General features: G+C 41.8%; 2 protein-coding genes across 5 annotated transcripts; both read right to left on the reverse strand.

Moving 5' to 3' along the window:
- Positions 1–1,004: 1,004 nt before the first annotated feature.
- On the reverse strand, positions 1,005–63,727 carry PCP4 (Purkinje cell protein 4). The gene is made up of 3 exons (XM_067545336.1): positions 63,622–63,727; positions 44,188–44,239; positions 1,005–1,353 (listed from the first exon to the last, which is right to left on the reverse strand). Exons 1-3 carry the CDS (start codon positions 63,628–63,630, stop codon positions 1,226–1,228), a joined length of 189 nt encoding a protein of 62 aa, XP_067401437.1. The 5' UTR covers positions 63,631–63,727; the 3' UTR covers positions 1,005–1,225.
- Positions 63,728–79,220: 15,493 nt separating this feature from the next.
- On the reverse strand, positions 79,221–132,020 carry IGSF5 (immunoglobulin superfamily member 5). 4 transcript variants are annotated; one of them, XM_067545227.1, is made up of 9 exons: positions 131,911–132,020; positions 126,179–126,257; positions 117,595–117,915; positions 116,214–116,522; positions 109,476–109,604; positions 108,902–108,926; positions 103,902–104,014; positions 100,701–100,777; positions 79,221–81,403 (listed from the first exon to the last, which is right to left on the reverse strand). In XM_067545227.1, exons 2-9 carry the CDS (start codon positions 126,234–126,236, stop codon positions 81,308–81,310), a joined length of 1,128 nt encoding a protein of 375 aa, XP_067401328.1. In that variant the 5' UTR covers positions 126,237–126,257; positions 131,911–132,020; the 3' UTR covers positions 79,221–81,307. The 4 variants fall into 4 exon arrangements, with proteins under 4 accessions (XP_067401328.1, XP_067401329.1, XP_067401330.1 ...); XM_067545228.1 differs by lacking the exon at positions 131,911–132,020 and adding an exon at positions 131,754–131,886; XM_067545229.1 differs by lacking the exon at positions 109,476–109,604.
- Positions 132,021–144,179: the final 12,159 nt, after the last annotated feature.

Here is a 144,179-nt window from a genome sequence, read left to right on the forward strand (position 1 = left end):
CCATTTGAAAGATAAATGGGAAGTCTGTGTTCTCTACTTTCCACACCCTGAGATTACTAGACTCATATTGGCAAGTTATTTGTGAAATTTCTAAAGGAGGTAAGCAACAGAAAGGCATCAAGGCTAGAGACACAATATGGTCTTGTGGTTAAGGCACTGAACTGTGATTCAAAAAAAATCTGAATTTATTACTGGCTCAGTCAAAAGCTCCCTGGGTAATCATGGGCAAGTCACTTTGTCTGCAAAATAGTGCTTCCCTACCTTACAGGGGTGGTATGAGTGGTCAATAAATGTATTAATGAAAAGCTAAGATACTTCAGTGATGGGGGTTGGAGGGGGGGTCATATAGAGTACCTAGAGAAAGAAAAAACTCTGGATAGAGGCAAAGCATATGCTGTGGTTTACTTAGCAAACCATAGGAAGATGTAGAGGGGCAAGAAAAATACATTCATTGTTTGGATAGGTAATGAACAGTTATAATCAGAAAAGAAAAAGTTTAGAAGAGAAAATCTACCTCTACAAACACATCTCTGAATGTGTATGGCATTGGTGGAGATGAGGGGGTTATTTCTAGAACTGTTGACATCTGGCATAAGCTGTATAATTCTGACCTTTAGGATCCAAATGGGGCTGTATTTTGTTCTCTGTTTTTGATCTTGAGACCCACTGCGGGTGGTGATTTCTTCACTTCTTGTCTGAATTGTGAGATAAAAATAAATGGCTCCCCTGCTTCCTTGATACCACCTCCTGCCTGTGACTTTTCAGTTTCACCTCATTACAGGAAAATCATTTTATTGTCACATTTGCCTGGCAGCTGGAATTCTCTAAATGAGGTAAGCAGGGCTCAAACTTGTTCTCCCTTCCCTCAGCAAAAATCTCATAACATACGGTGCTACATTATGTCTCCAAGCTTTAAGTGAAGAGGAAAATAGGCATCTGGGCTGGATTCATTTGTAACACTGTGCTTGCTGGATTAATATAAAAAGACAGATGAAAGAAGACACTTTAATTACTTCATCCTAACTTTTTATTACAACATCAAGTAATATGGTGCATTACAGAAGAAATAGGACTGGAGATAATCATAAGGATGAAGCCACACACAAGCTCATTGTTATATACCTGCCAATGGGGTTTTAAATATTCTGTACATGCATCTTAGTTTTATTTCTTAATTTCCTGACAAATCACCTCAGAACTATCACTTTAAACTACGAGGTAGCTACTAAGACTGGGATCCCGCCTTTTTCTTCTGGAATTTTCTGAACTGAGACTGTATAGCCACTGCAGCCCGCTCTGTCTCTGGTGCATCCATGTCTATGTCAAAGTCCTCTTGAACTTTCTTCTGTCCATCTGTCCCGAGAAAATAAAAAACAAATCAATATCAATTTGAGAATATGGTAATCAACAGCAACCCGAGATCGAAGTCTCTCTCCTCTGTTTCTCTCACATGGTCTGTCTATGAAGCCGCAAAGGCTATTCGAGAACCAGAAGGCAACTGTGACCGAGTGGGTGGGCACAAGAAGCTGAACTAGCATTCTGGTCACAGCAACGCCAGTTAACTGCTTAGGAGTAAACCTGATTATGATAGCCCTGCCTAACTGATAGATTGGGGCTGGGGCTGGAGAGAACTGCAAGGCTAATTAACCCATTAAAGGCACAAGAAGAAAGCCCCACTGGTGAGGGAGCTCTCAAAGTCAGTCCTAAGGAAGCGATCCCACCACACCTACAGGGCTGAGCATGACAAGCTGTTGCACAACACTGTAAACGAAGCATCTGTGGTGCTCACAAGAGGAGAGTCTCCAAGCAGTCAGTGTGTACAGAGGAAGGCAGGATTGAAGTGCCTGCCCGGTTACTGCTACCATTTACAGTTTATATGGCTGTCCAGCTCCTCCTTCCCAGATGCAGAGTTTGTGATGCTGCTAAGCTCTACTGCCATGTAGGGTAATTTGGCACTGAAGAATGACATCAGGACGGTGCTGAGCACACACAGCATCTCCCCAACATGACAATTTGGTGGCAGGTTACAGCCTGACTGACTTATAGAAACTGGGAGGTCCAAAGAGAGCTCTCCTTGACTGAAAGGTCCAGAGGTCAGTGCACAGGCAGAAATAACTCCCCCCTCCCTGCCCAAATGCAAATCAAGGGAGACACTTTAAAATCTATTATTAAAATGGAAAGGAGCCCATCCCCTACCGCTCTTTTTCCCTCCCAGTGGATGAGAATTATTGTAGCTCTAAGGTTACTTCCAACCTCTCCATTTGCCCCCTGCCTCACACACTTTTTCCTCCTTTGAAATATACACCTTCCAACAATCCAGCTCTGCTCTCCTTCTGGCTTTGTGTGTGTTGCTTTCCTATACTGCCCTCCCAACTCCCCCTGCTTTGCCTTCCTCATCAGCTTTCATTCTTGGCTCTTCGCTTTCCTCTATTTTCATCCCTTCCCCTCCACCTTCATTCTGATTGCTTTCAACTTCCATTTTGATGATCCTGCTGCCAGTCGTTTCGTCCACCTCCACATTCATTTAACAGCCCTAGAAAAACTCACCCTAATTGCAACTTTCTCTGGACCAAAAAGGTCCATAGACAAGTGAGTCATTCCTCTAGCTTAATCGCTCTCCCTTCATTATAACCTTGTTTGTTAAAATTACTTATAATCAGAGTGATGTTCTAAATATAGCAGAGCGCTAATTTGAAATAAGATCTATTTGTTTGCCGTCTTTACCACACAAGTAAAATAAAAATGTTTTTTGTTTTCAAGGTTATTTTACCCTTTTAAAGTATTTCTAATAAAACTGAAATAAAATTTGAAATAAAAAATCATTTTGAGTTGAAAAACCAAAATATTTCCTTTTGAAAATGTCAAAAGGAAACATTTTGACTTCTTTGGAATTTTTATTTTGAGGGGTTCGAGAGTTTTGACTGAAACAATGTGGTGAATTCAACATGAATTTGCAAATAGTTTCAACCTGCATTTTTTGGAGGCGGCAAAAAATAAATAAAGCTTCATCCAAAATTTTTCACTCTGGTCTAGTAATAAAATGTTATAGCCAAACTTAACACTCAACCCTGCAATGGACACCATGCCATGGGACCACTGTGCCTTCAAAGAACCCTAATGGCCTTAGTGGGTCCCTGTGCAGATTCAGGGGTCCACTCATTCAGAACAACATATCTTGTCTTGCCTTCAGTTGTAATCTACAGTATGTCTAGGGCAGAGACCATGTCTGCTGTCTCTATCTCTTACAATTTTATCATGAGTCTTGCAATATTTGATGTGTTTCTTAAAGCCCTAGATCCCGGACTCATGGGACTACACCAGAAACTCAGCTTTAATTGAAAAAGAATAAGGAAGTATCTGGCCCTCACAGTAGCAGAGATAAGCTTAAAATCTGATTCCTAAAGGTGCAAAAGTCAGAGGGCAAATAAAAGAAATGCCAAATGTATTATTTTTGAAATCTCATGTTTGGATTTAAAATCTCATCGTTTTAGAGGTGCCTAATTCATAATTTTTTAATACTGAGGTGGAAATACTGCATGTCTTTTCAGCTGATTACTGAAGTGCCTACCACAGTTCAGATGCTATGGGTCCCACTCAGTCATTCTTATGCTGAATAGAACATTAATCCAAAACAATCATATTGATCTCAATGGAACTACTCAGAGTAAGGTACTCTTCTTCATAAGTAAGCAAAATGCAATACAGTCCACTATCGATAATGATTATTAATAATAAACCAATATGTTGACATTATTTTATTTTTCTTTTTATTAAGGAAATTATTACAGATTTAGAAAACAAATTCTGAAACAAATTATTTAAATTTCAAGAGCTCTTTCTCTATTTTTTCTTGTTATCCAATCTGTAATGGGGTATCTACCCCACACAGGTGAACAAAGAATTAACAGGAGTCAGAGCTCAGTTACCCCACTCCGCTGTATCTGGAGAGTATGTCAGACTTGATTTGTTATTAGAGCCAGCTGGGGAGGACCTGGGTCTTCTTTATAAAAGAAGGAAGTGAAAGTTACAGGGAAGGTCCAGCAGCGGTGCCTAAAATAGAGAAACCCAGATTGAAGAAGGCCTGAGGAATGGAATTAATCCTTGAGGAGGCCCTGGAAAGGGGGCAAGGCACCAAAGAGGCAGTCCTGAAAGGGCGGTGTTCTGGCAGGGAAAAAAGGAACTGAGAGGACCTAAGGAGATGCCTGGGAACCAGAAGAGTGGCTGTGTTAAACGCAGGCTGCAGGGAGGCAGTATGAGGGGCTGGGAGGTAGGATGTGGCCTAGGAACACTAGCAGAGACCTAGGCAGGGGCTCATGTACAGGGGTTTACAGGGGCTCATGCAACTTAGGGGGCCCCTGGAGACTCAAAAATTTGTATCATTATTAAGGCTGTGGGTTTGTTGTGATGTGAAAAAAAGTCATGGAGAGTGTTTGTCCTTTTGGCTTGTGACTTTTTTTTTTTTTTTTTTTTTTTGGTGTCCATGACTTACCCCGCACTAGCAGCACCTGTGTCCTATGGAGCTGGTGTGAGTGCCCTACTCTGCCTATTGTAACTTGGCATGCAGGATCACAGCACCACTCAGGTTTGGCCTGCCCAACTCTCCATCATGAGGGGACAGGTGAGCCAAACTTCAGCAAGTGGCATTGTGACCAGGAGCACTGGGTCACAGAACTGCTCAGGTTTGGCCCGCCTGGCCCTCCATCATCATGATGGAGAGGCAGCTGGGACAAACCTGAGCAGTGCTGCAACCCTGTGTGTCAGTTGCAATGTCCGGATCGGGGCACCAGGCAAAGCGCTTTGGGACACAGGAGCTGACAGAATTGCTCCTACTGTACGAGTGGTGGGGGGCTTGCAGACCATTCCCTCGGGCCTGTATGCTGCACAGTGCTGGGATGAGGGTTGTGGTGTGAGAAGAGGGGTCCTGCTGTAGGTTCTGCCCAAAATAAAAACCTGCAGTGGGGCCTATCTTTCTGTTCCTCCCCCACTGTCCAGGGAAATCAGTGCATCTGAAGGAACAAACCCAGTTGCTTAATACAGGATCCCTGGTCCGGAAACCAGAGCAGAGAGTGGGCCTGGGTTCCCCTACCAGCCCCGAGGATGGGACATACAAGCCTGACATCATGACAATTGAGCCCCGAGTAGGGCTGATGCAGCCTCAAAGACAGGCTGAGGAATAGCCCAAGAGAGAGCAGAAGGATCTTTTCCATTGGGACAATTTTTGGATTCTTAGTTGTTTTCTTTCTCTTTCTTTTTCTAAATCACCTGGATCTAAATCTAAATCATGACTTGGCTGGGGTCACAAGAAAAGGCAGACCACCATGGGCCTGGAGCAAACATTGGCAGAGGATGCTATCCCACACCCAGCCATGAGAGGGAACTCCGCAGTGCGCCTGCTCTCCCATCAAATATAAATTTGCAGTGGTAGTTTGGAAGGTAGTTAAATCATGAACAAATGTTAATTCTGGATGTATTTAAAATACAGTGATCAAATAATTTCAGTTATAGTAATATAGAAGAAATGCTTATTTTGCTGAATAGCAAATTTTTTTTGTAATTAGTTGCAAGTAGCTAGTTTTTAGAAGAAAGGCCTGTTTGGGATCAGACAATAATTTTGGTTGCATAATGCAATCAAAAGTTTAATTAATTAAATTAAGACTACATGGTGGAAAATGAAATCCCATTAGTATCACTTCTATAACCTTTCCATCCAAGAAACTCAAAGCTCTGTACGCACATTCGTTCATTAATCCTATGGGGTATGAAAACATAATCTCCATGTTATACAGGAGGAGACTGAGGCAGGAATTTGCACAGGCTCACACAGCGTGTCAGTAGAAGAACCAGGACCAGAACCTGGCTCTTATGACCTCTAAGGTATGCCTACACTGCGATTAAAAAACCTGTGGCGCTGAATCTCAGAGCCCAGGTCAGCTGGCTCGGACATGGGCTGTGGGACTATACAATTGCAGTGTAAACATTTGGACTTGGGCTGGAGCCCGGGCTCTGAGATGCTCCCTCCTCACGGGGTCTCAGAGCCCAGGTTCCAGGCCACGCCTAAATATCTGCAGTTTTATAGACCCACAGCCTGAGTCCATGAGTCGGTCCATGAGCCCAAGGCAGCTGACCAGGGCCACCCATGGTCATGCCGCCAGTTTTTTATCGTAGTGTAGATGTACCCTGAGACATACTTGCTCCCCGTTACAGAAATATGAGTTTTGATGCCAAGGCCCAGATCCACAAAGAGACTTAGGTGTTGCAATGCTCACCGTAATTTTTAGACGCCTGGCCACTTAGTGGAATCCATAAAGCCTGAGTTAAATGACGAGGCTCCCCATACAATGCATGGGGAGAGATAAGCACCTGAAAATGGGATCCACAAAAAAAGCCTGCACACTAGGCAGGGAGCTGCCTAAACTAGCCAAGAACAGGGGCTGACAAGGAGGGTGTGTCCTAAGCCCTACCCACCTATATCTGGGCTGAAGGAGATACCAGTGGGAATCCTGTACTGGAGTCAGGAACCTAATCTGTTTCTTACAAGAACAGTGCCAGCAGAGGGCAGTGAGAGGGAGAAGGGAAGGCTCTACCTTATAAACTTTAGTCCAATGATTAGGGAATTAACCTAGATAAGGGAGACCCTGATCCAGTTCCCCCTGCTGCCTGATGACAAGAAATTTGAACAGGGGTTTCCCACCTCTCAGGTGAGTGCCTGGCTATTCTGATGGAGGTCTCGCTCTCAATCTGCCCTGTTGAAGCTGTCCCACTGTGTATAAATATGCATTGGGCCAGAAAGAGGCAGCACCATGGGGACATTAACAAAGGGTATGTCTACTCCTAAAATGCTACAGCAACGCAGCTGCAGCTGCACAGTTATAGCACTTCAGTGTAGAGTTTGTCTTCACGTACAGTGTGACAGGGGTGCCACTATAGCACTTTAGTGAAGACACTACTACGCTGATGGGAGAGCCCCTCCCGTTGTTGTCGTTAATCCATCTCACCAAGAGGTGGTAGCTGTATCGATGGGAGAAGCTCTCCCATCAACATAGCACTGTCTACATGGAGGGGATTGTTCAGTATAACTACATCAATCAGGGCTGTGGATTTTTCACACCCCTCAGTGACACAGTTATACCAATATAGGTCTGTTGTGTTGACCTGGCTGTAGACATTACCTACACTAACAGGAGGGGTTCTCCCATCAGCATAAGTAATTCTCCTCCCACGAATTCGTCCATGGACCTAGTGTTGTCTACATTGGGACATAGGTCAGTTTAACAACTCCACTCAGGGGTGTGGATTTTTCATACCCCTAACAGACATTGTTAAACCAACCTAATTTTCCAGTGTAGACCAAACCAGAGAAAGGTTAAGTTCCTAATGAGTTTAGGTGCCTATAGGGTTAGGTGGCAGCAGAACAGGACTTTGTGGATCACAGCAGCTCCTAAATCTGGGTGTTAGATGCTTAAGTCCCTTTGTGTACCTGGGCCCAACTGGCAAACTGGTAATGAGAGCTGGAACAAAAAATTGTGGAATATTTCCCCACTGTAAAATATAGCTTTTTGACAACTGTTGGTTTGGGGGTTGTTTTGGTTTGGGAAGATATCAGTTCTGCAGTAAAATTATGGTTTTCCCACAGGAAATATCAAAATGAAATGAAAAATTTCCTTTAATCTTAGTGTCATTTTGTTTCATTTTTTAAACAAACAGAAATCTGAAATGACATTTTTACATTTAAACAAACACCTTTCATTTTGTTTCAAATTTACTGAGATCTGAAATTCTTCCACCAAAATATTTCAAATGAAGATTGTTCATTTGAAAGGTCCCATACAAAAAAAATGGTGTTCTGACCAGCTCTACTAGTAACCAGATTGTGGATAAGAGGTACTAAGGATAGAGAGACTTTTACAAGATTATGGGTCACAGAAGTTGTCCATTAAAATATTACAATAAAACTCTTCCAGCAGGAGTGGACTATACAGTAGTGAGGAATGTTCTTATTTTATCAAGATGTTTATATTGGAAATTCTAAGGGGAAGCATTTAATCTGCTCTGAAGTTGATACACTACTTTTGGCAGCCTGCCAATTGCTTTCCATTTCTACTGTATCATGGCAAACTTTTGGCTAGTGCTTGGCTTCTCACTGTAATTATAACCGTGAGACTGAACATTTAAAAACAAAAATAAATAACTGTAGCTCAAGCTTTGTTTAGGCTTTGCACCAGAGAAAGACAATGACCATAGCTTTTGCTTAGTCATTTTAATAGAACAAGTTAAGCTGTCAGGAAAGAATGAAAACAGACAACTAGTTTCATACTACGATAGTACGAAACCTCAACTGGACTGAATCATTTCCTGCGGTGGCAAAGTCTTGGTTGCTGTACTGGCATGAAGTTCTACAGAGTTCTTTCTTGAAGAATGTATAAGATTATAAAGTCCACCAACTGTGATATCCTTTCTTTAGGCTCTCTGAACTAAATAATCCTCAATTGATGTACATCAGCAGAGCTCTATTGAAGTCAATTGCACTACACTGATTTACACCTGCTGAAGATCTGGTCCTACCCTTTCTATTTTTGGACCCATTTTTGTTCCTGTTAAAGTCCGTAGTAAAATTTCTCACTGCAATATTGAAACACGGGAATGATCTGATGATATGGAGACAAGACTTTCATTTAAACTCTTAGATTTAGAATTTAATAGTATTCAGAAAAGGATTATCCATGCATGTGGGTAATGAGAACATTCAGTTATATTAAACAGAAGATATAGATACTGTGATCATGTGTTTAAATGCCACAATGGCAGTGACTGAGTTACAGAGAGCCCAGTTAGACCATTCTTTGGCAGTTTGAGAGGAGACATCTAATCATGGATTAGATTTCATTGGGGAGAAGTGGGCTGGGTGATTCTTATAAAGGAAGGATGACAGGGCAGGAGAGATCTAGGAGAGAGTTTTTTCTGCTCTCTGGCAAAGGAACAATAGAGGGGCCTGTAGGAAGAAGATTGTACACTCTGGGACTATCCCTAAAGAGAGAGGGCAGCTAAGGAGAAGACTCCTACAGCAGGCCTGGGAGAAGAGAGACTCAAGGAAGGAGCCCTGAAGATCACTGGCTTTGGGGGAAGTAGGCCTCTAGGAAGACTGCCCTAGGAGGCAGTACTCTGAAATAGAGTGAGGAAGAGCCTGCGGAAGAGCTGAAGAGTTTGTGGAGGATAGATTCTGGAAAGGATAGAAGAGTCTTTGTTCCTTTGAACTGGGGTGTTGTTACTCCAGAATGTGCGGGATTCATTTTATGACCTGGCTGGAGGACCAAGCCACTGCACAGACCACTGGAGTCTAGAGAAGGGAGAAGCAGAGGGGCTTCAATGCCAGGTTTCACCATGAGGAGGTGTTCTATGATGATGCGTCTATGATAATATATATATGTTTTATTTTAAAAGGGTTATAAATCCTCACGATTCTGGGCACTAACCAACCATTAACTGAAGAAGGGTTGGAATAAATTTCCCTAGTAGGCAGGTTATTCCATAATTATCCATTGCAAGGTTTCTTGAAGCTCCCTCTGAAGCACCAATTGGCCACTGTCAAACATTGGACTGATCTGGTATGTCCCTATGTAGAATGAGTCAGACAGACACATGTGGTCTTGTTTTAAAAAGGAAAAAAAAAAAAAAAAAAAAAAAAAGATGTGTTCTTAACTTGTTACCTAACTCACTTGAACTAACTCAAGGTAAAATCTTTAACATGACAGGCTAGCTGTTGTGAAAACTAGAAACTGCCCTGTGTTTAGTTGGATTTTACTGCAAGCTAGCTAACTTGAGTTAAGATCACACCCTTTTTCCCTGTGAAGACACATTCTAATGGTTTTCTATGGCTGTCAGCAACATTAGACTCTCCACAGAGAATTATGTCTTATATAAAATGCAACACAATATTCACAAACCACAGACTCGCAAGTTATTAAGACTTGTCCACGGCTAAAATGCTCAAATGCTGGTACCAGCACAAACAACAGTATTCCCCTTCTCTGTCCAAAGATTATCCCTCATCCCCACTTTTTTATTTTATATGGGCAAGTTAAGCTGAGTCTCCCAGTTATAACACCTCACAAAATGACTTCACATAGTGAAACATCTGATGGCTGCAATACTATATGATCTGTATTGGTCAGTTTGACAGCACCTCTACAAGTAGATGGTGCTATATCCTTATCTTAGCATAAAGTTGTTGTGTTGTATGTTATGTTATGTTTTTGTTGTTGTTCTGACCTGGAGTGGTTAGCAAGTTCAATCCTCCTTTATGTACTGGAGTTGGAACTGGAACTTGCAGTGTCCTAATAAATCTCTGTAATTCTATAAGTATTACAGACCTATTTATTCCATTTCCAGAACAAACATTAGAATATTAACCTTCTTTTGTGCTTCAGAAAATTATAATCAATATCAAATACTAAATGGTTAATGAAACTTTGTCAGACTCTTCCTGTAAAGCACTGACAATCCTTGTACACACTGAAGCTTCCCAGCTAACTCCTGAGAAATGTGGTGCAAGTGTAATTACTCACAAATGCCTTTGGCTAACTTTTAGATTTACTTCTCAAGTCTGAACCAAAATGAATGCTGACAGCACTGGAAAATGGAAAAGCATTAGCTCTTCCTTAAGAGCCATGAATACAAAACAGCACTGTGAGGCATTAGAGTAAGGGGGTATAGGGAAATACACTTTTCAAACAATGTTCTTTAAGGGGCAAAAACTGGAGAGTTAAACCGGAGAGTTCCAGTTCACTCTTTATTCTCAGAATAGCTCCATGTTGCCATAAATGAAGCAAAGATGGCTTTTCATTTCTTCTAACAACATTCGGTATGAAACTGTACTGGAGCATGAGCCAAGAAATGTAAATAGTAATGACACTTCAGATCTGAAGTACCACACTCTCTCTCCTTATCCCAGTAAGGATCACGAGGAGTTACAGAAATGTGTGTAGCATATACCCAAAAGAATACATTACTTTTCAAGGGTTGAATTGCAGCAATTAGCAACTGGCCCAACTAAGGGATGGGGAAGAGTGTTATTACCCCCAGAAAGCTAACTCACAATCAGATTTTTGCACAAGATAAAAATGTTTTGCCACACTGAAATATGCTGCAGGCCCAAGAACTACTTCCCAATTTAATTTGGATTGAAGGATTCCTGTCCTTTGGTTTTGAGAGTGTTTGTTTAGATATACATCCAAAGACTGCCAGTTTAAAACAATCAAGAAGTCCTATCTTTGCCTTAGGTAGGGTCAATGCCTCCTCAAGTGGCCCAGTGCTCAGAAGACTACACAGGCTGCACCATCTTTTATGCGTCTCTGACCCCAGCCTGTTAAGCCACCCAGTACAAGCCAGGGTTAAAGCAGACCAACACTGAAGTGGTGCGCTCCCATTTCTGGTCTTTGGATGTTACATCCATGTGGTAAAGTGATGTTGCATCTTCTCCTGTGATGGGACAAGAGAATAACTAACTGACCAAAGGCCACAGCAGCTCCCATGCAGTCTCGAAGTCTGCCAGATAGTGTGGATGTGTGCACAGAGTGTGGAGCAACATAACAGGCAAATCACAGTCCTCCCAAAAACACTCTCCACTATTCAGGGCCAGGAAGGGGGAGATTACTGACAAGATCATTCTGTTTTCCCTGGGTTTAGACTAGGGGAGGGAAGCCAGAGGCAGAGTATCTATCTTTCCCTAGAACAGAGAAAGCTGGAGGTGGCAGACTGCTTTTTTCTATCTCTGTCCCCCTGGATGGGAGAGGGAGCCAGCAGAGGGACAGCTCTAGAAGCTTAAGAAAGGAGGCAGATAGGGTCACAGCTGGGACAGCTCTTCTCCCATCGGTTGCTGGTGCTGATCCATCCACTGGCAGGAAGGGTTGGAGCCCTATAAACTCCCCAGCTAGAGACAGCATGTCCTAGTCCCCTGATGCAGGACTGCAGGTATTCCTCCCTGATATGTCCTCATTTTACCAGACTGTGGACAGGCAGGAGGGAAACTTCAAGAAACTGAGCTCTTCCATGCCGAGGGAGTACACAATTTCTGGTTTTAGCAGAGGAGGCAAGCCCTGTTCCAACATGCTCCCCCCTTTCCTTAGCCCTTGCTCAGCTTCACTCACTTGCTGGTAAGGTGCCAAAAGATGCAGCTGAGCTTATTGACTCAGCAATTCTAACATGGTGCTCTCTGTGATGTTAGGCTCCTCTTAACCTGACTGATATCAAAGCACATGCCTTTGTGATCTCACCGGTTCAGCATCTCTAGCTTGCTGGGGTAATTTCAGGGCACAAGTTTCTGAGAGGGCTCACATTCCATACTTCTAGTATGGGTTGATGTCAAGGCTCAGGCCTCTACAAAGTCACCAGCGCAGAAGCTTTATTGAGTCAAGGAAAATACCTGTGATATTACTGGTTACCAAACTTGCTTGTTTGCCTGGTCAGAGAACAGGTTTTTGTGGGGTTACTGCCTTAGCACCTCGATCTTATTAGTCTGGCCTTGTCTTCTATCAGTTCTATGGGTCAACATTTTTAGCTTCCTGGGCTGATACCTAAGCACAGACCTGAGAGGTTACCTACTCAGCATCATTGGCTGGCTGATCTGATATCAAGACAAAGCTCTGTGAGCACCATGACTCAACTACTCCAGCTTGCTGGGTTGAACTTCTCTAACTTGCTGGACTTACATGAAGAACCAGATTTCCATGAGTTTTCTGGCTCAGCGCTTGCCGGTATAATGCCAAGGCATAGGTCATTGTGAAATTACTGCATGCATGAGAGGAGCGTGACACTATCTCCTATTTATCCACTTTGGGGACACACCAGGGGAGCAGTGCCTTCACATGCCTGTCTGCAGTTGTCACAGCCAGTATATAGATTTGGGGGGCAGGCAGGGTGAGAAATGAAGCTCCCTCCCCTATCCCTGCACAATGCTACATTAGAATTTAATTCTAAAAACATGAACCAAAACAAGAATGTCATTATCATTTTAAAGGAAGGACATTCCTACCAACTAGTTCAGGAGCTACACAAGAGCTTTCCTACTAACACATTAAAATTATCCAAGGTAGTGTACACACTGATACAATTTTGTTGTAACCATCCTGCTTGGTGAGATGGAGTTTTCTCTGCACATTAGTATATTGGTTCTGGTTTCCTTGCCTTGTGGTATTAATAACTTACATATTCAGGTACCAATTCCAAATTTCAAAAGCAACCAGTTTTGTTTGGGAGTGTGAGGCTGGGTTTTGTTTCATTTTATTTCTTTTGCAGTGGTTGGTTATTTTGAAGGAAGCAGGTGCCTGCATGTTATAACTTCCACCCAGCAATCATCACCTACACCTGAACTGCAAACCTTTGAACCTGCATCTCTAATATGACTGCACATTTACAGTATGAAGGGAAATAAAGATTGTGACTAGTGATCAGGTTAAATGTACAGCTGTTTATCTGACCAGTAGCAAGCAGCTCCTTAATATCCCTAGAAACAAAAGGGAAAAGAATTAACATCTCTCTGTTACAACTGTAAATTACCATTTGGTATAAAGATGACTTCATTAGCCAGCCAGAATCCCTTTTTGTCCTCAGATTGACCTTTACTTTGGTAATGGTCTGTCTGAGGAAATGTGAAAAATTAGTTTTGATGTAGGGAAAAGATGGTTGTTCTTTTTATGAGTTTAAAAATGTTTTTTTCAGCATGAGGCCTTTGAAATGTCTGATTAATATTTCTTCTAGTTGTAATAACATTAGAGAGCAGCAATATTATTTCTGACACAAGACAAATGCAATATCTGAAAATTATGTATAATTGGATAAAATATGAAACAAAAAAGAACAGTCATAAAGATAAATTTACAAAATTCTATATTAAACTAACATCTAACCTGCTAAAGATGATTTCTTCAACACTTAACGTGGTGACAAATATTGTTTGTATTGAAACATTAATATTTAAAGTAATTTCTTACTACAGACATAATTATATTGAGGCACCATTATAGACTTTTTAAAAGGCTTAAAAATATGAGATTGTGCCAACTTGGATTGGACCGATTGTGGGGGTAAAGTTATACGCATAATTAAAATACCAATACAGGGATTCTGCTTCATGCAATGATGACCATGTAGAAAATGTGAATTGTAATCACCACCTCAAGTTTGTAATCTCAACAGATCTTATTAGCTAAGGTTGTGACTGATCAGTCCTCGAAAGGCTAGCACATAGGGAAAACTCAGGGAGCTGCAGGAAGTGGTGTTGATGGTCACCTGACAGCACTCCCTTTTCCATCTGAGTCACTATTAAACGAATTCCTGACCAGCAGGTACTATGCTCCTGAAGGTTTTGCACTTATTATGAGATGAAAACCCAAGATCCTCCTGACCACTTCTAGTCAGCTCAAGCTCCTGTGAGACTCTTTGTGGGAATATGAGCATTAGCCCAATGTCCTGACCAAGTTTCAACTAGGAATTTTCATACTGCCTTATTAAATTTCCTGTACTGTTTCAAATGGATAGGGTATTCTTCTTGCTTTCTGTCTAAGCTGCTGTACAGTATTGCTGTGTAGAATTAAACAGCTACTTGGTTCTGCCTCAGAACTGGATGCATTTCAGCAATGTGTGAGGTGAACCTCCCTCTCTCCCTACTCTGGTATATAGTAAACTGCATTAAAATTACAAGCTATCGCTTTAAGTGCAAGAGGTTTCATGATCCTTTGTGCACACTAATGGAGTCTGTATGGAAGTGTGCAATCTGGGCCTAGCAGCAGTCCGCAGAAAGCCAGCCTACGTGTTTCATTATCAAAAAATGTGGCTGAATGCAGGGTAAATTGAACAAATGCACTCCTCTGTCCATGTATCTTCTCGCCTAACTCCCCACATTTCAGTTTTCCTGGTGTCCCATCAAGAAGTCCCTCCAGGGAACATGGACCCTCTGATCATGATACAGCTTCCTTAATTTTACAAACACTGTTATACAAACACTAAAAACAAATAATTGACAGTCAGACCCCCCACTATGTGTCACTTCGGCCAGAGGTTGCTAGCACGTAGCTGAGTTGAGTCTCTTCTTTACCAAAGACTCAACAGGTGGCCAGACCAGCACTGACCTATCTCTGTCTCCCTGTCACCTGTCTATGAGTCTAGCAAACTGTCTCTGTGTGGAGTCTCTTCCCTCCTGTGTGATTGGCCTCCAAATGGTTCTCTGTCTTTCTGTTCTGTGATGATCTCTGTAGACCCTTAGAGTTGTCTGCTAGTGCATGTGTCTCCTGTTCCTTTATATCACTTGTCCCTCTTGCACAGTCACCTCATATGAGCTCAATGCCACTGGACTCCTCACAACTTAGTTAGTCCATTCCTTCTATCATTAGGAAGGACAAAAAAGAATTTGAAGAACAGCTAGCCAAAGACCCAAAAAATAACAGCAAAAAGAATGTTAAGTACAGTAGAAGCAGGAATCCTGCTAAACCAACCAGAGGTGACACAGGATAATCGAGATGCTAAAGCAGCACTCAAGGAAGCTAAGGCTATTGCAAATAAACTAAATTAATTCTTTACATCGGTCTTCACAGCTGAGGTGAGGGAGAGTCCCAAACCTGAGCCATTCTTTTTAAGTGACAAATCTGAGGAACTGTCCCAGATTGAGGTGTCATTTGAGGAGGTTTTGGAACAAACTGATAAACAGTAATAAGTCACCAGGACTAGAAGGTATCCACCCAAGAGTTCTGAAGGAACTCAGATGTGAAATTGCAGAACTACTAACTGTGATATGTAACCTATTATTTAAATCAGCTTCTGTACCAGATGATTGGAGGATAGCTAATGTGACACCAATTTTTAAAAAAGGCTCCAGAGGTCATCCTGGCAATTAAAGGCCAGTAAGCCTAACTTCAGTAGCAGGTAAACTGGTTAAAACTATAGTAAAGAACAGAATTATCAGACACATAGATTAATACAATTTGTTGGGGAAGAGGCAACATGTTTTTTTGTAAAGGGAAATCATGCCTCACCAGTCCACTAGAATTCTTTAAGGGGGTCATGTGTACCAGTGCATATAGCAAGGGTATTGTATGTTACCTAACTTCACTGTGTGTCTGACGTGAAACAGAACGTATTATTCAACTGATTCATATATTACTTCTATTGTGGTAGTGCCTAGGAGCCCTAGTCATGAACCAGAACCCAGTGTGCTAAGTACTGTGCAAACACAGAACAAGTCTCTGCCCACAGAGCTTACAATCTTTATAAAGTACATTAAGTGCTTTCAGAATGTAAGGTTTAAAAGGAAGACCTTAGTCCTTATTCAAAAGTAGAGTATTGAGTACTTTGGAAGATTGTGCCATCCTGGGAATTTAACAAATTTAATTAAAAGGACTTCACACAAATTATTAATTGTAATGACCAATAGCACACAAGACCTTGCATGAACAACAACACAAAAGAAGTTGTTCATCCTCAACTCTAATACAGCCTCCTTTGTGTTATGACTTCCATGTTTCTCCAAGAATGCCTCTTTTACTTTGGCATTCACAGGATAGTTTAGTGAATACACTCAGAGAAATGGAGGTGAGTAGGAAGTACCATACAAAAGCAGCGGAAAAGATGACATACACTGCAAAAGTAAGAAGAGACAAGGAAGATGACACAGGTGACAGCAGAAAACTTGTCAATCAGGAAAATTAGAGGAGTCCGTTTGAAAAATTTCAGCGTAGAGTCAAAAGGAGTTTCTTTAAATATACAAATTTCAGGAAAGAAAAGATAAAAAATTTATTCTGCTCCATCTTCAAAGTGGCAAATTAGGAAAGTTTCAGGAGACCATTGTACACCAGGATAATTCTATTAGTTGCTTATGAGAAGTTAGTTTAACTTTTCCTTATAACTTAAGTAACTATGATATACTAGAGCTTGTAACGGTTACAATGGTATATTTTTCTTGTAGAAAAGTCTATCAGTGTGTGTTGATTATAATGTAATTAATTGTACAGTCATCAGTGAATAGGGTGAGGCACATCGCCTCTGGGATTTGTCATTTTATGGCAAAGTAATTGTTGCAGGGAGTTATTTCATTATCTCTACATTTTTTTATATGATATCAAAGAATGGCTCCCACAAACGATTAAATGTAAGGGGTATTTATTTTATTGGGCAGATTAAGAATAAAAATGAGTGGGGGCAAATAAAAGCCCTAGCAAATTCTCATTACTGATTTTAAATGTAAACACTAAAAGTTTGGTATCAGTAAACTCAGGCACTGCAGTCTGTTGGGGAATGTCACAAAGTCATTATGGCACAGCAACAGTTTAGAGGAGCCAGTTCTTCAGGAATTATTTTCTGGAGAAAAACTACCAAAAGAAGGCTGGCCATTTTCCCCCTGCAGCCCACCATGTCCTGCCAGCTGAACCTAGGAAATATAGACTCTCCTGAATTGGCAAAGATGTGGTGACGATTGATTACTAGTAAAAGCAGTATCATTGTACCCCAGCACAAAGAATGATGAATCAGCTCCAAGGCGATTCGGTTGCAATCTGGGCAAAGACTTTGGAATACTACTTATCAATTGATTTGAAAATAACAAGGAGCACTCCTTGAATGCTCATATAAATTGACCCCTTTAAAGAAGTTTATTTAAATCTTCTACAGTAAGAATGGCATTCACTAAATGAAGGGTACAGGTTATTAGTTCCTTTAGCTGCCTTGGAAACTGGTATCTTACAGATTCTTCTACCCTAGAGCAAAACAACTTCTTCTGGTATCTTGGGAAACTTCTAGATAATTTCCAGTATTTTTCTTTTGTCTTGCCCATTATTTGAATACAGGAATCAGTTTTATCTTGGCCCAATTTTATCATACTTCCATTGAATACTGAAGACCACCTTGCATGTTTACTTTCTCTGCAGACTGGCATTATCTAGCTTTCTGGGGAAGAGGCAAGCACCAGAGGAGAATGCATGATAGCACTGAAACTAAGAAAGTTGTGCAAGGAGATCTTGTCTCAATGTAGTACTGAAAGAAGGTGAGAAGAAGCCAACGGTTAGAGAGTACTGTAAGTGGATTCCATGGAAGTAAAAGACAAATTATGTGCAGAGGAAATATATATTCTGTTTAATCTAAATATCCTACAAGTTAAAAATAATAATTTAATACTCACAAAAGATTCTATACTGACAGCATTAAAAACTCTGACCCTCCTATTTGCCCCAGAAAGGGACAGATTTTAAAATGGACAGAGGTAGTCTGTGATTCCTCACTTTCCCCAACCATGTGCTTCAAACCCATTGCTTGAGGTGAAAGGATAGCTCAGCTTCTGTGTGGAGTCAAAAGCAAAACTAGGGTCCTCTGCTGCTATTGTAGGGGTGTCGATTATGGGGGCGACTTTTTCCAAAGTTCTTTCACATTTACTGTCTGGTCGGCATGCTTTGCTGCTTTGTCTTTTTTCCTTTCCTGCAGTTAAGCAGTCAAATCCATCGGTGCCCTTTATTCTCCTTTCAGTTTAGATCAAGGATATGAAATGTTAAAGTTGCTGATTGGACATAGGTTGAGTATTTTCATGAACAAAAGTTAACTTCAAAATTTTCAGCATAACTTGGCAATGTTTCTTCTATTTCTATAATCGGGGATTAAAGTTAACAGCATAATGAGTAAGAGAAAATACTTCATGTGAACAAGGACCCAAGTGACAGTTGCTGTGGAAACAATCATGGAATATACTGGCCTATGGTGAACACAAAATCTTCTGTACTATGCTGCTAACATTGGGCCAAATTATGGCTTCTCTTATGCTCATGCACTGTAGGGTGGAGAGGACTCTGGGGGAACTTTCTTCTGTCTAGCGCACCCATGCAAAAGGCAGACATCACTGGCTGCGGGTCTGAGGACAGCAAGCAAGAGGAGATGGAATGGGTGTGCCTAGTGGAATCACAGCACAGCCTGTTTGCTCATTAGAGTGGACGTACAAGGCAGTGGGAGGCTGGCTAGCACCTTTTTAAAGGTATAGCAAAGAGTGCTTCTCAACATGGGCCTGATTCAAATGTCTATTGCATCAAGAGCCTCCTGTGCACTTGAGATAAGTCCCCCATATTATCCATCTACAAAGACATGGCAAGTATCTCCAGGCACTGCTGCCCAAGTAGGGAATCTCCTCCCTACTGGAATTCACCCATCCTCCCATGCTGGGCATGGTTACCCACTGAGTTATGCATTGAATATTGGTTGGTATTCACTATATAGTAATTACAAGCTTCACATGAAAATTATGTAAATATTTATTTTAGTTTGTAGAAGCCCAAAATAGGCAAATCATTGATTTAAAGTTAATTATTGGTAAATTTGCACAAATGTCATGTGATACTTTTTTTTTTACACTAGAAATTCATATAAAAGAAAAAAATTATTAGTGGCCACAAGAAAGAACGTGAAAAGTGTCACTCTTCGCCATAAAACATGAAAATTAGGTGTTCGTAAGAAGATTAAAATGTATTTCTTCCCAGTCTGAGCTCTAATTCATGCATTTCAAACAGGGATCTTGAGGGATATACTGTAGAAAGAATCCACTGAGGCAAAAAGTAAATTAACTCCCAGAGAAATAGCAAAGAGCACATACTACAATTTATTGTTGAGTGCAAAGGAAAAACAATGACAATTAATAGATTATCTAAAAGACTAGAATATGAATCAAAAAGGACATGGTGTCCTTCCCAGATGCTTTTTCATTACTTATAGAGAATTACTACATTGCTGGCAGATGCCTGGAATTCTAACAAGTCAATACTAGAGCTCTGTGGGATTTCTCTCTCCTGCCTTTTGTGTCTATATTGAGTGAGGGTTGATGATATAGGATAATGCAATTTTCCAAGCCTTTTCTTAAGCAACAGAGACTAATGAGCAAGGTCAGGCACCAAAGGCACTAGAGAGCACTTACGTCAACCATTTATTTTTCCGTCTAATGAAAAATAGAATTTCAACTTTTCTTTTACATAGGGAGCACCGAACCAGCATCTTCTTTTCAACTTGATGTTTTTGAGAAGAAAGTGTAGTACACCAGGGATTTGGAGAAGGATTGTGCCCGTCTGAGGCACAGTACCTTCCTGAGTTCCCCTTTGGGTGAAGTGATACCATACTGCCCCAGTGCAGGGTCTGCCTTCAAGATAAATATAGGCAAATAAACTGCAGTAACAGTACATTAAAGGTGATATCATGATCAACTGCTTCATGGAGTATGTCCCTGATCAGCTCTATCCTACCTGCAGCCCTTATGCCTTGCCCAGGCACCGGAAGGGAGAATGTGTAGTGATGTCACAAAGGGGGAAAGACTTCATTAAACTCTGCTAAAATGTTAGTAAATGTCCACTGAGCATAACCAGAAGTTCAACCCCTTATGGCTTTTATTAGTGAATGGAAAAGTGTATTGTTCCATATCTCAAAAATGAAGAATGGATTTTGCTTGAACTTCAAAAAAATCACCTTCAGGCAGAGAAATGCTATGAAAGTACATGAAATACTAGAATGGTAATGCCCAGAAAGGTATTTCTTAGAAAAAATATGTCCACTATTTTATATTCTTATGGATTTACAATGTTTCCCTGTTATTGAAAAGGAGAAAAAATTGTCTATTTTTCAATTTTTCAAACCTTTGCAATGAGGAAAATGTAAAAGGTCCCTGTGTAAAGGGGATAGGAAAGCAAGGAAAATTGTGGTGACTCTGAGATTATGTCTATTTCTTTTCTCTTCACTGAGTTTTAGCTTGGTGCCTTTTTAAAAAGCTGCCATTTAAAATCTATTTTATCAGGGAAGAGTGGACATTGATTTAACAAAGACATTGCAATCACAATTAGAAAGTATTAAACCCAGTAGGAGCCTAATTGAGTTCAGGGAATAAAGGTTCTCCCCTCGGCTAAGTGGTTTGTGTGATGTGCAAAAACACCAAAATAAATGTTAAGAATATTAATGGTGCAAAGTTAAGTACTCAGAAGTTAAGAAATACCAGAATTAAGGATTAATTAATGAATTAATTAATTAATGAATCTTCATAAAAGTTAGGTAAAGTGAAGGGATGGTAGTATCCCCATTTTGTAGATAGAGAGCTAAGGCATAGTCAAAAGTGGCTGCTAATTTTGGATGCCCAATCTGAGATTCCTAGGGCCTATTTTTCCCCCAGAGTGCTTAGCATTACATATGCCCATAGCACAGCTCCTCTTATTTTCACTTGCAGCTGTGAGTGCTCGGGACTGCTGCAAGTCAGATCCCAGGGTATCCAGGCAGGCATCCAGAAAATGAGGAACAGACAATGAGTGACAAATTTAGTTTAAGTGACTTCACTGGCATCACACAGGAACTGTGTGGCAGAGTAAGAGAGTAAATTCCAAACCTCCAGGGCAACATCAACTGCCTTACCAATGAGACCCTCCTTTCTCTTCTCGCACTTCCCTACCTCATTCACTGAAAACCTTCCAATTTATATAACAAATAAGGTAGGAGTTCCTGCAAACAGTAGCCACCCTCACTGCATGACCCTGATTCATCCCCTGAGTTGAATGAGGCAGGGGACCTGTGGAAAAAATAGTATGTGATCAAGTAGTTAAAGACTGTATCATGATACATGTGCATAAGGGGGCTGAATTAAGGTTGCATAGGCAACCTTAATTCTGGATTTTCCTAACTTTTGTGTTTTACGTGGCAACCATAATATTCTTTTAACAAAATGTGTGTGTGTGTGTGTGTGTGTGCACGCACAGACATATGCAATTTCCCTAGTTTTTTAAAAGCAAACTAATCTATCACGTGGAACCATTTTGAGATCCATACAGGTCATAAGCACCTTCCTCCCCCTCGCTTCCTCCGACTTCTGTCATTAGAGCTAACAGAGTGACTGATAGAGTAGTAGTTTGTCATCCTCTATTTGGACCACCACAAGAGGATGAAATAGCCACACTATGCTAGGGGATTCCTCTTACTGTTTTCCTAGTCTCCTTGTCCAGCCAATCTTATTCTCCCACCTGCCCCTTATCTTTATCTAATCTGTTCCCCTTCTCCCCCCATTTCCTTCACCGCCTCCCAGTCCTAGTCCCAGTCTCCTTGCCCAACCAGTACTAGTCTGCCCCCTAACTCCCATACAAGTCTCACCTGGCTCCTTGTCTCAATCCACTTTTTTCCTTTCCTCCAGTCTGGCTGTTGTCATCTGGGTATTCAAGTCAGGCAGAGTCCTCCTCAGTGCCAGCGGGGGTGGGAGGAGGGAGAGAGGGATCATTGAGAGCATAGGTGAGTCAGGCTCCCTGCGCTCAGTTCAGTGCCCAGTCCAGAGCAGGCAGGAGTTATAACTACAGGAAAAGTTCAGATTTGTCGCAGTATCCCTGGACTGGAGGACTGCACTCAGTTCTCTGTGGTGATGACATATGTGAAGCCCGGTCAGTGGCCCTAGCAGCTGTGAGAGGATATAGCATGCTCTGTGAGGATGGAATCTTCTGAAATCTTAACTACTAGACTGAGCATGTGCAAAATGCGATTTTTCAAAAGGTTATAACATAGCCAAGTTTGGGTAGATTTTTCATACGGATGGCAAAGACAAATCCCTGACACAAAGACTACCTCCCTCCCAAATCTCAAGTCCCTGCTCCAAAGCAAAAGAGTGTCAGAGCTTCTCAAAGAAAAGATGGTCAGATTTCTTTTTAACATTGTTTAATAATGTATGTTTCATTAGCCACATTCCTGGAAACAGCTGACCCATTTTGGCTGAAATTTTCCAATAACATTCAACCTGCGGCAGCGAACTAGAGCAGAAATTTCAGCCCCCAAATAGTTAAAGACTGGCAAAGTTAAAAGCAATTGAAAAGGGGTCTTATAATGGGAAGTGCCAGGTAGCCTTAAGAGGTGGTGCTACCAATCCTGCCTATAATGCAAAAGAAGTTAACAGCTTAATTTAAAGCGAAAGAGAGAACTCAAAACACATTCAATAGGTTATAGGTAGGTGGGATATCTCTAAAGAAGGTTAAAAAAGAATGTGCACATTCTAGTGCTGGTATTTTATTTGTACTAGTGATGTCTCAAAGCCTTTGACTTTTATGCTTGCTACTGGCAAAGTCTGCTTTAAAATAATTAAATAAGACAGAAGATAATCAACGATTTCCCTTAATTCTCTTTTCCAGACCTTCTCTCTTGCTTAGCTTTGCTCTTCATTTTAAACGACTCTGAAAATATTTTCCCATATGTGAATTTAAACTTTGATAGACACTTTTTGCGTTCTGCTTGGATTTATAGACATGTCAAATTGTCAATAAAGCTTACCAGCCACACTATCGCTGTTGACACATTCAGTAGGCGAGCTGTTTATTGTTTCTCTAACCCATAGAGACTCCTTTTTTGCTTCCTTTTAGGAAGGATTACAAGCCCTCTGAGTTTATGAGGCTGGTATCTAGATGAGGGCCTGGAAACATCATGTCTTTCCTCCACACAGAAAAACAAAAGTTGGGCTAGTGAAATAAAGGATTTAAGTTAGGATCAAAATCTCCAACTGACACAGTGAGTGCTGGCATATTCAGAATAGGCAGTGTACAGTACATCCCAGGACCAGCTACAATTGTGCTATATAAAAACTAGCTAATTCCAAAAACTGCTCAAGCCTTAGAATTGAACATAGATTGAACAGCCTCAGTATTTTTACTTGTCTTCCCTCTTCCTCAAGAGCCCAACCCTTCTGCCCTTTCTTCGTCATCCTAAATGGAGGATAAGGAGCAGAAATAGAGAGAATGCACTGAAGCCCATTGTCTTCCAAACAGTATTTTAAAACCTTGAGTCTAAAACAAGTAGTTTTTACTCAGTCAAAACTCCCACTGATCTGGTTGCAGGGAAATTTTTCAACTGCTCATATACCAATTTGGAGTTGTAAATTAACTGATTTAGATTTTCTGATTTAGAAAAGGGACCTGGGCATCACTGTGGAGAGCTCAATGAAAACCTCTGCTGAGTGTGCAACAGTACTTAAAAAAGTAAACAAGATGGTAGGAGGAATGAGGACTTAGAGTGAAGAATAATATGGAAAATATTGCAATGCTTTTATATAAATCAACTTGCATCCTCACCTGAATTAGTATGTGTTGTATAGGTCACCCTGACCTCATCTCAAAAAAGATCTTGCTGAATTAAAGGGACTCACTGAAAGGCAGCGAGAATGATTAGGGAAATGGAAAAGCTCTCATGAAGGGAGATTGAAAAGACTGGGATCGTTTACTTTACAGGAGAGGTTAATAAAGGGGGACATGCTAAGTATTTAAAATAAGAATGGTGCAGAAAAGATAGATAGGGAGAACAGAAGCACCCAGTCTCATAACACAAGATCAAGGGGACATTCAATTAAATTAGAAGGTGACAAATTCAAAAGGGATAAAATGGAATACTGTTTCACACAATGTGTAATTAGATTGTAATTGCCACAGACTATCACTGAGGCCAAGAATTTAGCAATATTTAAAGAGAGACTGGATGTTTGCATGGATAGCAAAGATATCAGAATTATAATAATTTTAATAACTAATGCTAACAAAAAGTGTGGAAAGAAAAGAAAATCTCAGGCTTCATAGTTTAAACCAGTCTGTAACTATTAGTAATTAGGATGAGACTCCATAGGGATGGGGGCTGATTATCCCACATCTGCCTACTGCAAGGACTCTTGTATTATTCTCTGAAGAATCTGGTACTGAGTATTGTCAGAGCTAGGATACTGGACTAGATGGAACTTGGGGCTGATCCCAAATGGCAATTCATATGTTCAGTGTTCTCATTTGTACAATGCTTTATATCTTGGGGAATAATTTTTCTTTAGATTTTCTTTTAATTCTTAATCAAATATTGGTTGGGTTCGAAATCAGATTGCCATCCATAGAATAATTGTAGTCATTAGAAGGATGATATACGATTATGAAAATCAACAGCAATTTGGCACCTAACTCCCAAAAGCCCCTGTGAAAATTTCAGCCTGTATGACCAGCAGGTAGGGGGTGTATTTGGGTGGGATGGGGTGTATGCATATCTCAGGGTACATCCACACTGGAGCTGGCAATGTAATTTTCAGCTCAGGTGGACATGTCTACGTTAGCTCTGATCAAGATGGCATGCTAAAAAATATATAGAAATGTAGCCAAGGTGGCGCAAGCGGCTAGCTGCACAATTACATGCCTAGTGTCTCGGAGGGGATCATATTTGGGGTGGCTAGCCCCTCCCGTCACTTGCACCCGCACAGCTAGGCTACTCTAGTGTGGGTATATCTCCTCGAGCTGGAAATTACACCTCGCACTCCAATGGAGACATACCCCAAGTTAAAACTGGTCCAATTTTGTTCAGGCCATCAGATAAAGGGATGAAAATACACTTGGAAACATATTTTAAAACTTCTTTAAAATGACATACATTTCGGAACATAATGCTGGGAGTGGTGATCTTGCTGAACAAGTAATAGCAGCAGTAGACATGGGCTAATTCATATTTGCCTGCACTCCTGAGCTCTAGGGATTCCAGTGAAATGAACCCTGGGGTTATAACCACTCCCAATTTTGGTATCACAAAGTCACCAACCTCCAGCCCCTTCTGTGTTTTTCCATCTCTACTTGTGAACTGGAAGCATGAGCGTCCACTGGAAAAGACTTCCCTAACCTGCTTCATGGTTAAGGCTTCTCAGGGTAGGCAGGTTACACATTGCCTGCCCTGCTTTTGCAAGCCGAGCCACCAGTCTTTGAAAGCAGGGGATGGGGGGGTTGGAAGGGAGAGTGCACCAAATCTAGGAAGGAACCCTCTTGAGTGCTGTTTTGAGTACTGTTGTCTCTCTCAGGAAGGATGGAGGGAGGGAGGGAAAAGGTGTCATTTTCTTACATAAGTCATGTGGCCGGAAGCCTTAGAGAGAGCAGAGCTCACTGTTGATGAAATAGGAGAAGAGCAGCCCAGAGTTGTTTAAGAGCTGTAGAGATGGTCAGGTGCGGCAAAGGTGAGGGTGCTCTCTGCGGGCATGCATTGGAGAGCAAAGGGAGTTGTTCAAATGGACCAGGCCTGATTTTATTTCCATTTTATGTGGCAATTTGAGACAACTTACAATTTTGGTTAAAATTCAGTTAAGTTTTGCATTTGGGGGCAATTAAATTGCAATGGAATTTATTGCGGGATACAAGCATAAGACAGAAACATCAAACGTGCCTGGGATCAGCCTGACTGAGAGTGATGTCAGGCACAGTTGGTAAGGGAGTCTGGACAGCACTGAATAAGGGAGAGAAAGAAATGTTCTTGGCTTCTGCTACAGCTGCCTCCCTGCTAACAAACACTCTGTTATGGGCCTAGATACCACTGATCCCTCTCTGACGACTTAGACCTCAGTTAAACAGTAGGCAGTGCAGACTGATGGCAGCTCTGAGGTGAAGGGCAGAGCAGAGTGGCACTGACAGCAGTTTCAAAGTGACGGGTGGCTCAGGACAGTGGCAGCACCTTCAAGAGGACAGACGATGCAGAGCAGTGGCAGAAAGACAACTTGGGTTGAAGCCATAGAGAAAGCAGCAACCTACTGAAGGGACTCGGGTGCAGGACCACCAATTAAAGCTGAAATCACCCCCAGCTGGATTAGGTATTAGCAGCCCAGGTACACTGAATTGATCAGGCCAGCTGAAACTCTCTACCTGGTATCAATGAGCCCCTCTGCCTCTGGCACTGGGATGCTCTTGAGGCCAGAAACATAGTTTTCCATCTTCTGCTGGAAGGAGACTGGCCTCTCCTTTCTGAGGCAGACCTCTGAGGCCTGCCATGCTTTTGTTACTAATAGACTAACTGCAAAGGTCTCCCAGAAATTTCAGCTAATGAAAAATGCCTGCCTACTTTCTGAGTAAAGTAGCCTGGGGAATGTATATGACTTCTGTTCTCTGCAGTAGCTGCTGGTAAATAGTCCTCTGGCTGATACGCAAGGTCCTGGCTACTCAAAACCCAAAATGACCTGGCTTCCAGCTACCACAGAGATCATCTCCCTATCTCTAACCTGCCACATATCCTGTGCTTGCACGGAATGCTTAAGCTAATAGTTCAAAAAGAAAAAAAGTCTCAAGGAAACTGGAGGCAGAATCCCTAACCTTCCAGTATATTCCAGCTGAGGTAGCCCTAAAGCTGGCTTCCCCAGGCACGTGTGATTCCCCCTGTACCACAGCAGCCCCACCTCCACACCCTCTCCCTGTCACAGGCACAAGGGGTATGTCCAAGGAAAACAGGTGTAGTCAGGACATCCCAATGCCCTGGCAATCCCGGGTTGCTACAGTGGGACCTGGGGGACATGAGCTTCCAGCATAAATTGAAGTATTTTTCTGACTATTCAGATTTGTACTGGGAGTCCATTCCATAGAAATTAGCCCAGGATCAAAAGATAGCAAAGGTGTCTTATAGGAACTTTGTATTTGTCACTGTCAGAAATTCCCCTAAGTTCCCATCTGACCACATTCACAAAGCATTATAAGACACGCTTCTTTCTCTGGGCTTATTGATAAGTACCAACTCCATTTCCCCCTCTTGTTTGGTCTAGTGGCAGTATCTTCCAATTGAAAATGTGTTGCTGAGCTGGGTCAAGGAGTGGTAGTGTCTCATATTGTACATAGAATGGTTTTTGCTTTAAACCAAGCCATATACAGTGCATGCAGATACTCTGGTGCCATGTAAATGTTTATAATAACTAAATGAAACAGTGATCTGTTTAAACTACAGTGCAGTATGAAAAAATTGCAAGTAAAATATCACTTACTCTTATAAAATGAAATTATTTTGTGCCTTGCAAGATAAAACTGTAATAAATTAATAGGGTTTGAATACTACAGTGAATTTCAGCTTCTTTGTAGAAAATATTATATAAGGACAGGAACGATGATGATCTTTTACGAAGAGGAATCCCTTCAAGAACTATTGTAATAAAGCAAATAAATTATCAAAGCTCGCCTAAGCTTCAGACTGCAAAAGACAAAGGTCATGATGCTTAGGAAGTTAATGCACCATTAATGCGCAGTATAACTGAAGAAAGATGTGCAGGTGAAAGAATCACTGACCTAGATTTTGTAGGGTAGAGGGAGGAACTTTTTCCAATACATTCTCAGACATGAGGGCTCGGGGGATATTTGTGAAAGTAGAGACTATTTGGAAGAAATTGTCCATTAGTGATCATAAAGGCTAACTCTCTATCATTAGCTAGATGTCAATATGAGATCTTTAATGTAGATTAGAACCTGGATGGTTGCTTTTGGAATGACTAGAATAGACAAGGAATAAATGCCAAAATAATGTATAAACACATTGTGTATCTGGATATGAGCCCAGCTTTTAATGTGTTTGAAATTCAAACATAGCTAATTATTTATATTGCCCCATACTTACTGTGTAACTAATAAAGGGTTTTCTCAATTGCTCCTGTGGAGTATCAGTTGTTTCACTAATAACTAATCAAGAATTAATAGCTTCCATACCCAGAGCTGATCTGTAATCTATGAGACCATATGGATTATTGTCAGATATAATGCTGATGGAATTCAAAGTGCAGAAACAGAACTCAAGTATCTAATTTATTATTACTATTAAATAATATTAATATTATTACACACAATTGCTAGAAGTTATGATCTGGCAGTTCCACACTTTATTATGCCCACTATCTCCTCACACAAGCATCTCTGTTCCCTCTCTCTTGGTGCTTCTTACACCTACAATGTCCTCCCTGACTCTGCATATAGCCAGGTTTCCTCCTTTTCTGAAATTCCACTTCCAAACCAGGTTGTTTCCACAATCCTTCCTACTCCCACCCAATTGCACTAAAATCTGATTCAAGTAAAATAAAATTGAAACTAGTGTACAGAAGCTAATAGCTTCAGAACCTCCTCTTATCTTACTATGGTGAGCACCAGCTCCAGTCCTGCAAACATTCACACGAGTGGACCCATTGAGTTCAATGGAATTACTCACATGTGGAAAGTTATTCATGTGCATTAAGTGTGTGGAGAATCGGGGCCAGAAATAGTAAGCTCACCTATCTCAGCGTGTTAAACTAACAAACAACAATAATAGTTCTGGTGAAGGCGTAATTTAGTGCCCATGAAAATGAGGAAATAAGAGTATTGGACAGAGACAGGCATGGTATGGGAATAAGTTTTTCCTGTATAAATTTCCCCCCACATGTGACAAGTAGTATTATGGGTAGGCCGCTGTGTATGGCACCACAACCATTATTATCACCCTGAAAGGAAAGGCACTCTTCTCACTACTGGAACAGATCTAGATGATACAGCCACGATGATGTCATCTTCTAATCACCTTCTCTGACCCACTTCAAGCCTACAGCTGCAGCCATACACAGGGTTTACTATGGCCAGGCCTCCCTTCAGCTGGCTCTCTAAGCCTGTGAATTCTCCAACAACTGGCAGCAATCTCTTGGCATGATGCCTTCCAGCACATGCTTTCCCATTCTCCTTCAACCCCCACACATATACTCCCAGCACCTTCCAGCCTGCTCCTTCTGAATGCCTTCTGTTCTCATACATTATGGTTTAATTCACAATCCTTTAGTTCTCCTTTTTCTACTGTTATATACAAGGATTCACATGCTTTACAATGCACTCAGTTACGGTTTGCCATGAGCGCTGAGCAAAGGACAATATGTTGTTGCCCTGGCCCTGGACCTGGACCAGACTAGAAGGCAGCTAGTGATTCTGAGTAGCCATCCTACTCAGTGTGGTGGTGAGGGGGGGAGTTTAAAGCCAAGGCTCTGCCCGCTCCCCACCCAACCTACTTGCCCCAGGGCAAGGGATGTATCAGCCTCCCTAAGGCTTCTCTCTTTCCCCATGCTGCTATCTGCTATTTGGGACTAATGTAAACAGGTGCTACACACAAACCAAGCCACCCTTTGGTCCTATGTCAGCAGCTGGAAAGATTCAGTTTTCCACTTCGCTGAGTGCAGTGGTTGGCTTTGGGACTCGGATGCACCTTAGTATCTTTTGTGCTGGTTACTCCAGTACCTTCTCTAAAGCAACATGGTAAACATTGAAAAGGATTTGGGGGTACATCTGGAACTCAACATGATGACTGAGCAGGGGAAAAGAGAAGGTGAAAATGACACAGGTAAGTAGCTGGAGGGTCATTGAGTCAAGCGGGAGTAATGGAAGACAGGACACAACACTAAATCTCTTCTCTTTCCAGGACACCAATTCAACTAGAAGAAGCCCTGATTTCAGTCCTAATCTGTCGCACTCCTGCCATTCGAAACACTGATACCACCTTGAGCAGAGACTTCCAATTATGCCAAATTCAATAGTGATTTTAGAGCATCAACCTAAATACACTATGCCAGTGATGTATTATAAATTAGACTCATAAAAACCTTTGGAAGATAATTAATAGGTTAACTAATTATTAACAGAAGAACTATATAACTGGAAAGGCATTTTTCATTTCCAAAATCAAATCTTCTGGGTGGAGAGGGAATAGTACTGTGAATTAGTTTATGCAGTCAATCAGTTGTTGCTGCTTTAGAATGTACTGGTAACCAGTGTTGTGTACTGATTTCTTTCCTCCCTCATTTTTTCACTGCCACTAAATTAGAAATTAAGTTGCTGAGCCGCTCCACTTTTATCAGGCTTTTTAGACATATGCTGTTAGAGGTTTTGAACACTAAGAATCACATCCTCAGCAGATGTAAATCAGCATAACTCCATTGGCTCCAATGGAGCTATGTTGATTTACACCAGCTATGAATCTGGCCCTGACACTGCATATAAATTTCCATAGCGTCCCTCAAGAAATAGGGCCAAATTCATCTCTGATGCAATGCCATTGATTTCACTGGGTTTCTACTAGGGAGGAACTTGGCCCATTCTCCGTGTCAGCAACAAGACAGAACCCCAACCATGTTGAAGGGAGGAAGGTTTTTACATGTTACCGCTGTCATTTGACAGGAGCAAGTCTGTAGGTGTAAGGTACGTGCCAATCATTAGAAGCGGTCTCATTTCTTCAGATGTGTGGTGAAGCAGCACACTGATAATTATAAGATGACTTCAAAAAGAAATATGGTACTTGTCAAGGACATAATTTCAGTTACGCCCTTATGCGCTAACATTTGACAGGAACTTAAACACATTTCTCAGTGGCTCTAAGAAGCAAAAACGGATGACATGTCTCAAGCTTTATTTATTTCTTTATTCTAAATGTATAACCACTATAAAAAGGTGCCCATCCTGGGCTCTAAGGACCAGATTTTTAAAGGTATGTAGGCATTGCTATTCACAACATTGCAATGCCTAACTGATTTAGGAGCTGACGTCTGATTTTCAAACATGACTTAGACACCTACATGTCTAAGTCTCACTGAAAAGTCAGTGGAACGTAGGCTCCTAAGTCAGTTGGGCAATGCAGTCTTGAGCAGAGCAAAGCCTACATACCTTTAAAAATCTGGGCCTAAGTGTCTGACCTAATTAAAAGTACAAATGAACTAAAGCAGACTCTCACCAAGTACAGAATCAGTCACCCTTGAATTAGAAAGCTAAGAGGCAAAGAGCACAATCCAAAACCAGAATGTGACAGAGGCGGGATTGAGAGAGAGGCACTTCCTATTCTAATGTCTGAAATTCGAAGGAATGTGAGAAAAGATAGTACTTGCAAACCAGTGAGGTCTAGTGGGTAGAGCACTGAACTGGGAGCCAGGTGACCTGGATTCTATTCTTGGCTCTATGCTGACCAGCTTTGTGACTTTGGGCAAGTTACTTCATCTCTGTTTCCTCCTCCTACCTTTTGCTGGTCTTGTCTATTTAGATAGTAAGTTATCTGGGGCAGGAACTCTTTTACCCTGTGTAGATACACCATCTAATACAATGGGGCTCAGTTGCACTAGACACTACCATAATACAGTTATAAATAATAATAATTAAGATATCCTTGATCTTTCTGTAGGCTGCGTCCCACCCATGTGCTGTAGATCCAGTGCAGTCTTACTGATTTTCTCACTCTGTAACTGAGCTGCAAGGGACTAAGGAAGGATTTCCCACAGAGTGTGTGCTTTGTGATCCTCATTTTCAGACATACATTTGAACTTTTGCATGTGCCTGACTTGTGAGCATGCAATAGCCAATAAACATTTGGAGAGTCACATGCACATAGGTCTGTGTGCATTCACATCTTCAGCTTGCCTGCATGCCTTCGGTATTGAGCTCCCAGAAGAGTGTGCAAATTTTTTGAAAATGTGGACTTATCCACTCATCTGTGCCAAATCTTAAAATAAACCATCCATTCCAAATACGCCCATATGCACAAACATAAGGAAGCAAGCAAACAAAAAAAATCTGTATAAACTAATCAAGCTATTTCTCCCGCAGGCTGGAAAAAAAAAGAGAGAGACAGAGACAGTTATTGTTATCTCTATTTTTAAACACTTGGAAGGCACTCAGATACTATGATGCTGAGTGCCATATAAGGCCTTGTCTATACTGGCACTTATGCCGGCAAAACTTTTGTCACTCAGTGTTGTGAAAAAACACCCTCCTGAATGTCATAAATTTTGCCAGCATAAGCGCTTGTGCGGAATGTACTCTCCCGCTGACATAGCTACCACCGCTTGCTTAGGTGGTTTTATTATTATTTTATTTTCTTATTAAGTATCTACACAAATAGATTTGCTGCAGGAGCATCAGGCATAAAGATTTTTTCTATCTCATAGAATCATAGAATATTAGAGTTGGAAGGGACCTCAGGAGGTCATCTAGTCCAACCCCCTGCTCAAAGCAGGACTAACCTCAGCTATATCATCCCAGCCAGGGCTTTGTCAAGCCTCAGTTTAAAAACCTCTAAAGATGGAGATTCCACCACCTCCCTAGGTAACCCATTCCAGTGCTTCACCACCCTCCTAGTGAAAAACATTTTCCTAATGTCCAACCTAGACCTCCCGCCCTGCAACTTGAGACTGTTGCTCCTTGTTCTGTCATCTGCCACCACGAGAACAGCCTAGCCCCATCCTCCCTGGAACCCCCTTTCAGGTAGTTAAAGGCCACTATCAAATCCCCCCTCATTCTTCTCTTTTGCAAACTAAACGAGCCAGTTCCCTCAGCCTGTCCTCATAAGTCCTGTGCTCCAGCCCCCTAAGCATTTTTGTTGCCCTCCGCTGTACTCTCTCTAACTTGTCCACATCCTTTTTGTAGTGGGGGGCCCAAAACTGGACACAATATTCTAAATGCGGCCTCACCAATGCCGAATAGAGGGGAATAATCACTTCCCGTGACCTGCTGGCAATGCGCCTCCTAATGCAGCCCAAGCTAGCTGGCTTTCTGCAGAAGGTACTTGAGGGAACCTTTAAAGGAAGAATGGTAGAAATTTTTTTAAATAGTTTAAAATTTGAAATAGAGTTTGGGTAGTTGAAGTAGTTCTTATATGTTTTTTTATTTCCTTGGGGACTTCTGAGTTGGGTATGCTTTTCCGGGAACAGTTCATCAGCTAAAAAAGGAATCTTTCTGTTCCAGTGTGTTGGATTTAGGGTTCTTGGCAATTGGGAGGTGTTGTTTTTCTTGTAAACAGTGCCATTAAAAGTCACTTCAGGTAAACTCCCACACACTTTATATACAATGCTGTATTCTTTGTGTTAGCAGATGTATTTATTTGGTGGACTCACTGCAGTCTGTGATAAATGATACAAGAACTGAAAACTTCCTGTGATGTGCAGAGAGTTAACACTTACCAGACGATACAGTCACAGCTGTGCTGATTTATTTGATGCAACTTTTAATAAGATACTGGTTAAGAAAACATGTGGAATTGAAAGTTCCTTTATTATTTGATTAAATATTCAGCTATGATGTAGCAACAAAAAGCTAACGCAATAGCTAACATCAAAGAAGAAACAGGAACGGTATCTTCTCTCCCATATGCTATATCCGTTTTTTAAATCATAGATTTTTTCATATTTTTTCTTAAGATTCCCTCAGACAGTCCTCTCCAAAAAAGCACATCATCATTGTGTGTGTGTGTGTGTGTGTAATTTCAGAAGGTGTGGATTGTATTTAATGCACACATGAAAAGTTGTGTTAACCCTAAATAAACAATATAGAAGCAATTATTTTTGGTTTGAAAGTTCTGGAGAAGATTATTGACTGCTGTTTTCTTCCCCTAGGTAACTAAGCATATAATGTTCCTCTGAATGGAAACTGTGCATAGCCCTGGTCCTTAGATTTGGCAACTCACCGAGGAGAGGAAATGCAATTCATGTGTAACTCCCTCCCACATGGAAAGAGTGCGAACAGCCTAAGAGCCCTAATAGAAACGAAAAAACCCTATATCTAAGACACCCTGGCTGAGCGAGGCTATAGGAAGGAGGAAGACCGTGGGAGCCACTGAACATCCAAGTTGGGGCAATCAGCTCAGATGAGTAAAGGGAGTAACAGTTATGAGGAGGATGTAAATCTATAAAGATCTGTTTGGTTTGGCTCTTGGTTACCTGCATGACTGGCTCTCCTCCTAAATGCCTTCCTAAATGTCTCAGCAGATAAAGTCTCCTGGAATGTTGTTTCCATTGGTCCTTAGGGATCCTTAGGGTTCTTAGGGACCGATGGAAACAACAGAATAAGGTCCTCAACTTTGGAACTTGCTTCCTGCATTGATCTGATAGAGGCTGAGTTTGTTGACTACTAAAGCATGGTGCAGGGCCCACCTGCATTCTCAGTGTCTGACTGTTAGGAATGACATACATAACGTATGGTTAAGTTAAATATGGCAGGGATTTAGATACTTTTTTATGCACACTTAGTTAAGGTATTGTATGATTGTAATTGGTGTCCGTGTGCCTAAGGATGCTCTTGAGAGCATCTTTTTGCAACTTTAAGAGGTGGGGCTTGGACATGAGGCCAAATTCTGTGCTGACTGACATGTCATGCATCGCCATTGACATCAGCTGGGTTGCAAGGGTGTAAGGTGGTGCAGAGTTTGACTCCTGGAATCTGGATCAGAAGTGGAAAGGAGGAGGAAGATATGTGTTACTGATTTGGACATCCCATTCTGAAAAGGAGTCTGTGTCAGAGGACATGGGTAAAATACAATGATGAAAACAGCTGAAGATATGTGTACTGCAAGGTCATTTGCCACTGCTACTCTACCTAAAACCCAGGAAGCACAATATTAATTGGTTTCAGACAGTGCCACTTTACCTAACTCCTAACAGGTGCCATGCGGTAAAATACCAGAGATAGCCCTCAGTCTGGAAGGGATTTTTTACACTGATTCAGCAAATGCCTGCCAAACCTTTCCCACCTTTTGCCCCATAAGCAGCATTGGAGAGAAAGGCAAAGTAAATAATGTTGTAATATATAATGCAGTCTTATAGCTCAGTCATTAACCTCCCTTGTGATAAAAGAACATGACAGCTATAGCTAAGAAGATACCAAAAACCATAGCCATGAATATTCATTTGAATATGTAAACAAATTAGCTTCAGCTATGTTCCCTTCCCTTCTGAGTTCATTTTCCACACATAACAAGGTTACTTGCAGGACTGCTTCCAGAAACAGTAAATGTTAAGTGTGCATTGGAAAATATTAGTGGGAAGTGAATTTTGAGTTCCTAAACACAAATATTTGCACTGGAATGTACCCCCTTAATGCCTGCAGGCCCCAGCCAGGGATTCTGGTGCCATTGCACTCTGCATTGTACATAAGTGAAGGCAAACATGATTGATTAGTCTTCAGAACACAGCGATTCTGTAGTTGTCTCTGGTTCTCAAGCTCCCAACGTTGTGCAAGGTCTCCCTAAGTCCTTGTCTGGGCAAAGCTGTTACAGAATGGACTGCTGATTATAATGCACTATGTCCCACCCATAAGAATAGATGGTTGGAGAGTTACGATGGATATCTCCGTCCCCATTAATGATTCACACAATGATGAGAAGCATAGCATGGTGGCCGCTTCTCATGTTTATAAATATGGCATACAAGTATCCATATTTCAGTGAGTTCAGATTGTGTTATTTCAGATGTGAAAAAAGAAATTTAGATAGAGGCTGAAACAGAAGTGAAAGAATGCAAAATAACCCACAGCTTGAGTTCATTAAGCAAAATTTCTGTTGTGGACATGGCATATCGTAGCCCTTGGGGAGTATGAAATCCAGACTATAGTTCCACTAGCATCTCTATGGATACTCTGAACCATAGACCATACATCAAATGAGCAAGTACTTGAGAAAAGAACAGAAATGGAAAAGAAGAATGGCATTTGTTCAATGATCTAGCCCCACAGGATGGCTCTACTATATTATGTCAAAGGAGTTCATGCAAAAAACTGTCCTATTTTTCTCTTGATTCAGTAGCCCCAGAAAACTATCACAATCATCACATGAAAATACATACAATTTGTAATTGTATTATTCAAAATGTTTGATGGTGGAGTTGACATATGGAGAAAGTAATTTACAACCACACAGAAATAATAGTTATGTACCTTATGTGCTTTCAGACGATAAGTAGAGGCTCTATTAATAGCAAAAAAGGATGTTTCCAAATTTGAAGACAGAGCCCACTGGTTCTGATGCTATTATTCCCCTGCAGAATGTGCTAGGTTGTAAAGAGCAGTTTGTATGGTGGCAGCTTGTAAATGATGTAAGAAAAATGTAGGATAATGTGAAATAAGGTGAGTGGTGACAAGTGATGAGCTATGGAAAAACTCTTTGTGACATCAAAAGAATAGGAAGCTTCCATGCTGATGACACTCATTAAAAATATAATGTGTCAATTACATTTGTGACTGAACTCCTTGGGTGAGAATTGTATGTCTCCTGCTCTGTGGTTTTACTCACATTCAAACATATATTTCATGTTATGGCAGTCTCGGATGACAACCCAGAACATGTTGTTCAATTTAAGAACACTTTCAGCTGCTGATTTGACAAAACACAAAGAAGGTACCAATGTGAGATTTTTAAAGATAGCTACAGCACTCGACCCAAGGTTTAAGAATCTGGAGTGCCTTCCAAAATTTGAGAGGGATGAGGTGTAGAACATGGTGTCAGAAGTCTTAAAAGAGCAATACTCTATAGTAGAAACTACAGAACCCAACCCACCGAAAAAGAAAATCATCTTTCTGTTGGTGGCATCTGACTCAGATGATGAAAATGAATATGTGTCAGTTTGCACTGCTTTGGATCACTATCAAGCAGAACCTGTCATCAGTATGGAAGCACGTCCTCTGGAATGGTGGTCGAAGCACGAAGGGCATACAAATATTTAGCTCATCTAGCATGTAAATCCCTTGCAACACAAGCTACAACAGAGCCATGGAAACACCTGTTCTCACTTTCTGGTGACATTGTAAACAAGAAGCAGGCAGCATTATCTCCTGTAAATGTAAACAAACTTGTTTGTCTTAGTGATTGGCTGAACAAGAAGTAGGACTGAGTGAACTTGTAGCTCTAAAGTTTTACATTGTTTTATTTTTGAGTGCAGTTATTTCTTTTACTTAATTCTACATTTATAAGGTCAACTTTCATGATAAAGAGATTGCACTACAGTATTTTTATGATGTGAATTGAAATACTATTTCTTTTGTTTCTTTTTACAGTGCAAATATTTGTAATAAAAAAAATAGAAAGTGAGTACTGTACACTTTATATTGCATAGTAATTTAAATCAATATTTTTGAAAATATAGAAAACATTCAAAAATATTTAAATAAATGGTATTCTATTATTACTTAGCAGTGCGATTAATCACAATTAATTTTTTTAATCGCTTGACAGCCCTACTTTTTTGGTCACTATTTTCCACTAGAATAGAAGGGACAGTTAAAAACATACTAGGCCAGATTCACGGAAGATGGTAAATTAAGTGTAAATTACACCTCCCTGCACTAGATTGGCTCCATGGACCCAGGTGAGAGTCATACTATTAGAGGGCAAGTGGTGGTAGCACCGCTGTCTTCCACCATGGGGGAGCGCCTTTAAGTTATGGTAGGGGTGCCGTAACAGCTCTGCTAGTAGAGACTGCTGAAGGGATATTATGAATCAGTAAATCCCCTGCCAACTCTGGCAATTGTCCCTTCTTAGCCAGTGCCTCCCACAGTCTGGGCTGTGTCTGGCCCTTAGTACATCTTCCGGTCGAGGTTGGAAGTTCAGGCTGCTTTGAACCTTTCTACTGCCAGGGCTCTATGCATGAGTTTGCAACAATTGAAGATGGAATAAACCAAAGCTTAATCTGTCTGAAGCCTCAGAGAGCAGTGCCACAGTCCAGTTAAACATTGCTTTCTTGGTGGTGTCATCAGTTTAGCATCTCTTGTTTTCCCTCTTTCTACAGGCAGACTGGAGACCTTGTTCAAACAGTGGCAGCTGAGTTCACAGGTAGCTGTCTTTAAAATAATGTGCTGATGTAAGTCCGGCAATGAAGACAGTTACAAATTTAGGGCAACAATTTCAAACATAAATGAATACATTTTAGATCCTTAAACTCATATTTGGCCTGGTTTGCAGAGATGTTGAGCACGCCCCATCTCCCTCTGAAGTCTATGGGAGATGCATCTGCTTTCAGTGCCTGTGCAAACAAGACCATTTTTATTTAGGGGCCTAAATAGGGTTTAAAAGTCTAGCTTTAGGCACCTATATTTGAAACGATTAATGATAAAATATCAGTAAAACAGCGATTGATTTTCTTCCACTTCTCTGTGTGAGTAGCACAAGCAATCTGATCTCCTAGGAACATTAATTTCTTGTGCCATTTTCCTAATAATAATTTTACTCTTTCCCACTCTTGGATAACAAGTGACATACTGTAGCCTCTTACCAGCAATACTGTAAATATTGGCCAAGAATTGACCTTGTCTGGAGACCACCGAAGTCAATGTGAATTTTTCCATGAGTTTTGGATCAGGCCATAAATTTCAGTCTTCACTTGACTTGGTCATAGAGTCCATAGCCATGCACTGTAGAAGGCCATAGCTGCTTAAAATTGTCAGGAGAGATAAATGTCCTGAAGAGCCCGATTCTGCTGCCACCGAGGTTAATGTGACTTTTGCCATTGGCTTCAATGAGAGTAAGATTGAGCTCCAGCTGGGTGGTGGTATTATTATTTAATATTTATATTATAGTAGGATTCAGAGGCCCCAAAGAGGATCAGGGTTCCATTGTGTTAACTGCTGTACAAACACAATAGGAAGATGTGGTGTTGTGTGTTACACAGAGAATTGCCATCTTGAACTGTTCTGGAGAGAAATCCTGTCCTGTGTTGCACAGGTAGCCTGGGAGAAGAGGCTGTAGGGAGCCTTTTTCTCCACACTCTACCAAATGGACCCACAGAGCACATGATGGGGTACTAGCGAGAGCAGCAGAAGGGGAGTGCACCATGATCCTATAGGGATCTAGTCAGGTCCCCAACTTGTTAGAAATATGCTTTGTACATATTGTCCCTATACTATGAACCATTCTATTCTGCACTGGCAAAATATTTCTTGGAAGAAGTGGCCAGTCAGCACTGCTCCACTCCATCTGCTGTTGTTCTTCTTCAAGAACCAACAAGCAACAGGGCCACCACAAAGCAGTTCCAGTTCAGTGAATTTGGGGCTATGAGTATATTGCTCAAATGATAAAGGAATCTTCCACTGGGAGATTGGAACATGAGAAGTCACAACTGTGGAAGTCAAAGCTAGATGTTGCTAATGAAATAGGCTTGCCATCTAGTGCAGATCAACATACTATCATGAGTATTTACCAAGATGACCACTACTATAGAAGGAGTCTTCAACACATATTTATTTTCATTGTATGGGTTGTGCTGAGAGCAATGCCATACATGTCTTCTAGCAGAGAGAGAGATTATAATGGTTCTTATGGTTGCTGGAGAGTTTTGCACAGTTTCCGTTCGTTGAAAAAATGAGCTCCCTGTGATTGAACACAGAGGCAAGGTCTGTTGTTCCTGTGCTGGAATGATGTGTTGTATGAGTGTTATACAGCAAAATGAGGTTAATAGGACTGCAATTGTCCCAATCGTTTTTGCTTATAAATGGTTGGTAGTAAGGGATGCACAAGCTTTCAGTGAGAGATCAGAGGGGCCTGAAATACATCCAGAATTAGTGTTGTATTTGGTCCAGTAAAGAAGGAGATAGACAGACAGAGGAAGCTAATAGAAACACAGATGTCTGTTGTGGTGGTAGTTTTCTGTCTGCAAAACTGAAAACAAAAGGAACATGAGGCTTCATACAGGGGAGGGGAATATGCTCAAACATTTAAAGGAACAGGACATCACATTTAGTACCTGTGGATCCAATAAAAATACTTCAAAGGAAATAAAACTTGCATAGAACTCAGACAAGGTGCTTGCTAATCAAATAAATTAACCTTCAAAAAGAGCAGCTGGAACCCAACTAAATCTTGTCCCATCACCCTGCCACTGCAATCAGTGTGTACAGTATGAAGAAAATAAAAGGAAAACAGAGCAAAGAAATGGGCTTACTTGTCCCATGAAATGCCCTTTCTTTACTGGAAACTTGATGGGGTGTGAAGGGATTAATCTGGGCCTCAGATGTCAATTATGTTACCTGGAGGTAGAGCCAGGCTTAACTGAACATGAAGTCAATCAAGGCACAAATGGGTTGGTTAGTATAAAGCCAGGAAGTTGAGAGCAGAAAAGGGCTGCAGGGAGGGAGTCTGGAGTCACTCTCTAGGAACAGTGAGGTGGTGAGGAACCCAGGGGGAAGAATAAGCTCTGGGATCCTACCCCTGAAAGAAGGGTCGACCCAGAGAAGTTAAGTGGAAGAAGCCCCAGGGAAACAGCAGCAAGGAGTGGGATTGTGCAGATCTTGGTTGCCAGTTATAGAGTTCCTGGGCTGGAATTCAGTGTAGAGGGAGGTCCCAGGTTCCCCTACCAGCCATAGGCAAAGTGGCACAGGATCTGGAGTTGGAACAGAAGACTGCCTGAGACAGCTTATGGATAGCTTGTCTGATGGTATCTTTGTTACCCTAGAAGTGTGGGGGGCACTATATAGTGACCTGGCCAGAGGGCCAACTAACAATGGGAGAGCACCCCACGTTATGGAGACAGAAAAGGTTCACAGTGTGAGTAACCAACAGAATGGGATGTCAGATGGGGCTTGAGCTAATTCCCAGACCTAGCCACAAGGAGGCACCCCTGTTTCACATAAACCTTGCTAAGCATTCCAGGGGGGTAGCCGTGTTAGTCTGTATACAGCAAACACAATGAGAGTTGCTAAGCATATGACATATCAGCAAATGAAATAGCAATATCATGAATACAGTTGTACACTTCTGCTATGGGCCCAAAATTCATTTCCACAAACGTTGCATGAACAAAACTTCATCCATACCAGTGTCTGCAAACAGGGATCTGAATATGATGAATCAAAATTCCACTTCTAATTCATCAGAAGGCTTGAAAATAATTATTTCTACAGTTCATACAGTGCCAGTCTCCAGTAGCTCTTCCTGGTCCTCTTAACAGTTAGATCATTTGCTGATGGAGGAAGAAGGGCAATGACTAGTTTTTAAATGCCATTATTTGAGTTGTTTTCCTAGTACGACTCCTCAGCTGCACAGCCTTCACTAAAGAGAAGGGTTTTCTTCTTTTAAAATGGAAAGTATTATCTTGACATTGGAGAGAGCATCAGCAGAGATAATGGGTGGTAGCAGCAGCAATGGAAACATGCTTAGGATGTTGACATTTTCCAGACAAAATATGTTAACAAGATGTATAGGGTATGTAGGTATGTATACAATATACACACAACTTCCAAAGGAATCATTCACATTTGCTTAACTAACTAGGAGTACCTACAGTACACAGTTTATAGTGCAAGATCTAAAGTTGTGGGTCCAACTTTCCTTTTCGCATATTTGCTGCCTCATTGTTTAAAATTGAATTCCAAATGGGTGATCAGATGCTTCCTGACCTTCATGCAAGTGTATGGGGTTGGGAGGGCACAAAGGGCCTTCATTCATTTCCCTAGGAGCTCCTGCACTTTGTTTTATAGATATACCATTCTTTGTTATCATTACAATACACTAAAAATGAAACTGACACTCAATTTGCTTATATTGTACATAATATATAGTCAACACAACACATAAAAACGTCTCGTTTAACTAGAGATCCTATTTACTTTGGAACAAACCCTGCAGTCCTTACTCAAACAATATTCCTATTGAGATCAAGGGACATCAGGATCTGACTCTCTGAGTCTGTATTACCTCAGGCAATCAGACAAGTTTATTCATGATGAAGCTCAAGGAAAATGACCTGAGTTCACAGTGTGCTGAAATAGTAAAAAAAAAGACCTCTCCATCAACCTTACCAATGACTAAAATATTTTCTCTGACTTCATTTTCATTAACTTGAGGACATGAATGACTTTGCTGTGTGTATAAACTTGTGCAATGAAATAAAATCTGTACCTAATGAATCAAGCTGTTCAAAATAACCCTAGCAAAATATGTATTTCTCTTTCTTTAATTTTTGTTAACTGCATAATTTTAGTGTGTTGATATTATTTCACTATAACATTATATAAACAGCACTGATGGGAAAGTCATCTATCCTTAATAGGAAAGTAAAACAGAAATAACATCTCAGGATGAGTTAATCTCAAGAGATACAGATGTTCACTTCGGAATAACAAAATAACAGGCATAATCAAACCTTATCTGAACAATCCAAATCTCTCAACTCTGAAAAAATGGGCTTGAAATCTTGTGAGAACAGGCTTGTTCATGCCTTTTTTCAATTCTTCCTGCCTTCAGTTAGTCCACAAATTGGGTGAGGTAACATCTTTTATTGGACCAACTTCTGTTGGTGAAAGAGACAAGCTTTTGAGCTTACACAATGCTGCAAAACCAATTTCTCTTTTCATTAGACTTGGGCAAAGAATTTGAAATGGACAATATATTTGGTAAATTTAGTCCTTTTCCTGTTCACGAATTGTCCACAAGCTGAGAGTGCCCCCATTCCTCAGCTGGGTTAAAGCAAGGCGTGCTTAAAAATTCTTCTTCAAAAGTGTTTATCGATGGAAAATTTGACCAGCCTAGCTGGTTATTTTATGGATTTGCCAATTGCCAGAAAAATAATTTAATCTGCTGGAGTTTTTAAGGGTCTCAATATTTGCATTATTATCACAATGCACTGGGGTATCTAATCTTAAAAGTTTCTGTGTCCAGCTAAAGATGCTGCAATGTTTCCCACTTTCACTGTTTAAGTAAGAAAATGATGTTGTCAGTGTTTTCTATATGTGTTATTTCTCTAGATATCATAAGTGGCTGTTGAAGGTGAGGCTGATGCAGAGTTGCCTTGTGGTTGGGGTTATGATGGGCTTGCCTTGTTGAGGGCAGGGATGTATGCTGGCTTTTTGGCATTTCAAATGTGGCAACCCTAACAAGGGGATACAGACTTTTGAAATCCCTGAGACAACAGTGCTTAAGGACCATGGAGACCACAAAGAGAGTTAAGGACCTGATGTGAAAACACTGGGTTTTTGTTTATTGGACTCTGTTAGCCTGGAAGAGGTGGGACTATAAATGATTTGTCTGGAGGACCGAGTCACAAAAAGAAGCAGATCGCCACAAGGCTGGACTGGTTGTTGTCATGGAGTGACAGATGAAGAGAGCCAGCTATGCCACACCCTACCACAAGGGGGCACACCAGCAGTGTACAGTAGCAGTCAAGTGGCACAAACCTATCCCTTCCTGCCTCCTTTTCAGGGTCCAGCATCCCAGAGGGGAGTGAGAACCAGCAGTTACATGCTCCCCAAAATAAAGACGCACAGAGATTGTAGTTGGTGTGAGCAGCCCTGGCACAACTGGCTTTTTTGCCAATCCTGCTTGGTCGTAGAACAGACTCTCACGATCCAGTCCATAATATAGAACCACCTCTAATCTCCTTTTCCATGATGCCAAATATTTTGATATCTGATTCTGTTTTCACTTGTACCAGTTAATATCTATGTAGCCCACTGACTTCAGTAGTTACTCCTATTTGACACTACTGTAAGTTCAAAATCAGGGCTCTGCTGTTCACACTGAAATGCTAAAAACAGAAATATGAAGAAAGCAATCACAAGTTTTCAAACTGAGGCAAAGGGTAAGGCTGAGGTATGTCAATATTGCAAAAAAAAAAAGTTGATTTAAGAAAACAACTTGACTTGATATTCTCCAAATTGAAATAAAATCTAGTCTTACCATTCTCACCAGCTGTCTTGTCTTTTCCATTTGTTGCTCCAGTTCCTTGTCTCTGAGAGAGAAATAAAATGGTGGTTATTCTATTAATTCCCTGGGTTCCATTTAAATTGCTAACTATTAGAGCCTGATTCGCTTCACTGCCTTACATTTGTGAAGTCATTCACCCCAGTGCAAAGTGGGTTTGAATTGTGACAAAATCAGCATGGATGTGTTTTACACCAACAGAGGCAAACCACCACACAGACACCAAGGGAGTGGAGAATTAAGGCATATAATTGAAGGGAAGACTCCCCTGTCCCTCCTGGTTCAGCCCCCGATGGAGAGGGAACATTCCTTCTCTGGTTTAAATTCAGTCAAAAATAGCAAAGACTATCAGACAATAGTCCAGTGACCATGTGTGAAAGTCACTTAAAATGCATTTGATAGCCTTTCATTCCATACCATATGCATACTTTGATTTGAAAGAAGTATATGGCCGTCCAGTTAATGGCAGTGGATTCAGGAGGGTGGGGGGGGAATCAATCTTACCTTAACAAGGCATAGAAACTCTTGTTTACAAGCAGTATGCAGTGCTATCAACCCCCCTGCAAAGTATTCAGCCTTAATTTAGTTCACTCAATAGTCCTATTATCTAAAAAATTATGCACCATGCTGGCATTATTAACTCTTGGACTCTTTGTGTTCTTCCACACCCTTTAATGATGCCATCATGGCGTGCCACACAAGGGATAGCTTTTTAATAACATGATCAAAGTATGGAAGAACACACAGTTGGAAGTAGTTATTGTCATTAATGTCGCAAATTAATAGAACATAGCCCTGGGAGAGTAACAGCATAAATTCTCCCTGTACACAGCAGAAATCAATAAAATCAACAAAATAAAAGAATCACAAATTTATGTTGGAGATCACAACACTGTCTTTTCAGATCTAGACAAGCCCTGAACTACAGACCATATTTTAAGAGAGAAAAATAAAGTATTCTAATCAACATGTCACTTTAGCCAGTTTCACTACTTATGCCTTCTGGAATTTCTCCAGGATTTTCTAAGGCAAATACCAGTTATCATCAGAGGATAGAGGCATTACATAAAATATTCAAGCTAAAATGAACATAGTGCAAAAAACATAATGATTATACAGTAAAACAGGATAAACAGTTTTGTTGCTAGCATGCGTAGGAGGAAACAGTTTATGAATGCTTGGGGCCATATTAATTTTTAACTCAGTGGTTCCGCGGAATATCAAAGGCACATCATTCAATGTGTCTCCAAAATCAGTCACTCCTCATTTGTATGAAGAGGAGGGAAAAGGGATACAGAACATGCCCAATATTATAAGAAAGGAACATATTTACTTTTCTAACACTGATATTTTTCTGCAGAATTCTCAGTGCAATACACAAAATATCTAGTTCATCTGGCATTTAAAACAATGCTAATTTAATCCCCTACATGTAGAAACTAGAGTCAGAAGTGAATTTTCAGGCAGGAGTGGGTTTTTTGAACCTTAAAAAAATTAAAATTACACCATGAACTTTTCCACTTATTCTTCAGCCCAAAAAGATTCAAGGCTTAAAATTTGCCTCTGATCTTAAATTCTTTTCCTATCTTGTATTTTACTGACCTTTGCTATTATACTGTACCGCCAGCATTGCTATCATTAAGGATTGTGGTCAGATGTTAAATGCTTGGGAAAAAAAGCTTTTTTATTACAGAGTCAGAGAAATTTTCTTTGAGCTAAAATTTGGCTGATGGAAGTCTCAACCTGAGCATCACTTTTTAAAATTTTTTAATATAGTTTGTAAAATCATTTCCTCTTATTTGTGTTGAACATATTTAACAAATTAAATGTATTAGTTTCTGATCCCTTCTGTGTTTATAAAAGTGAAGAAATGAGGGGGAAATACATTTACTGGTCTAAAAAAATATGAATGAAGCAGTTAATATAATATACTGATTTTAGTATGGTTTTGACACAGTCCCACATCGCCGTCTCATAGGCAAACTAGGGAAATGTGGTCTAGAGGAAGTTACTGTAAAACAGCTGCACAACTGGTTGAAAGGCCATATTCAAAGAGTAGTTATCAATGGTTCACTGTCAAACTGGGCAGATGTATCTAGTGGGGACCCAGAAGGGTCTCTCTTGGGTCCCATACTACTCAATATTTTCACTAATAGCTTGGGTAATAGAGTGGGAAGTATGCTTATAAAAATGTGCTGATGACACCAAGCTGGGAGGGGTTGAAAGCACTTTGGAGGACAGGATTAGAATTCAAAACAACTTTGACAAACTGGAAAATTAGTCTGAAATCAACAAGATGAAATTAAATAATGACAAGTGCAAAGTACTCTACTTAGGAAGGAAAAATCAAATGTACAAAAACAAAATCCGGAATAACTGACTAGGCAGTAGTGCTGCTGAAAAGGATCTGGGGGTTATAGTGGATTACAAATTAATGAGAGTCAACAATGTGATGCAGTTTCAAAAAAGGCTAATATCATTCTGGGGTGTATTAATAGGAATATCATATGTAAGACACAGTAGGTAACTGTCCTGCGTATTCTGCACTGGTGAAACCTCAGGCTGGAATATAATGTCCAGTTTGGGGTGTCACATTTTAAGAAATATCTGAACATATTGGAGAGAGTCCAGAGGAAATCAACAAAAAATTATAATAGGTTTAGAAAAAACCTCATCTATGAAGAAAGGTAAAAAAAACTGACTATGTTTAATCTTGAGGAAAAAGATTGAGGGGGACCTGATAATTTCAAATATATCAAGGGCTGTGATAAAGAAGACTGGGATCAATTGTTCTGCAAGTCCACTGAATGTAGGACCAAGAAGTAATGGGCTTAGTCTGAAGCAAGGGAGATTTAGGTTAGATTTTAGGGAAAGCTTTCTAACTACAAGGGTAGTTAAACGGTGAGGAAAGCTTCCAAGGGAGATTGTGGAATCCCCCACTATCGGAGATTTTTCATAACAGGTTGGACAAAAACATGTCAGGAATAATGTAGGTTTACTGGTTGTGCATCAGACCAGCTGAGGACTGGGCTTGATGACCTCTTGAGGTTCCTATCCACCCTACATTTCTATGATTTTACAGTGTGTTACAAGAGAAGTAGAGTTTTCAATCCTCGCCTCCAGAATCTCCATTTGGGTGCTCAAACTGGTACCTAGGCACCTAAAATATGTATTTGGGTGCTTAACTACAGAACTGCACTAGCTTAGGCATACAGCTTTGAAAATGGGGCCCCATATGTGTACTTGTTGAGTTTTTTGGTTTGTTTAGTCGATTATTGGATTTTTAGGTGGTTATAATATTATGCAATTAGTCAAATAAAGAAGGCATGCAGCTTCAAAGAAAGAGTTGCTAGTAGAAAAAGAAGGGAAGGGAAGGGAAGGGAAGAAAGGCAGAAGTGAAGGACTGGAGAGGTATTCCAGGAGGTGTTCAGCGGATGAAAAACAGGTCAAGGAGAAGTGTGCTACAGGGATTTATAGTGTATACCTGGCCACTCATTGATCATCCATGTCAGCATCTTCCAAATTTTGAGCTTTTGGTGATTTTTTTTGGTCCAAAATTCTATTTTTGATGGGAAACCCTGCCAAAAAAATTTTTTTTGGTTGAAAATGCTCATATTTTTTGACCAACTATAGAACTGGTCAAAATTTGTTGACGTTAAAACTAAAATTGTTGACATTTCTCCATTTTTTTAACAAATAACATTTTTTGTATGTGTGAACTGCTGTGATTTAAAAAAAACACACGCAGTTCAAAATCCACATGTGATGGGGTATACACATCCTGCTCTGGATTTCAAGGGGTTAAGGGCATGCTCTGGGCTCAGGCAGCTTGGCCCCCACTATACCTGCAAGGCTAGCACAGTCTGGAGGAGGAGATTGAAAGGGGAGCAGAGCAGCTCACTTGTTGTCAGACCAGGGAAGAGAACAGACCATCAGCCCCCCAGCTCCTGAAGAAAGAGCTGACTGAAGGCAGGAGCTTCCCAGACAACTGCTGCCTGAAGGACCATCCCTAAGGGAAGTGAAAGCCAGATTCTGAACCATCCAGAGAGGGAGTCATTCCCCTGTCTCTCTTATTAATTCAATTTATTTGCATTAGTTTCCTTTGCTTGTTTATTCATGTACTACCCCAGAAGGGGAGAGCCTTTGAAGTGACTTGGCCCTCACAGGAAGAGGCAATCCACCATATATGTGGAGCAGCCTTCGGCAGGAGATGACTAGTGGGAAAGGAGCTGCTGCACCACACCGGGCCCCAAGGCGGCACCAGCAGTGAGTCAACCATTTCACACCATGTCATGAAATATAGACAATGGCCCTGAGCCAGTTACAAATAAGTGGTTGTGCCTCCCACAGCGTAGCCTGAGACGTGACAAGAGACTATACAGATGAACGAACATGCATTGCTGACAATAGTACACCCAGAGGATGTGGAGGGGTAGCTGCATAGAGAGAGGAGAAGCTGAGACAAGAGAAATCCAATAGATGAGTCAAGTTCGTCTGTTATTGGTAAAGCATAAACCAGGGTCTATGTTCATGAAGTGAGGCTGCCTCAGAGCACTCAGACCAGTGTGTCCCTACTAACATAGAGCTAGCTCTCTGTCTCTACATTTGATTTGAGACTGCAGGGGTGACATGGTGCATCAGAGCATACATCAAGAATGCATAATTGCAATAGAACTATCCTGCATCAAAGAACTGGGACATTAGAGAAGGGAAGGAAGAGGAAATAAACTGTTGTTGTTTTCAAAATTTAAAATCAGAAGCAATGGGAGTAGATTTGATTGCACTGAGGACAAAAAAAGATCATATTTCATTGGCATATAGTAAAGAGGATATATGTTATTCAAATATTATAAGTATTTGGAGTGAAATTTGTCCTTGGGCACAAGGGCAGAACAAAGTCTGTGCACCATTTAAGTCTCACCTAAGCCCTATTTCTCTACTAGATTACAAGCATCATTAAGAGCAAAGAAGTTATACATGTATAATGTAGGAAATGTCTTCACTGAAAAAAAAAAGTATTCTTAACTCATGTTAGCTAACCCTCATTAGCTAACTTAAGTTCAAATATTAGTGAAAACGAAGTAACTCAGCTCTTAACTGCTCAGGTTAGCAGATATAGGAGCCTATGGTTCAAACTGAGCTGCAAACCCATTTAAAAGCTCAGTTGTTATGTCTTCATTGCTATCTTAACCCAAGTGAGTTGAATTGAGAGCGAATGCATGCTGATGTGATGTGGCATAAAGGCAATAGCCTCATGAGTTTGGAGGGTCATTACTCAAAGGGGTGAAATCCACGAGAGAGTTGCATAGATCATCCCAAAACACCAATAAAACCTTTATATCACACCATTACATATTCTGTAAAAACCTCATATTTTACCAGAAAAAACCTGTCTTGTCCATTTATTATTTTTCATCTCTCTGCTTGTAATGTCAGTTGCCTTAGTTACCAAGAGTCCAACTGCACAGACCTCAGAGGAAGAGACAATATATAACTATCACATTTTTAAACTTCTAAATATTGTATAAACTAGCTTTTCCATACATACAAATATTACTCCTTTAATGTCTAATATTTGTGGATCTTCCATGGCTTCCAAGCAAGGAAAGCTTGGATTTTCCCATTTTAACTCCTGAACGGTCATGAGCTACCAGACTTTAAACTTGCCCCTTTTCTGTCCAGGACTAAGTATTTCTTGTCCAGCACTTCAGAAAAGTGTAATTTTGGAGAAAATTTTTTCCATTTGAGTGATCATTGAAATATTTCTCTTGCAAGCTGATTTTTAAATATTGGTGACTTTTTGAAGCTGCTCTGAAACATGGAATGTTAGAATAAGCCCTGGTGAAGGTAGATTAGTAGGAAATGGGCAGCTGAGCTCCATATACATGATAAATGCAACTTAGCACATGACTATTGCTACCATATGCCATAGTATAAATTTAATGTTGTGCTTAATGTGTGTAATCAAAATGCCCTGTATTCTATCACATTGTTTTTAATTTGTACAAAGTATTTATGGTAAAGTATACGAGAGAAATCTGAAACAAAAACCCATATCTGACCACTCTAGTCACTCTGGAATGCTCAAAATCAGGATACAGTTCTTCAGGATGGCCTCCTTCTCTGTGGTATAAGTAATCCATATACATACATACTACACACTCCTGCGCTCCCTGACTCTTGAGTAGTTTTCAAATTCTCTAAATTTTTCTGAAACCAGGTGAAAGTTTCCTGTTGGATAAAGATAGAAAAACAAGGTATTGCATTTAAAAATAGGCAGCTGACACTAGGGGAAATTTTGCATATTATTGGTAGATCATTATCCTTTCAAGTGCCATTTTAAAATGACTCTATTGAAACAAAATTCCCATTAATTTTAGTGGGTAAGGTCTATAAGTCCAGAGAACACAAATATCTTGTTGGAATAGTAGCCATGTACTCAAACAGAGAGCAGACAGGAAAAACAGAAAGACCTAATATACAACTAAGAAGGGGGAGATCCAAGCAATGACGAGCTGGAGCAGGCTGACACAGCCTGCAGAATTCAGGGTGTCAAGTCCATTTGTGTATGAAAGTTGGAAAATTAAGTTTTTCCTTCATGAAGGAACCCTAACCTACGTTCTGAAGTTGACCTGTATTTGTAGCAGTCAGTACTTCCCTATGTAGCTAGAATGTTTGTTGTTTTTTGTCATCTACTTACCAGATCTCGGTCCTCTCCAAGAATTACTAGATCATAATGATGTCCATTATTTTCCCGAAAAAAGCTTTTAAGAAGGGGAACACTGATGCTGGTGCCATAGCTACAGACAGAAGGACCTTCTGCTTAATGAAACTAGTAGGAAATACCTGTCTTTTAAAAGATAAAGCTGCTTCTTGACTATGTCTTAGAGAGGATAAAGCAGAACTGGGTGACAGAGAGGAAATACTAACTGGTAGCTGATGACAGCGCACATGTGCGCTTTCTCCTCTGCAAACTCCTTGTTTTAAAAAGTGAGTGATCCTCCCCAAAATCTGGCTGTCACATGGCCAGCTGGCAAATACAAAATCAAATACCTCCATGACAAATCAGCTCATCTGTATGCATAGCATTGCTCATCCATCTGTAGACATGCATTGTGTTACTATTTTAGGATTAGCTGGAGGTGGGGTATCCTTTAGAGAATCTCTAACATAGTTACAAAACCTTTCTTCTTCTCACTGCTCTACTTTTACCTCCTCTTCATGTTTCTCTGCTTGTTTCCATGCTAGGGAAGTGGTGCTGAATGATAATGAGACAAAAGTGTCATTCCCCATCAGTCCTGTGGGGGTAATTTCATCAAATGCAGAACACCCAGCCAACACTGGATATAAATACAAGGTGATTCAACTATCCAATTATTTATGTCTTACATATGGATGGAAAAAAGACAAAGGCATGCTGCTTGAACACCTTACAGTAACTGTAAGCTACAGTAAACAAATACTTGAATATACAGTTACTCACTTGGGTAGACAGATATGTCTGAGCCGTGTTCTTCACAACTCAGGGGTAGGGGGCATATGTCACTGTATACTACCTTTGTAGGTCCTGGATTCTGGGATTGACCAGAAATGACTCCAGTCTCTGATATAAACTGGAGAGGCTCAAAGGCTGCTCTGACTTACACCTGTCTGATCACTGTTCCAAGAGCCCCTTTTTCCTGGCTATGGCCCTTATGTCGGCTATGTTATGCCAGCTTTTCACTACCCAAAGATTCCCCTTACGCATTGGGAATTCACAAGTAGCCAGTGGAGCCAATTTTCTGGTTGTCTGTGCTATTGGATCAGTGTAAAGTAGTACCCCAGAATCTGGCCTTCAGTAACATCATCTATCTTTCAAAATAAAAACTCTCTTTCGGCATTTTGTCAGTTCCTCTAAGTATTTACATGGGTCATGGAGTATGCTATTTAACCATCTCTTGACTGTACTTATTTTTGCTGGGACAGTCTTTTTGACTGGGAGTCTCCTTTAGCTTTATGAGTGAAAGTACTGCAGGTGGGCTATATGAACTGACCTGACCCAAACTGCATTGTCAGGAAAATAGTGTTGCCAGTGGTATTGATTTTTAGTCACTTCTATAACCACCAACCATATAAGTACATGATGAGATTCCAATGACTGATGTAACATTTTTCAATAACCAGCAGAACTTAAGGGAATAGATAGAGCAGACCTGCCTTCTAGATACCGTTGACCTGATTCTTCTCAGCCTTGTACCTTATGCACTCACTCACACCTGTGTAAAATCCGTCCCAAGTATGTCGAAGGCCTGGTCTACACTTAACGCAAAATTCGGTGGCAATCAATGGCAGAAGTATGTATCTATGTAGCTTGTGCATATCCCATCAACTTCCTAAATTCTGATGAGCACAGTAGCCCCACTATGCTGCGCCAATGGGAAATGACCTCCGGTCGATGCAGCATTACTCTTTTTCCAGGGGTGGATTTATTAAGTCGATTTCTAGATCGATTGAGCGGGTCTCCTTTTCCGCTCAATCGATCCCAAAGAATCAACCTGATGGTGGCAAATTTGCCACCATCAGTGAAAACATACCCTAAAACACTGCCAAACCAGAGGGTAGCTTCTTACACCCTTTTGCACTAGTGTACATGTCTATACAAGGTGCATGGGCGTAGGGAATCAGGCCACTTAAGCCTCATTGGAAAAATAGCCCACCCACCATCCATAGACTGAATATTTTAGTCTACAAACAAGCAAAACTCCTATGAAGTCAATGTGGACCCAATATTTAATTATTGTTCCTGATTAACTAGCAAAGATAGCTTTTTAAAATGACCAGTTTAGGTTATATTGCCACTGAAAATATGTCCTTGATTTAATTTTACAATGGTGTAATTAGAAATAACTATTTTTGAAAATCTCAGACGTGATGAGCAGTCTCTTAATAGTTCACAATTGCAATGTTTTGTGATAGAATTCCACAAATTGTATTATTTAAAGTATAGAACAGTTTTATTCAGGGTAAGGGAAATATAACAGTCATGTTTAAGTCTTGTAAAGGCACAGAGGGAAAAAGCTTTCATTCTCATCCTCTTTTACCATTGCAATTCTGGAATGTATAACCTGCACAGTGAGAAACCACTGATTTTATATTCAAATTCAGTGTAATGTTCTCAACAGAGAATATTTACACCACCAAATGTAATCAGCTTAATTAGCACAATCTGTAGCCTGTCTAATATTTGGTTTATAATCATATTTTGAATTAAAACATTATTAAGCAGATATTTCTCAAAAACATTGTAATCACGTATTTTTCTGAGGGGGCAGGAATCTTTGCAGTTAATTTTAAAAGCAGCTGCAAGAATGTGCTGTATTTCCCAAATCCTTTTAATTACTGTGCAGTCTTTAAGAAGATATCCTTCATTATTCTGGGGGAGGCTGTGGGTTTGATCCTGCCAGACTTATTTATGTGAGTAACCTTTACTCTGGCAAGCAGCTTTATTGACTTTAATTGGATTACTTGGAAGAGTAAGAGAAGTAAGACCAAGTCTTTGATGTGCTAATGTGAAATTCCTTTCAGCAGCCTGTTAGGCTTTGTTTAGTAAAGGACAAACATGGTACAGTTGGCCAAAGAACAATCCTCAACATGCTGCTTGCCAAAAAAAAAAATTACCTCCACTCCAGACTACAATAATACAGTCTGTACCTAACTAAATTTGAAAAAAAAAAGAGATGTCATGGTGGTCCAAGAGAAATGCTCTAAATTGTTTAAATTGATAAAGCTGGTTGACACAAATGAAAAATGGCAAGCCTCTTAAATCAAAGGGTCTCTTCCTCTTACTACTATTTCTTACCTTAGATTTAAGATCATCATTACATATCTCCTGACCAATCCTGCAAAATATATATAGATTGGGACAGTCCCTGAAGTCCTTATTCAGGAGCAGAACTTTCAGTCTTGCTTGGACAGAGGAAACTCCACCAGGAGTTTCCCCTAAACAATTCCATAAGAGGTCATGTTTGTGCACCCAAACCCAGGGACCTCTGGAGAAGAGGGATGACCTGGGACTGTATTAATTTTTCTAAATAATCTCCATGGAGTGGGCAAGGAGATTAGATGTCTTCCGAATTGTCACATCTGAACACATCTACACTCACTCTTCACCCTTTTCCTCCCATGAAAAGCCCTCTATAGGGTCCCAGGAAGCAGAGAAACTATGTCATATGAGCTGCTGAAAGCCCAACCAAACACAAAAAGGGATGACATCTGTCTGATGAGGGCCTTTCCATTGCTGGATCTCAGAAGCATAATCCAGTCCTCAGTTTCTATTCAGTCATCACTCAGGCATACACCCACTGACTTCAGTGAGAGTTTTCTTTGAGTGGGGACCATATAATTTGGCCCAAGTTGCTGAGGAAAAAGATGAGTACACTGCATCCCTCTACTTCTGACAGCCAAGAAATACCAATGTGTGATATGAAACCAACCAGCTTTTCTTCCTTGTTGTTGTTTTCTAAAGATCAAAACTCTGTACAACTCAGCAGGCACTACTAAATTCTCACCACTACCACTCCTCAGAGATTTTAATAAGGCAGTGTACCTTCTTCTAAATACAGGAAGCAGAGCTGAGGGGGAAATTGGAATTTCAGTCCCGTAAGAAATTCTGACATTTTTATATTTGTTTTTGTCCTCAAACAGGACAAAAAGTTGAAATATTGAAATTTTATGCAAGTGACAGGGTCAGAAATGTCAAAGTATTCCATTTTGGCACTTTTAATTGAAATTAAACATTGTGATACTCCTAAATCAAAATGTTTTGTTTTCTGTTTGTGGGATTGAACCAAAACATTTCATTTTGAGTCAGTTCAAGACGTAATTGCATTTCCCTATGGTGCTTCATTGACTCAAGGCATTGTCGTTTGAGTGTCTGGTGCCCCCATTCTTCCCTACAGGCTGGACTCCCTGGCCAGACTACATGAAACAAACAACCAAAAATTCAACACGAACTCTTGGGCTATGTACACACTGACAACGGCAAATTCGCCACCGTCAGATCGATTTTTCCAGATCAATTGAGCGGCAGTGAAGACCCGCTCAATCGATCTGAAGTTGATCTACTAAAACCACCTCCAAAAAAAGCGTAGCGCTGCGTCGATGGGAATACATTTCCCATCAGCACAGCACAGTGGAGATGGCACGCTAAAGGGAAGTAACGAAGTTGATGGGAGTTACGCAAGCTACTCTGCGTAGCTTGCGTAACTCCCATCGACTGCCGCAGGATTTTGCCGGCAGTGTAGACCGGCCCTCAGTGAAAGATGGAGTGCCTCACACAATCTTACGTAAGAGGATAATTCACATGGGCTTGGATATTAGTACTGTCACATGGATTGCAAAGATGATTGGATGAACTAAAGGAAGAATAGTAATAAACAGCCAAGTACTGATTTGGAGGGACATTGGCTAGCTCTAGACATTTGGCTGCCCTAGCTGAATTGCAGCATGTGTACTCCTGCGTATGTATTTCAAATTGTACTAGGTATCCAATGCATTTGCTCTTCCTTTTCTCTCCATTGACTATATATCTCAGTGTCTCATTCCTCCTTCTTCCCCTCAAGTCTGTTTATATCGTGTATAGCTTTTCAACTTTCCTTCTTTCTCCCTCCACCTCCCTCCTTCCTACTATGTCCTTTAAATCCAATAAGCCAGTCATGGCTTTTACATTTACTAAAGATTTTATTTGAATAAAAAACAATGAGAAAATAAAGTCACTCTCACACATGCACACATGAATGAAGTTAGTTTTGTGGGAGAATTTCAATCAGTAAGGCTCCTTTTTTTAAACTCTGCATCCAGAACATTCCAGCCCTTAAATGCAAAGAAGGATTTAGCCCTTGGGGGTCTAGAGGTCTATTAAATTGTAGAACAGTTTTTCCATGAAGTGTAGCAAAAGACCCATTATTTGAGACATTTAAAAGTAGACTGGAAAAAGCACTGGAACTAAACTGTAGGGAGCAATTCTGTACCAGCAGGGGTACAAACTAGCTGACTTGTTTTGTTTTTCTATCTCTAATTCCTGTGATTAACAGAATTAACTTTTATGAAAATATTAAAAGAACTAAATATTCCAGATCCTCAGCGGATGTAAATTGGCTGTGTCAAGTTACACCAGATGGGGAACTGGCCCATACATATAGCTTGCCCAAACCAGAACATGAGGAGATATGATAACATTTTCAAGTGTTATCTTTGAAGCATCCACATATCAAGTGCAGAGATGAGTTGTGATCCAAGATCCAGTCATTAGACAAAACATTTGCAATTGTAACTGTTCTGTGTCTGCATAGCTTTGAGCCTTTTCCATAGAGGCTGCCATCCATTTTCCTGCTTCCGCAGGGAGATGGCCTAAATGATCTAATAGGTCTCTATGATAAAGAGAAATCAGAACAAAAAGTCATTCTGCATTGGAAGTGATGGGAGGCAACACTGGATCTCAATTTTAAGTAAAGTTCAGCATCTATTTCAAGCAAATATATGGATACATGTTGTTTTAGTTTTAACTTAACTCACACGTTTTTTTTTATTTTATTGCCAGACAGTGTCAAGGGAAGTGGAGAGAAAGGTCAGTAGAATACTGTCAGATAAGGGGATGCAGGTTATCCATCTTCGCCAGAAAATCCTGGACATTGTAGCCAGTATAAAAAAATAAGGTTATGGGGCTCAGAATGATGTGTAGGGCTCTGTAGCAACAAAGATAGTACAAAGAAAAAAAACAGTCTCACACATACATACACAGCTGGAGAAGGAAAATGGTCCCTCTTCCTGTGTTATGGACCTAGGGCTATTCTCTACCTTTTGCCACCCACTGTGGTTCTAGTGGTGTTACAGGTTTTTCTTTAGAGCAGGGGTTCTCAATCTTTTTCTTTCTGAACCCCGCTCCCCAACGTGCGATAAAAGCTCCATGACCCACCTGTATCACAACAACTGTTTTTCAGCCTTGCTGTAGTGGGGCCCAGGCTTCAGCCCCACCACGGCTTGGGGCTCAGGCTTCAGTGGTGGGGCTCTGAAACCTGCTGGCAGACCCTACCAGTTGAGAACCGCTGCTTTAGAGCATGGTTACAGACAATAGGGAGAGTCCACTTAATCTTCTGAGGGAGACGGATATTTTCCTGGCCATCATAATAGCAGAACAAGAAAGACAGGCAAATGTTGGCCCAGAAACCAAATACATTTTATTCAAATCAGTAAGCAAATGACTGGTGACTTTTCCCTGTGATAAAAAGACAGTCTGTTCCCCTTGAAATCAGTAGGATTTTTGCCATGGATTTCAGTGGGAGCTGGATCAGGCCCAAGATTTAGAAACTGTTGGGAGAAAGAACTGCATATGTAGATAGACCTGGTCAGGAATTTTTTGACAAGATGTTTTTTCTGCCAGAAAACGCCAATTTGTCAAAACTGAAACTTTTTGCCAAAACATATCAGTTTCAACAAAATTGTCATCTAGAAGGTTTCTCTGATCCAGGATATAACTTCTGGTTTTGACAAGAAAATGAGAGACTCTAAGAGAGCAGAGGTCAGCAGACTCACTTTGGTGCTGGAGCCCCAGCTTAGAGCCCTAGCTATGCCTGATTCAAAGTAGGACTTGATCTTGGGTTTCCCTATGTCCTAGATGAAAGCCCTAATTACTAAGCTATTGTGTGCTTAGTTATGCACTGCAGTTTCCAAAGGTCTCCTTTTCACTCCAATGCAGAACAAAAACAAAATTTCAAAATCTCAAATTTCTTTTACTAAATGGAATTCTTTTTTCCCCAGAAACTTTACTACAAAATAGTGAATCTTCATGAGAATTAACCAGTTCCCTACATTATAATTTACTAACCCGCACTGGAAGGAATCTGGATTTTTTGTTTTCCTTTTAGAGTTGCACCAGCTGGTAGTTATTCTCTCACAAGCAAATAGAAAGATATGAAACCCGGCAATAAACCTCTAGTTAATGAAATGTAGTCAGTAATAATACATCTATAATGTGTTGAAATTTGCTGTAATTACACACCTGGCAGGAAAACTCATGCTTTTTAAAAAAAAAAAAAACCTAAAACATGGCCATCAGTCTCTCAAAATTTAAGCAGAACTTCACTTCCAACTTTTTAACTTTTAATTGATATTTTAAGAGATGCCTGATCACGTTCTGACGCCACGCTGAAGAAGAGAGTTGGCAACCTGACAGATCTAACACACACTGTTCTTCCTTTTCCCTCCCCTTTTGAGCTGCAATTTGCCACCCCGCTAATAAATGGATGTAAGTTAAAATTAAAAAGTTGTCTTCCTGTGCTTTCCTTTCCCCATCCCCAGCCTATGCCAGCTGCAGAATTCCTCCCTGACCACGTTATCCCTGCGGTTTGCGTAAATATTTATTTTCTCCTGATTTTGGCTACAGACCAATTGGCTGCACTGAGGTGACTGTTGGCGGTGTGTGAAGAATAAACTGCAGAATGCAATCCCCAGAGAATGTTAGCAGCTCAGCCCAGATTTCCTGCTGGCACTTCACACAGTACAATGGCAGCTCATTCAACCTTTAAAAAGATTTAATATGTACATCTCTCTCCATACATGCCCAGCTTTACTAGGCATTGTGGAGGGGTTAGGATATCATGGCCCTGCCCTCACAGTTCCTTCAAGGAGGCTAGTTTCCACTCTAGTGTTTGTATTCTATGCTTGAAACATGCTTGGAGCGGTGAAAATAATGGATTTTTTTGGTTTGCTGGCAATTTCTTAGAATTGGGAAGTTGGGGAGAGAAAATAATTTTGGATCTAACTGAAAACAAAATCTACTGAACTTTTCAGAGAATCAAAAAGTCAAAAAAAAAATAATTTGGGGTCAAACTAAATGTTTTCTTTCAACAAAATGTAAACTTTTTGTTTTGATTTTAACCGTCTGTAAACTTTTGATTTTTTAAAAATATAAAATTAAAGGAATTTTTTAAACAAAAAGTTGTTTTGAACAAAAAAACTCAAAACATTTTCTTTAAAAAAATTCAAAATGAATTTTTTTCTGGATTGTGTGTGTGTGTGTGTGTGTGTGTGTTTGTGAGAGAAAGAGAGAGAGAGAGAAGGAGAGAATGGGGAAGCTGACCAAAACAATTTGGTGAAACAGACACAAATTCACAAAACACTTTTTGGTGTCACCAAATTTGCGTTTTTCATCAAAACCATTTTGGATAAAAAATTTCACCCAGCTTTATCTACTAACTATGCTGGTGCCAGGGTATATGAGAAGGAAGGCTCCTGGTACCCTAGCAAGCCCACCTTCTGTACGTGGGCAGGGCCAGCCTCAGTATGGCCCTTTATATGTGTTTTTAAAAAATCATCAAGACAAATCCCTGCTAAAGCTGTTTCCAAGCTGCCACTCCTTTTGCACCTAATGCTTCACCACAGAAACAGCAGCCGGGCTGAATGACAGTGCTTGGGTTTTTGAGGACTGCAACATCTTGTATGACCTTTAGTGGGAGACTTCTGCTCATGCTTAGGTCTGGATCTCTGATGCCTAATGAAAGGTTCACATTTAATAATGGAGACAAATGTGCCCAGGACTGCTGCAAAAACCATGTGATGAAATGTCTCCAGTGAACCCTCTTACCATAGGAAAATGTCAGCGTGATGAGATATCGCCCATGAAGTGTCACACAATTCAATGTCTGTGATGAGATGATGTGATTCCGCTGACGTGTGTCAAGTTTATGCCAGATTTCAGCCTAAAGGTTCAATGGTTGAGCTATTGAGAACTCTTGGGTGTGAATAATGTATCTGATGTTTTCTGGCATTTTTCTGTGAATAATTTATTCACAATTTTTTTTTCATTATTTGACCAGCTCTATTTAATGGTAAGGAGCCGGAAAACTCAAATAACTCAGTCTGAAACTCTAGGGCCTAACCAAAAGCCCACTGGAGTTAACTGAAAAGTTTCCATTGATCCAAGGATCAGGCCCCTGCTGGACAATAATTTTGGGGCAGATTTAACAAAGGTATTTAGGTGCCTAAAGTTGCAAATAGATGCCCAGTGAGATTCTCAAAAGGGCCTAAGCAGCTTAGGTGCCAAACCCCCATGGAAATCAACGGGTCTTAGATACCGATCCTGATCAGTTGTTTCTGAAAATCCCACTTCAACACCTCTCTGTATCTTTAGCCATCTAAATACCTGGCCCTTTGGGACTAGTAACAGATTTTTTTCCCTCCTCACACTTAGGGATAGCCCACAAATGGGGGTTTCCTCCTCAGCGCGCTGGCTTTTGTGCATTTCATTTTTAGGCGCCTAACTCTCCCCATACATTGTACAGGGAGCCTGAGAACCTAATTCGGGGCTAAGGATTCCCCTGGGCAGCTGGGTGCCCAAAGTTTGGCATCGCGCTGCTGAGTCAAGTTCCCAAATACTGATGAATGGTGTGTGGTCTAAGCCCCACCGCTCAATGAGAGTGAGGGGCCTATCGCTGCTCAGGATTCACAGCCGTGAACCTGCTCCTGGAGTTAGGTGCTGAAGCCAGGCCAGACTTTCCACACAGAAAAGATAGAGGAGGAGGTGCTGAGACCCCCTTTATGTGCCAGTGGTTTGAACACTCACCCAGGTTATGGGAGATGGACTTAAATCCCCTCTTCTGCCCGAGAAGGAGCCAGAACTTGAACTCAGCTCTTCCCCAGGAGTGCCCTAAACAATGTCCTCTGGCAAGCTCAATCCTTCCTGTTGAAGCGGTTCCACTTTGGATGACATACTTAAATATTAAGTGGGCCAGAGAGAGCCAGTGCTTCATATCCCAGTGGTTCAGGCACTCCCCTCAGATGTAGGGTGGAGTCCGGTTCCAGTCCCTGCTCCACTAGGTAGTTAAGTATTTCCATACAAAGGGGAACAGCTTCAAGAGGACGGAATGAGAGAGCCTCAGCCTGGATCCCCATGGCTAGGGTTTTCCCTATAGGAGCGGGGAGACCTCAGTTCAAGTCCCTGCCCCATCCTGTGAGCCCCAGTCTTACACATCCTGGATGAATGTCATAACTGATGAGTTTTAACAGGGGCACAACCACCATCTCCTGGGTTTTTTGTGGGGCCCAGTCCAGTAGATGTACTCAGGGGGTATGTCTCCACTACAGTTAGACACCTGTAGCTGGCCCAGGCCAGCTGGCTCAGGTTTGCAGGGCTTGTGCTAAGGGGCTGTTTAATTGCAGTGTAGATGTTCGGGCTCGAGCTGCAGCCTGAGCTCTGGGAACTTCCCACATTGCAGGGTCCTAGCGCCTGGGATTCAGCTCGAGCCCAAACGTCTACATTGCAATTAAACAGCCCCTTAGCCAGAGCCCTGTGAGCTTGAGTCAGCTGGCACTTCAGACGCAGACAACTAAAATGATTGTCTTCCGCCAATCTTTCCTTTTGCCTCTGTTTTTTTAACCAGAGCCCTTCTAATTAAGATGAGCTGGACTGTTCTATTTGTTTTTCTGTCCTGAGAGAGAAATAATCGACTAAAGAATAGTTCAAGGCATTCTACTCTAGTGCAGTTGGTGATATAAGTTCTCCAAGTGTCTTCATCTTCTATATAACAATGGCAGCAGCTCTGTCCCTAGAAGCATCCATCCTGGAGTTAAAAATTGTTAAATAGACACTGGCTGGGGCTTGAGAAATGTACTGGGGAGGAAAGCAGCGTCCTCTGTGATGAGGACTTGCTAGAAATGCTATTTTGTGTGGGACAGGGAAGCATATTAATAATAATATGGGATCCCAGTTGTATAGATGTGCTGACTTTGATGCTCATGGGAACTCGTAGCTTATTGATTACAAGAAAGTGAGGTTACGTCAAAGAGGGGAATCTAATGTAAATTATTGTGCTGTGAACTACTGTATGAACAGCTGCTGAAATGGGAATGTAATACAAAACTGGGTTGGCATGATAGATATATCCAATAATAATCAACCTGTCATCATTTTACATTATGAAAACTTTAAAAATGCTATATTTAACCAAAGTAATGATGCCATAGCAGTTAAAGTATTTCTGTTAATGAATGTGACAAAAGCTTACTTAGTATCTAAAAGCTACAATATTAACTATATCCAGTTTATTCAGATGCCGACATCCAAGCAGCGGATGAAAAGCTGTGAGGTTACCGATGCCTTATCTCCATATTCTATGTACATAGCAGGAATGCATTACGAGGAGCCCCCATTTCTGAGCCTGTTCAGGTATGCTTAATATAAATGGAAATATGCCTGTTGTACGACCCTATTTCAAAGACCACTATACTACACCTCTCCTTATGTCTCCTCACTGTGTTTATATCACAAGTCAGTCATTTAAGATATGGTGGAAAACACAGCAATAGCCGTAGGCAGAAACATACTCTGTGTGGTTGTTAATTTTACCCTGACTGCCAAGAAAGGAACACCCATCTGTCAAAAAGGCAGTAATAGAAAAGAAGCCTCCAAAAATAAGTGCTGGGTAAGACATAATTACAACTAACTCAATTGATTTAGGATGAGGTAAAGAGTAAAATACAGATTTCAGGGTTCTACTAGCTGAACCTCTCTGACATTTGGAATGAATACACTTTTTAAAATAAAAAGATTGGCTTGTCACTGCCAAAGTCTGCCACTGCAAATAGAGTAAGTGTAGTGACTGAATTTTCAGCTTTCTTTTTTTAAATACACAAAGGTCCTTTCATGCTTGATGTTATTTGCATTTTTCCTTTATTGGTTATACAGATGAGTATAGATGTAATCTTTCCCAGGACAATAGCTACCCAGTTCATAGCAGCAACAAACTCCAAACAAGGCATTTTTCAAATGAGGTTTATACTAGAATATCTAACTTTTACACCACTGACCTCTCAGCTCACCTCTTCTACACTGAATACAAATATAAAATGAAACCTTAAAAAATGATAAACCTTGTCTTATTTTATATCTCCAAAGTACCTTGCACACCTCTGGAGCTATACTTAGTAATGAATAACAAGAATTAATAATAATCTTTGTTAGAAACTGATGTATTTCCTATTTCACAACCAGAGAGCAGATGTTTCATATGTCTTCAGGCTATCCTAAAAGGTACAGTGTAATCTCATTCTGTTTTTTAATTAAGTAAAAAAAAAGAAGAACTACCTGGTCATTTCCAAATATGCTTATTTATAAGAGTAAGTATAATATTTAGTGCTGGGTGCTTTACATATTCAAGCAAAACATTAACTAATCCCGTTAACTATTTGTATTAATTAATTTACTCAGTTATGAATGTCTTCATATCTCAAACTTTTAATTCCATTGTTGATTTAAATTGACTTTAAAAAAAATCATGTCTGATTTTTTTTTAAAAGCTGCATTGCCCCCTTTTACTGGTCTTATTCCTGCTTCAGATACCTACATCTCTCTCTCCAGATAATAGGTTTATCACTCACCTCACTCATGTTTGTTTTGAAATGACAGCTCACAGATTTCCACTTGCTCACAACAGGGATACTGTACAAAAGCTTTTTCCACTGTTCCTGGCTTTTCTCTTAAAAAGGGCTGCCCAGTGGCATCATGCTGCTAGTAAACCAATAAGATTCATGCACCTGCTGAACTCCTCAGCATGCATCCGAGAGCACAAAGGGCCACCTAGTGGTACAAACTGAAAAGCAGATTCAAACGCCAGGTTGGGTTGTTCCAATTAAATGGAATGTTCACAATTCATGATCATTGATAAGGGGGGAATAGGATGAGAATATGAGGTGATGGAAATATGATGTGATGAGAAGCATGAGGAGTATGAAATGTTTCTTTTAATTGTAAGATGAAACTATTTGACCTAGTGACAAAGGAAAATATTCAAAAACATATCATATGTAACAAAAGGAGTGAGGAGACAGCAAACCAGTTTATAAATCAGTATTCCTGAAAACAAGAGTGTGTATATACATGTATTCATTGCAATCACATACTTTCTGCACATACCCAGCTTCTCTGTGTGTGTCTGTGTTTATGTGTGTGTTTCTTGGAAGAATGATTTAGGTGCCTGTCTCATGCCACACAAAGTGGTTAGTGGGAGTGCCCGTCTTCAAACTTTTATAGCCCAATGGTTAGAACACTCACATGGGACGTTGGAGACCCAGAGTCAACTCCGCCCTCTAACCGAAGGGGAAAAAGGATTTGAAGAGGGGTCTCCTACAGCTCTCAGGAAGGTGCTCTAACCACTGATCTATGGGATATTCTGATGTGGGGCTCCCACAAGTTGTCCTGTTGAAACTTTTCCAGTTCTTCTTAGTGTATGTGCAACGTTCTTCAGAAGGCACGTGACAGGATTCATCACCGAATTTGGTCCGCTGATTAGATCATTAGCTTTCCCACCCCAGCTGGATACTGAAAGGGAGCACGACATGAACGCTAATCCATGCCCCCCAACTTTTGCACTGCTGATAAATAATTTTAAAAAGTCATTGGAGCAGTAGGCTGGACTCTGGATCTCCCAGAGAAGTGCCAAAACCACCAGGCTACACAGTCATTCTCACCCTTTTCCTGTCCCAATGACTCTCTATTTATCCAAAGTGCTCTTACCACTAAGCTAAATGTTACATGGTAGACACCATCACCACATCCTCCTCCAGTCAGATTTTGAATGGGACCCAATCCAGTAGGCATGCTCACAGGCTTCCTACCAGATTGGCCCCCCATGCCAGTTAGGTGGCCAAACAACTATCTCCCCTCCCCCCCCGACACACCTGGGTTGTGGATCATGCTTGGAGGCAGGCACCCAGATGTCTAAAGTGAGGCAGCAGCGTGCATGCTCAGAGGTAGAAACTTAGGCAGTGAGAGAACTTTCACCCTGAAAATGTAGCCACCTACAGGTTTCAGTGGGAGTTTTGTGGATCACAGTGGAGCTGAAAACTGGGACTTAGTTGCCCAAGTACTTTTGTGGATCTGGGCTTTACTGCTTTTTATTCCCATTAACCCTGGAGGCCCAACACAGCTAAGCGAGGGTGAACTGAATTCTGTTCCATTTTGTCCATCATCAACAGTAGAGTTCACTGACTTCCAATGAATTTCACTTGGGCAACAGTGTGAAGACAACATTATGCAAGTGTGACTAGGATATGTTTGGAAGACAATGAGTTGCACATGTGTAAAGGATAGTCTAAAGGGCTAATTTGTCCGCAGAACTTTTATAACTAGTGATGATATGTAAGCTAGCTAGAATTTTGTTTGAGTCTTAGAACTCGGGCTGAATTTGCAGGGCTAGCACCTGATAGCTAATAGCTATCAAACTCCACCGGCTGTTTTTTTTAGTCACTTTTCAGAGTAGAATTATATTTTAATTATAACTGAAAAACAAGACAGAAGAGTTATCCAAGCCCAGCATAAAATTTCAGATCAGCACATATGGGGAAAACATACTTCTTTCTGTTTTCATGCTTTCATGCTAAATGAACTCAAGAGCAGCTGAACAATTTTGCTCAAGCTTTCTTTAAAAAAAAAAAAAAAAAATCACCTTTGGGCTGAAACCAAGCATGGAAACTTCAGACTGGAGGGCTTTTGTTTGAAAAAGGTATGTGTCTCAGAAAAGAGAAGAAATATAGAATGGAATTTGGTGCTCAGCCTTAATTATCCTACACATGCTGTAATTATAGGCTGTAATTTATTCCTTAATAGTGACAGGTTTAACACGCATATCCCCAAACACTGGAAGATTTAAGACTGGTTGTCCACACTTACCTGGTAGCTTACCCAACTAAAACATGAAAAATGTAAAAATAAACCACATTTCAAAGACGTGAATGGTTTAAAATATAAAATAAGATTTAATCGCTTGGGACCTGAGTTGCAGACTAATCTCTGGGCCCATGCAAGGGAAATGAGTCAATGGTTACAGCAGAGTCCCACAGCTGTCAATGTCACAAAAGAATCAGACATAATTTGGAAAAATTGACATCGGGAGACATGTGGGACAAAGCTTATTGTATACTATGAATCATCTCTCATTCCTTAAAAAAAAAAAAAAAAAAAAGAAACCAACCCAAAATATAAAACTCTGTTTCTAGGTCAACCCAAAAAGTAGTGATGCAGGTAGCAAGTAGATGTTTGCTCTCTGATAGCTTGTGTCCCCCTCAGCTTTGGAGTAAATAAAAGCAATGTCCAGTTTCAATCATTATTAGTCCCCTAAACCTTTAGAAGCATAAATAATGCTTCCTTTTTTCCACTCTAACTGGATGCTTATTGCAGAAGAGAGTATTTGAAAATACACAAGCATTCAAATATTACCTGGCACTTACCTGTGGCAGTTAACTTTTTAATTAAAAGGTAAAAGGCATATTAATTATAAGTTAACAATATTCAATCTCTGTTCAGTCAAGGGAATTAATGTGTTTAAAAAGATCCTCGGCAGTTATTCCTTGAAGTTTGAGACGAGGATAAAGTTAAAAGTATACCCTCACTTCATTTTACTGGTGCGAAGAAAGTTAATACGGTTAAGGACAAAGTCTTCATGCTCAGTGTTTGCTTCTTTCCACTCTGGATTTAAAAAAAAAAAAACCCAAAAGCATCACATTGTAAACAACAGATAAAAATGAAGGGATTTCTCTTCAGCCTCATCTGAAAACCTTCACAGTTAACTGATCATGTACGTGTGCTTTCGAATAAGACATTTAGGACAAGTTGATCATGATTGTCCCCTGATTAGTCGTGCACAAGAGAGGAATAGAGTGCGAACAGCCTCTTTCCCTATCCCACACACCCTGTGCAGAGGATTGGCACAAGGAGAGTCCCAGCAGTCAGGGGCTGAAGTACACTGTAGAGCTAGTGTCACTGTCAATTTTCATCTCTCCATAGAAGGAAAAGGTCAGAATCCTTTTTCTCTCCACCCTGGACAATCTGATTTGACCAGTAACAAGGGACAGGAGATGCTGTGCAATGAGGGTGTCACGGTAATTTGCATTCCCCTGGACAGCCTAATGTCCTTAATGTGGTGGCTGTAGCTATTATCACTCTTCCTCCTGGTCTCAATAAAGGAGAAGAAGCAAGTCTTGGACTGGTTACTATCCTGTTTGCTCTTCCTCCTCAGGTGGGCAGTGGCTTCCAAATTACTGCTGCTGCCAATGCTGTAGAGCTCCTTTGTTTTGTCTCAAGCAGTTCATGGGACAAAAATAGAAAGGCAAGACACAAAGACTATTTACCTTGGGAAGTACCTAGTATATTTGGTGCTGTATAAATAATAATTACATACAAAAAACTGCATTAAAAGAATGTTAAGATTACAAAACCAAACATTCATAAATTAGGAAATCCCAGAATTATGCCTGGGCAAACTTAATTCCCTCCTCCCCTTGTGTGTATGCATTGTAATAATCTTCATTTACATGACTGTATGCTATTTTCCCCTGGGACCTCTGTGCTCTGGGGAGAAATCGGCATTGCAGGAAGAGAAAGGATGATCAAGGAAGTTATTCTAACCCCCGTGGTTGTGGAGAAAAGCTTGAAAACATGACCTGAGTGCACTGTAAAGGCTCAGACACGAGACAGAAAATAAAAAGAACACAACATTTTTTTTTTTAATCTTCTGTCTTTTTGAGGCCTGAATCAAGATATGAATGCTTGGGATTGGAAAGCCTGGAAACTAGTATGCTTTTTTTAACTTTAGCCTCTCTGGGCCTGTACAGCTTATCAGGGGAGTGTAATGCTTAATAGCCACTGAGAACTCAGGTTTGAAGGGAAGCACAGACAGTACTTTTATCATCTGCACCAATCCGTTTGAGATAAATTAGTCTAGGTCTGCTCAGGCGTCTCGAAATAGCTATTTCATAGTGGATGTACTCAGAGGCCCATCACAGGCATAGCAACACTTAGCAGTACATCATCTCATTAGCATAGCCACTCCCATATTTGTAATGTAATATAAATGGTGAGGAAAAGGAGATGGTGGTCAACAGGAAGCTTGCATATTTAGTAACGCAAAGGAAACAAGGCCTGAAACGATATTGTACCAGCAGAATAGGTCCTGTTGGAGGGTGTGATTTTTTTATATTAAAATATTTTAATTACATTTTTAAAATAAATTAGAAAGGAGAGCAGAAAATAAAAGCAGCCCCCGTCTGACTAATAGAAATTTATGGTTCTTCAAAAACACCACCTCATTCACTACACAGGGGAAAAGTTTACTTGTGCTTTTTTCAAGCATTGTGTTACAATGGTTTATAATAACAATAATTCTGTCTAGTTTGGGTAGTTCCTTTCATTTAATGATGATGTTGTGGTTAAAGGGTCCACAGCCTTGCCTTGGGCCCTGATTTCCCATTGCCTGAGCTGTGACTCATTAAGTACCTTTTCTGAGATAGTAAGAAAATGATCCTTGTGAGAGATTAACACTAACGGTGAAATATATATGTACATATGACAGACATAGTTCCCTATTTTGAATCATGGCAATGAAACCTTGTACAATATTTTGTAGATTCTGGGAAGAGTTTTCCAAGGCACTCAAGTGCTGGTCTACCTGTTTTCATCCAAACCAATAGGAGTCTCCCACTGACTGTAATGGGATCAGAGACAAGCTAACAGTGATTCTCACTGAAAATCCCATCCCTTAAATTCACTGAATTCATTGGCTAAGTAATTTGCACCATAAAGCCCTATGTGATATGTGACACTGTGATCTGGCTGAACCAAAAATACAACATATATAGAAATAATCATAAAATGTCAGATACATCTAGCGTGGAGCAGAGTAGAAATTCTCTTTTAAAGAACAAACTTTGCAGGTTAATTGACTATGGAACATGGCTGGTTAACAAATAGTTTTATTCTCAGATGTAAAACTCATTAACCCTGATTTATACGTGTTTTTCTTTTTCAAGTAGCAAGTAAGCTCATTTATTATAAATTACTAAGAAGAGTTTCTGAAGGTCAGAGGAATTTAATCCTAGCCTCTCTTCAATATTTAGTTTACCATCTCTTTGTATTTAAAGTTTCAGAAGTTAAAACTTTAATGGTGTTATGAAATAGTACACAGATGATTTCACCTGATATTCAGGTTGAGTGTTGGATAACATACATTTGATTCATGTAAGGCCAGTAACTTGCTAGCTGCTCTTCTAGAAGACTATGAATAAAATAGGAACCGCCAGAGGGCATTAATTTATCCCTTTTGTGTTGTTTTTACAGGTGGATTGTTACATAGCCCCCAAAAATGGCTGTAGAGTGGAGCCTTGACTTCTGCTTAGACCACAAAAGGTATCTTAGCAGCCTTTTAAATTAGATTGCATAGAGCATCACACAAGTGATTCTTGTCTATAGCCAGGTATATTATATTTTTATTAATATTTACTCAATCTATGGGTTTATTATAGCATTCCCATATGACATGCAGTTAGGGACATGACCACACCTTTCTATAGATTTGTAATGAGTGTATCCCCTTCCTCTATCCTTCATGAGTTTGTGTTCTTAGATTGTAAGTCCTGCAGGATAGGGATTTTCTCTTTTCTGTTTGTACATGGCCTAGCACAATAGGTTCAGGCTCCCTGGGTGCTATCATAATATAAATAATTACTACTTCTAATAATTATACTAAGAGCAAAAACTTTCCCAAATCTCAAGCCAAACTCACACACTTTTCTGTCCGTAAAAGTTAAGGTAAATATCTCCCTCCCACCCTGATCCCAAACAGACCTGCTATCTTTGCACAAATACATTGCCGCATCTCAGCACGTCTAGCAAATGTTATTGAGCTGTCAACTTCTCATCAGTCTTGGGAATTCTGGAACTTCCTCTTGTTGGGATTGGCCTATACACACACACTCATGTACAGCATCAGATTGAGATAATCCTGGCTAGCAGGCTATCCTAACCTTTCTCTGGTAGCCAGTGGGCTCTCTGAGAGGCATTGTGTCTCAACAAGTCACAATGTCACCTGAGCTTTGATGTGTGCTGGAGGAGTACAGTTACTACACCACCCTTGGAGAGCTCTGCTGGCCAACACAGATAAGGCAGGGCCCTGGCTTTGGGCACAAGTCCTGCATAGTATCCCCTCTGCAGGTCCAGGTACAATCTGAACCACATTGCAGGGGAGTGGATACTAACTGCTTTGGAACACAACTGTGCAAAAAATGTATAGTGAATCCGAACTTACTTGAACTTAGCTTGGGTTTCAGGTCTTTTTATATTTTGTGAATCTTATGGCTAGGAATCTCACCCAAATGAGGAAAACTTGCAGACATCTTCCCCTCAGCCAGCTTCCCTCAACTTTCTCATTTCTCTCCCTATCAGCGGTCACCACCGCCACCTCCCTGCAAGACTTGGGACACCTCTGGTGCCAACTACTGGTGTCTCCTCCCTCTTCTAGCTGCCTCCAAGAGGCTCCATTTCTGAATTATAGAATATTAGGGTTGGTAGGGACTTCAGGAGGTCATCTAGTCCAACCCCCTGCTCAAAGCAGGACCAACCCCAACTAAATCTTCCCAGCTAGTGCTTTGTCAAGCTGCACCTAAAAACCTCTAAGGATAGAGGGTTCCACCACCACCATAGATAACCCATTCCAGTGCTTCATCACCCTCCTAGTGACAAAGTTTTTCCTAATATCCAACCTAGACCTCCCCCACTGCAACTTGAGACCATTGCTCCTTGTTCTGTCATCTGCCACCAATGAGAACAGCATAGCTCCATCCTCTTTGGAAACCCCTCTTCAAGTAATTAAAGGCTGCTATCAAATCCCCCATCATTCTTCTCTTCTGCAGACTAAATAAGCCCAGTTCCCTCAATCTCTCCTCATAAGTCATGTGCTCCAGCCCCCTAATCATTTTTGTTGCCCTCCCTGGACTCTCCAATTTGTCCACACCATTTCTGAAGTGAGGGGGCCCAAAATTGTACACAGCACTCCAGATGTGGCCTCACCAGTGCTGAAGAGAGAGGAATAATCACTTCCCTCGATCTGCTGGCAATGCTCCTAATAATGCAGCCCAATATGCCGTTAGCTTTCTTGGCAATAAGGGCACACTGTTGACTCATATCCAGCTTCTTGTCCACTGTAACCCCCAAGTCTTTTCTGCTGAACTGCTGCCTAACCAGTTGGCCCCCAGTCTGTACCAGTGCATGGGATTCTTCCATCCCAAGTGTAGGACTCTGCACTTGTTCTTGTTGAACCTCATCAGGTTTCTTTTGGCCCAATCCTGCAATTTGTCTAAGTCACTCTGTATCCTATCCTTACCCTCCAGTTACCACTCCCCCCATCTTAGTGTCATCTGCAAACTTGCTGAAAGTGCAATCCACTTCATCCTCCATATCATTAATAAAGACGTTGAACAAAACCAGCTGCAGGACCAACCCTTGGTCTTTGGAAAGACGGAGAATGGTCAAAAGCAAGCTGCGTCCACACTACAGTATGTAGCTTCATGCAGCAGTGAAAGGCTCTGGTAGGGGGGATGCAGCAGGCCATTACAGTGCTAAAAATAACAATGTAGATGGGGAAGGCACTGCTTCAGCATGTAGAAAGCTGTGTAGGATATATTCTCTAAGGTTCTGGTGTGTTTTTACTCACCTGAGCAGTGCTCCACCACCTATGCTGCTGGGGCCGGAGTAGTGTATGTACTCTGCACACCACGGTAAGTGTAGACATAGCCGTAATGGAACTGTGAAATCTTCTTACATGATACAGCCAGTTCTTCTCTAACTGATAAGATTAACCTACAGTTCATGTACTAAGAATTATGGGGCTTCACTGGCTGGGATGTGTTTCTGTTCATCCTTGAGAGTTCAAGGCACTGAGCCCATAATCAGTATAAGGACTGATAATTAGACTAAATTACACATACTTTCAGGCAATTGGTTGACACCCAGTACTATCTGGTTAGGTCAAGTATTTAATTATGCTTCTAGATCTGCATTTGTCTTCAGTCTGACATTGATTTAATGATACCAAATTTAAATTCACAATGAAACATCAAAATACTATTACTAATATGTATATACTAGTCTATATAGACCATGATCAAATAACGAAAGCTAATTATGAGCAGAGAACCTAAGTACAGAACATGGGGGGGGGAGCAACTTTTACATCCCAAAGCATATTTTGATTTGTTGTTGAGATTGTTAAAATAATGGGCCAGAATCTCATCTCAGCTACTCTGTAATACATCTGGAGTAACTCAATTGGACAAAGTGGCTTCAGTGGAGTTACTCTGGATTTACAGCAGCATAATAAATAGGAGAATTTGCTTCAAAACTGCTGCTGTCATTTTATTCTGGGAAGTCATATGCATTTATCTGCCCTCCCCACCCCCTTCCAACCCCAAAAAACTGTGGCACTATTTCTGTGCATTTCCAAAAGCTTTGTCAGCATTTTTTTCTTATTTTTTGACATTATTATGGAAACTGATGTGCAAGTATATAAACAACCAGAAATCTACCCATCTCCCTAATAAATCTGTATCACTGCTGTTCCATTATATATGCTCCTAATTTAAAGTACATGACTGATTAGAGTACAAAGTAAACATTGTGTCCTTTTGAGTTTTTTTTTTTATATAAATTATCTTGACAGTAATGCACATTCAGAAACATACCTGACTGTTGGGAAAAGTCATTCTCCTAGCACTGAAATGCCAGTTCTAAGCCAGGGAAGGAGTCATTAGCTGAAGTAATGAAACTGAAAAAATTATAATAGATTTATTACTTAAATTGCTGATTATGCCAATTGACCTTTCAATCAGATCTTTAAACCATCATAAAGTTCACTTGCTCCTTGACAGGAAAAAAATCATATCCCAGTGCTAGCAATTATATTTATTTGAGAACTGTGTTTGCAAAGCAGAAAACAGAACAAGAGGAGCAAACTGAGTTCAATGAACTACTACCTCTGAACGCCATAACTTGAGCTGACTGTCTACTCGGGACTGCAGTTTATGCTACAGTGTATGCACAGAAGGGGAAAATATTAATAACTACACTTTAGGACCTTTCATATAAATTGCTATAATTATAGCCATTTTAACCATTGCTTTGCATTATCACGGGCAGTGTCTCACAAGTATATGACAGGAGTACTGCAGAGGAAGCGAACTTTAAAGAGGATGGAAGTTTACATGTATTACCTTTCAGATGCAGTTATTCTAGCTCCTTTATAATAACAGTTCATTGTGTAAAACAAGAGTGGAAAAATATGTTTGGTGTCTGTTAAGCAACTCTTATCCAGTTGTAAAATTAACAAATACAAGCAGGTGCACATCTCAGTAATGTAACATTGGTAATTGTAGCTCATGGGATCTTCTTACAGTTTCTGTTCTAGAGCACCCCTAACGACCTCAGGATACATCTGACGTTAATTCTATCTTCTTCTACCCCATGAAAAGGGATTAACTGATGAATTTAAGGAGCGTGAGGTTTATTAATTATGAAGTTTCTGAGTGTAGCGGTATAAGAGGGTGGAAAAAACCTGAGTTTGGTGGCCAACCTATCAATACCCATTAGAAGTTCTTCATTAATTATTTCTGATTGAGTTCATTGTGATAAATTAACAGCATCTGCAATGCAGGGCAAAACTTGTCAGCAGTCTGGTCAATGAGAGTCAAGTGATATAGATTTCATTACTTATACCTCTTATTTCTGTAGCTCCACATTGCTGTATGCAGCACTTTGCAGCCCAGTTGGAAGACCAGATGCCTGCTCTGAGGTGCTTATACTCTGATAGATAGTGTAATGAGAAGTGACAACAGACCCAGGGTGGAGGGAAAGTGACGCATCAGCAAAGAAGGGATAATGGAACACTGCTCTAGAAAGGGGCATTATTTACAAAGGCCCATCTGTTTATGGGTGCATAGATCAGAGAAAGGCTCAAGAAGCCTGCTTAGCAGCAGGGCATGATTGCAGTCCCTATACTTCTTGGAGCAAAGAGACTGCTTCCTGCAAGTATCCCTAGGATGCATGCTATAGTACGATGGGAACTAGTGGAGCCATGGTTCTTCCCCTTCTGCATTGACCCAAAGAGCTGGCCCAGCACAGCAGAGGTGGCTTGTTACAACCCAGAAGGGTATAGCATCAGTCCCACGCTACCACTGTGTTCCGGAGCGCTTCAGGAGGAATTCTTGAGACAGAACTGCACTAAGGTCATGCAGCTCCACACCAACATCAATTTGGGGCTGTGCTTAAATAGCATGAAAAAGCCTAAATTAATTCAATTCCCATATGCTGACAGGGGCTCTTTGTAGATACATGCAACCATGGGGGAAACTTAAAAAGATGTATCCAGATAATTAGTTTATCCGATTTCCAAAAAGCAAGCTTCTAACCTCTTATAAAAACTGACCTTTTAATTATCTTCCTGGGGGCTTAAAAATCTATGCACCCATTCATCAGTAGCTGTTTTATGGAGCAAAGGCTATTACATGAATCTAATAGCTACTCAGAAAGAGCCAGATCCAAAGTCCATTGAAGTCAAATGAAATAACTCCATTGACGTCAGCAAGTTTTGAATCAAGCCCAACAATTGGGTTCATGTTCATGAAACAAAAATCATTCTGTGGAATTTCTCCAGCTCCAAGCTGAGTCTACCATGTCTGAATTAAAAGCAATGAAATTCTGTATTTCAGTTACCTCTTTCTCCCTCCACCCACTCCCTTCCATAACCTCCACTTCCCATAATATTGTTGTAATCATGAGTAATAAATATCAATAATCTTTATATATTTGGAAGCATTGAAAAACGTCAATCTTGGAGGCAGTCTATTTTGGCCCAATTTTGCAATAGCTGTAAATTCAGCCAGTTTATATCTGTTTAAATTATTTTTCAGTGTGAACTGTTTTACTCAGTGTGGTAGATTTTCAAAGGTACAAATGGCTCCTTGCATGTACCTTTGAAAATCTACCTAATGTCACTAGATCTATACCAGCTTTGAGCCATATCCTGCTTCTCAAACTCACTCTAAACGTCTACTGAAGTCAATAAAAGTTTGTGTGAACAAAAGAAACAGGCTCTGGCCCTTTCCAATGTCCTGAAATGGGCATGAGGTTATAAATTCTTCTCGCATTGAGTTTACATAATGCAATATGGAGTGTCATACACTTTTAAGGCTTCTAAGGCGAAATGTAATCAGTGAACTCTGTGTTATGTTTAAATTACTGAGGTTGCTCAGTACATTATGTTCAGGTGTTGTTTTTCCTATGGCTTTCACTCAAACATCTGCTGCCTTGGCAACTAAGTGCCATAGTAAAGCACTGTCTCACCCTTTCAACTCTCCTACAGCAATTCAACTGTAGCCTCAATGCCCTGCAGCTCTACATGGAAGGATCAGATGTAACTCTTACAAAGTCAAGGTATTTATATATATATTTAAAAAAAAAAGACTTTTCACTAGTGGAATGCTGTTTAAACTATGTATTTGATCACTGAGTACCATAACTCCATTTCATAAATGTCTGAGACTAAGTATAACTGAAAGCTCTATTGCATCTTATCAGTGAGAAATTAAATATTTCGTCAATAAGGTGAATATTGCCCCTTTCGTGGACAATGCTGAGAGTTTGCATCTGTTACTTCTACCCAGGCCATTCAAATGTGAGATGCCTTCTTGTAAAAGGAAACCGCCACATGAAGTCAACGCTATTTTTAAATAGCTATGACTAGGTGGGTTCAGGTAGCTTATTCTTAACACCCAGTGAAATACAAAACTGAAGGAGACAACTTTAAGAAACCTTACTCTGGAATGAAATACTGTATGTCTATGAAGTACTTGTTTCCAGGCCTACATGTAAAGAATTCAAATCAGAAAACTTAGTAATGGAACATGGAGTGGTTTTACAATAGCAGGCAGCAGTAGTGTTGGTGAACAACATAATAAATAGATATGGCCAGACTAAGGAAACATCACTGAAGTCTTAATCATAAAATCAACTTCTGCATGTATAAGAGATCTGTGTCGCCATAAAGTGCCTCAAATCCTGTATGTTTTACACTTTTTGAGAGATAAAAATCCTCATTCGATTGTACACAACTTGCAAGCGAGCTTAAAAAGGTAGAAGTTAAGGGTCACACACGGTTTGTGGGAGATGTCTGAGAAAAATTAATTTGGTGAGAAAATCTACAAACGTCCTTGAGAGTTTTCATTTTGCCAGTTGGTATTTTTAAAGGGTATTGTTGGCATGAATGAACCATACACTAATTCTGTGTAAGAATATAGCTTAGCTGCATGATTGAACTATAGTCTTTGACGGCAAGGAAAGCAGATCCAGTCTGTCAGCGCACAGTTTGTGGTAACAGTACACAGTTCTGAAAAAGGGTCCATTTATTTTAGTTAGTGACGTTTACAGTACCATGTAAACATCATGTTACGTTGGCATAATTTGTATTGCTATGACCTGTCATCTACTACAGAATGAAAAGAAAACTGATTCTGGGTATGAATGTGTTTTTAGGGCTGGATCCAAAGCTCAATGAAATCTATGGAAGGACTCCTTTGTGTTGCTCACATGCTACTAAGGGAGAAGCTCTTGCAACTCTGCTGCTGGGAGAGCCCTTGGCAGGCATGAGCTGATTCTTGCTCCCCTCTCCCTGCAGAATTTGGTACTATTTGGGTTTCAGGAAATGGGTGGGTACAAGCCCACCCCTGGTTATAAACCTCTCCCTCAGCCTAAGGGGAGGAACTACTGAACCCAGGACTCAACTGATTATGTGGGACAACAACCTGCAGAACTTGGTGCAGGGTAGGCATGTTGAAGTGGTGAGGGGAGTGACTGGAGCACTCTGTGCTCTGACTATCTCCAGCTGTCCCTAGGGTTCCAATAGTCAATTGCTGCACATTAGACCAAGGCCTCAGGCTAAGTTAACCTGCACCTGTGATAAGAGCCAGGCAGAGAATTAGGGAGCCATAGTTGCTCTCTAACAGCACCCCCTCTGATATGCCCTGAAAAAAATGGACACAACAGACCAGGTGGCCCTATATAGATTCATAAATTCTAAGGCCAGAAGGGACCAATGCAATCACCTAATCTGACCTCCTGTATAGCACAGGCCATAGAACATCCCCCCAACTACCATGTAATTGTGAAAATATTCTTATTTCTTGTAGTAGAACGATGGAATCCACATATTCTTCACCACTGTGCCCAGCACTGCACTTTTTGGTTAATACAGTAGATTATAAATTAGTAGGAGAAAAGGTAAAAAGACAATTTGAAAGCCCCTATACTCTGATATAAATGCATTTATACTTCAGCCATTCCCTGCCCCACCACTGTAGCTCATAGCAGTAGGGTTTTTTGAAAACTTTAAATGAATTAAAGACATATTTAAACAGTAGTACTAGAGATGACCTTTTCCTTCCTTTTATGCCATCATATGGGTCAAGTCATCCTGCAAGTATCTGCAATTTTTTTCTGTCTGAGGCAGCCTTAAGGTCCCCCTGTTTACCATCTTCTTTGATGCAATCTATCCATCACTGCCTCAGCTTTTCTCGGAGTCTCTTTCCTACCACTCTCTCCTGCCATGCTATCTTCACCAGGTCTTCTTCATTCATCCTTTGTGTGAGTCTGAACCAGTGAAGTCGCGCTTCCTGGATTTTTTTTCAGCCACATCATGGACTTTGACTTTCATTTGCAATCTGTCCCTTGGTGTAACTCTTTTTATTTAGTGAAGACATCTCAGATAGGTGTTGAAGCTGCTGTCTCTTTACTGCCCATGCTTCTGCACCATACAGCATTGTGGGGCAAACCATTGTTTTATACAACTGGTCTTTCAGACTCAGTAGCAGATGCTTATCATGCACAACACCTGAGATGTTACTACATACCCTTCCAGCACTCTCTCATCTGGACTGCCATCTCACGTTCAAGCTCTCCATCTTCTGTAACCCAATCACCAAAGTACTTGAACTGATCAGTCAGGTTTAGTCATACTCCATTAATCTCTATATCCAGTTTCCCGGTGGCCCCTCTACTGACCCATATGACCTCAGTCTTAGTCATGTTCATTTTCATCCCATTCCTGTTCAGCTGGTCATAACACTGATTTATATTTCCTTTAGGTCTTCTTTTGAGGATGCCCTTATTGGGATCTTCTTGCTGACTTGGTCTATCAATATGATCAGCAGTCTTTCACTTCAGAGGGACTTGTATTCCAAAACATGTTTGGATCACTGTTTTAGGTGATCTTTACAGTACATTCACCGTGGCTATTAAATTCTCACACACTCCATATTTCCTCAGCACAGGCACGAGCATCCCCCTGTCTGCTTTACCGTATGCCTTTTTAGGTCTATAAATACTCAGAAGCTTTTATCCTATTGGTACTCTAACCACTTCTCTATTACTTGCCGCATTATAAACATAGCATCTGTGGTTCCTTGTCCTTTCCTAAAGCTGAACTGTTCTTGTTCAAGAAGGGGTTCCACCATTGTTCTAGTCGTAAAACTCAGGATGCCAGTATCTTCATCTCATGAAACAGTAACTTTATTCCTTGATAGTTTCTTTATTCATGGATGCTTCCCTTCTTATGTATTAGGACCAAAATAGACTTGATTTAGAGTAAACCAAAAAATGTAATTTCTATCTTTCATGAGATTTGGAAATTTGGTTTTGTCCCAAATTGGGCTGAAAAGTCAAAAGCTTGGAATTTTATGCAAAATGAAAACATTCCAAAAATATTTTATTTCTACCTCAAAATGTTTCTTTTCAACTTTCATCTTACATAATATAATATTCAAAATTATAAAGATGAAACCTTTTCACCTTATTGAAATGAAACATTTTGATAATTGCCCATTGAAACTATCTACCACACTGATATTTTCCCATGAAACATTTCAGTTTTGTCAGAACCTTTTCCCATGGAAAATGTGAACTAATCTAATGTCATAATTTCTCTTCCATGGGAACTTCTGACATTTCAAAATTTCCTTTCACTGAAAATTGGAACAAAATATCAAAATTTCCCATGAACTGAAAATTCAGAACATTTTTGTTTGTCATATCAAAGTGGCCATATCAAAGTGCTTTATTTCCCTGAACATTTTATATATATTATAATGTAATATAAAAGTCTAAACAAAGTTGAAATGAGGTTCTTCTACCTTATCAAAACAAAATGGCTGATACATTTTCCATCAAAGCATCATTTTCTGTTCTGTTGGAAACTTTTCAACCAGCTCGAAATGTTAAATAATGTTTCTTCTGGGTGCAATTTTCATTTTTGTACCACAGTACAACGATGCAGAAGAGACCGTTAATCATGCACTTGTACTGGAGGCCTTACAAAGCTACATTTTTCTATTCTGTGATAGTTTAGTTTGAATGCTGATGTATCTTTAGGCCTGATCATGGCATTAAATGGGAATTCCCCCTAGCAGAACTCTTATAGATTTGGCCCTACATTTTGTTGCAGATGGATGGTTTGTCTTTAGGTTTGTTCCAGATTTATTTTAGCCAACACTAGTACTAAGGGATATCAGATGTAATAATACTAATACCAACGTGCTATGTATTTTTCTCAATTCATTGTTATTACAAAGGAAGGACACAGACTCTTACATATAAATTATTTATATTATCTCTGTATAATGTCATTGTTGTTTACATAGCATGTTTCTGGTCCCACTGTAGTCAATGAGTGTTCATTTGAAAATCTCATCCTAAATAGACAAGACAGACAACAGGTGGGGGAGTATTCCACAATTTGAAACATCTTTGTAGATAATTGGATGTGTCAAAATATGAATTGGCCTCAGCATTTGCTCCGATAGACTGACTGTAAACAGGGCCTCCACATGGGGGGGAGGGAAGGGTATACTTTACCGGAACCTGGGGGCCCGACCCAGGCTGCAACCCCCATTATGTGTGTGGGAGGGGGCCCATGTTACAAGTTTGTACTGGGCCTGAAAAAATTATGCTTGGGCCCTGACCGTAAAAGGCTACTAATAATACAGAATCTGGATTCAGTAGTCATTATTTAATGAAATCCTAAATGCTCAGCATGCAAAACAATTTTCCCACAATTCAGGATCTGAATTTCTTTGTTGCATAGAATATCATTGTAGAGACAGTTCTAGTGCCATTACTTTTTTCAAAATTCAGAATAACTAGTCCTTATAAAATATCAATATATAACTTACAGGATAACTTAGAAAGTTTGAGTATACGGAAGCTAGAGCTGGTTAGAGCATGGGGTTTTTTCCATGGAAAATTTTAACTTTTTGGTGAAGAATCATAAACTGAACATTTTCAGCTGAAAACCAAAAAACTTTCTATTTGGAAATGTCACTTCACTGCCCCATGTGAGGTGTAGTTCAGCTGCACCATGCCCCCATTCTCCTCTATAGACCAAGGTCCTGGGGTCAGACTACATCTCCCATGACGCACCAAAGTTGTGATGCATCATGAGAGAATCTGGCCACAACATGCCAAGAGAGATGTCTGGCTGGAGAATTCAGCATGCAGAGAAGAACAGGGAAATGACAAATCTAAACTTCAACTCCCACGAGAGATTGCAACATGCATTCTGAATCAACATTTTTAGTTTTTCAGCTGAAATATTCTGGTTTTCAATCAAAAACTGAATTTTTTTTGTGTGTTCATTTTTCTGACAAGCAGTTGAAGTTTTCTTTAGAACACACACACTTTTTGCATAATGCTTTTAGTCAATAACCTAATTTTTAGTATAAAAAAATGTTTTGATTGAAAATCCTCAACCAGCCCTTGGATCATAGAAATGGAAAAGTTTTGTTGATGATGGAGCTTGAGACTATCAGAAAGTATACATTAAATCATATAAAAGAGGCATTATACTAATCAGCAGTAGATCTTGCTGTTCTGGACTAATAAATCTCCAATGATCTTTCCGATGGATCTGGATGAGCAAACCTTTGTGCCCTTGTGTCACCTTACTGGCTTCCAAGGGACTCCACTGCATGGCCCCCTGCCCTTGTAAAGTCCCAGGGAAATCACCTGACTGGATCCTCTTCTAGGATCAGGGTTTGTAAATCCTCTTGGTAGGAATTGTTCATTCTGTGAAAAAATCAATAAATCTATGGTCCTGTTTTCAAATGTAAGTGAAACTACGTTGACCTTTCTGTGTTGTAGGAAGTCATCCAAAGGTGTACATTTCAGTGATACAGGAACCTCAAAGAGCAGTAATTCCTAGACAAGTGTCACGTTTCTGATTTTCCTTGGGTTGACTGGATAATCAGCAGGTCTTTGAGATGATACTTTGCTGTGCTGCACTTTATAAGGCACCTATGGATAATTAAAAAAACAATTACATAATAGATTATATCAGAATGAAATCTATCAAGTGTCCCACTCAAAACCCAAGTATAAAGTAAAACAGGATTGGGAAGAAAGAAAACACTTATGTAGGTTTCACATGTGACACACTGATGATAGGTACTGACAATTCTGGCATTTGTTAATCACTCATTTGCGGTTTGAAAACTGCTAGTACACACTTTCAATCTGTATCCCTTTCAGCAAAAGACTGTTGGGATACCTCTTCTCCTCTAATCTTTTTTATTAAAGCTATTCAACAAGCTGAAATAAAAGAACATCTGGCATTGGTCTCATAATACTAAAATTAAAAGTATTAAATATGTTGAGCAAAGGGAAGCAATATTTTAGAGGTAGGTTGCCTGACTTTGCAGGGTTGATTTAGGGTGGGATTTTCAAAAGGCATTGGCCTCCCATTGTAGGCAATGGGAATTTTACAGTTGATTTCAGTGGGACCAGAGTTATGTCTACACTGACCACTTTCAAAATCCTCCCCTAGTCTAAAACTAGATTTGTGGTTAGTATAATAGACTTCCATTCTTAATTACATATGAGTCTGTGCAAAAAGTCATATGAAATAGAAAGGACAAGGTAAAATATGAAACTCCAAATCCTCAGCTAATGCTACCAAGAAATATACTTCAGATTATTAAACCTCAAAAAAATACAGAGGTTTAAGAAAAATAGGCACTGACTAAGGAGCTCTAAAGACAAGAAATTACCTGCAAAATTATAATTGCGAAACTTTACAAATGTAGCTTGACAATTGTAAGCCAGCAGGGAATTAAAGCCAATGACCCAGATCCTTAGCTATGGCTGAGGAGCACACAATACAAATCAGGACAGGTGGGACAAAAAAGTTGGCTTTGTGTTCCCCAAAGCCTGGGCCGTCTGTGTGCCAGTATAGTCCCCAGTGTGACTAGCAATGATTGACTTGTAATAGGCCTGACCGCAAGTCCACTGAAGTTTCTCCATTCACGTCAGTGGAGCTTTGGATCAGACCCAAGATGAGATATATTCTCAGCTACTGAATAGTCTTCCTGTGGTTTGCTTGAGCCTAAAGTGTGAGTGCATGAAATCTGTATTCTCTTGGTATTCTGCCTGTATTTAATATCTTAAATAATGCAACTGGTACATATTAATTATTTAATAGGTCATAGAAGGAAATGTTAGATAACAAATGTGGAAAATATTGCTCTCGTATACAGTTTTAATGGCTCCAAGCCCCTCAGAGAAAACCCACAGGATAAATATAACTATGCTAGGAACATGTCATAAGACAGCTGTCTGTTTCAAACATGAGTCTGTTTCTTTTTCCTTCTGCATCACCAAAACATATGTTATTTGCCAAATTTACCAAGTTTATTAACTATTTATTTCAACAGAGAGTGAATAATGCTTTCAGAAGTGACCACTTCTCTCTACTTCAGAGACCCTTTCAGGGATCTTTCTGCTGGTCCCTGCTGATCTTAGCCTCTTGCAATTCAGCAACAGCCTGTAGACTTTGCCTATGTCCCTCAGCAGAGTCATTGCTCACTTGTAATTTCCAGAACACAGGGGAACTTTCATTTGGTCTGTTACACCTGTGAGAAGAATAGCTGATAGCAATTGTTCAATTTATGGCCAAATGATATTGGGCATTTCATGATACCTCAGTTATAGGTCAGGTCATTATGTCAGACCACCTGAAACAAGTCACATAAATAAGAGTGCAGCATTGTTCCTTGCAGAAAAATGTACAGATTTACAAAACAAGTGATGCACATCAGTTGGAAAAATCAGAAGGCAAATCTTATGTTTGCGGAAAGCAGCCCCCTGTTTCTCAGATATTCCAGATTGACCATCTAACATAAATCATATTGAAAAGATCAATCTAATGGTGGGGAGATTGGTTGCTTGGCTGTTTTGTTTGTTAGTTGCACTTAACCATGAAGTCCCAAATAGAGACAGAACAGAAATGCATAGGTCAGAACTGTTTCTGAATTTTCCCAACATATGGGATTTTTTTTAAATCTGATGTTTAGCAAAATGTAGATCCATGACATTTCCATATATTTGTTTCACCAAAAGATTTCATTGGGTTTGACATCATTAAAAACAAGTCTTTAATAGAAATTGCACCAAGCACTACTAAAGAGTTAAGATGTGGGGTTTGGGACCATTACTACACAATACCATAGTAGCGTCAGTTTTTGGTGGAGGTGGTGATTGTTTTAATAAGGGTGAACTGACAGAGGCAATCTTGAATAATATTAGGGCCAGATTGCCCTGGTACTAGAGCTCATGGACAGGGAAGGGGAATGGGAGTGTTAAGGAAGTCTTCTTCTGTCTTGGAAATCCCATCTGAAGGTATGGACAATTGCAATTTCTCCCTCTTCCCAAGATGGACTGGGGCAGCACATGCACTCCCACTGCAGGCACTATAGAAAGGGATTATGCCTCCTAAGGCACAATGGACCTGATTCACTATCACTCTGCATCTTGTGTATTCATTTACGCCAGTTCCAAGTGAATGAAGAGTGAGTGTAAAAGGCTATCGTCCTGATCCGGTAGAGTCCTACACCCACACAAGGCGTAGTGAATTAGGTCTCGTGTCTGTGGGCTTCCCCTGAAGCCATGTAGCTCTACTCAGAGTGTGGCTAAATAATACCCTTTAGCCCTTGGCAATTTAGTATTCCCTAATAAAGATGGAAGAGATCAGGTCTATAATTCAGTTTCATACGTGAAATTCAAATACATGGGAACACAATAGTAACTCCTTGATTTCAATTATTGTGTTATGGATGGCATGCCCTCAGCTTGGTTTTGATTCCAAGTTTTTTCTTCTTTGGAATAATCCAGCACATATGAGTTTCCAGTCTTTACAGGATCACTCACACATCGTGAAGATTAATGGTTTCATTGTCAATTATGTCTAACATGCTAGGGGGAGAAGGAGTAGCAACCTTGAGGCTTCATTCATTTATTGAAGTATTTGATGCTGTATTATCAGTTTTTTAAGATTGTCATAGTGATCCTCTCTACCAACTATGAAGCAAAATGGTGGCATTCCTTCTTCATAGCTTTAAATCTCACTAGAAAGAGAGCACAACATTTATCATCCATTGAAGATTGTCAGTAAAAAGTTTAAAATCCCACAAGTTGATTTATCAACTGTCCTTAAGGTTATTGAAAGCATAAAGCCTTTCCTGTCACATTGGGTTGGTTGGGAGGAACTGGATACAGAGTCATTTTTTTCATCTATTACAGCTCATCAACCACACAAAAGGAAGTAGCAGTCCATGAATGGAGCTAAGGATAAAACTGGTATTCGCAGCAGCTCGTTTCAGGGTTGAATTCTTTAACTGTGTTTCTTTAATCAGTGAAAGAAAGATTTCAGCTAGTACAAACACAATTTAGTCACTTTTAATTCCTACATGACATCAATTAGATAAATGATGTATACACATCTGCTATTCTGAAACAGGTTTGAAATTCAAATTGATTTGACAGATGGCAGCTCCTCAGACACTGATGCTATGGAAATGAGATGAGCTGAAGGCCCTGTCTATTGTTACCCAGCCAAAACTCCACCTCCAACAGCATTAGAACAAGTTGCTGAAATTAATATAGTAGGAGTATTTCCAAATGTATCTATTTGCTCTATGCATTTTGTTAACTGTACTAACAGCTGGAGATACTGGATGGCACACAGCTTAGAGGCCCAGTCCTTATTCAAGCACAACTCTTCTTGCAATTAATGGGAGTTTAACCTGCAGGTTCAAACCCTTGGCATGGCTTGGCTTACAGTGAGGAGTTTTGTGTTTGTAGGGGTGCTGTGTCTTTAAAAGGCCTGACTCTCTTACTGAGGGACCTCTTCAGAAGCTCTTCCACTCAGGTGCATTCCAGAGGTGGTACTCAGTGTCAGCTAGCTGGTAGGTCAGGGGACATCTCCTGTTTATTTTATGTCTCACGGTTGCTTACCCACATTTGTTTTTTTTTTTAATTCCAAATTTTATTTTTGTTATTTATTTCAATGTATAAATCAGCAGAAAAGCACCCATCCAAAAGCTCTGGCTACCCTAATAACAACTCAGATGCACCATATCACAAAATCCATTATAATGAAATCCTATCACATAACAGACTGCCTTTCTACCCTCAACTGTGTGACACCATCAGCCATACTCTCCTGCTCACCCAAAGCCACCCCACGCACATGTCCAAACCAAGATCATAATCTTGCTCCTCTCCCTGGGCATCTGAAAAAAAGAATCATAATTGTGTCTATTAACTGGAGCTGCCTTTTCTACAAATGTCTGTCCATTTCTTGTCCCCTTAATCAAGATCCGCTGACCAAGGAACAGCATAACAGGACATACTCAATGTTACATTTCACCCTTAAATGTGAAGTTACTTGCTGTCATTGTTTTGTACATCTGTTTTACTGGCCTTTTCATTCAGTTTTGATGGTGCAATTTCTCTTTCAAACACTCCACAGAGTCCCCATATGGTTATATGTAATGCAATAAATGTGGCCATTACCCCACCCTCATTCCATCACAAAACCATAACCACAACTAATATTTCTAATTTATATGCTGTAGTGGTTAAAATGAAAACCAGATCCTTCCCCATTACTAGAACCATAACTCGCTTTAGATTGAAAAGTAAGGACTTCAGATATTGTGCCAAATCCACACCTGGTGTAGCTCTTCTGAAAGCAATTGACTTACAGTGGAGATGGATTTGGTCTACTATAAATTACAGATGATTTTACAAAGTGATCATCTTGTCTATCAGAGACATTTATGGTATATTAAGTGGCCCAATTACTAGTGTGCCCAATCCTGTAAGGTTCTGAGTGCTTTCAATGCCCATTGAAACCAAGGGGAACTGAAGAAGTGCAGTACCTCACAGAAGACACTCAGCACCTTTAGGTTTGGCCTCTGCAGCCTTTACTGGGGCAAAAATATCTGTGGTCCTGATCCAAAATCCACTGATGTCAATGTAAAGACTTCAGTGGACTTTGGATCATGCCACATAGGACTGAAATCAGTGCTTCAAAAAAGAGAAACAACCTTAAGGACCAAAGCTAAATGCATTGAGAATATCATATTCCCAAAGCATAAATTTGGCCTACAGGTTATCCCTGTGACTGTGAGCAAGAAGCATATTTCATTATCATGAACTGTAACAAAATATGCAATTAAACAGTTCTGTAACTCTAATCTTCCTGTGACTGATTAGCTACTGTATTCACAGTGGAGCCCTTCTGGCACCTCTGGACAGATGCCCTGGCCTCCTCTTCCACTTGCTGGCAATTTTCTCCTTAGCTCAATATTTTATATCATATCATTTTTAAAGTGATAAATGCTACAGCATTAGTTTTCCATATGATGATTTGCCATATCTTTTTCTTATGGTGTGAAGTGATCAGTGCAGTTGCTATGCAAAAGAACCAGTATTCATATTCTATGAAAGTTTTACATTAGTTTCTACTCTGATGAGATTAATTTATGACAGTTGTTGTCTATGTTATTCTATGTTGTTAATTCATATAAAGAAACACTGCATGTACCTACCTGAGTGCTTTACTCCCATGGGTAGGGGCAAGGATTTCTAGGGAAACAAAATCCTTTGTGCCAAGTCCCATCTAATAATTTAAATTGTACCTTGTTAAGCATTGAAAAGTAAGTGCCAAATTTGATGTCAACACGGTTAAAGATCCTAATCAGAAGCTTGATCCAATGCCCATTGAAGTCAATAGGAATTTTTCTATTGGCTGCAATGTGTGTTGGATTAGGCCCTAAATGCCTAACACTTTGCATCTAATTTTCACAGAGACTGGGAAATGTGCTGTACAGAAGAAATGTTTAAATCAATCAGTACAAAATGTTACAACATGCTAAGCACAAGGAATTATTTTTAAACAAGGGAAATAAGACACAAACGTGGAACTCACTAATGGGGGGAAATGAAAAAGAAAGACCAACCAAAACCTTCCTGATCAGAATGGAGAAAGGGGAGAGAAAGCCAACAATTTCCAAATCTGAAAGAAGGAGCAAAAAGGGTAGAAGGTTTGTCAAACAAAAAGTGATGCTACTGCAGATGACGGTATGGAGGATCACAGGGGCAGCCCCTAGGTTGATGGGTCTTAGGTTCAGATGAGGGCCTCAGGTTTGTTGGCTCATGAGTTGCTCCAGGTTGAGGATTCCTAGGTCTCAGAGGAGGGTCTCTGAATCACTACCTGGGGGTTCTGGCCTGTGGGTTTCTGGTTCCTTGACTGGGGTTGCTGACCCCCAAATTGTTGGGTCCTGGTGGGGGGACGCTGGCTCTTGATTTGCTGATGCTGGTGGTGATGGCTCTGGCTTGTGGGTGCTGACCTCTGAGTTGTTGGTTCCTGGTTTGTAGTTGCTGACCCTTGGTTTGCTGGGTTCTGAGGTGCAGGACCCTGGTGTGTGGGTGCTGACATCCATGTTGGTATTTGTGAGGGTACAAGGGGACTGGTATGTGTATGCTGGCTTCTGAATTGCAGGATCCTGGCGTAAAGGATCCTTAAATAAGGGGTCCTTAATTGCTGCCTCTTGTGGTGTCGGGTTTTAGGTTGCTGTCGATGATGATTAAGGGAATACAAAGGTGAATTGGAAGCGTGATGCCGAAGAGAAGGTGATGATCTGGGGACATGAGACAACTGTCACACTACTGTGTTGAGATCGCTGAGGAAAAGGAAGCAGGATATGTTCAGAATGCATGGTGAATAATCAGATGATAGATACCACAGCATGTTTGTGGCTAGATCAGTACCTGTGAATCCACAAGGAATTGAAGTCAAATGTGAAGGTGAGAGCAATCCTATTTGTGGTCCTGTAGCACCTCAGTGTGCTAGACCTCTTCTCAGTCCTCCTAAGATTTCAGTACTATGAATAAGATATTTGATGTCTGCACACTACTTTAATTGCACTGCAGTGGGTGTAACATACTAATAGAGCACACTTATGGTTTGACTAGGAAAAATACTAATATTTGGATTCAGATTATATTTATACTCAGTGACTGTTTGCATTATAGTCATTCTCTCTATGCATGAATACCATCTGAAAACAAAGCCCTGCCCTCAAAGCCTGCCCATCTCCTGGGAGCTACCTGCTGCCACTGCTGCTTCAGTTGTTCTTTCTGCTAATTCCTCAAGTTGTCAAAGATGATAAGCACATGGAACCTAAGCCCTTCCTCCATCATCTAGGGATGAAGAGACAGGTGCTTGGGTCTTCACTTCCCATTCTCTTTCCTTCAATGAGGAGGAGCAGGTGTTTCATTTCCTCTCCCTTCTACACCAGGGAGGAGGAGCTGGAAGCTAGGTTCTTCGCTCCCCTCACCTGACCTCCATGGAAGGGTTGCCGAAAGCTCAGATGTTTACTCCTCCCTTACCACCCAGGAGCCAGGTGCTGGGATCTTCACTCCTATATCCTCCAGAAACAGGGAAACAATTCTTCGCATGATTCTTCTCCCTCCCTTCTCCCCCACCCCTTTCTATTAAGATACCCAGAAGAGCAATAGGATGAGGAAGAAGAAACACTGGCAGCATCTCCGGTGCTTGGATAGAGAAAGCCAAGCAAGAAGCATAAATGCTTGTGCCAGGGATTGCAGTGGCAGGAGTGTAGATGGCTACTGAACATGCTATTTGTTTGACTAGTAATCACCAAGAACAAACAGACTGTTATATGGCTGGCCATCTGATTTTTTCCTGTCTGACAAGACATTTAATATCGTGAATGAGCACCACAGTGTTTCACACATTTGGCATGTGACATATTGGCTGCTGCAGTAATTGAACAGTTGGGGTTCAAATGTGGCCTATCATTTGGCAGGAAGCCTCTGTTCTGAATCTGCCAGGAAGACTTTAGTATAAGCAGTTTTTTGGGGGGGATCTTTCACCCTGGTTAAGAATATCATAGATTGAGGCCACAAATTGCAAAACCACAGTCTCTTGTGGAAAGGCGTCCTTATAGATGATTAAAACTGCTGTAATCAACCATATATAAGTTAGACATGCAGAGGTGTACTAAGAGGCCAATGGGCTAACAAGGAAACCTGCTGTTTTCTGACTGGGAATCTAGGCTTGTCTATCCTGCTTGGAAGAGACAGTGGAAAGTAGAATTTCTGGAGTTTGTAAAGATACAAAGATCTTATTGGGACACTTATATACCATGTGAAACCATATTCTATTGTGGAGGACCAAGATGTTCATTAGATTGCTAAGCATTCTCTCACCATATTGTAAAATACCATTACAAAGAGTTTTCACCCTCAGATTAATTCTTAACCGCTGTTAAAAAAAGTGCCTGCAGTTATTGGTGTAGATGTAAACCACCTTATCTTTGCCGTCTTCCCTGCTGATGTGAGAAATTGGAGATAGACAACACAGTTCTTCCATGGTCTGCCTGCACATTGGGCTGACAGCTAGTTTAATAGAAATGCTTCACCTTAATATTGGAGAGCATCCAGGGTTCCAAAATTATCAGACTATGCTGAGAAAATGGGAGATAATGTGAGACAGCCGTCAAATTGTTTGTGATAATGGTGCAATAATTAAAAGAGCTAGTCGTATTCTGATATTTGCATCTTCTGCTGTTTTGAACATCTCACACCATTGCATTAGTGATATTTTTGCTAGCTAGCAATCCATATGGAATATAATGGCTAACAGATGTAAGGTTGTTTTTTTTTTTATTAGTTTAAGCAGTTGTCCTGAGCAGTTTCTAAATTGCGCAATACAGAGAAAGATCTAGGCTCACTCCTCAATGAATTAATAAAACACATCAGAGGAGGGATCTACACTTTGTACATGTTGGAACATCTTATTTCAAATAAACAAGATTTCAGTGTGTTGTGCTGAGGAACTGACTGTCACATCACTGAGTCTCCTTGGAGAATATTGGTGAGGTTATAGTTGGCCTACTAAAGCTCTTTTACAAAGTTACAAGATAAATTAATGTGGAGCAGACTGTGCTGCCAGCTGTGAGTGCTTGAAGCGAGGAAGTAGCTGAGAAGGGAACATAGGAGAGAATAAATACTGAACTGTGCTTCTCTATGCCTCACCCCTATTGAATGAGCACAAGGTTCTATCGTCACTTCTGTGTTACATCCATGCTTTAAGTTGTATCTTCCAATTTAGATACCAAATATTATGATTCAAAGGACTATTGTAGAATTCCTGAGAAAGAATGTCAATATCTGTAATGGTGGCATGAAGCCTGAAAAGAAAGAAAACGGCAATTGGCCCACCAAGAAATCACCCAGGGAAAATGCAAATCTGTGTTACTATGATTATGAAGGAGTCACAATCCCCAGCTTCCACTACTATGGTGGATACAGAGGTAGTGTTTCATCTTAGGTTATGTCTACACTGCAACAAAGATCCATGATTGTGAGTCTCAGAGCCCAGGCCAACTGATTGACTCATGGATGCACTCTGTGGGGCTACAGGTAGCCATGTAGATGCTCAGGCTCGGCTCTGAAACCTGGTGAGGGGAGTGGGTCTCAGACCCCAGGCTCCAGCCTGAGCTCAACTGTCTACACTGCTCTTTTTTAGCCCCACAGCATAAGCCCGAGTCTCAGAGTGTGGGTCATCTATCGCAGGTCTTTTTTTTTTTTTTTGCAGTGTTGACACATCCTCAAACAACCCGGCCTCTTGCAATCTGGCAGTCTTGAAGAATGGTTGGAACACAAACACAGTCCTCCAAGTTTTGCTGGTATTGCAAGGCCTTTTCTTAGAGCTGTAGCTAGTAATGCCCCTTCTCAGACAGTTCAGTACCGCTTAGGATATTTATACAGATCATCAGCATAGTCTTCTTGAGAATGCCCGGAGGCTTTTTTTTTTTTTTTAATTGTAATTTACACCCATAATGATTTAACAAGTATTGATGTGTGAGCCTGGGCAGGTGGGGCTCACCACCCATGGGAGGCAGTTCAGCTAGGAGAAGGAAAACTCTGATTTCAAACCAAGAACATCAGATCTGGCCAGCAGGTTAATAAAAGCCGTGCAAATCACACGTGCTTTATAGGTTTGCACCACTGATCCCAATTTACGGTACAGGATGAAAGCCAAGCCAGCAATGTGTGAGCCTGTGTCTGCTGCAAATGGAATCATAGTAATAGTAACTGGCATGAATCTATATGGAAACCATTATTTGGTCATATTTCTTTTCAGTTGTTTTGTTACCACAGAAAATACACTTGCTTATGTGCAGCACTTTAGAGCATGTGCAATGGAACCAGTATCAAGCAACCATCCAAGGGAGCAAAGGAAGCGGTGCTGTGTCCAGTAACAATCTAGTCCTTGGGATATAGTCAGCAACGCATAGCCCCAGCACCTCATTCTGAGCATGTAACATGAGCATCTACATTTCTCCTTTTAGCTCCATGGAGTGAGCCCCGCAAGTCTGAGTCTGTTGACGTGGGCTCGGAGACTCACAATCGCAGGTCTTTTTGTTGCAGTGTAGACATATTTTAAACAAATGCTGGGCAGCTAGTTCTGGGCATTTAAACACATAAATTCACCTATTCTTCTCATTGTGCCATTAATGTACACAGCTTCATGCAATAGTAAAGTGTTCTAAAAAAGTGCACAAAGAGCTACAGTGTAATGGCCTTGTGACATGGTTCAATTCACCACCTTGGCGCATCCTGCTAGCCACCTGGTGAATCAGCTCACAGCCAGGCAGACACCTCTCCCTGCAATGTCTCACCATCTGCCCCATCTCTGCTGGACCCTCCCCCTCATGCTGGCTGAGTCACAATCCATGTTCCCTCCCCTTCCAGGGGAATCTGCAGTCCATTCTTATCATGTCCCTTTGTGGCCACTGCAGTCCTGCCACCACTCATATGGCAATCAGGGGTTGGGGAGGGACCTGGGCCTGTCCAGTAGTCCAGGTCCCAGCCCAGGGACCCTTTCACTGCATGGAAAGTAGCAGCCTTTCACTGCATCTCCCCCAACAACTCCATAGATTTCCCTGGGCCACTTCCCCACAACCCCAGTACCTTCTCTACCCTTGTTTCAGGGCCTTTGGCTCTGCTGCATCCCAGCAGCCAACCACTGCTCTGCCCATTTCTCCCTCTGCAAGCTCCTTGGAGGCACCCCCTTCCTCTGCAGCTCCCTTTATACAGGCCTCCTGGGCTCTGACTGGCTGCCATGCAGCCCCTTCCTATTGGCTACCTTTCACGCAGCCTCTCCAAGGGCCCTCTTAACCCTTTCCAGGCCAGTGAGGGGCAGGCACCCCATCCCAGGCCTATCCTGTGAGCAGGTACGTACTTCTGTTTACTGGTGTATTTGTAACTTCTAGCACCAACAGGTAGTTTTAGAGGCCAAATCACACAAGCCTGAAAATCTAGCATAGCAAGGGCAGACAAAATGAACAAAACTCCCTTTCACTTCACTAGGGTCAGGATTTCACCCTAGGAGAGGAGGACAATGCAGGCATAAAAGGTTTTTTCTCTGAGTTATTTTAGAAAAATAAATACATAAAACATGGCTTAGTACTTATTAAATGCTGCAATATCAATGTTCCAAAGTGAACAAGGAAATGAAAGGGTCATTTGTGAAATTCTTGAGTTAGCCCTCTGACAAGCACTCTTTCGTGAATTTCACAGACCAGCTTTCTAGGATCTGTCTACAAAAGAACCTCAGATGGATCAAGGTGGTTGGTCAAGTAGTCAAAGCCTTCTCAGAATGGAGTAACACAAGAGAGGCCAGGGAGACACCTGTGTGTAGAAGTTAGCTTTTTAGATCCCTATAGTGGCTGAGGGACTGCCGTTCTGCCAAACTGCTGCTTTGTGGTAACCTATATCTTTTCTCTGTACTAAACAGGGTAGATCATTATGGAATCGAGCTACATCATTCTTCATGTCAGTTTGTTGTTCCTACATTCACCTGAGTCTGTCACTCAATGTCATCCTGGTACTTTCTTGTAACAGCTATTGTTCTCAGCTCCAAATCAAATAGACCAAGAGACTCGCATGCTAGGAAGAACAAAAATCATAGAGGAAATGAACTTCCATATTATCCTGATTGTGAGTTACTGAGGGCAGAGAAGAAAGCTCAGCTAACTTGTGCAAGAAGAGGGCAGTTTATCATTCACTAGACTAACTTTTATGCCACAAAATATGCTCACATTTCTTTTCTAACCAATGGCACTTTGATAACGGTCCTTCCCCTTCTCCTCACCCCCACTCAAATGAAGCAGGAGAATTTCCTGGGAGAAGTTCCAGTAAAATAGCAATTGCATTAAAGCATGTTCCAATGGCATGTCCTGTATTTTATTTTATAATTACATCACCCTTTCATCTCAAAACATTTTTAAAAGTATAAGCCTGTCCCGCAGCTTACTGAAATTAATGGAAATGCACCCACTGAGTTCAGTGTGGTTTGGATCAGGCCCTATGTATAGACAGTACTACTGAATTCCAGCATCTTATGAGATGGAGGATGCTGGCCAACTATTGCACAAAAAAGCAGGGAAATGTTATACATTGAAAGCAGGGCAACAAACCCGCATAGTACAATAGGCTCTTCAATATACAAACAGGTAACTTCTTGAAAAGCTTAACCAAGGAGGAATTGCTGCTGATGAATAAAAGACTGAACTGTCTCAAGTAATGATAACTATTGTATTAATGTTTTCTTAATTCCAGAAAAAAGATGAGAAGCTAATTACCTATAGTTATGGCAGCTCTATGCCAGCAAACGTCCCTACCATGTTGATAGCAAAAATTCAACTGCCCATGTAAGAGCTGTTTTAAGAGCCTTTTGCTCCATTACAGCAGCACAAAGGGGCATGTAGCAGAGTCCAGGATCTGGCTCACAATTTCTACGATTTTTTTGAGCAGCAGGCAGGTGGGTCTGAGGGCAAGTGGGCAGTTGGGAATAGAAAAGGACATACAATGAGGAGCCTGGATCTTTTGTAGTTTTAGCCCAGGCTGGTAGGAAGGTGTGACGTCAATATAATAAAGACAAAAATCTTTTTAACCAAATTTTAGATGTTTAATTTTAGTTTCAAATCTAAGAAACTAGCATTAGCATCCAGTGTGTATGTCCTGAAAAAGAAGAAGATTCATGGAAGCTAAAAAAGAGATAATATTGAATGCCAGAACGGAGCCCTACTTGACTTTTAAATTTCTAAGTCCTTTAGAAAAACAAGGTTACTTACCAGTAACTGATGTTCTTCTAAATGTGTTGCTCATGTCCATTCCACTATATGTGAGTGCATACCACCGTGCATGGTTCCCAGAACTTTTTTCCCCTTAGCAGACCCCGTAGGGCCAGCTCTGGTGCCCTCTAGAGCCCCACGCGCATGCCGCGGTATATGAGGCACTGCTGGCCCTACATTCCCTCAGTCCCTTCTTTCTGCCAAGTCTGGCAGTGGGGACGGGTGGGTGGCTTGTGGAATGGACATGAGCAACGCATCTCGAAGAACATCAGTTACTGGTAAGTAACCTTGTTTTCTTCTTCGAGTGATTGCTCATGTCCACTCCGCTATAGGTGACTAACAAGCAATACCTTGGAGGTGGGTAGGAGTTACCGGTAAGCTGCCCTCAGCACGGCTCTGCCGAATCCCGCGTCTTGTCTTGCCTGCTGGACGATGGTGTAGTGGGATGTGAAGGTATGCACCGACGACCAGGTGGCGGCTTTGCAGATGTCCTGCATGGGCATTCTCTCCAGGAAGGTTGTAGACGAGGCTTGAGCTCTGGTTGAATGCACTGTGATGGTTCCCAGAAGCAGCACCCTCGCCTGCTCATAGCAGAACTTGATGCACGATGTAATCCACGAGGAGATGCGCTGGGTGGAGACAGGTGAGCTTTTCATCCAGTCTGCCACTGCAATGAAGAGCTGCGTCGATTTCCGGAACGGCTTTGTACGCTCAATGTAGAAGGCCAGGGCTTGTCTCACATCCAGCGAATGCCATCTCCTCTGCTCCTCCGAACCATGCGGTTTGGGAAAAAACACGGGGAGAAAAATATCTTGATTACAATGAAATTGGGAAACCACCCTGGGTAAGAAGACTGGGTGAGGCCTCAAATGCACCTTATCCTTATAGAATACTGTATAAGGGGTCTCCAAAGTAAGGCCCTAATCTCGGAGACCCTCCTAGCTGAGGTAATGCCCACCAGGAAGACTACCTTCCATGAAAGCATGAGCAGAGGGCATGAAGCCATGGGTTCAAAGTGGGGCCCCGTGAGTCTTGAGAGGACCAGGTTGAGATCCCAGGGAGGCACCAGGTTGCGGACCTGCTGATACAGCCTCTTCACCCCCTTGAGGAACCTGACCGACATGGGATGAGAGAACTGGGATCTCCCCTCTAACGGCTGATGGAAGGCCAAAATGGCCACCAAGTGAACCTTCAACGAGGCCAGCACCAGACCCTGGAGCTTTAGCTGGAGCAGGTACTCCAGGATCGCCTGCAGAAGTGAGAGGCTGGGCAGAATACCCCAGGACTCCACCCAAGAGGTAAACCATTTCCACTTAGCCCAATACACGACCTGTGTAGAAGTTTCCTGATGCCCAGCAGGACTTGTTGGACCTGCACTGAGCAGGCTCTCTCTCCCTCCGTCAGCCACTGAGCCTCCAGGCCGTGAGGTGCAGGGAGTCCAGGTCCGGGTGCAACAGGCGACCATGGTCCTGGGAGAGAAGGTCATGCCGCCTCAGGAGCTCCATGGGTGGAGCAATCGAGAGGTCCAGCAGCATGCTGAACCAGTGCTGTCTCAGCCAGGCCCAAGCGATGAGTATGACATCCGCTCTGTCCCTCTTTATTTTCAGAAGGACCTTGGGCAGGAGTGGAATGGGCGGGAACGCGTACATGAGGGTCTCCATCCAGTCGATGAAGAACGCGTCGGAAATCGACCTTGTCTCATGACCCCGGAGCAAGCAGAACCTCGGACACTTCGTGTTCCAGGCCGACGTGAATAGGTCCATTTGGGGAACACCCCACTTTTGGAACATCATAGTCACTACCTCCGGGTACAGTGACCAGTCGTGGCGGAGTAGAAATGACTTGCTGAGGTGATCCGCCTTGTCGTTCTTCACTCCCGGGAGGTGAGAGGCAGTCAAGTGGAAGTCGTATCTCACAGCAAAGTCCCAAAGACGGGTAGCTTCCTTGCAGAGGGCCGAGGAGCGCGCCCCTCCCTGCCTATTTATATAAAACATAGCTGCGGTGTTATCCATCAGCATCTGCACCACTCTGCCTGTCAGGAATCGGAGCAACACCCTGCACACTCAGCGAATAGCCCTCAGGTCCTTTATGCTGATGTGCAGGTGCCTGTCCTCCCCCGACCAGAGCCCCTGAGTACTCAGCTTGGCGCTGATGTGGGCTCCCCATCCCACATCCAAGGTGTCGGAGATTAGGGTGATCAACAGGACCAGTTCCCTGAACGGAATGCCCTTCAACACTGCCCTGGGAGACCTCCACCAGTCTAGGGAGGCTAGGACGGGTGGGGGGACTGTGATCACCCAATTCAGTGGGTGTCTGCTCAGCACATATGCCGAGGCCAACCACGCCTGAAGCAGCCTGAGCTACATACGTGCAGGCCTCCATGTGGCCTAACAGCTGTAGACAGTGCCTGGCTGTTGTCGTGAGGCATCGGTGCAGCTGGGAGATGATAGAGACCATCGCCTCGAAACATGGCTGAGGCAAGAAGGTTCTGGCCTGGGAAGTGTCCAAAGTGGCCCCAGTGAATTCTATGCGTTGCACTGGGGTTAGTGTGGACTTCTGCTCATTTATGAGCAGTCCCAGCCTGCTACACATGGAGCAAGTGAGGGTCATGCTCTCCTGCAGTTGGGCCCTGGACCTGCCCCTGATCAACCAATCGTCCAGGTAAGGGAAGATTTGCACACCCTTTCACCTCAGGTGGGCAGCCACTACCGTCATGCTTTTGGTGAACACCCTTGGAGCCAAAGATAGGCCAAAGGGCAGGGCTGTAAATTGGTAGTGGGAGCCAGCCACCATGAAGTGGAGGAAGCGCCTGTGGCTGGGGAGGATGGATACATGAAAGTTTGCGTCCTTGAGGCTGAGGGAGCATACCAGTCTCCTGGATCTAGGGAAGGGATTATGGAGGCTAGGGAGACCATGTGAAACCTGAGTCGTTTGACATATTTCTTTAGACAACACAGGTCTAATATGGGTCTCAGACCCCCCTTTGCCTTGGGGATGAGAAAGTACCTTCAATAGAACCCCTTCCCCCTTCTGCCTTGAGGAACCATAATCCCGACTCCTATGTTGAGGAGGGTGTCCACCTCCTGCAAGAGGAGTTGCTCATGAGAGGGGTCCCTGAAGAGGGATGGAGGAGGAGGATTGTTGGGGGGGTAGAGAAAACTGTATGGCATAGCCCCCAGAGACTATCCTGAGGACCCAACGGTCCGATGTAAACTTTGCCCATTCGGGATAGAAGGGCTTTAACCTGTTCAGGAAGGGCGGTGTGAATCCAGGAGAGCAGTAGGGGCACCACCCTCGGGCGCACCATCAGAACTGTTTCCTCTGATTGCCCGAACCCCTGGGGGGGCCCTTGCTGGGCGGGCTGAGGATGAGCTGGGGGGCTGATTTCATCCTCTAAACCTCCTATTTCTGTCCCTATTTCTGTAGGGTTGAAAGGGCCTAGGCGGAGGCCGTGACTGCCGCTTGGAAGCCTGGGGCATATACAGGCCCAGGGAGCGAGGCGTGGCCCTGGAGTCCTTCAGACCGTGCAGCTGCCCTAGCCACCGTGATTCCTTCATCCAGGATGGTGGTGAAGTCTGCTGCCTGGTCCTGGGGCAGGGCCTCAGCAAACTGCCTGAGGGAGTCCCACAAATTAAAATTATATCTCCCCAGGAGGGCCTGATGGTTGACAATCCTGAACTGCAGGCTTGCCATGGAATAAATTTTTCTCCCAAACAAATCCAACTTTTTGTTGTCTTTGTTCTTGGGAGTGGAACCAGGCAGTCCCGCTGGTTGGCTGCGTCCACCACCAGAGTTCCTGGGGCCAGGTGAGTGAACAGATACTCGAACCCTTTGGCCGGGATATAATACTTTTTCTCAGCCACCTTCAATGTAGGGGCAACCGAGGAAGGGGTTTGCCACAGGACCTTAACAATTTTGAGGACCCTGTCATGGACTGGTAGGGCCACTCTCGCTGGGGTAGCTGCTGTTAGCACATTGAAGAGGGTATCATCGGCCTCCACTAACTCCTTGATCTCCAGCCCCAAGTTAGAGGCCACCCTCTTGAGCAGCTCCTGGTATGCCCTCAAATCCTCCAGTGGCGTCATGTGGTCCCAGGAGACTGTTTCATCTGGGGAGGAGGAAGAGGACTGCTGAGGTGTGTCCTGCGGGTGCTCCCCTGCCTGCCGAAGGGATGCACCCATAGAGTGTCCCTCCATGAGGTCCAACTCCTCGTCCAAGGAGTGGTATCTACAGGCCTTCTCCTGTGCTGGGGGCATGGACTGCACCCCCGCTGACAGGGTGGATTGGGGTCCTGGTCCCATCTGGATGCCCCATGGGGCCCAATAAGGCAATTGTTGCGGCCATTGTCCCTGGGGCTAAACTGGGGCTGTCCTAACGACTGTTCCCCCTGTAGGACCTTGAGCCACTTGATCGGCGGTGCCATGCCCGTCCTCAGTTCTGGGTGCCATGCCGTACTGGGGACCGTCCTCTCGATGCCTCCAACATGGAGGACGACGAGGACTGCCTCTGTCACCACAAGCGGTGCCGATGGATGGAGGAGTGCTCCGAAGAGCTCTCGGTACTGGAGCGCCATCTCGGTAATGAGGACTTGCGGCGCCGCTTGCCCCTTGGTGATCGAGACCAGCGCCGCTCCGAACTCCGCGGTGCCGAGCCTGACTCCAGCGATTGGGTTCCGCGTCAGGGACTGCGCAATGCAGGGTGATCAAGTACGTGTGATCATGTATGGCGATTGGGTTCCATGCCGCCTCGGTGTGGGGTGAACCCCTTGGTGCCGAGTCCTCCCATGGTGACCGAGTTCTGCGCCGCCTCCGTGCGGGTGAACTCCTCGGTGCCGGGGATCAGGAGCTGTCCGAGCACCGCCTGGTGGATCTCGACTGGCGCCACCTCTTGGCTGAGCTGCCTCCTGTGCCGGGGACCGACATCGGCGCTGAGAGGGAGACTTCGCATCCTTAGTCGAAGCAGGCCAGCTCGACGACGCCAACCTGGAGCGACTGCTAGGGGAGCATCCTCGCTCTACCCCCGGTGGCCGTCTGGTGGGAGATCTTCCTCCCCATACTGGGGGTCTCCACCGCCCTTCTGGGGGACCCAATGTGGGCTTGCCCTGAGACACCGGCCCCTTCTCCCTCGGTGGAGGGGGGGACAGAGGTGGTGTAGGCAAGGCCAGCAAGGCTCTTGCCACCTGAAAAGCCTCCAGTGTCAATGGCATTGGCAGGGGCACTCTCCCACTCCCAGGAGTTGGGGAAGGCTCCCTGCTCGGAGATACAGGCACTGGAGAAGACTTGACGGGCTGTAGCCGGTGCATCTCTGCACTCAACCCTGCCCATACCGATGGCGCAGGGGAGTGTCCATGCTCCACTCGCTGTTTCTTCCTCTTTGGCACTGGGGATGTTGCTTGGTGCCGAGTCGGGGCCGGTGCCAGTGGTGCACTCTGCACCGATGTGAGACTCAGTGCTTAGATGGAGTGGGATGGCTCAGATGCCGGGCAGAGCGCTGCCTCCATGAGCAGGGCTTTTAACCGGATCTCTCAGTCCTTCTGAGTCTGAGGTTTAAAAGCCCTGCAGATCTTACATTTATTTTTCCTGTGCTCTTCCCCCAGGCACCGATCGTGGGGGTCGCTGAGCAGGAAAGCCTTCCCGCAGGAGGCACACGGCTTAAATCCAGGCGACCGGGGCATGGCCCAGCCACTCTAAGTCCCTTAGGGACTTCTTATCTAACTACACTTAACACTACTTAACAACCACTTAAAACTAACTAAACTACTTCAAATAACAGAGTTCAAAGAAGGGGAATAGTACTTGCTGAGAGCCAGGCTAGTTCCAGCAACCGTCACGGGTGGAAAGAAGGAACTGATGGCAGGTAGGGCCAGCAGTGCCTCATATACCACGGCATGCACGCAGGACTCCAGGGGGCACCAGAACTGGCCCTACGGGGTCTGCTAAGGGGAAGAAAGTTCCAGGAATCGTGCACGGTGGCTTGCACTCACCTATAGTGAAATGGACGTGAGCAATCACTAGAAGAAGAACCTATGATCTAAGTATAGTACACATTCACTATATGAAAATGTCAAGATCTCAGTGGGTTACCTCTGATGTGGAACTGACTTCTAAATCTTGTTCTGAGCGATAAAAGCTGGAGGCCATTGGGGGAAGAGAAACGATTTCTGTAACAGAAGAATATATAAGATAATTGTTATTCACTGTCCAACATGGAATGAACCATAAATCATTCTGGAATAAAAATAAAATGATTTGTTACTGTAGATGTTTTGTAGAGTTACTTCTACCTAATGAATTTTCAAGGAACTCATCTAGGAGCCTGTAGAATCTTCTTGCCAAAGTTTACCTCAGCTTGTCTAAATTTATACTTTATGAAATAGTAAAATATTGCTTTCGTGAACCCCTGCAATCTCCGTAGTACAGTTTAGCTATTTTTTATGGAAAAGTGTGAATAGTTGGACTGTATGATGTGTACAATAGTTTTACATCCTTCCAATGTTTGATACAGAAAAATAATACAAGTGGCAAGAGAGAGTTTGGTTGAGATTTACATTTGCTATTTGTCTATATACATTCAAGAACAGGCCTCCTGTATAGGAGCTGGAATTTGCATTACATTAGCCATTCATCGCTAAAAATCTTAAATCTCTAATGCAACATGGATTAGATTGCAAAGGACAATTATTTTCCCTTGTATTTCCATGGGAAAAGATCAGCTGTTTAAAGAATTGGGCTCTCTCCAATTTTTCTAGCTCCACTTATATCTTCCAGACATGGATGCAGCAGTCACTGCTCTAGTGAGTCCCTAGTCACCACTGTGTGGTCACCATGGGTGAATGCAAACATTATAAAAACCACCACTTTAAAATGTATACAGTTAAGAGTAGAGCTGAGTTAAACTTTTTCGGGGTGTGTGGCGGGAGGTTTGGTGGCCAAATCAAAAAAACCAGAAGAAAAAATCAGTTAGTTAGGATCAGAGCATCATACAAGATTAGGGCTGGCAGGGACCTCAGGAGGTCATCTAGTCTAACCCCCTGCTGAAAGCAGGACCAAACCACACTAAATCATTCCAGCTGGGGCTTTGTCAAGCCGGGCCTTAAAAACCTCTAAGGATGGAGATTCCACCACCTCCATAAGTAATCCATTCCAGTGCTTCACCATCCTCCTAGTGAAAAAGATTTTTCTAATATCCAACCTAAACCTCCCCCACTCACTGCAATTTGAGACCATTGCTCCTTGTTCTGTCAACTGCCACCACTGAGAACATCCTAGCTCCATCCTCCCTGGAAGCTCCCTTCAGGTAGTTGAAGGCTGCTATCAAATCTCCCCTCATTCTTCTCTTCTGCAGACTAAACAAGCCTAGTTCCCTCAGCCTCTCCTCATAAGTCATGTGCTTCAACCCCCTAATCATTTTTGTTGCCCTCTGCTAGACTCTTTCTAATTTGTCCACATCCTTTCTGTAGAAGGGGGCCCAAAACTGGACACAATCCTCCAAATAAGGCCTCACCAGTGCTGAATAGAGAGGAATAATCACTTCCCTCGATCTGCTGGCAATGCTCCTACTAATGCAGCCCAATATGCCATTAACTTTCTTGGCAACACAGGTACACTGTTGATTCATATTCAGCTTCTTGTCCACTGTAACCCCCAGGTCCTTTCCTGCAGAACTGCTGCCTAGCCAATCGGTCCCTAGTCTGTAGCAGTGCATGGGAGTCTTCTGTCCTAAGTGCAGGACTCTGCACTTGTCCTTGTTGAACCTCATCAGCTCTCTTTTGGCCCAATCTTCCAATTTGTCTAGATCACTCTGTATCCTATCCCTACTCTCCAGCATATCTACCACTCTCCCCAGTTTAGTGTCATCTGCAAACTTGCTAAGGGTGCAATCCACCCCATTCTCCAAATCATTAATGAAGATGTTGAACAAAACTAGCCCCACAACCGACCCCTGGGGCCCTCTGCTTGTTTCCAGCTGCCAACTAGACATCGAGCCATTTATCACTACCCATTGACCTGATGCTCTAGCCAGCTTCTATCCACCTTATAGTCCATTCATCCAACCCATACTTCTTTAACTTGCTGGCAAGAATACTGTGGAAGACCGTATCAAAAGCTTTGCTAAAGTCAAGATATATCACATCCACTGCTTTCACCACATTCACACAGTCAGTCATCTCATCATAGAAGGCAGTCAGGTTGGTCAGACATGACTTGAACTGAACTGAAATTGTATTTTGGTATTTCTTACTGAAGTGAAAAACGGGAAAAAAAGTGTTTGGGTTGAACTAAACGGTTCAAATGTCAGTTTGAAATTTCTTTCAGGAAACTGTGCATTTGAATCAAAATATCAGTTCATTTTGAAAATGTCATAGCAAAACTTTTCAACATTTCAAAAAAATCAACTTTTCTTTGGCTGAACTATTCACCAAATTTGTCCTGAATTCTTGAATAGTTTCAGTAGCCCCAAAATGTATTTATTGGGGGAATTTACTATTTTCCCACCAAAAAAAATTGCCCAGCTCTAGTTCAGAGTTCTATTACATGGTAACAGAATGTGCTATGGTAGTAAGGTAAATGTGTCAGTGTGGTTCACCATTCCATAAGTATATCTTCCATAAATACATCATCCTCTAAGAACATATCTGTGCTATTGTATAAGATAAAAAACCACAGAAATACCCACCTGTGCCTGAAAAACTATGAGGATATTGAAATGTTACCCTGAGATATCATTCCCAGAGTAGTACTTTTGGAGATCACATTGCATGAATTAACTAAAAAATATGATAGTACCAACTGCAATTATTATTAAATAACATGAGTAGCAAATTATTAGTGGTGGATGAGCCTTAAAAAATTCATCGGTATGGTTGTATTCAGAGAAGCATCCAAAGTTCTAAAAGTTAGCTAAATTATCTGAATTTCTACAAAACTGGGTTGGAAATCTCATACCAAACTGTAAATCCCTGCGAAACCAGCCTTTTTTGTGGGATTCTGGTACCTCCATCTCCAGCCCTCACAGGCATTTGGAAATGAAAAGGCACATGGAAGAATTTTTTTTTTTAAATAACCAAAGTTTTTCCAACTCCACAAATGCTCATTTCAAGTTCAGTTAGATTTTAGGGCAAAGGCCCATCCCTTCAACTTCAGGCACACACTGTGTTTTCCATAATTTATTCGGTATTCTGAGACTTTATTTAAGTAGCACGGAGTCAAAAATGCACACTTCTTGGAATTTTGTGAAGGAACTCTGTTGTGCCTGCTTCAATGACACTGACAGGTATGACTCACTTGGCATTTGTTTTGTGTATGCTGAGTCCTCGGGACTGTATCCAGAATTTTCAATTCCACTGCTTTTCCCGGTTTTCACACTGCCATCATTGGTTTTCTTAGTTGAAACTTTTCTGGAAATAAAAATTCCTACCATTAAAACATACATTCTATGGCCATTCGTAGGCAGTATCCAACAGAGAAAGAGGCCTACATTCTCAAAGGGATTTTGGCACCTAACTCCCCTTGATTTTCATGGAAGTTAGATACCTAAATACCTTTGAGGATCTGGGGCCGAAGGACTTGCAAATACGTCCAACTTCCCATTAAGTAAAGAAACATGATTTGTAATCCTTGAAAGAATTCACCTCCAGCATGCATGGTCTTGTATAAGCCCTAACTAGGCTTTGCTTTAAAAGTTCTGCTCAGCTGCTTAATCAACAATTGGGGAATTAAGATGATTAACATCTTAGCTCAGCTTCTGCCTTCCCCTCCCAGCTCCCCTTTGGAGAGCTGGCCCACCTGGGGTTAAATGGAGGGTGTACAACAGTGATAGGGCTTTTTGCAAGGTGTGCAAGGCAACGGGGGCTTCTTGTGTGCATCCTCCCCACACATCACGTAAGGCTCAGTCACAATCTGACCTATGGCCCTGATCTCCTGCACACATTTACTCACATGCTTAACTTCAAGCAGGTACGTCATCCCACTGAAGTCAATAGGACTACTCATCCGTTTAAAGTTGAGCACACATGTAAGCATTTGCAGGGTGGGGGCCTACATTTGTACCCAGTGGGAAACAGAATCATATGTTTCCATTCATCACCCCTGTTACACTACAAGGGATATTACTCTTCATTTGTTCCACATAGCCTGAGTCTGGGGTCCTCCAGAGCACGTTGCAAGGCCCAGCTCTTCGCCCAGGCTTTTGGGAAGGGACATGCACAATGAGGGCAGGGATGTGCAGAAGAAGGTCTGGGATTTGCAGCTGGAGTGGGATTTTTTTCTTTGTTCCCATTATTTTGGGGAAATGGCTGCATTTATTTCTGTACTTTTAACATAATGTCCAAGGTATTTAGAGCTTCAGACGGGGGCATTTTCAATGCTTCTATAGATCTACATAAATAGATGTAAGGATCAGATGAGTAGACTGCAATGTGTTTTTTAAAAATGAATGAATGCATTCAAAACCCTACATGAAGCCAGTGTCATTCCAATTGTAGCCCATAGAACTAGCCTGCTTGCTTGCATTATATAGATAAGTATCTTTTCTTATAGATTTAAGTATGATTGTGTGATTATAATAGAATTATAAATTTATATACATTTTGCTGAAATGCAAGGTACCTTACAGGACATCCTGTATGGCAGCTACGTAAGTATTATTATACATATATTCGGGAACTAGTGTTGAAAGTGTTGACGGTATAACAAAAACAAGACATATATGGTCATATATGGTCATGCTTGACTGGATAATTCCCTTGTCAATAGACTGATCTGGGCAACATAGTGACGTGGTATGGCCTCCCTCCAAGCCAGAGGGCTGTCAGGTGACCGGCACCATATTACACCCATATACAACGTAAAGTATATTAAATCTTTCAAAAACACAGCCACAATGAGTTACAATGAGTTAGCAATTAGCAGACATACTCAGGACCTTTGGCCTAGATAAGTGTTGAAAGTAATGATGTCAGGCCTAAACTAGTACACCACAAAAGCCACATAGGTTAAGTCATGGAATAAGTGATAATGTCATGAATATCCTTAATATTCATGAACCTGCCGGCCTATAGAGTATGCATACCCCCATAATTTGGGGGTGGAAAATCCAGATATGGACTTAGAAGGAGGACCCATATTCTTGGGGTATAAGAAGGGAAAGATTGTGCTATTTGGTGCGATCGTCATCTACTCTTGCTTGAAGTTTCTTTAGTTTGTGTTAAGATTTTCCTTCTTCATTTTATAGTCTTATTTGTAGTCTTAGTTCATAGTTCTTAGCTCTCTAGCAGTGCTTATTCCACCCCTCTGCTCAAGTGTTGAGGAATCAAACATCTCTCTCAACCAGGGAAGGGCGTGAGTATATTATTCCAAAGCATATCATAGAAATATATAGATCATATGAGTCTTTAAAATTAAGATTGTATTATCCATTATTCATTTGATTGTTCAGTTTCTTTATATCTGTTATTTGTCTATCATTTTATGTTATCTTAATAAAACTTATAAAATTATACAAATTTGGTTATCACTAAGAAATTCCTGTTGTACACCCAGGGGTCCTTATAAAATTCTTCTGGAGCCTGATTTAGGACAAGAACCTTCTAATCCAAGCAATTGGCAAACCTATAATCCTATTAAATAACTAATACACTTAAAATCAGGCTATACAGTGACATGTTGGGGGGCTGAGAGCACTCCTTTAGAGATATAATTAGAAAACTAAAGCAACAGTCCTGCAAACACTTACATACATGTAACTTGAAATACATGAGTAGCCCCATTGACTTCGTTGGGACCACTCACATGAGTAAAGGTGCACATGTGCTTAAGTTGTTGCAGGGTCAGACCAAAATGAGTTCCTAAATTCACTCTAAACCCAAGGCCCTGCGCCAGCAAAGTACCTAAGCATATGCTTAACTTTATTCATGTGTGTAGTACCTCTGAAGTCAATAGGACTACTTGTATTAGACTAAAGGCTAAAAAGCACGCAGCACTTCATGAAGCTCCAACTTAATTTACCATGGGCCAAATTCAAGCTCGTTTTTATTTTAATAGCATGTGTACACAACGAAAGGCAACCAGACCGAGATTAACTGTTATGCCCCACCCTGCACTCCTTCAAAACCTGTGGAAAAACACTCTGCAGGCCCTCTGTGAATAGAGACAGGCAGCTGTGCACCTGGATGAGGGCAAAGAATTTGGACACTGTGTTTTAGCATATACACTCCCTGAACTACTGACTTCGTCTGTTGTGTAGATTCCCTCATCAGAGAATCATCGAATCTGTCTACACTGCAATTCAAAATCCATGGGCTGACCTGTGCCAGCTGAGTCGGGCTCAGAGGGGCTCAGGCTCTGGGGCTTTTTAATTATAGTGTCAGGCGTTCAAGATTGGGCTGGCACCAGGGCTCTAGGACCCTGTGAGGTGGGAGCTCAGGCTGCAGCCGGAGCCCAAATGTCTACCCGGCAATTAAACAGCCCTGTAGCCCAAACCCCACAACCCCGACTCAGCTGGCACAGGTCAGCCACGGGTGTCCCACTACATTGTAGACATACCATTAGGTTCAGCCCTAGCAGGATTCATCTGTACAGAGAGCACTGATGAGGTCTCGGTTAGAACACAAGCTGCACGAACAGCTTCTTTAGCAGCAGTTTTATTTTAATCAAAAATAAAAATTGACTTGGACCTGCATTTAGATTCAGATGCTTTGTTGATTTAGTCCAACCAGCTTATACACCTGTACCTGATAAACTGGTTGAAACAATAATTACAAACAGAATAACAAGATGCCTGGAAGATCATGCTATGATAAGGATTAATAAAAACCTTGTTTCACTAATCTCTCAGAAGTCTTTGAACAGGTCAATCAAAGAACAGATAAAGGAGAACCAGATGACAAAATTTATTTATGCAGTGTTATTGTAGCTGTGCTGGTAGATTTTCAAGAGGCTGTTGACCAAGTTCTACACAAGAGGTTGCTAAAGAAGTTAAGTATCATAGGGTGAGAGGAGACAGAAAGCAAAGTAGGATTAAATATCCCAGAAGCAATAACTATGTTTGGATTCACAGTATACACCTAAAAAATTAAAAGAATAACACAAAGTAACCCCGTTGAAAAGTTTTCCTGGTCACATTAGTACTGACAAACAGGATCTTAATGTTGATGAACAAGATCATACATTTTAAGGTGTTTCAACCTAGTGCAATAATGCAAAAACAATTAGTTTGCTTTGTATTCAGCTGTGTCTGATACTCATTTAGTTAAGTAGGAAGTTTTGACAGGTATCACTGGGCAACTTTTTTTAGAGTCTAACGAATGACCCTTAAAAAAGCGGGGACATCATCTTATTTGTCTGCCAATCTGTCTCATTTAAGTTGCATCAGTCTATCTCAGTTTCAACCTTTCTCTAAACAACAGAAATTCTAGTAGGGTTATACTCTGTGGAAGTAGTACATCCACGGTAATGTTGGCTGAAAGTTGGAAGAGAGAGCTATTTTGGTGCACAGTGACCTCCTGTGGAATTTGTCGCAAATGCTGAGTGTTGAGGCTGCAGGAAACCTGGTGCAAAATCAGAATATATAGGATCAAACCTAAACTCACATTCAGCAAAGTACTTGAGCATATACCCAAGTATTAGGTACCTGAGTTGTCTCATTGGCTTCCTTGGGATTACACACATGCTTATAAGTGAAGCACAAGCTTAGATACGTTTGCTGAATCTGGGACTTAGTAACTAGATCGTTTTGCTCTTTTTCAAAAGAAGTTTTATGGGAACATCAGTTACTGTAGTCGGTAATATGGTGATGCTGATTCACGCCAATGAGTGTAATGGGCAATTTTATGACTGGGAGTTGTTGGGGGTTTTTTAAAGGTAGTGATTTACAATGTCTGATATAATTTCCCATTATGTAGACGAGGTTGTATAAACATTTTGGGAAGAAAACTAAAAGCGGAATGATATTGTGGGCAGGTGACATCGGCACTGAAGGCTAGGGACACAATTCCCATCTCACGTGCATATAAGTCACACTAACTTGATGAGCGCTAGCAGGAGTATAAATAGTAGCATAGCCACAGCGTTGCTCAGAATTGGCACAGTGCAACAGGCTGTTGGCCTCCACACCTCTCCTGGCACACCCCTTATGCCTAGGCTTGCGGCGGGGGGCCTCCTAAGGCAGTGTAACCATGCCTTGCACAATTCTCTCCCGGCCAGATCTGGGGCGCTAATGATGCTTTTATGGTGCCAAAACACAAAAGGGGCATAGCAGAAGGGGAAATCCCTGGTGTTCAACTCACCTCAACTCCTTTTGATAGGTGGACTCTGAAAAATAGGAAGAAATGCTTTTAAAATACAGCAAAAAAAAAAAATTAAGGCTTGTTACTGAGGTTCTCCTATTCTCTCAGACTGCATTTTAATGCAGAAATTGTCTCATAGCTCACCTCCCCTCCTCTCTGCAGTCACATAACATCCTTGTGCACTTGCTTACATGGAAAATTAATACAAGGAAATAATTTATTTAATGCATTTATAGCTGTGCATTGTAGAACTACAAATCTAGGTATGGGTGTACATTGACTTTCAATGCGATTTGTGTTCTAAGTCATTTAGTCACTTTTGAAAATCTTACCCTTCCTGCTTACTATTGATGGAAATACTAATGAGCCACCAATTCCATCAGAAACAAGTTCCAACAGAAGAAGTCAGCAGGCAACTGTTTGTAGTATCTACAAACCACTGGTTATCAGAATCACTTGTCTGCCTTGAACATTCCTTTACAAAACTGTGCAGAAGGCTTTAACTGAAATAGTAGTAGATCAAATCTAATTTAAGATTTAAAAAATGCATAGTCAGTAGCAAAAATCCACTTACCTTTTTTATTTTTTAGGCAGCAGAATATTATTATAAAAATAATAATGATCAGAAGAAGAAAACCAAGTGACAATGTGACTGCAAGTATAATAGTTCGTGTGCGCGCACTGTCTTCTGGGTTACCATTTTCTATTAAATGAAATGAAGAAGCATTACACTCGTAGAGCTGCAACCTTTCTTTCTGAAGAGCATGCCCATCTTTCTGGAAGCATTATTGAATTACTTGTTGATTATTTAGAACAAAAGATGGATCATGTTTCTCATTTGTTTTCAAAATAACTTTACCCTATATTGATAATACCCAGTAACGCAAAATGCCTTTATCACGGTAAGTGTTTGTTACAATTATTCTACTTTATCTGCTAATTCTATTTCTGACAAACCCAGGATGTTAATTTTCTTCATTCTTCCCATTTAAACTTATTTTGTAGACATCTGGAGCCCAGTCTAAAACCCACTGAGAGCAAATGGGGGTCTTTCCATTCGCTTCAGCAGGTGCTAGACTACACTCATTGTGCATGCTTCATAAAACCTCAGTTGTCCACTGTAAAGAACAAGCATGTTAACAGCATATCTATTGAATTTGAGATTGCTAAACTTAACACATTCCTGTTTACTTGACTACAACATATAGTTTTACATAATGATATACAATATGCATTTATGGTGTTTGTACATAACACTGATTCGATTTTTTTAAATTTTGTATTTTTTACCTATAATGCTAAATCGCGTGATTTCAAAATCATTCAATGTATCCCTGTTTCTGGTTGCCACAAACAAAAGGTGGTCACCATATAGCCCCCAAAATAATCAACATTAATTGATACCAGTCGTCAACATGACAGACATTTGTTCTGATGGCAACATGGTTCTGTCCATCAGGCTCACCCAATATGTATGGTACTCTTTAACCTAACTGGACCAATCTGTGATCTTCCTAACTGCGGGGAGCAGCCTCAGCTAAGCTAAGGCTGGCTCTAAAAGCAGTCCAAACTTTTACCCTGGTAGCTGTATTAAAAACAAACTTAAAATCCAACCCAAAAGCACAAGGTATGCACAGACTTGACAATACTGTCTCTGTTGCACTAGGTTTGTGTGTGTCATATATTTTTAGTGTTTGCAATTAAAGGTGGGTCTGAATGGCAAAATTTAGATACAGATATCAGACTCACCAAAGTTGGCAGATTTCTTCTGGGTTTTGGATTGGTCTATTACAGCAGCAGAGCCCAGTGGCAAAATTTGGACTGGAATTTGAATTCTGAACACTCCAAAGCTTGGATGGTTCAGAAATTATTCAGCTTAGTCTTTTCTATAATCCTAATGAACTATCATCATGTATATTCAACATGCAAATTAGCCAAAATAAGCATAGAGGGGCTGCTCCTGGACCTAAGTATAATATACTACCCAAAATGTTCCTGGATTCCAACTTTAATACATAAGTGCTCATCCAGTGGTTTCCATTTCAGTGGTCATTATTAATCTCGCTCTAAGAGGATATTTTGCCCTTGTGTGTTTGAACATTACTTCCATTGAGAACAATGGAAATCATGTATATGAAATCAAAGCAAGATGTCAGCCCCAATTTTAAATGCTCTTTATGGGTTCTTCATCCTCCTTCTGCCAAACACAACACACTTATTTTTTTCCAATACTTTCTGTTCATCTCATTCCCTACATACCTCAAACACCAGATATTTTTTCATTCATCCCAGTTTTTTGAATCAACCAATCCTTCTCCCATTCTGTACTCAACATCTGGAACACCATCTTTCTCTATGCCCCTACTTGAATCCTGTCTGCCTTCAAATCTCATCACAGCAAGATTAAACTCTCTCCCCTTTAAGGCTCTTAATGCACGATCTGAGAAAACTAATGATTCAGAGCCTACTACCATTCAAATAAGTGGCAAACTCCCATGGACATTAAGGAAAGCAGAATCAAGCCCTTTATCTTCCATGTCTCTATCCTCAATCATTCTTCCTAAAATTGGTCTTTTATACCTTTTGTTCTGCCTCACCGTAACTACTGAGATTACCAGCATAGTATAATTTGCAGTCTGGTAGTTTGCATGCATCAATCAATTCTGATGTGTTTTGTGTTCTTTTTCAATGGAAGAAATAAATCTCCGGAATAAATCTGCATTTTATTTTATTTTGTGCCATACAAAATGCGATGTGGATTTTAAGGTAGTTAAAATATGAAATGAATGTTAATCTTGCCTGTGTTTTTAATAAATTATTGCTACCAAATATCAATTATTTTGAGTACTCTTATATTAAGCTCTTATTTTTATATTTAGCTTCTTATAATACCTTTCGCATTTAACTTTAATACAGATTTGTGGTAAAATACATGCAGAAAATAATTTGTTGGGCTAAGTCATATCAAGATTATATACAAGCAGTATAGAGGTGTGTCATTCAATATTTTTTTAATGAGTCCTAGAAACAGGTCTCCACATGTGATGTGTTTGTCTGTTACAATGTTAATCTTTGGCAAACATTACATTCTCATTAGTTTCACTTTCTTGGTAAATACAGCAGTGGGATGCTAAGGTTTGAGGAAGGGTTCTTACAACAGCGTCATTTGTTCTTGTGATTTTTATTTAATCAGCCTTCCAGACTTCATAGCCTATTCATTTACCAAAGTAATACAGCTGCGCCGATCAAATTCAAGAACAGTCTGCTTTTCAGGCAGCACAGAGCAGAAAGAGAGAAAACGGGAAGGTCTTTGTTCGGTGCCTGCCCTTGAGCTTTGACCTAGATGGTAATTAAGACTTGCCAGAGTTGGAATGTAGAAACAGGAAGATGCCAATAGAGTGACACTGCTCTTGTGCGCCGCACCAGCTCTTCTCCAATGTACTATCACTCAAAATGATCACTCTGCTCAAGAGGTCCGTTTTTAACATTTATGATTCCCAAGAACCATGTTGATTTAAAAGCAGTGGACTCTAATTAATCATTAGAAATGCAACATTAATTAATAGGAAAAGCTAAGCACAAAAACCTGCACTGCATAATAATCACATACTTGGAGTTCTAAAAATGTCCTTAATTCTTTCACTTACTTTATCAATATTCTATAATCTCAGGTTAATATAAGTGTAAGAAGTCTCCTGTCAGCATATTCTCTAATAGCACCTTTCACATTAATTCTAAGTTATTTCCACGCTATGGGAACTCCTTCAGTGTACATACTTTAACCAGTCCCATTCACTGTCATTCTGTTGAGATAAAGACTACAAAAAGCCTGTACCTTGATGTCAAGAAACTTTACATGCTTGAAACAAGTCTTGCATGCAAAGTGCCCAGGATAATTTCAGATATTTCAGTAAATCTAATAAAATGCATCACTTAAGGAGTCACCTTCCTTCATTTCTTTTTTACCTTAATCCTCGGTTTAAGACGACATTTATGTGGCATTTGCACTGCAGTGGAGCGTAGCCATCTTTTAGGATTGAAGGGGAACTAGCAATGGAAAGGTCCTTCCTACTGTGTATAACTAGAATCCATTACAAGAGATCTTCTATATACTGTAGCGGCGGGGGGAACGAGATTGCTGTGTGCGAAGCACAGCAGGTTTTCTTTTTATAAAACTGATGAGAACAGACTGGCTGTAGTATTCTTGAAGAAGCAAGAAGTCTTAAGTTTCAGTAAAAAGCTGTTACGTCAACAATACCATGGATGAGACTGCATCCAATGTCTGGCTCGGAGAATGCCTAAGCTCTGTCCTTATGGATATGTCTCCCCAGCAGCCGGGAGGTGTAAATCCCAGTGGGGGTAGACGTAGAAGCGCTAGCTCTGCTCTGACTAGTTCACTACAAATAGCGGTGTGGCTACGGTGGCACAGACAGCTGCTTGGGCTAGCCATCCAAGTACAATCCCACCTGACCCACTGGATACGTACTCAAGTGGCTAGCCCAACTCACTGCCCTGTGCCCTGTGCTCTTTTTAGGTGCTAGCTCAAGGAGAACTAGTGTATGTTCATCTACCCACACTGCAAAATAGACCTCGCAGCTGCTATGAAGACCCTATGTCACGTCTAGCCGGCTAGTTACCTTGGGTGTCTGCAAAATGGCACTATACCACATTGACCCTCATAGTTCAGTAAGTTATGGAGGCCATGAATGTGCCTGTAAGGAACTGGAGCAGATGCTGCTGGTATGCTTTAACACTTCCACATTGTTGTATAAATCAGTGTGAAAAATAAACAGCCATGGACTTCTCAGCTTTCCTTCCCATCCCCCTCCCCATCTCACCTGCTGTCATTATCATCTGCTTTTCCCAGTTTGGCAGTTCAATGAAGCTCTTCCCTGTTTGATCTTTCTGCTTATCCCAGGGACAATCTTCTCCTCTCCCTCAGTGCAGCCCCATAAGACCTATAGTATTTTGCTAAATTGTGCGTGAGGAAGCCCTCACATTAGTCTCTCTAAATGACAGATTAGTTAAATCCCTGTGGGCCAGGCCCAATTTAACATTATGTGATGCATTGCCTCAGGCAATAAATAAGACATTAAGAAATCCAACTAATAGACTCTAGTTTGTCCATCTCTCCATTTTCAGGTGTTACAAGTGAAATAAAGGATCAAATTCAGCCCTGCCATAAAGTGACACTTCTTCACTGAAGAAGAAGAGTTTGATCCAAAGTCTCCTATTTCATATTGAAATTTAATAACGTGCAGAATAACTAGATGAATAACAATAATATAACCTGCATATGAAAAGGCACAGAAGCTCTGAAATTTCCAGTGTGAAATGTATTAGAATATTTTTCTTGTTGTGTCATGTCTTTATTTCATTTGAATCACATAAAAGATTTATATTCCCCTACCCTGATAAATCTAGAGTGTCTGCTGCTGCACAATCATTTTCCCAAGGAAGAATGCATGATGGTCCTATACGACCACTAATTATGTACTAATTGTGCTCTGTGACATCTGTTTTTCTCCTCTTCTGATTTACAGCATGTAACTATGGAAACTGTGGGTGGATGCCTCCATAGCTCAAGAATGAGTAGGCAGGGGAGTTTAATCACTTTATTAAGTCCCCAGGACAGATCTGTTTTGCTTAGTCAATAATTAGAAGCTATTTAACTTAGTGGAAATCTTATTAAAACCAGTAAAATGGCCTTTTTCAATTGCATTACAAAGTAGATGCTCCTGAGAAACTTGTTAACAATGGCTCACACTTAAAGCAAAAGGCCCAGTCAGTCTACCTATCTAGCTGTTTATCTAGGTTTTTATACCACACCCGTCACTGTAGTATCTGAATGCCTTTTATACACCCTGCCAGTGCCACCCATTTCAGAACACGGAACGGGTCACCTATCACGTAACTCGCTGATGTGTGCCAGCTCTGACAAAGAGCTGTCAGTTTGACGTCAAAAGTTCAGCTTTTTTTTTCCATGGTCACCCGATCACTAAAAGAAACATGGATTTAAGGACCTCCTATGTCTAGGGGAAACTCTGGGAGTCACAGAGTTGCCATAAGGGCTTCTACACCATCCCTCCATTTCCCATCATAGGAGGTGTGACAAAAGTGTCCCCGTGCCCTAGTAATCTCACCTTTGGTAACAGCCCCTTGAGACCATGAACAGCTGGTGTAAATTCCAGCAGTTCTGAAAATCCTCTGCTTTACAGCACTGTGGACAAGCAGCCAGATAAATCCCAAGATTGAGAGGCCAAATAAGGCACTTTCATGCCCTCTCCATCGGCTGCACCAAGTGCTGCTTAACCCCAGTTGAGGATCTAGTCCTGTGTGTTCCTATTGAGCTAGCGCTTGGAAAAGAAAACCATCTCCTCTAGACTATCACTACATCAAGAAGAGGCAGCACAAAGCAGATGGAAGCCTTGCTTACCCAGCTGGTTGGTGATACCCCTGGCATTGAGGTCATACTAACCTGTGGAATTAATTGCCACAGGTTGCTGGTGAGACCAAAAACTTAGCAATACATTTGGGTGCCGTCTGCTATCAGGGACACGATGCTGGATGAGATGGGCCACTGGTCTGATCCAGCCTGGCAATTCCTGAGTTGGAGTGAAACTTGGGAAAGGGCATGCAGCTAGAATGCCAATGTGCTCCAGTCATCCCTGGCTGATGGAAGAGCTAGCACCCCTCCTGGGGAAGCACAGTGGGTGCCAAGCATAGTACGGCTCTGAGGCTGAAACTGCAATGGCAGAAAAGCTCTATGCCTGCTCTATGATCTTGTGGGGATCATTCGGTTGTGCACAAGGGTTTACTTTAGGTTGTGTGTAGAGGTGAAGTCCTATCGCTATTGAAGTCAATGGCAAAACTTTCATTGACTTCAGTAGAGCCAGGAGTTCACTTTAGGATTTAGTCCTGAGCAAACAAGACATAGCATAAGATGTTTATCTAACTGACTAACTGACAGACAGAAATCTCCTATTTTATGAATAGCCTGAATCAATTTTTTTCAGAGTCTAAATTCGTGGGACGATACCTTGCCCAAGGCAGAAAATCCAGTTTTGTATGCAATGAAGCCCTTAAACAAGCATTAGGGACAGCTCTGCTTTCTTTGTGCAGCTTCAAATAAAGGGAATTTAGTGGTGCTCAGGACTTGTGCTGGTGCTCTATACAGGAGTGAATTTAACCCTATGTGAATAACACATTGTAGTTTGATCCTGTTCCATGTACAAGAGTCATATTGCTTAAACTGGAATAAAAAATTTTCAAAATAAAACAAAAAGGTATAGTATAGAGAATGTTCACTTACCTTCAAGAGAGTCATGCACAATAAGAGTTACAGTTGCATTCTGGGGCTTAGGGAGTGCCTCTATATAAGCTAAACAAGTCAACGTCTCATTGGCCATCGGAGTCCAAGTTAAGGTGCTCACTTCATCGTGAAGATCGTTAGATCCTTGACTATGGTTAGTAACATACCTGGACTTATCTACAAAAGAGTTGTTTACCATCCAGGTCATGTTTGGAGCTGGAGCCCATCCTGAGGCTTCACAAACCATTTCAATTGTTTCATTCTTTCTCACAGTCAAGTTGTGATCTTTGATGAACAAAGATCCATTAACTGTGGGGGAAAAAGATTATTTGTTCCTTCAGAATATTTAACTGCAATGCTTTCCTATTGCCAGTTTTAAGTCATCTTTTGCTGCCAAAATTGAAATTTGCAGGTTAAAAAGATAGATAAAATAAAATAAAAAACTTAAAACATAGGGATATTGTTTACATGACATAAATGTGGAGCCATTGCAGCTTCTTGGCCATGTTGTGGTCCATTTTGGCTTTACAACTAGACTTAGTTTTCCACCATCTGTTTAAATAAAGTTTTGGAGTGACACTCTTTGGCCATACTGAAATATTTCCTGCACCGCTGGAGGACTATGTGTCATCAGGATTGTATTTCTTTGTTACATCTTAAGGATTTTCTTCAGATTTATCAAGGAAACTTTATAGAAAGGTGATGCTCTGGTATCAGGCTTCTTCTTTTTTGGAAAATGAATAGTAGATAAGAGAAGATTCCACTTTATTGGATACACTTCCTCAATAGTGATGCTTGAGGACGCCTACAGCAGGGATGCATGCTGTACAGGAGAAGTTTACTGTATCATGGAACCTGTAATGTACAGCAGCAGTGATATCAGGGTATCACCTTGTGACTCAGAAGCTGAATTTTTGCACTACATTAAACCCAACACAAACGAACTGGGTGGAGGCTGACCATTCCTGGATCAGAAAGTAGGAAGGAACTCTACATGAAATACAAAAGAAGTTTTATGTAAAAAGATGAAAAAAAAAATCCATAAAGACTCTGGCCAAAAGAGATTATTTTTGACTGCTGGCTGGCAGCACTGATACAGGCTTCTGGCACTTTTACATGACTCAAGAAAGAATAAGAGCTGCTACAGGAAAAAGTGAGCACTACTGAAGTCTTTTGCAATGGCAGCCTCTGTATACCTTGGAATGCCAATCTATAAGTGAAATTACTGATCCTGCGTTCAAGATGAAAAATATAGCCGGGGTAGGGCTTTAAATGAAAGTTGGTACAAATACAGTCTGATACTTTTGTCAGTGTGCCAAAGGATTTCTTTTAAGTACAATTAAATAAAAATTCTGTGAGAAAAATTAAAATGCATACATACCTTGCACAGAAAGAAATGCATAGCTCACGGGGTCAGAAGTTTGGATGCTGCATTCTATTTTACCAGAATCATTCTGTTGGACGTTGTGGATGATCAGCTCTGAGATAAAATCATCACCGCTGGTATAATTTTGCTGAGTGATGCGACTTATTGTTACAATCGCTCCTCCAGGGTTTTGTGTGGTGAGAACAGGGTTCCCTTTTAAAAGCCAAATGATAATTCTCCATCCTTTTGACACAGTACAGTTAAACCGGGCCACTGAACCAGCCAGGACTGTTGCATTAGCAGGGCCATTTACAACAGAATAGCCAAAGCCAAAACCTGGAAAGAAAAAAACAAGAATTGTAAATATATCAGCACCAATGTCAATGAGGTGCCTTTGGCTTACCTTGCATGTTCAGCAAAATAAGATTATAAAACAAAAATCTTGGCTCTGATAGCACTTTTTGATGTGAATATTTTGTGTATTTGTCATTTGAAGAACATATCAGAAAAGATCATTGAGTCATCTAATATGGCAAAATATCTCTAGCAATGAGTGATACCAGATGCTTTCGGAGAAAGCTTACACCCCCCGTTATCATAAATAATTCCCGGTAAAAAAAATCTATGTTAAAATGGAGTTAAGGATGAGGAAGGATGACTTCATATCAGTAATTTTAAAATCATAAACTTTGCCAGGATATTGTATTATCAACAAACCAAGTGTTATAAACCCAGGAAATAAACAATTAGAATTAAATTTTAAAGAAATTTAAACAAGTCACTACATGGAAATGCACAGTTAGAATCACAATTTGAACTCTGCTCTGTAGTGACAACATGCAAAAACAATATAATTGTGATTGAGTCATTTTAAGTATTTGTGTTCCCAGATTAGATTATACTGATTTTTAAAGACACATTAGATTTTTTTCCCTTTCATTGTGTCACTACAGAACAGAGTTAAAACTTCTGTTGAAGGAGAATTTCAGTTATGAAGACTAATGGATAGGAATTAAATATATATTCAAATGTACCTATGCACAAGATTTCAATTAATTTTAACTTATTTATCAATTGAAAGTTACTTTATACTTCAAATTCTTAAACTGTTTTTTAATTTGGGGGAGGGGGAGAAACACTTCCTTCAGTCCTCCAGGAAGATAGTAGAAATACTCATCGTAATAAAAGATTCTGTACAGATAGATTTGTCTTTATGTCTGTGGAAGAATGTTATGGAGATTTGCTCTCTTCACAGATTTCCATTTAAAACATTGTACCTTTCTACTGCATTGCAGTCTCCTAAATATCTCTGTATATGAGTGACAGAATAGCCAATCACAAGCAAACTTCACTTCCACTGTTAGTTATCAAAATCAGAAAATATATCATAAAGCACTCTCTTTTCAACAGAAATAGCCCATTTTTCCTGGTATAGTCGCAGCTATCCTTAGCATGCATTATTATCTTAAAGGTGAACCAGAGAACTTTAAAACGTACAATTGTTTCAAATCCTGAAACACAATTATATGTAAACACTTAACATATTGTTTTATTAACAGTTATTAAAACAAAATATTTGAAAGACAGTTCTTCCTCTTTTTACCTGTCAAATCCTGAACTGAGGGGATTCTACCCTACAACTGTTGATGACAACACTAAAACAGCAGTGGCTTTTGTGATGTGGGTACAGTGGCTAGAAACCAGACTGAGACCACAAATCAATTTTACATACTCCACAACAGCCAGCAGATTATCCTGATTTCTGGTCCTTACTGACCATTGCCAGAGGTGAACCACTGAGTTAGGTGAAAAAGACTCTGTACCCTTAACAATTCTCTGAGCCATCATACATTCTGACCCAGGGGTTTTCTTATGGATTGGAACCTCACAAACATATGTGACCAAACTAGTCTGCTCATCAGTTAACCTTTGAAATCTGAAAAATCTTTACCCTTTTTTTTCTCTCTGTCCCTTAGGTCTATACAATTTTGATATATTGAATTGCAAGGGTTACATTTTCAAGGCTTTGTGCAAATTTTAGATGATTGATCGCAACTGATTTTAATAGCTATTATGAGGTTCGACCATTTTTAGACCATAAACACAACTATTTTTAGAATTTACTCCAGAAACGTGATTTTTTTCATGTACCCTGAGTTATATAACAATCCTAAAAAACCTAATGGTTTTCAACACAGTGTACAGGGCTTTAGCAAAACATTTCTCATTCATTCAAATAATCCCTGTACACCGGTTATTTATTTCTAAAACAGTGATCTTGCTCCCATGTTATGGCAGCAGTAGAAGGGGGGATCATTACAAATTGGAAAGGGCACCTGGAAAATCTAGAGAAGTAGTTTACAGAATAATATCTCAGCAGCAGTTTTATTCAGCACATTCCTAGGTCACAGTGCCTCTGGCTTAAGTATTGTACACTTACAAGTTCATTCAGATTTAACAGAAACTTCTGCTCTTCAATACTCATCTAGAGTTGAGGCTCATCCAACAAAAAGTAAATTTTAGAACCCACTCGGCTACATTCAGAATGGCTAAAATAGAGCTCCAAGTCAATGATATGTGCTGGAACCATGGACTGTTGAATACTAAGCTAATGTATGTCCTTTTTGAATGTTCATTGTGCAGATATTTGGGCATGAACTATTTCACAGAACTAATATGACCTTGTATTCTTTTGGATCCTAAAATAATCAGTATTCCCCTCAATCTTAATTTACTTCACCCTGGGATCTAAATAATAAATCTATCATAATATTTAGCAATTATAGCTGTTTTTGTCTTTGTGCCATTTCTATCTTGGAAATAATTTACAAACAGTGTCTAAGCAATTTTCATAACCCCAGTGAAGTAGGAAAGTAAATAACATTATAATCAGATTATTGACAGCGAAACTAATGCAGAGGTTACACGCTAGATCTACAAAGGGATTTAGGCATTCCCATGCCCAGTTCCAGAGGGCTAGCCATGTTAGTCTGTATACAGCAAAAACGAGAGTCCTGTAGCACCTTAAAGATTAGCAAGTTTCTGTGGGCATAATGCATCTGACGAAGTGGGTTGCAGCCCACGAAAGCTTGTGCCTACAGAAATGTGTTAGCCTTTAAGGTGCTACAGGTCTCTCGTTGTTTTTCCAATGCCCAGTATTGCAACACCTAACTTTTTGGTGCCTTGCCACCCAGTGGAATCCACAACCCCAAGGGAGGCACCTAGGCTACCTGTTCAATGTAGGGGGGCAGTTAGATGCCTAAGAATGGGATCCACAAAAGGCAGCAAGCTGAACAGGGAGTCACCTAAAACAGCCAATAGAAAATGCCAAGGAGTGGGGTGAATCCTAAGCCCCACCACTCAAAGGGACATAGGGTCCAAAGTCTGGGCTGGAGGAAGGAGTCTCCCTCTGCCTGAGATGCACAGCCAGGTACACTTTCCTGGAGTTAGATGCCTAGGTCCTCTTGTGGATCTAGCCCTAAATGACTTGCCCAAGGCCAAAGAAAGAGTTGGTGCCAGAGCTGGCATTAGCACTCAGGACTTCTTGGTGCCAAGTCCTATGGGCAGACATCTAGACTGCACCTGCCTTTATCAAAGACCAAACGTTTCGGTTGAGAGCTAGTTTAATAACAAAAAGACTGATCCTTAAAATATAAAAGCATCCAAAAGTTTAAATTTTGTAAACCATTACATGAGACTGAATTAAACCAGGAAATAAAGAGCCCTTCCATTTAACAAACGGGAGGATAAACATGGCAAACTATGGCTTTATGTGTGGTTTTGTAATGTTCAGTACAGTATTTTGTGCGTCACCTACAAATGTATTACATTTTGGAAATTTAAAAAATAAAATGGAAATAAATGCATTCATATTGTTCCCCATGCCATTGTCCCTATTAGCTTCCACATTCGGTGCTTGACTTCAGCATGCACAGCCTGGCTTTTCGCTACTTTCCCTTCAGTGCTTCAACTTGGGCATTGATATACGCTGTCTTTTTGCTGTCTCAGAAGATTCATAGAATCAGTCTTTGTTCAGTAAATGTTATGCGTTGTTAAAGAGGTTAATGGTTTACCATCTCTGTTAATAAATCATGTGGGTTTCTGTACGTCATCTCTGGTTATGAGATCATGTCTAGGAGGGTCACTGAAGCCTAGACTGCAAATTCATCCCTGAATATGAATAGTCATTGATTGTGTGATCTATGGAAAAATTGTGCCCCTGTCTTATTCAGCCAAGCAGGGCAGTAAGAGGAATTAAACAGGATTTATTCCTCCCTCTAACTAACACAATTACATTGTAACAGTCCATGGTCCAAGTGCAGCCCAGAATGTATGTTGCCTGCTGCAGACAAGGCCTGATTCAACGCCCATTGAAGTCAGTAGAATGTTTCCCATTGATTAAGTGGGCTTTAGACCAGGCCCAGAGAACTTGGCTTCAAGTCCCTAAAGGTGAAAGTCCACTAAGGAGGGAGGATGCTGCAAAAGTGAAAGTGGCCACAACCTCCCCCTTCAGTGGTGGCCCATAAGACACCAGCCCAGCCCCAAAAGTGGGCAGTGCTCCTCAGGGAGGGGATGTGGTCAAGTCCAGTGATAGGAGTGCTGATGTAACATATCCCCACAGCAACTTAAAGCTACACTTCCTTGGCAAAAAATCCCAAGATCAGGTGTAGATGGTACCACTGCCTGCCCACCCTCTGGGTGAACACATTGTGTTGCTTAGGGGAAATCACTTCCCTGCCCCACTTTGGGTGCACCTAGGCTCCTGAGTCTAAGGACTGATTAGACAGAAAAATGCCTTCTCCTGTATCTTCTGACAAAACATTTTCAGTCATTTACCTATTGTTCCGAAGAGAAACTTCAGCTCTTTATTTATTTATTTATTTTTGTACTCTTATTATTTATCTTACAGTAGCACAAAAGCCTAACTCAATATGAACTCCCCATTGTGCTGGGCAGTGTAGAAAAATTATGAGACAGCCCTGCCATGAAGAGTCTGCAACCTAAGTAGAAAAGAAGATACTATTACCTCTATTTTTCAGAGCGGGAACTGAGACGCAGATCTGGATGAACTGACTTGCTTGTCTGTGGAAAAACCAGGAACTGAGCCCAGAGTAGTCTGAGTCTAAGGCAACAGCTTTAACCACAGGATTAGCATTCCTCTCTAATGTGCAGTGTCCCCTAATTCAACAGGTCTACTTCAATACCAATGTCATCTCCTTACTGCCTGAAACATATCTCACATGTTCATTAAGAAAAACTGAGAGCTTAAATTCAATTCTTATTGCATTTTTTCAGGGAGTTATATGTTCAGCTCTTATTAACAATAACAGAAATTCAGCATCTGACCTCTCGCATATACCTGAGGAAAATTCTTGCCCTGACAACTATTCTCACTTTAAGGTGTGGGTTAGGAAAGCTTTAAATTGCATGGGGCATATCAGTAAATGTTTATAAAAGAATCAGTACTGAGGAACGTTCATAACACGAATATTTCACTTAATCCTAAGGGTGCAGTTCTGTTCCTGGTGTTTCAGCCATCCAATTTTTTCTAAAAGCATTTATAGTGCGCATCATTTGTTCTATGAATGGTTATTCCCCACTCTGTCACACTACCTTACTGTAACAGGTATGTCTTTTTTCAGAACTAAAGGCTTTTCTTGTTTACAGTTACTCAGTGCCAGTGACAAATGGTGCACAAGTTAATGAGACAACATTTCTCAGAAAATCATCCCTTCCCACTACATTTTCCTGTCCTCACAGGCTCTTCTTCTTCTCACAGGGGTGATCTGATTTTCAAATGGGCGTTTTGGTACCTGGGGAAGATTGAGAAGAAAGTGCACATTTCTCCTTCTGCTCTTTCCACCACTGACTATACACCTTGTACTTTATAAATGACAAAATCAGGACACATTACAGCAAGGGATGGGGTGGTAAAAATGTGTTTACTCCCAGGTCCTCCTCATTAATCATTTTTCTAGCTCTATTAGGTATTTTTAAAGCATTCCCACAGGGCCACCTCTTTTTTCTTTTTATCTCCCACTGCAGATTCTCCCACGATGAGTCTTCCTTTCATCAGCTACATAAGAGCTATACCTTGCCCCCCCACACACACACCTCCTTAATTTAGCCCCTGATCAGCAACTCTTGCTTTCTGGACTGATGTCAAAGCATAGACCTTTGTGGCCTCACTGGCTCGGCAAGAGACAGGTCTCTGTGATGTCACTGGTTCAGCACCAACAGCTTGCTGGGAGGATGTTCACTAATTCATCCCTTGAGACTGGCTAGGAGTTAGCAGCCTCTGCCTCTAGCTTGCTCTGCTGGTGTCAAGGGCTATGCCACTTTGACATTACTGACTCACCTCTAGCTTTCTGGAATGAACTCAAGCCAGGTGTCTATGCAGCTGTTGATTAAGTGCTTTGTACCTTGCTGGGCTGATGTGAAGCAACATATTTTTGAGGTCATTGGGTCAGCACTTCTAGCTTAGTAGGATGATGTCCACTTACAAGCCTGTGTGAATTACTGGCTCAGCTATGGTCACCTGCTGTCCCAATTTACTAAGATTGACCCAGTTTGAAGGGATGGTCCCATCATTCTGTTAGCACTGGGGGGTTTGTTCCACTTTCACTAGAGCACTGAGACATCAGGTCACCTCCACCCCAGCAAAAAGATGTGGGGATAGGGAGCGTTCCTAGCTCAGTTTATTGAGTAAAGGGGAGGAAGGGATCTGAGAGGCATGGCTCAGGCACTGCTAGGGTTTTTTCAGCAAAAATTGAGTAGATGGAGACATGGTTCTTTTAGAAGAGAGGAAGAAAAGTAGATGCTGAGCCCACTGCTCCTTTAAGAATAGAGGAGGTAGAAATAGAAGTAAAGGGAACAGGTTCAGAAGGAGGGTTGGCTGGAGGGCTGAGGTTTTCTACAAGCCCAGGAGAGGAGCAGAGATGGGTCACCCATAGCACAGGAGCCTGCACACAGGGAGTGGGGCAGCATTAAATGATTTGGGGAAGGAAGGCAGCATTCATTGGTTTGCAGGACAACTGACTTGTAGGAGATCCAATGTTTTATTGGGGCAGAACTTATTTACTGGATGGAGAGGAAAGGACAGGGTAATGAGAGGTGAGGCCAGCTGACTGGATGTGGCTGCTTAAGGTGGGGTTGAAAGAGGAGAGAGGAAGTGAGTAAGTTAGGAAAAGGAGCATGTTGTTCTGATGGCCAGGCTGAAAGCTGTGTGATGATGACTAGTGAGGAGGAGCTGCAGGCTCACCTGTTCTGGACCTGGACCTGTCAGGATGGGTGAGTGTGCAGGGGAAGTAGGAGGGAGTGGAAATGTCTGGGGCCCAGGAGGTGGGAGGGCTGAGGCAGTGGGGTTAAAAGGAGTAGAGAAGTCAGGGCAGCAGATGGGAGGAAGATCATGGCCAAGGGAAGCATCAGTTTAGGTGAGGTGGAGTTGGTGTTTGTATTTTATCAAGTGATCACCTAGCAGGGGAAAGTTTGCTTTATTTTCTCCCATACCAACTTCCTGCTGTGTGTAGGTGTCCTTGGTTTTCACTTTGTAAGTCTGATCACCCTAGGCCAGCACCCCTAGCTGGCTGGGCTGCTGTGGAAGCTCAAGTCTCTGTGAGGTAACAGAGTGAGGTAACCGATAGTTAAAGCAGATCAAAGTGGGAGGGAGGTGCTCCACAATTCCGATGGCTTTATGACATCATAAAGGGGGATATGTGGGAAAATGTGGGAGGGATACAGCCTAGGGATGAAAAGGGGGATAAGGGAATAAATGTGCGTGAAAGAAGTCTATGTCCCCAGGCAGGCATGTAGCCAGCCAAACAAAGTGACAGTGAGCATGTAAATATGGCACTATGGGAACAACCCTTGTGCTCCCATCCTGTCCCCACCAACACGCCCCACTATGGAAAGCTCGGAAGGCAGAGGGACCTGTCAGGCCCATTCTCTTTCTCCTAAATTCAGTCAAAGAGAGGGGAAGGGTTTCTCATGTTCCCTGAAGGGGGAGGAGGAGTTTGAAGTAGCAGGGTCTGCCTCTTTGCCTCTCAGTCACCTAGCGGGGGACCAGCAGGGAGACATATCATCCCGTAAAAAAAAAAAAATCCAGTAGAAGTAGCTAGGAGATTCCCAACTTGGACAATTCTTCTTCTCCCATTAGGTACTGGTGCTGCTTCACCTGCTAGTGGAAAGGCCTCGAGCCTCATAAATTCTCCAGACAGATATAGCTCCTCCTGTTGCTCCCAACTGAAATTCTGCTGCCTGATGTGTCATTTCTCCAAGCAATGAAGAGGCAGGAGGAAGTGGAACTCTGTGGGGAGCTGAGCTCCCTCAGCCTCTGGAATGGGAGTGGAAAGGGAACACTCTGCTTTTAGAGCAACTTCTGCCATGATCTTCCTTGCATCTGCTTCCCTGACTCCTCTACTTCTTCTATCCCAACACCCCATCATAACCCCCTTCTAAGAAGCTTTAGTAAATTCATTCACTATTCAGAATTATGGAGAAACAAATTTGATACTGCCTGTAATAGATATTTACAGTGTTTTAAAATTTTATAAATTGTGTCCATTATGAGTCATTTAATGGATTAGCAGTGTCCTCCTACCTGTTAGTGAGGCGAATAGGATAAAAATGACTGGAATAAATTTCTGGAGGCTATCCATTGGAGCATTTTCTCCTGTAACCTAGGACAAAAAGGCATCCAGTTGTCATTGGATAGTAATAAAGAAGCTACAAAACATGAATTGTTGAGGAAATCAGTAATATGTTGCTGCTGGTTTTATAACGCTCTAGCACTTAAACATTGGTCCTATCCCTTTGTGTTTTTTACTACACAAATGGTGAGAAGATTAAAGGTGTCAGGTAGAACCTTTTACATAATGAAAATTGATCATAGGCAGCTGGGAGAAATAATTCTGGGTTGTCTGCAATCAAATGTGTACTTGGAGTACATCGTCCATGCTGGTGGTAGTGTTCTAGCAGACTAAAGAACTCAGAGTTCACTCACATCACTGTCATCTAAAGTAATTGGATGGGGTTTGATTCATACCTGAGGCCATCCATGGGATGTGCTTAATCAGTACAACCCCAGGTTTCCTGACTGCACTTCCACTCTGGCCAGCACCACACACTTTTAAAGCTGTTCTGGCTGGCTCTGGGACCCCCAGCATAGTGGGTTTTGTGGTAGTAGCGCTCCTCTGCAACCCCATTTAAATTGGCTTTGTGCCCCTCAGTGTCCTCTGCTAGAATTCACACAGGTTTCAAGCCCATTTTATTGCCTCACAACGAGGCTTGGCAGAATTTGTGTTGGGGGTGGGGGAGGATTTGTAAATTTGATGGCTAATATCAATGTTTATTTTTAAGCATTTTTTATTTGTATCTATTTACATTTTCAGAGTTGTGGGAAATGATGGAGGGATAACACAATGGGGAGGCCAGACAATAATTATGTAATGACAGTAGACACTGAGATTCAAAAAGTTAAAACTTTATAACCATTAGAACACAAATTGTCAATATCAGATGTCAAATTATACAAAGTAAATATCCAGAAACCAAAACTCGAAAAAGTTCTCAAGCAGCATTTTCTTACTTTGCCTGTCAGTAAATTTTGATTATTACTGATGGAAAATACTTTTCCTCCGTTTGCGTGTGTACGGTGAAATCGATGTTTAGCTACCTTTACCAAATAAAAATCTGATGCTTCCAAGCCTACTCATAATGAACCCATATTGGTTATGTTTCCAGAGAATTAAGGACCAAGCAAACTACAATGAATCATGGTTAACACATGATTTTCAAAACCGCTGTTACTTCTCTTATTACTGCACACAATCACACTGCACACAAATCCCATTCAATTGTCAATTATATATTAACAGTTACGTTTCCCTGCAGTTACAATATTTGCTACATTTCTTATTTTCCCAGATCTGACGGTAGCATAATAAGGTGATATTTGCATCTGTACAGTGCAGATAAGGTGACACTTGCCACGCAAGATAGCTACACAACCCTATCTCTGCCCCTGCAGGGAATCAAGAGGAACCGGGAATACATCAGACTACTTACTTCCCCCAACCAAAAATTGCCATTTTCTCTGGGCCCAACACAACTCAGAGTCCTTATTCACACAGTCCAACAAGACTCTCAGTGTACCTCTGTGAGGTGCCATTGATCCTGAGCCTACTAGCTGCTGACTGACAGAGACACAGGCCACATTGAGCTGCATCTCTTGGTTTTCATTTGTACACTCACAATTAAAGAGGCTATCTGTGCATGGGGGGGGGGAGGGTCCTAATATTTCTTTTCTGCACTTGTCTCAGGTCAGACAAATACCCACACTCCCAAAAGTAAACATCTTCTGGCATCCTAAAGAGGGCAGAGTTAAGGTTGTATGGATTGTCTTGTGTGAGACATACCACCTTAGCAATGCATTTCCCAGGTCACATCTACACATGAAGCTGGGCTGTGAGTCTCAGCTCACAGAGACAGGCTTGTGCTAGCTCTCATCAAGTTAACCTACTAAAAATAGTAAATTGGCTGCAGCGGCACAGGTTAAACCCACCCAGACCCCATGAGCATGTACTTGAGGCAGCTAGCCCCTGCCACTACTTGCTGTTGCCCAGGCTACCACGGTTACGCTACTGTTTTTAGCGCACTCGCTCAAACTCTAACACGCTTATAAGGCAGTGGTCCCCAAACTGTGGGGCATGCCACCAAGGAACATTCAGGGGGATGCAACAAGGCCCAGGCCAGCTCCCATGAGGGGCAGGAAGGAAGCACCACCCAGCCCTGCTCTGGCCCCAGCTCCACTGCTGCTCCATCCCCCGCCCCATCCTCAGCTTCAGCCCCATTCACAGCCGGGGGTCCGCTCCTAGCCATAGCCCCAGCCACAACTCCAGCCCTGGCCCTGACCCCAACCTGTGGTCCCGGCTCCCAGCCCTGGCCGCAGCTCTGCTTCTGGCTGCAGCTCCCAGGGGGGTGCAGATCATGTAAGGGGAGTGCAACCCAAAAAGATTGGGGACCACTATTATAAAGAATATGTAGGAGGGACCTTGATTGCCTGTCATGGCTTACACTCTTATGACTTTAGGGAATTAAACTCACATTTAGGAATTGGATGAGGCTCAGAGGACACTGTTTTGTGGCCACAGCCTTTACTCCCTTTAACAAAGTTTTGTTGCGTTTAAATAGCCCTTACTTTGTGGCACCCAATCCCTTACTCCGGAACTTGTTCAAAGTAATAGCACAGCAGTGACATTTTGGGTTCTCTATAAAAATGGGGTATTATTTTTCCTCTCTTTTAAAAGCAAAAAAAGCTGGCATGACCAATTTATTTCTCTTGAACAAATCCTGTGCCTTGCTGTGTTACAGTAAGAGCCTGTATTTAAAGGGTCTGCATTAATTACCAATCGGGACTTTGTGATTATAGCTATGTGAAAAAGGCAAATTTTTGCCTCAGATGAATTTGTAACACCTCCTAGGACCAAAACTTTTAAAGGAATGTGCAGAATGTTTGTGGCTCCCTCCCCTAATGTATTTGTGCTGTGGTTACCTCTTGCAAGACAGCTAGAACTGTGAAATCAGGTCCTGGCAGATGAAATAAAAACAAACAAAAGAGCTTTTCAGTGCATTTATGTGTAATTTAAAGCCTAGTGTTTGTTTTTGTTAATGAGTCATGGTCTTAGACATGTTTGATTTTTTTGTATATATCTATATTCTGAAAGCATTTCAGTTTACTTTAGCTACATGCTTACTCTCACATTTTGTGGGGTGAAAAGTCTGAATTATGCAGCTGAAAAAGACAGGCTCCAATTCCTAATAAAAATGGATCTTCTGTCTTCCATCTACAGCATTTATTCTTACCACACAAAATCTGGCAATTTTTGCATGTAATTATCTTCAGTATTAATAGAAATAGAGCTAAAACCCCAGGCAGCAAAATTGAAATTAGTAACCTGCACTTTCTGTTGTACCTATGCAACTAGAGCAAATTCCATGATTTCAAATTTTGTTTTTCTTCTGAATTGGAATAAAAACCAACATTACAATTTCCTGCTTAATTAAATTTTCAAAAAAAAAAATTAATTTGGGGGTCAGTCAAAATATTTTGTTTCAATAAAATCAAAATGTTTTGTTCCAATTTTGACTTTTCAAACATTATCTATTATATTGCCATTTATAATAGAATATAAAATAATGAAATGAAAAATCATTTTGAAACTAAAAAAATCATAGAATCATAGAGTATTAGAGTTGGAAGGGACCTCAGGAGGTCATCTAGTCCAACCCCCTGCTCAAAGCAGGACTAACCTCAGCTATATCATCCCAGCCAGGGCTTTGTCAAGCCTCAGCTTTAAAACCTCTAAAGATGGAGATTCCACCACCTTCCTAGGTAACCCATTCCAGTGCTTCACCACCCTCCTAGTGAAAATTTTTTTCCTAATGTCCAACCTAGACCTCCCCAACTGCAACTTGAGATCGTTGCTCCTTGTTCTGTCATCTGCCACCACCGAGAACAGCCTCGCCCCATCCTCCCTGGAACCCCCTTTCAGGTAGTTAAAGGCCGCTATCAAATCCCCCCTCATTCTTCTCTTTTGCAGACTAAACAAGCCCAGTTCCCTCAGCCTCTCCTCATAAGTCCTGTGCTCCAGCCCCCTAATCATTATTGTTGCCCTCCGCTGGACTCTCTCCAACTTGTCCACATCCTTTTTGTAGTGGGGGGCCCAAAACTGGACACAATATTCTAAATGCAGCCTCACCAATGCCGAATAGAGGGGAATAATCACTTCCCATGACCTGCTGGCAATGCTCCTCCTAATGCAGCCCAATATGCTATTAGCCTTCTTGACAACCAGGGCACACTGCTGACTCATATCCAGCTTTTTATCCACTGTTACCCCCAGGTCCTTTTCTGCAGAACTGCTGCCTAGCTCGTCGGTTCCCAGTCTATAGCTGTGCAAGATGGTCAGTTCTGATAAGGTTGAAACATAATGTTTTGCCATTATTCAAATGTTTCATTTCATTTTTTTTTCCTAAAAAAAATTTTGATGAATTTAATACATTCCCACAGAACATCTCAATTTTGACAAAACAACATTTTCAGAAGGAATGCCAATTAATTGGAAAAATATCAACCACCTACTCATACAACTCATATGAACTTAATATTGCATAGTCCTTAAGACAAAATTTTGCTTTATGTATTTCTTGTACTTGCAGATCCTGGGCCAGCTCCTGCACTTATTAAACTCAGTGACAAAAAATGAATACTTTTAAATAAATAGGAGCAGGATCTGGACTCCTGCATTCATGTATAGTCATATAGTCATTTACACCAGTGCTGACAGGATGTAAAATGCACCCATTGCAATCTGGTAGTATTTTACACCCACTTTGCACTCACCATGTACTGAGGTAAACAACTCCAGCTCATGAAGAATAATGGAGAATCAGGGCTGACACATATAAATGAGTACGAACTGAAAAGAAACATGGAATTTAAGGCTCAGCTCAAGCTTCATACTCGCAAGTGAGTGTAACAAAGTTAGCTTTTGGTATGCTAGATGCTTCTTTATTGATCCGTGAATAAAGACTGAAGACATGTAAAGAGAGTTGCACAGTGAACGCTAAGGCTCTGATCCTGCCCTGAGCCCTATGGGACCTCTGTGCCCACAAGAGCCTTATTGAAATCAGTGTGGCTCTGTATATTCTGTTCTGTTCTATAAAGGTTCTTGTGCTGCACTCATCCCTATAGAATCCGAGCACCTTCCAGTAGTGCATTAAGTGATGTTACTAACTTACATGGACGCGACAACACACCCAAGCTGAGCTGGCTGCAAGCTCCAGCCTAAGTTAAAGCTGAAAAGTGAATATAAGAACAACATACCATCATACTCCCTGTTCCCACGGGTACTTGCATTTTGTGTACTTAGTTTTTTTAAGCTGTATTTCATACCCAATTCCTACCTTGTGCCAGAATACTTAACGGTTAACTGGTAACACAGTTAGAAAAACCAAAAGCCTTTCTCAAATGCCATTTCTAACCCTAGGACATATTTTTAAGACTACTAACTCCAATTTAGATTGATTCTGATTAAATTATTTTATTTGATTGTAAAAATCCATTATAAGATCATTAATCCATTTAAAAATAAACACAAATGAAGTTTTCTTACCCTTTCTGTAAAGTCTTAGATAAATTCTCAGATATTCTCACATGAATAAAAATCAACTTTCAGTGGCACCTGGATGCAAATAACTCCTCTCTCTCTCACACACACACACACACACACACACACAGAATGACTCTCAAAAGGGTTGATTTCTCTTTACCTTTCTGATGGACGACCTTAAAGAAAATATGTCAGTGTAATTTTTGTTCACTGCGTGTCATGGCTGTGCTTTGCAGTGACAATGTATTCATGATAAGATAAGGTTAGATTCCACAACCAATGTGCATATCCCTTTATTAATGATTAACAAGTAGAACTAAGTCAACGCCTTGTGATGTGAATCCAGGAACAAACATCACATAAATCTGACCTGAGCAGTTAGATTGGTGATGATACCTATTGCCATAACTAAGGATTGCTCAGCTTCATTGCCTAGGGTTGAACTATTAGATAATTCCAGTGTGAGCACTAGCGCTTATTGTGATTAGCAACAAATCCAGAGTTATTCCATGGACTTATTGGGGTTTATTGTGTTTATATCAGCAGAAAGCAGAGCAGAAACTGGCCTTTAACTTGAAGTGTATTTTTCAAAAAGCTAGTCAGAAAATTTCAGTTTTAAAATGTTTGTGATGGAAAATACAGTTTCTGCAAAATCCAAATTTTCTACGGGAAAAATTTCAATTTTCCTGATTTTTTTTTTTTTATTTTATTTTACATTGGGAAAAACCTAAATAAAATATAAACAGTAGGTCAGGTGAGCTAAATCAAAATATTTCTCATAGACTTTAAGGCTAGAAGAGATCATTGTGATCACCTAGTCTGACCTCCTGCACATTGCAGGCCACAGAACCTCACCCACCCACTCCAGTAATAGACCCATAACCTCTGGCTGAGCTACTGAAATCCTCAAATCATGACTTCAAGTTGCAGAGAATCAACCATTTACACTAGTTTAAACCTGCAAGTGACCCATGACCCATGCAGCAGAGGAAGGCAAAAAAAACCCAGGGTCTCTGCCAATTTGGGAAAATTCCTTCCTGATCCTAAATATGGTGATCAGTTGGACCCTGAGCACATGAACAAGACCCACCAGCCAGACCCTGGGAAAGAATTCTCTGTAGTAACTCAGAGCCCTCCCCATCTTGTGTCCCATCACTAGCCATTGCAGATATTTGCTGCTAGCAGTCACAGATCAGCTTCATGTCATTGTAGGCAGTCTCATCATTCCATCCCCTCCACAAACTTAAGCTCAGTCTTGAAACCTGTTAGGGTTTTTTTTGCTCCCATTGTTCCCCTTTCAGTTTGCACTTTGACATTAATCTGTTTTCTGAGCTACCATGGTGCCTCATGAAAATTGCAAATTTCTGCTACGGGCTGGGCTCCCTGGCTTTTCCTACATTTCTTATGATCACCATGATTTCCTATCTGGTTTAACCAATGCAGTGCATCATGGGAGTCACATGATTGCACCAGGAGGTATAATCCAGGTGGAGACTCAGTCAATAGGTGAGAATGGATGTGTGAGTCACATGAACTTCAACTCCCATGAGGCACTGCTACAGCTCATCTGAACACAGATTAGTATCAAACTAACCTGAAATGAACTGAAACATTTTGATTCAGGAATGTTAAAACATTTCATTTCAGTATTTCCATATTGAAGGTTTTTGGAATTTCTGTGAAAAAAAAAAATCAATATTTCACTTTTGGGATGAAATATTTGTTTGAAATATCAGAATTTTCCATTTACGCAAATTCAGATTTTTGACTAGCTCTAATGTTTTACTTTTCTTCACTTTTCCAAACATCTTTGCTGATGTGCTTTTGACATCATAGTAGATGAGTTTGGTTTTTTTAAAAAAAACCTTATCCTCTCAGCCAATAAATCTAACTAATTCCTTATATGTATCAAATGTGTACATTTATGAACACTTATGGTTCTAACTGTCTGAAGCCAGAGTAGGAGGATGGAAGGCAGAGAACAGGTGCCATCCTGCATTGCCTCAGTAGGAGAGGGGCATCTGAAGAACATCTTTAAAATATTTTTTTGAATCTCAAATTAGTTTTCAGGGAGGCTTTCTGAATGAACATCTCTTTGTGAAATGGTCAGAGGGACTTCAGTGGCTACTTTAAAATGCTTTAAAATTTATTTTAAATTTGATATAATCACCCTCTTGATTTGTCACTTCAGCCACTTCACCCCTCTCTTTGTCTTCCTCCACTCCCTCTCCCCTCTCTATTGCATCAAACACAACTACTTGTCTTCACTCTTAAATCCCTTCATGGCCAATCATCTCCCTACCTGTATCATATAGAGTTGCTGATCATTGCCTCTGCTCTGCCAATGAGGATAGTCTTTATCTCCCATGGGTACAATTTTCCCCTCAGACATCTTTATGCTTTCTCCTATGCCATCTCCTAAGCATGAAAGGAGTTTCCCATAAAAATCCACAAAGGCACTCTATTATTCTACTTTAAATTCCTCCTTAAAACTCCGCTCAGCCCTGATACCTACAGAACACTCACACAATGCTTAGACAGCTGGTCTGCAGTTATTGCTGTTTATTACACTAATTGTGATCACTGCACTCAAATTATTGTCTATTATCAACAAGTTTTGTTTTCTATTTGTTGTCTATTATCTTCAAAAAAGGGAAGAAGGAGGATCTGTGGAATTACAGACCTGTCAGCCTCACCTCAGTCCCTGGAAAAATCATGGAGCAGGTCCCCAAGGACCATTTTGAGGCACTTGGAAGAGAGGAAGGTGATCAGGAACAGTCAGCATGGATTCACCAAGGGCAAGTCATGTCTAACCAACCTGGTTGCCTTTTATAATGAGGTAATTCGCTCTGTGGATGTGGGGAAAGCGGTGGACGTGATATACCTGGACTTTAGTAAAGCTTTTGATACGGTCTCCCACAGTATTCTTGTCAGCAAGTTAAAGACGTATGGGTTGGATGAATGAACTATAAGGTGGATAGAAAGCTGGCTAGATCATTGGGCTCAATGGGTAGTGATCAATGGCTTAATGTCTAGTTGGCAGCCGGTAACAAGCAGAGTGCCCTAGGGATCGGTCCTGGAGCCAGTTTTGTTCAACATCTTCATTAACGATCTGGAGGATGGAGTGGATTGCACCCTCAGCAAGTTTGCAGATGACATTAAACTGTGGGGAGTGGTAGCTGGAGGGTAAAGATAGGATACAGAGTGACCTAGACAAATTGGAGGATTGGGCCAAAAGAAAGCTGATGGGGTTCAACAAGGACGAGTGCAGACTCCTCCACTTGGGATGGAAGAATCCCATGCACTGCTACAGACTGGGGACCAAGTGGCTAGGCAGCAGTTCTTCAGAAAAGGACCTGGGGATTACAGTGGACAAAAATCTGGATATGAGTCAGCAGTGTGCCCTTATTTCCCAGAAGGTTAACAGTATATTGGATTGCATTAGTAAGAGCATTGCTAGCAGATTGAGGGAAGTGATTATTCCTCTCTATTCAGCACTGGTGCGGCCTCATTTGGAGGATTGTGTCCAGTTTTGGGGCCCCCCACTACAGAAAGGATGTGGACAAATTAGAAAGAGTCTAGCAGAGGGCAACAAAAATGATTAGGGGGATGAAGCACATGACTTATGAGGAGAGGCTGAGGGTGTGACCCATCCATGCCTAGGGTAGAGGTAGAAGGTCCCTGCTAGGGCACGGCACTGGGGACGCTCCCTCTGAGTTACTCTCAGAGGGAGGCCACACCTCCCAACACCTACAGCTCTGAGGAGTCCAGATTACAGGGGAATAGTCTCTCGCCCCTCAGGGCGCACGGTCAGTCTAGGGTCTGGCCCACTGTCAGGGAAAGTCCAGCCATGGGAAATAATATCACCCCTCAGCCCGGGCAAGGAAGCAGTCTCTTGCCTAGCCCTCAGGAAGGCAGGTAAGCAAACCCACGTAGGCTCGAGCACTTGGAAGGGTGAGCGGCAGTCTATGGCCCGGCCCTTAGGCCGGGCAGGACAGGCAGTAAGGGACAGGTTCTGGCACTAGCCGGCATCCACCCCAGGTCAGGGCGAGGGGAGGGGGACACAGGCCCACCCATCTCCACTGCGTCCCAGCCCAGGGTCCTGTCAGGGCTCCAGCAGAAACACGCCGACTCACCGCGAGCCTCAGCTCAGCCATACAACAGTTGGCTTCCCTGGGCATCTTTCTCCCACCCTATGTCTAGAGTACCTGGGCTTCGTTGCCTTCCTCTGGGTTGCTGAGTTCGGGGGCGTGTGGGAGTCCCACAAATCCCTCCCCGTCAATCGGTGGCAGGTCTGGAAACTGTGCTGGGTCCTCTGCGGAGGGCAGTTCCTCCACGTCCTCAGGCTCCTAGGCAGTGGGCAGCTCGGGCAGGCCTTCCTCCGAGTCCCAAACAGCAGGCAGCTCCTTTGGGTCCCAGGCAGCAGGCAGCTCCTCTGGGTCCACAGGGCCCCACGCTGTGGGTAGATCCAGCAGCTTCCCCTCTGCACAGGCATCTGGTACAGCCCTAGATTCAAGTCCCAAGAGAGAGGTGTCCTTCTCCTTTGGCCGCCAGGCTCTGACTGAGCGAGCAGGCCTGAGTTTTAAAGGCCTAGCCCCACCCACCTGCTTCTGGTCAGGTGTGATCCTTCTGGGTTCAAACCCCCAGGGTGGGTTTGGCTCTCCCTCTGAGTCAATCTCTGAGGGAAGCCACACCTCCCAGCTACAGTAGACCACCTAAAAATGCTAAGGTCAGGGCAGGCTCCAAAAGGAGAGCAGATTCTCCCCGCACTGGTGGGTGACACTGAAGTCAGAGTTCCAACCAGCCACAAAATGCCTCTGATTCCCCACACTGGTTATCAAGAAGCTAAAACAAAATATACACAGCCCCTTTTACCGCATTTCAGTCCCTGGCTCCTAATCAGCCTCTAGGTCCAGTAAAGAGATAAGTTATTTAAAACTCTATGCTCTTTACCAAAAAGGTTCTCCTGAGCCCAAAGGGTCAGCCACCTTGCCAGATCAATATAACTTTGAATCTTACCCAAAATACCACACTGCCAGCCAATCCTTTAGTAACTAAAACTAAAGGTTTATTATAAAAGGAAAGAAACAAACTATTAGAGAAATGTTAAATGACTAAAGCAATCAGATACATACAAATGATTTGCAAGTCCATATATATCAAGTTTCCAGTAGAAATGTGGAGTTTTCAGGCTTGTATAGTCCCTCTGGCGTACATCCAGTACCTGGATGGGTCTCATTCCTTTGTTTCACAGCTTCAGTTGTAGATGAGTAGTTAATCCAGAGGTAGGTGAAGACTGAACGACTGAAGACCAAATGGTTGTGGTGCAGCTGCCTTTTATGTCCCTAAGTCTTTGCCATGCTGCTTGTGGAAATGTCCACAAATAAGATGGAGTCGAAGATCACATGAGAAAGTCTTGGTGACTCATCAGGTGTAGCCCCAACTTCTCTCCCCAGGCCCATTGTACCTGTGAGTGCCCTTAATGGGCCATTAAGCAGCTTATTGCTGCTGCCATCCTGTCTGGGGAGTCACCCAGAAACACAGCACAAATTGAAATACAGATACATCAAACATATCCATAACTTCCAATGCAAATATGACACATAAACAATATTGTAAGCCAGGTCTGAGTGTCTCAGTGGCACTCTCCCTGCTCAGCAGCTGAAAGGGGGACACTTTATTTGCATGGGCTTTGTATCTGCATGAGTACAGTTAAGTATTTAGCTTAACTTACCTAGGTGCTGAGCATAATGGGAAATGGTTAGCAGAGCTGGTTTTGGGCTACAAACCACTTTTGTGTTAACTGCTGGGGTAATGAAATGTTGTCCTTCAATTGTATAAACAGGTGTCAGCAAAACTGTGCTTAGTCTGTTATGATAAAATCTGCACCCTAAACTAAATAGAGCTCCACAAAGGTGGCAGACAGATGTTTCAGCCTGGAAACAAGGGGAGGTGGAGTAGTCTTCTATTGGGATTGCACTGGCCCCAGCAAAGGGCTGTTCCTCCTCCCCCCCCCCGAGTGACTCTCTCTTCCTGTTGTTAAAAGGTAGAATTAATGACTCATCTTAGAGTCTTTTGTTTCTTGACAGCAGGGACATTGCCTGTATGTCAGCAGAAGGTTTATCTATGAGCTGAAATCACTAAGAACTGAACCAGTAGAGGATCTGGGAAACCTTGCCTGATAACTAACAGAGCTGAGTGAGCACCAGGTGCAGTTGACAGAGAGGCCAGCACAGTTGGTGCCAGTCCGGTGCAGTCAGCGCCAGTCCGGTGCAGTCAGCGGGAACCAGCTATGGTCGGTGTCAGCAGTTGGTGGGAAACAGGCATGGTTGCTGCCAGCGGTTGGGGACTCAGCAAGGTCTGTGTCAGACAGGAGTGGCATGGGGGTGGAGCCACACCACAGAGGTGGACATTGCAACTATGACGGTCAGTACAGGTGGAAGAAGGAAGGGAGAGGTGAAGGACATGCCCTGTACTTTGGGATGGGTTTGGCTCATTGAGTTCATGAACTCTGTTTGCACTGTTTTCCCAAACCAGTGCTGTTACCTCCCTTTTGCTATTAAAAGGTTTCTTTCTACACTCAGACTCTGTGCTTGCGAGAGGGGAAGTATTGCTCTTTGGGGGGCGCCCAGGGGATAGTGTGTAATTTCCCAGGTGACTGGGTGGGGCCTCGAGCCAGTTTAGTGTGGTATCATTGACAGGGACCCCTAGATATAGAACCCGCCCTTGCTGCTGCCGACTCGGTCTGGCAGAAGGGTTACAATATCATTATACTTAGGAAATTATAACCTTTCTAATGGTACCTGACATGGCATATTTCATATGAATTATTGTACTTTTGAAATATTGATGTTAAATAATAGCATAAATGGTCCCCCTAATTCAGCCAGCATCACAGAGGGAACCAGGCTTGTTTAGTCTGTAGAAGAGAAGAATGAGGGGGGTTTTGATAGCAGCCTTTAACTAGTTGAAAAGGGGTTCAAAGGAGGATGGAGCTAGGCTGTTCTCAGTGGTAGTAGATGACAGAAGTAGGAGCAATGGTCTCAAGTTGCAGTGGGGGCGGTCTAGGTTGGATATTAGTGTCACGCTGGCTGGATAAGGGGGGCCCTTGAGGTGTATTCAGGAGCTCTGATTACTCCCTTCCACACCAATCTCACATTGAGGGTGTCACGCTGGTTGGATTGGGGCGGAGGCATTTATTGTATTATTTGACATCAGTATGTCAAAATCATAGTAATTCATGTAAGATATGTCATGTTAGGTACTGTTAGAAAGGCTATAATGTGCTAAGTAAGATGATGATGTTTATGTTCATGTGTTATATGTGTAATGGAAGTTATGGATATGTTTGAGATATCTGAATTTCAAATTGTGCTGTCTGGGTCACCCCTCAGACAGGATGGCTGCAGAACAAAAGCCTGCTTAATGGCCCGTTAAGAAATTCACAGGTGCAAGGGACCCAGGGGGAGAACCTAGGGATATACCTGATGAGTCAACAGGACTTGTTCATGTGACTCTAGACTCCATTTTGGTTCCTGTGAAATTCCACAAGCAGCATGGCAAGGGCCAGAGGACATAAAAAGGCAAGAGCACGGAATCAATTTTGTCTTCAGTCGGGTTCAGCCTTCAGCCACCTATCTACCTCTGGATCAAGTCATCTGCAACTGAAGCTGTGAAACAAAGGACTGAGACCCATCCAGGTACTGGATGTATACCAGAGGGACTATATCAGCCTGCAAACTCCACAATTCTAGAAACCTGATGTATATGAACTTTCACATCATTTGTATGTATCTGGTTGCTTTAATCCTTTAACATTTCTCTTATGGTTTGTTCCTTTCTTTTTATAATAAACCTTTAGTTTTAGTTACTAAAGGATTGGCTGGCAGCATGATATTTTGGGTAAGATCCAAACTCATATTGATTTGGTACTCTGGCTGATCCTTTGGGGTCAGGAGAAACCTTGTTGATAAAGAGTATAGAGTTTAAATAACTGGTCTCTTTACTGGACCTAGTGGCTGATTGGGAGCCGGAGACTGGAATGCAGTAAAGGGGGCTGTGTGTATTTGTATACTGGCTTCTTGATAACCAGTGTGGGGAATCAGAAGCACTGTTTGTGGCTGGTTGGGAAGCCTGACTTCAGTGTCACCCACCAGTGCTGGGAGAATCTGCTCTCCTTTTACAGCCTGCCCTGACCTTGGCATTTTCAGGTGGCTACCCCAGCACGGAAGGGTCACAATTAGGAAAAACTTTTTCACTAGGAGGGTGGTGAAGCACTGGAATGGGTTACCTAGGGAGGTGGTGAAATCTCCATCCTTAGAGGTTTTTAAGGTGTGGCTTGACAAAGCCCTGGCTGGGATGGTTTAGTTGGGGTTGGTCCTGCTTTGAGCAGGGGGTTGGATTAGATCATAGTTTCTCGACTTGTGGTACAGGGTACGCGAGACACAGACAGGGGGTACCCAGCTGCCCACACCCCACCCGGTCCCAGCTCCCAGCTGGGAAGTGAGCGACAGCCCCCTGCTTCTGGGGAAGGCGGGTGGCAGCCCCCTGCTTCTGGGGAAGGCAGGTGGCAGCCCCCTGCTTCTCTCCTGGTCACAGCTCCCAGCTAGGAGGTGGGCGGCAGCGCCCAGCTTCTGGGGAAGGCGGGTGGCAGCCCCCTGCTTCCCACCAGGTCCCAGCTCCCAGGTGGGAGCCCAGCAGCAGCCTCCTGCATCTCACGAGCTGGGCTCGCAGCTGGTTGGCAGCCATCCGCTCCCCGGCTCCGAGCTGAGGGACAGCCTCCAGCACCCCAGCTTGAAAACGGGCAGCAGCCGCCTGCCCACATCCTTGGATCCCAGCTGGTGCGGAAGCCTCCTCTGCCCCAGCTCGGATTGGGTGGTAGTCACCCACCTCCCAGGCTGGCAGCCAGGCAGCAGCCACCTGCAACTTGCCCAGGTGGCAGCCCCCCTCCCTGGCTCAAAGCCCAGTGCCCAGAACACTTGTCAATTTCTGCTCAGCTAGAGCAGTGATACTGACAGCTATGACAGCCCCAGATTTCACCAGTTACCCTCTTTTCCTGTCTCTCTCTCTCTCTCTCACCCTCCTTCCCTGTCTCTCTCTCTCACCCCTTCCTCCTCTCAAATTTATGGCAAAAGATTTGGCGCAGCGCTTTATATTCCCCAGCATTGGCATGCCACTCAAAGCCTCCTAGCTTTGGCCAACATCACCTCTAGCCTAGGTATATACTTGAGTAGCGCACACCTGGTGTAAAGATGGTAACCCTGCCCACACTAGATCTGACATCTCATTTCACAGCCTTGAATACTCAGCCCTTCTTCCAACATATGGCTCACAACAGTATGTAAATATAAAATCCTGTGGAAAATTGAGTGTTGGGATACTTATTAAAATTTTCAGAAGTTAGGGGGTACTTGCTACTTAAAAGGTTGAGAAACACGGGACTAGATGACCTCCTGAGGTCCCTTCCAACCCTAATCTTCTATGAATCTATGATCAGACACTCAGATTATAAACTCTTTGGGACAACGACCATCTTTTAATTACAGTTGTGTCAGGGCCTACTACAGTGGGGCACCAATCCTAACTGGGGTCTGCTAGGCACTACTGCAACACATACAAATTAATAGTAATAACAAATGTCACTCCCATTCATGCACCAAATATTGTCAATAAGTGCCATAGCATTGTGTTCTCAGCAAGCTATTATTTCAGTCAAAACTCATTTTCCGTTCATGTTGTCACTTAATAACAATAGCACTAGGATGTGTCACTACTATAATCTTAGTTAGGCCCCAGTCCTGCAAAGACTTATGTGCGTGCCTAACTTTATACATTGCTCATAATATCATTGAAGAAAATGGGACTATTCACAGGGCATAAAATTACGCCCCTGTGTAAATCATTGCAGGAATGGGGCCCTAAGTCTCTCACTGGATGAGTTTCCATTCCCAGGAACACCAGCAGTTCTCAAGAGAAAAAAGGGAGGCATAGAGCTTGGAGTACCTGGGGATTTCCCAGGCATGCACTGCACCCTGAAATGGAAGATCTAGAGTCCTTTTTAAACTTTAAAAGCCCAGGATAGCAGGACCAAGCAGTGGAATTTCTGTGTCTCTCAGCTGCAGAAAAGAAGAACAGATCAGCTAGTTGCTCATCTGCTGAGACTAGCAAACTCCCAGGTGAAGGAGACATTCCAGCAATCCCTTTGCAGTGAATGACAGGCTGTTAAGCATCTCTCCTATTCCCCACAGTGCGAACACATCTCAGGTGAGAAGTGGGAGGAGAGGGAAGATAAAGGTAAGGTTTAGGAGCTATGCTGTGACCTTTTCAAGCTCCCTCTAGAAGGATGATCCTTAACTTTTCCAAATGTCAGTAAGGTTCGAGGCGAATTCAGTTTGAAGAATATTTTATTTATTTAGATGTTGATTGGAAGGAAATTCCACTCCAAAGGGAGCCTGTCCAAAGTGCTAGGAGCCCTTGACACACACTTAAAAACACAATGTAACAGCTGCAAAACATAAATTAGCCCAAACTGCAGCGCTGCTGCTTTCCACTCTACCACACCTCCTGTGTAATCACTTCTGGTGTGATTAATACAGTTTCCCACCCCTGCCATACTTTTCCATGAGACAAATATCCCACCCTTACTATCTCAGCCACGCCAGCTCAAACAAATGCGCTCTGCAGCATGCAAGGAAGGTCAACTAATTTAGGCTATTTCAGAGATTGGTGAGGGACAGCAATCCGAAAAAGCAGTACCCATATGGAGAGCCCCCGGCCAGCAGTCCTCTTCTTTTGTCACACACAAGTTATCTTTACAACAGTGGATCATTCATCCCTATTTACCCACCCACTAAACCAGACAGTGGATAACATTTTCAGAAGTGCTTAAGTCACTTAGGTTCCTAAGTCCCATTTTCAAAAGTGACACAGGCATTTGAGACCAGATTGTTAAAGGTATTTAGCTGCCTAAAGATGCAGATAGGCACCTAGTGGGGCTTTCAAAATGGCTAGATGACTAATTCTCACTGAAACCACTAGATCATGTGAAAATCGCAGTGGGTACCTACCTGCATCTTTAGGTGCATAAATATCTTTTAAAATCTGGCTGTCAGGAACATACATACCATTGACTTGCAATACCTAAGCACCCAAGGCCCAGCTTCTCAAAGCGTATGTAGGCACTAACTCCTCTTGATTTCCATGAGAGTTCTATGTGAAGGTCCGAGCCGAAGTGCCTAAATCACTGCCTACACTTTGCTCTTTAAGCGTAAATTCCAGCGCGAGGAAACATATCCATGCTAGCTCTGATTGAGCTAGAGTGCAACAGGAGGGACTAGCCGCCCTGAGTAGGAGCCCTTCCAAGACACTAGGCATGTACTCAGAACAGCTAGTCCTTCCCGCCACTCACATTGCTGCAGGTACGCTCTATTTTTAGCATGTTAGCTTGACCAGAGCCAGTGCAGGTATGTCTCCTCGAGCTGGGAATTACAGCTCCAGTGTAGACACACCTTTCCAGGCTTTTGAAAATTTTTGAAATTTTTGCTTTTTGAAAATTTTACCCCGTTTCCCTACGATGTGTATGAGAGACACAAAGCGGAAGCTAGATTTTTTTAATATGGAAAGTGTATTTTTCCCCACTTTCCTCCCCCTCAAAATGGCTGACCATTTTTAGCTCACTTATTACAAAAAAAATCTCCCTTCAGGCAGGAAGCAAATTATTCCCTTCCCTCACCCTTCTGAGCTGGCTTAGCTACTCTACACAGAGGGACTAAGCAGGAGAGTAACCCTACGTGTCCAACCCCCTAGCCCAGTGGTTCCCAACCTTTGGCCCAGGGGCCAAAAGTGGCCCATGGCTGGCTGCAGAAGGGAGCCGCTGCCTAAGGTCCCAAGCAGAACACGTTTCTGAAGGGCTAAAAGACCAGTGCAGGCTCCTTGCTGTAGACAAAGGGAGGGGAGATCAGCGTTCCCCTCCCCCTGGCTGTAGTAGGGAGCAGGGCTAAGTGCTCCGCCTAGGTCCATAGGCGCTGGGGTCCCTGCTGGAGCCAGAGGGAGGGGAGCGCTGATCTCCTGGCTGCAGAAGGGAGCCACTGCCTAGAGACCCAGGTGGAGCGCACAGGGCTACAGGACGTGTGCGGTTTCCCTGCTGCAGCCAGAGAGACAGGAGATCGGCGAGGAGGCAGCCTTCTCGCTGAACTCCTTCTGTCTGGCTGCAGTGGGGGAAAGGGGGCTGCTTGCAGAGACTGGTGGCCCTTCAGGGTTGTAAAAATGATATTTGTGGTCCTTGAGCCAAAAAGGTTGGGACCCACTAGCCTAGCCCCTGTAGCCCCATAATGGCCTACGTGGGCTTTCTAACTCTCCTGCGTGAGCAACTAGCCTGGGTCACAATCTAGAAAAGAGAAACATTTGTTTAAGTTTAAGCCCTAAACAAAA

Source organism: Emydura macquarii, unplaced genomic scaffold, assembly GCF_026122565.2.
Source record: "Emydura macquarii macquarii isolate MOO-44397 ecotype Brisbane River unplaced genomic scaffold, CSIRO-AGI_Emac_v2 contig_1043, whole genome shotgun sequence".
Lineage (NCBI taxonomy): Eukaryota > Metazoa > Chordata > Testudines > Chelidae > Emydura > Emydura macquarii.

Bases quoted from the DNA above. Each gene is read 5' to 3' on its own strand.
- PCP4 (XM_067545336.1), bottom strand. The intron at 1,354-44,187 runs GTAAGACTAGAT...TTCTCGGGACAG, and splicing joins CAAGACAGCTGGTGAGAATG to ATGGACAGAAGAAAGTTCAA.
- IGSF5 (XM_067545227.1), bottom strand. From the start codon at position 126,236: ATGGATAGCCTCCAGAAATTTATTCCAGTCATTTTTATCCTATTCGCC. The intron at 117,916-126,178 runs GTAGGAGGACAC...TTTTCTTTCCAG, and splicing joins CCTATTCGCCTCACTAACAG to GTTTTGGCTTTGGCTATTCT. The intron at 100,778-103,901 runs GTGAGTCATACC...CTTCTGTTACAG, and splicing joins ATACACAAAACAAATGCCAA to AAATCGTTTCTCTTCCCCCA.